This window comes from Pristis pectinata, chromosome 15 (assembly GCF_009764475.1).
Source record: "Pristis pectinata isolate sPriPec2 chromosome 15, sPriPec2.1.pri, whole genome shotgun sequence".
In the NCBI taxonomy this organism is placed as follows: domain Eukaryota; kingdom Metazoa; phylum Chordata; class Chondrichthyes; order Rhinopristiformes; family Pristidae; genus Pristis; species Pristis pectinata.
The window spans coordinates 5,708,536-5,852,714 of record NC_067419.1 but is presented as its reverse complement, the minus strand read 5'-3'; the positions used below and the strand labels follow the sequence as shown (position 1 = coordinate 5,852,714).

The 144,179-nt window shown below is 46.2% G+C and overlaps 2 protein-coding genes across 4 annotated transcripts; one reads left to right on the top strand and one right to left on the bottom strand.

The window, feature by feature from the left end:
• Positions 1–58,100: 58,100 nt before the first annotated feature.
• On the top strand, positions 58,101–101,790 carry wdr91 (WD repeat domain 91). Of its 3 annotated transcripts, none has more exons than XM_052030424.1 (15): positions 58,101–58,409; positions 65,791–65,970; positions 67,355–67,562; positions 70,915–70,997; positions 71,638–71,744; positions 74,467–74,641; positions 74,735–74,923; positions 76,682–76,872; positions 78,389–78,539; positions 83,537–83,631; positions 84,676–84,835; positions 88,093–88,201; positions 89,143–89,255; positions 92,096–92,293; positions 95,251–97,057. In XM_052030424.1, exons 1-15 carry the CDS (start codon positions 58,287–58,289, stop codon positions 95,413–95,415), a joined length of 2,247 nt encoding a protein of 748 aa, XP_051886384.1. In that variant the 5' UTR covers positions 58,101–58,286; the 3' UTR covers positions 95,416–97,057. The 3 variants fall into 3 exon arrangements, with proteins under 3 accessions (XP_051886384.1, XP_051886385.1, XP_051886386.1); XM_052030425.1 differs by lacking the exon at positions 95,251–97,057 and adding an exon at positions 98,514–101,790 and having other exon boundaries at positions 58,118–58,409; XM_052030426.1 differs by lacking the exon at positions 67,355–67,562 and having other exon boundaries at positions 58,118–58,409; positions 70,941–70,997.
• A 6,206-nt stretch (positions 101,791–107,996) lies between these two features.
• On the bottom strand, positions 107,997–141,532 carry LOC127578377 (aldo-keto reductase family 1 member D1-like). Its single transcript, XM_052030328.1, has 9 exons — positions 141,362–141,532; positions 133,217–133,384; positions 131,310–131,426; positions 128,215–128,292; positions 120,977–121,099; positions 119,096–119,205; positions 114,694–114,859; positions 114,132–114,214; positions 107,997–108,201 (listed from the first exon to the last, which is right to left on the bottom strand). The coding sequence occupies exons 1-9, from the start codon at positions 141,476–141,478 to the stop codon at positions 108,159–108,161; spliced, it is 1,005 nt and encodes a 334-aa protein (XP_051886288.1). The 5' UTR covers positions 141,479–141,532; the 3' UTR covers positions 107,997–108,158.
• Positions 141,533–144,179: the final 2,647 nt, after the last annotated feature.

Sequence of the window (144,179 nt, the reverse complement as noted above, 5' to 3'; positions counted from 1 at the left end):
GTGAAAAAGTTGCCACAAAAATCTCCTTTAAGCTTTCCCCCTCTCACCCTTAACCAATGCCCTCCAGTATTTGACATTTCCACCCTGGGAAAAGACTCTATTTAGCCTATCCATCCCTCTCATAATTTTATGTACATCTATCAGGTCTCCACTCAGCCTCCGGTGCTCCAGAGAAAACAATCCAAGTTTGTCCAACCTCTCCTAACAAATACTCTCTAAGCCAGGCGACATCCTGGCGAACCTCTTTGGCACCCTCTCCAAAGCCTCCACATCCTTCCTGTAATGCAAGGTGGCACCGGAGCATGGCGACTCGTTGCAAGCTGCTCTCTACAGATCTACTCATTACCCTTACTATAATTGCTCTACACTTTTAAACTTAAATTCTATGTCACTTACTATTACTAATAATGTTCTTTTAAATCTTCTTACAGGGTTGGCAATCTTCCGACCTCCAGGAACAACTGTGAAGTGGACCCGACACCCGGACCCAGAAGGAAACAAACAGCGAGGCCTAGGACGGGCCCATCCATGTGGAAGCCTTCGCAGGGTGAAGAGACATCCCCACAGAGCCCCCATCACCGAGACCCGACACCCGGACCCCACCGGAATGCCCGATGCTGAGAACTGACTCCCAGACCCCACCGGAGCGCCCGACGCCAAGACCTGACTCCCAGATCCCACCGGAGCGCCTGACGCTGAGACCAGACCTGCGGAGGATGAGTCCCAAGGACCAACCCGACAGAAGACCCGACCTGAGGGAACCGAGGCCTGATCCAACGAGATCGACTCCCGGGGCCCTACCCGACAAGAACGAATCCCAGGACCCTACCCAACGAGATCGACTCCTGGGGCCCTACCCGACGAGATCGACTCCTGGGGCCTGACCCGACGTGAGGCCGGGTCCTGGGGCCCGACCCGACGCAAGGCCAAGTCCCGGGGCCTAACCCAACGTGAGGCTGAGGCCCCCCTAGACACCCCCACTTACCTGCTGGGGCACCCCACTCCTCTTCAGGATACTTAGACCTGTATGGAAACAATAACTTACCTCACAAGACAGCTGAATCCTCTTCACGTCTTCCAAGCTTAACCCCCACTCCAGGTGAATCTGTTCCAGGTCTTGCAAGTCTGTTCACTGGCAGTCACTTACCTTCCAGTCCAGGGGAATCCGCTCCAGGTCTTCTAAGTCTAGCAAGGAAAAGTTACCATCCAGCCCAGGGGAATCCACTCTAGGTCTTACAAGTCTGACATTAAACAATCACTTACCTGGTGGCTCCACTTCAGGACCGAGGAGTCGCCACCGCGTATCTCAGAAGCGTGGCAAGAGGGCTGGGCTGCAGACGAGGCTGAAACAACGTGGATGCAAGACCCCCCTCCCCAGCTTACCACTAGCTAACATCCAGTCCATTGAGAACAAAGTTGATGAACTAAGGGCAAGACTGACCTACCAAAGAGAACTGAGGGACTGTTGTGTGCTATGTCTCACTGAAATGTGGCTCACACCTGCTACACCTGACTGTGCTATTCGACCTGAGGGCTTCTCAACTCATTGAATGGACCATGCAGTGTTGTCAGGCAAGGTTAAAGGCAGAGGGGTCTGCTTCTTAATCAATAACTTGTGGTGCTCGGACGTGATGGTCCTGGTGAGCTCCTGCTCACCCAGTCTGGAATATCTAATGGTGAAGTGTCGACCATTCTATCTGCCAAGGGAGTTCACTTCAGCTACCCTGATGGCAGTCTACATCCCACCACAGACGGACATGAAGCCTGCACTCAATAAGCTATACTCCATGGTCAACAACCTTGAGGCAGGATACCCTGAGACCCTCTTCATCATCACAGGGGACTTCAATCAGGCCAACCTCAAGACTGTGTTACCAAAATACTACTAGCACATCTCCTGCTCCACCAGGGGCACTAACACCCTTGACCACTGCTATACACCCATCAAAGATGCCTTCCGAACCACCCCTCATCCTCACCTTGGGAAATCAGACCACCAGGCTGTGCTCCTTCTCCCTGCATACAAACAGAAACTGAAACGGGAGGATCCGGTACGGAGAGTCGTGCAGTGCTGGTCTGAGGAAACAGATGAGCTCCTCCGTGACTGCTTTGAGACAGTGGACTGTTCCATGTTCAAAGACTCAGCTGCCAGCCTAGATGAGTATGCCACCACCATCACAGACTTTATCAGCAAATGTGTTGAGGACTGTGTACCAAAGAGGACAATACGGGTATTCCCAAACTGGAAATCATGGATGAACCGGGAGATCCACTCCCTACTGAAGTCGAGGACTGCTGTACACAAATCTGGTCATCCTGATCTGTACAAGAAATTGAGGTATGACCTTCGGAAAGCTATCAGGAATGCCAAAAGGCAATACGGACTCAAAATAGAGTCCCAGACCAACCATCAGTTATGGCAGGGCTTACATGCCATAACAGGCTACAAGATGAAGACAGGCTGCATAGTTAACAACAGCTCATCCCTTCCTGATGAGCTTAATGCATGTTTTGAACAGGAGGGAAGTGGATTGTCACCACCCACCCTGACAGCCTCCAATGCAACTGAACCCTTGGTCACCGTTGAGTACGTAAGATTAGACTTCTGGAGAGTAAACACGAGGAAAGCATCTGGCCCAGATGGTGTCCCTGGCCATGTGCTCAGATCTTGTGCTGATCAGCTGGCAGAAGTACTTGCAGACATACTTAACCTCTCCCTTCCTTTCAGTCTCAGGTTCCCACCCGTTTTAAGAAGACCACTATCATCCCGGTACCGAAGAAAAGCAAGGTAACATGCCTCAATGACTACCGACCAGTGGCTCTGACATCCACCATCATGAAGTGCTCTGAGTGGCTGGTCATGGCACACATCAACTCCAGCCTCCCAGACAATCTCGACCTACTGCAATTCACCTATCGCCGAAATAGGTCTACAGCGGATGCCATCTCCCGGGCCCTAGACTCAGCTCTGGAGCATCTGGACAATAAAGACACCTAAGTTAGACTATTGCTTATTGACTACAGCTCTGCCTTCAATACTATAATGCCAAGCAAACTTGTCACCAAACTCTGAGATCTGGGACTCAACACCTCCCTCTGTAACAGGATCCTTGACTTTCTGACCAACAGACCGCAATCAGTGAGGATAGGCAGCAATACCTCTGGCACGATTATTCTCAACACTGGTGCCCCACAAGGCTGCGGCCTCAGCCCTCTACTCTACTCCCTATACACTCATGACTGTCTGGCCAGATTCTGCTCTAACTCCATCTACAAGTTTGCAGATGATACCACCGTTGTAGGCCATATCTTAAACAGCGATGAGTTGGAGTACAGGAAGGAGATAGAGAGCTTAGTGGCATGGTGTCATGACAACAACCTTTCCCTCAATGTCAACAAAAGAGCTGGTCATTGACTTCAGGAAAGGGGGCGGTGTACATGCACCTGTGTACATCAATGGTGTTGAGGTCGAGAGGGTTGAGAGCTTCAAGTGCCTGGGAGTGAACATCACTAATAGCCTGTCCTGGTCAAATCACGTAGATGCCACGGCCAAGAAAGCTCACCAGCATTTCTACTTCCTCAGGAGGCTAAAGAAATTCGTATGTCCACTTTGACACACACCAACTTTTACCGATGCACCATAGAAAGCATCCTGTCTGGATCATTACGGCTTGGTACAGAAACTGCTCTGCCCAGGACTGCAAGAAGCTGCAGAGAGTTGTGGACGCAGCCCAGCACGTCATGGAAACCAGCCTCCCCTCCTTGGACTCTTGTTTTTACTTCTTGCTGCCTTGGGAAAGCAGCCAGCATAATCAAAGACCCACCCACCCCGGACATTCTCTCTTCTCCCCCCTCTCATCGGGCAGAAGACACAAAAGCCTGAAAGCATGTACCGCCAGGCTCAAGGACAGCTTCTATCCCACTGATATAAGACTATTGAATGGTCCCCTTGTACTATAAAATGGACTCTTGACTTCACAGTTTACCACGTCATGACCTTGCACCTTATTGTCTGCCTGCACTGCACTTTCTCTGTAACTGTAACACTTCATTCTGCATTCAGTTATTGCTGTTTCCCTGAATACATCAATGCACTGATGTGATGAAATGATCTGTCTGGATGACATGCAAAGCCACGTTTGTCACTGTATCTCAGTACATGTGACAATCATAAACCAATTTACCAATTTACTCTCTTAGAGTATTCAGCATCACAACCATACACCGGTGTTATATGCAAAAGCCCAGCAGCAAGCCTAACCTGAAGAGAAGAGCGTTCACTTCTGCGTGGACCATGTATTTTCCTTTGGCCCTTGTCCGTTTATTGCCTCTCCCACAGCGAGGGAAGTTTCCATACGTTGCATGTTTGATGTAGCCATTGTAACCAGCTCCAACCTTCAAAGAACAAGTGTATGGTAAAACTGGTACCAGTATATGTTACAACTCCAGTAGTCCACTATCTGACCACTCCCAAATCCCGATGTTTCGGCATCTGGCTCACCAGGTGATGTTTACTGCATCCTCTTCCCACTCACCAGTTCTGTTGAACTCACTGGGGCCCTGTTTCCTGTGCTCCCTTCAAACTGACCAGTGTCCGTTTCCCTGCTCCCTTCAAACTGACCAGTGTCTTGTTTCCTTGCTCCCTTCGAACTGACCAGTGTCCCGTTTCCTTGCTCCCTTCAAACTGACCAGTATCCCGTTTCCCTGCTCCCTTCAGACTGACCAGTGTCCCGTTTCCCTGCTCCCTGTAAGCTCACCAGGTTGACTGGGAAGTTTGTTCTAATACAAAGTAACACATAAAGCAGGGTAAATTACTATGTGTTGCCAGGACTGGAGGGCTTGAGTTCTGGGGAGAGGCTGGATAGGCTGCGGCTTTTTCCTTGGAACGCAGGAGATTGAGGGTGACATACAGCTATAGAAAATCATAGATGAGGAAATTGGTCTCAGTCTTTTTCCCAGGGTAGGGGAGTCTAAAACTTGAGGGCACAGGTATGAGGTGAGAGGCGAAAGATTTAAAGGGGACCCTTTATACAGAGGGTTTTGGGAATGTGGAATGAGCTGCCAGAGGCGGGTACAAGAAGAACATTTAAAAGACATTCAGGCAGGTTCATGGATAGGAAATGTCAAGCGGGATGTGAGCCAAATGCAGGCAAATGGGACTAGCTCAGATCAGCATCTTGGCCAGCATGGATGAGTTGGGCTGAAGGGCCTGTTTCCGTGCTGTATAACGCTTATGACCAATGGGTGCTTCACCACCTTGATGGACAAGGGCACAGGTACACGGGAACGGGTCAGCTACAAGAGCTCCTCTACCACCTTGACTTGGAGGTTTGTCACTGTTCATTGTCTTTGGGCCAAAATGCTGGAATTCCCAATCCAACAGTGCCATGGTAGCACCTTCACCAAGGGGATCAGCAGGAGTCCAAGGAGAGGCTTGCTGTCACTTTCTCAAGAGTCAGTTGTATGGGAAGGAAACACCAACCTTGCCCACATCATCCAGGTCCCAAAACGGAATAAAAAAAGGTGTTCAGATTTACTCACAATGTACTGATGCTGCTGGTTGTAGATTATTGCTCCAACACCATTTCTTGGATCATCTGGATCAGAAGTGTAAAACTGTTAGAGATGTTGCTGGATTATGCTATTTTAGTTAAGATTTTTTTTCTGCTTTTTATCAACACCTGTGGTCTGCATAGAGTCATGAAGCACAAAAACAGGCCCTTCAGCCCATCAAATTCATGCTGGCCTCTTCTCGTTCTTCACCTTTGCTTTGGTTAACTAGTCAGAATGATTACTGAGCCTAATTATTGCAGTTTAATCGTCAAACTAAATTAAGAGCTAAAAACTTTACAGGTTAACTTTAAAATTCAAGATGGAAGGAGGTGAAATGTAAACTTGAAATGATTTCTGGGTCTAAAACACTGGTCAGTAATCCAGCTTTAGGCAAGTGATGGAGAAACAAGAGAGATCTGATGCTGGAATCTGGAGCAACAAACAAACTGCTGGAGGAACTCAGCGGGTCAGGCAGCATCTGTGGAGGGAAATGGACAGTCGGTGTTTCAGGCCGAGACCCTGCATCAGGACTGAAAGATAAGAGGGAAGATCGCCAGTGTAAAGGGGAGAGGGGAAGGGAGGGGGAGCAAGAGCTGGCGGGTGACGGGTGGATCCAGGTGAGGAGGGGTGATCGGCAGATGGGAGGGGTGGGGGGGGGGAGTGGAGACAACGACAGAGGCCGGGAGGTGATTGGTGGAGGCAACAAAGGGCTGAGGATGATGGAATCTGATAGGAGAGGGTGGAGCACGGAACCAAGTGAGGGAGGTGGGGAGGGCAGGTGGGAACAGTGAGGGGAGGGGACCCAGCGGGAGGGGTGTGTGTGGGTGACGGACAGATGAGGGGGAAGAAGCAGGGTGATGGAGGGGCTGGGGTGGGTGTAGAAGGACCTGGGTAGATCAGGAGGAGGGAGAAAAGGGACAGAGGGGGAGCAGGTTACTTGGAAGTGAAGTGAGAAGCAGAGTCTCTGCTTTCCACTGAGTGCCTTGCTTCTTCCAGTGACCTTGGGGGGCTGTGACCACTGCTGGGAAGAGAGGGTGAAAGCTGCAGTCGGTGAGATGCTGACCTTTCACCTCCATTTTAAACCCAGCACAGACAGTGATGACTTTGGGAAATCTTAACCCTACGACCAGCATCCCTCAATCCAGTGGGATGTCGAGTTTAGCAGCGTAAAATCAGACTGCCCACAGCGTGGAAATCTCTGAAGTTAAAAATGTCATGCTGGTGAATTAACAGAGGCTTTTGGGGCAAATTTGTACCCACCCATCGGGGTCAATGAAAGTCTGAAGACGCAGAGTGACGGTCTTCTGTTCCCCCGAGCACAGGAGGCTGAGGGCCGCCCTGACAGAGGTAGATAAAATTGTCGGAGGTGTAGATGGATAGATAGAATAGCTTTCCCATGATAGGGGTATCACAAACAAGAGGGCAGAGGTTTAAGGTGAGAGAAGCTGTTTTAAAGGGGATCTGTGGGGTAGGTATTTTCCACAGAGAGTGGCTGATATCTGCCAGAGGATGTGGTAGCCAGACACAATCACTACGTTTCAGAGACATTTGGACCAACACTTGAACAGACAAGGCAGAGAAGGAGACAGACCCAACGCAGGCAAATAGAAGCAGTGTAGGTGGGCAAAAAGGTCGACATGGACACGATGGGCTGAAGGGGCTGTTTCTGGGCTGTATAACTCTATGACAAAATTTTGTTAGGCCAGATATCAGGAGATAGGTTTGGATGGAGCATTCTGGTGCAGCCAGTTATAGAACATAGAATACTACAGCACAGTACAGGCCCTTCGGCCCACAATATTGTTCCGACATTTTATCCTGCTCTAAGATCTATCTAACCCTTCCCTCCCACATAGCTACCCATTTGTCTATCATTTATGTGTCTGTCTAAGAGTCTTTCAAATATCCCTAATGTATCTGCCCCCACAACCTCTGCTGGCAGTGTGTTCCACACACCCACCACTCTCTGTGTAAAGAAACTTACCTCTGACATCCCCCTTGAAATTATGTCCCCTCGTGTTAGCCATTGTCGCCCTGGGAAAAAGTCTCTGACTGTCCACTCGATCTATGCCTCTTATCATCTTGTACACCTCTATCAAGTCACGTCTCATCCTCCTCCTCGCTCAACCTATCCTCAAAAGACATGCTCTCCAATCCAGGCAGCATCCTGGTATATCTCCTATGCGCCCTCTCTAAAGTTCTGTAAGATATTTGATGCTGATGCTGATAAGGCAGGATTACTACTCAGTAACAAACCTGATCGAGCAGCCAGCAGGAAGCAAAGTTGCAATAAGTGAGTAATAAATTCCAGAGTAAAATTCCCGGTGTCAGTGCAGGTGCCATGGTTACAGTTCAGGAGCGCATTGTAGCTGCGTAGTGTGCGGGTAATCAACTTTTCGTTGTCGTCATGGGGAGGCAAGCCACAGTTCTTCCAATTCGCTTTCAGCTCTTTTTGCAAATTGTCAGTGGAGCTCTGACATTGTTCACATTTCCGTCTGCGGGTACGCTGGCAAAGTGTGGTTTTAGCAATATTGTCATCAATGGCCGGCACGAGGGGTACAAGCAGGGTGCTGCTGCTTCGCAAGATTTGGTTGACTTTTCTGGAATTTTCCTCACCCTTTTTGGAATTTTCCTCACCCTTTTTGGAATTTTCCTCACCCTCTTTGGTTCTGAGCTTAAGTTCAGGCTCCTTGGGCCAGAAAAATATAGACTGAACCCCACCTACAATGAACGGGAAAACAGCAGTTCTTAAGGTTCAACGATTTACTAATTTAAACCATAAATTAATCCATAGTTTTCAAATAAATAAACAAGCAGATGAATGAATAAGTATTTGGAATTAAAGTAAATCCATTTACTAACCATAATCTAACTCCCAAGATTTTCCACTTGTTTTATAAATTAACAGCTGCTCGTAAAGAACCAAAGGGGAGTTGATGGGGGTGTGAGAGAGAATAAGTTGCAAGGCTACAAGGAGAAGGAAAGAGGATGATCAGCATCGACACAATGGGCCGAATCGCCTCCTTGGTACTCGAACAAGTGTTATGGATTAGGTTACTATTTGGTGAATGTCCCTTTAAGACATAGTACAGTAGTGTGTGGGTGTGTGGGTGTGTGTGGGTGTGTGTGTGTGGGTGGGTGTGCGTGTGTGGGTGTGTGTGTGTGGGTGGGTGTGTGTGTGTGTTGGGGGGTGTGTGTGTGTGTTGGGGGGTGTGTGTGTGGAGTTATTATAACAACAACAGGAGATAACGACATGCTGATGTTTTGGGTCAGTCAGAAAGAGAGACACTGCCTGCTGGTCTTCTGCTTGCCACTGCCTTCTCTATCAATGGATGAAGAACAATAACTGTGTCTGTCACTACAATCTACATATGGATTTTTGGAATAATCCAGTGGAGTCCACTTCGTCGTTAACCTGTAGAAGGAAACAGGTATTTGTGTGGACAGCCACGTCTCGAATGCCTTTCAGGGTGGCAGATACTTTGGAACAAAACAGTGGAGATCATCAGTGACTGAGGTGTCGTATGGGTTCCATCGTGGAACATTTGGATTTCGTAATCTCTCTCTATCTGCATCTTCTCTTCAGTTTTGCAAAAGCCTTTTGCTCATGTTTCACCTGATGACTTGCTGAACTGAACTTTGAGAACTATTCCTGGACGTACACACACACACACACACACACACACACACACACACACACACACACACACACACACACACACACACACACACACGCGCACACACACACACACACACACGCGCGCACACACACACACACACTTTCAGTTTAGTTTTGGGGGTTAATGTTTAATATCTAACATTTTTACTTTTAACATTCTAACATTTTTACTTTTATTTTACTTATTATCATAAGTAATTATTAATAAAATAATTTCTAAACTTATACATGACTTGGTGTGTTTCTTTTGTTGCTGGCATGTAACACAAGTAAGTAAGAAAACTGTTGAGCCTCCCCTCCATGGACTCTGTCTACACTTTTCGCTGCCTCGGTAAAGCAGCCAACATAATCAAAGACACCACCCACCTCGGACATTCTCTCTTCTCCCCCTTCCCATCGGGCAGAAGGGAAAGTACCTGCCACCAGGCTCAAGGAAAGCTTCTATCCCACTGTTATAAGACTATTGAATGGTCCCAGTACAATAAGATGGACTCCTGACCTCACAATCTACCTCATTATGGCCTCGCACCTTATTGTCTGCCTGCACTGCACTTTCTCTGTAACTGTAACACTATATTCTGCATTCTGTTATTGTTTTCCCTTGTACTACCTCAATGCACTATTGTAATGAAATGATCTGTATGGATGGCATGCAAAACAAAGTTTTTCACTGTACTTTGGTACATGTGACAATAATAAACCAATTTACCAATTTCCCAATCATAAATCTGCACTTTGAAAGTAAGGGCCAGAGAGAAGGATGGGGTGAGTGAAGGTTTTATGTGGAAATGGTTGAATACATTGACAGCTGCAGGAATATCCGGGAGCGAGGAAGATCCCAAGCTGGGAGGTCAGCGGCTTTAAGGTGGAAAAGTGAAATTCCAAGGGTGTTATTGGAGGATGGGCTTTTTGGTCAGTCAACATTATGAATGCAGAATGGACAATTGAGATGTTAAAGTGAAGAGGGTCGTCTTGAAGGTGGATGTGTTGGGAGGGCACGGAGTAGTGAGATTATAGTTGTGGGGGGGAGCTGAGGAGGATAAGGAGTCACCCTGTCCAGTGCCTGATGGAGAAAGAGACAATCAACACAGTCACACCTCCAGGATGCGTGCTGGAGAGCTCTACTCTCTCTACACTCATGACTGTGTGGCTAGGCACAGCTCAAACGCCATCTATAAATTTGCCGATGACACCACTGTTGTTGGCAGAATCTCAGATGGTGATGAGGACGTGTACGGGAATGAGGTAGATCGGCTGGTTGAGTGGCGTCACAACAACAACCTCGCACTCAGCATCAGCAAGACCAAGGAATTGATTGTGGATTCAGGAAGGAAAGTCGGGAGAACACACACCAGTCCTCATTGAGGGCTCAGCAGTTGAAAGAGTGAGCAGCTTCAAGTTCCTGGGTGTCAACATCTCAGAGGATCTATTCTGGGCCCAACACATTGATGCAATCACGAAGAAGGCATGCCAGTGGCTCGACTTCATCAGGAGTTTGAGGAGGTTCGGTATGTCACCAAAGACTCTTAACAATCTCTACAGATGTACAGTGGAGAGCATTCTGACTGGTTGCATCACTGCCTGGTATGGAGGTTCTCAATGCACCAGATCACTAAAGACTGCAGAGGGTTGCGGAGTCAGCCAGTTCCATCACGGGCACAATCCTCCCCGCCATTGAGGACATCTTCAAGAGGTGGTGCCTCAAGAAGGTGGCACCAATCACTAAGAACCCTCACCACCCGGGACATGCCCTCCTCTCATTACTACCATTGGGCAGGAGGTACAGGAGCCTGAAGACCCACACTCAATGATTCAGTAACAGCTTCTTCCCCTCCGCCATCAGATTTCTGAACGGTCCATGAACCCATGAACACTACCTCATTGTTCCATTTTTTGTACTATTTATTTATTGTTTGTAATTTATAGATTTTTATGTCCTTGCACTGCACTGCTGCTGCAAAACAACAAGTTTCACACCATACGTCAGTGATGATAAATCTGATTCTGATTCTGAGCGAGAGCACAGTGAACAACGTTGGATGCTTCAGATGGGTACACCAGCGAGTGCAGATGTATTTATGGCAAGGTAAAGGCAGAGCGCTAGAACACACAGTGATGATTTGAAATATCTTTAAGGAAAACTTGGCACAGGTGGCAAGAAGGTGTTTGTATGAAGGTTTGGAACTGATTCGTGGTGGAGTTGTGGGAATAAGAGATCTATGACAATCCTCGTTCGATGCTACAAAGGTTTCTTTATTCCAGATGGCTGAATAACCGTTTCAACTGCATCGGTCTCATGATCTTGCGATTGTCTCACAATTCTCATCCCCAATCATATTGGTTTATTATTATTGCCACACGTACCCAGATACAGTGAAAAGCTTTCGTATGCTTGCCATCCAGATAGATAGAGCATTCCATGCATGTGTACATTGAGGTAGCAAAGAGGAAAGCAGAATGCAAAGTATAGTGCTGTAGTTACAGAGAAAGTGCAGTGCAGGCAGACAAATGAAGTGCAAGGGTCACGATGAGGTATATTGGGAGATCAAAAGTTAATCTTCTAGCATATGAAAGATCTGTTCAAGACAGCAGGATAGAAGCTGTCCTTGAGCCTGGTGGTTCATGCTCTCAAGCTTTTGTGTCTTCTGCTTGATGGGAAGGGGGGAGAAGAGAGAAAGACCAGGGTGGGAGGGGTCCTTGATTACGTCGGCTGCTTTGCCGAGGCAGCAGGAGGTCTAGACGGAGTCGATGGAGGGGAGGCTGGTCTGCGTGATGGACTGGGCTGCGTCCACAGCTCTTATGAAAGAAAGCTGGCACTTGGTTGTGAAGTCAGGGATATCTCTCCTAAGGCAGCCAGCACCAGGAGCTTTGGGAGAGGAGAAAATTGGGAAAGAACTACAATGAGGTGAATGATTTAGTGAAGTTTAAATCTTGCCTTGAACTAGACATTTTGCACACTCTGTGCAGGGTTTCCTGGATAGGTACACGTTGCACCCGTTGATCCTGGTGGTCAGGTTCAGGGTGACGAGCTGTGCGGCGTGTAACTGTTTCCGGGAGCAATCCATTGCCAAGATCCTCTGCAAGGAATCAGACTCACACACGACAATCCCAGTTTTGTTAATCTGTGGGAACAGCAGTGAATTAAAACAGAAAAGTGAGAAGGGCCGCTACAAAATGCACAGTAAATAGAGATCAGGCTAACAGCAGCCACGTATCACACAGATGGGAAATGATCATTGTTCTTGGAGTAGTCAGGCTCGGAGTGAAGACAATCCAATACTGTCCTCTGCTTCCTCAATTAATGCCACACCAGAGTCTCCATCAGTTATAAAAACTGAAGTGTATCACGGATCCAAAGTTGATCCTGAAGCAAAGCTCCTGCAAACCTGGTCTGGAAAACATCCACCAACCATTAATACACTAGTTTCATATCCACAACCTCACTGTCCCCTAATTCCACGGGCTTCCAAAGAAGGGAGTTTGTTGTTTGCCTTTCAGATGTCCAACCTCCACTACAATATCTTAATCAACCTTCTCAACCACTTCAAAGAATTCAATTAAGGACTTTACAGGTAGGAATAAGCTTGTTAATTCCTTCCATCTACTCCGCCATAACCTGGAGTGGAGGTGATGTTCCCATTTTTCCTGTAGATTAGCCCTACTCCCATGGGAAGTTTGTCGGAGGTGAGGTGCAGCATTGCAGTAAGATAGACAACTATGTTGGGGTAATGTTGCAGCACAGGTCTGCTCTGACTACACCTGTTGCTGTTAAGCTCAAGATATGCATGCCATCGTGAAGCAAACACGGAATGAAGGTGAGTCTCTGTGGGGAGCTGAATTTGGGGACAATTCAGAGTTCCTCCCAACTGATAGAGTCAAAGGTGAGGTCAGAAAACACGTTGTCCCAACCTCAGATTCCACCCCCCCCCCGATATCCAGTATACGTGGAAACACAAGAGACTGCAGATGCTGGGATCTTAGCAAAGAACAAGCTGCTGGAGGAACTCAGTACAAAGGCGAGGCCTCTGCTGAGGACGGACCATTCCACATCGGAGGGGGGAGGTCAGAGGGGATGGCGAAGACACAGCAGGGGGTGGGTTCCTCCAGCTGTTTGCCTTTTGCCTTCAGATGTGGTCAGGGATAAGCCAGCCATTTTGAACAACTGCTATCACTTCTCAGTGGTGTGGCTTGGCCCCTCTGAAGCGGATTTGTTTCATCTGTGGCAAATACCCAAATGGGTCAATAAAAAGATCGAACCTAAATTGGGACATATCTGTAAAAACTTTGCCGTTAAATAACCGAGTACTTCAGGGCAATGATGTCCTGGTGAGTGATCTCCGTGGACTACAGACCGACACCACCTCAGGCCATTTGCCCACAGTTTCCATTCAATTTAAGGCCAGTGCTTTAGGCTCTACACAGAGACGAGATGCAGTGAACACCTTTGGCTGGAGCTCTGTACTCTTTACTGTTTGGAGTGTGCCGGCTTTATCTGATTTTCTGAATCTGCTGTGATTGAATTTAAACAATTTTAATACAAATGATTAGTTTTTAACTGTGTTATTCCTCTACCCTGATTACCTCATTTCCGATTGGCTCCTCACAGAGTGGAGACTCCTCCATGTGCAGAGCAAGTAACATAAAGAGGGAGTCTTTGTCATTCAGCCGCTCGATAGGGACAGCGTAATCTGGAACAAGAATCACAACAACCTGAATAAACTCTCCCTATAAGATTTAACCTGAACTAGTACAGCTAGCAAGTGTCACAGAAACATTTAATCTCTGATTTATTGAACACCTGGTGACCAGAGAGTGTTCCGGTGTAACCCACGGATTATATTCAGTCGCCTGATCCAAGCCAAGGTGGGAGAGGGGGAATAGAGGGGAGAAGGAAGTCATCTGGAGATTCCCTACCAGTAAACAGCAGGCAAGGACATGAAGTGTGGATCTCACTCGCTGTGGCAGTGACCTGTCCCATCGACAAGCTTCGTTGCCTCCACTTATCACCTGTCGCTATCTCCACTCTCCCCTCCTCCATCTGCTGATCACCCCTCCTCATCTGGATCCACCTATTGCTTGTCAGCTCTTGCTCCACCCGTTCCCTTCGCCTCTTTACACTGGCTGTCTATCTTTCAGTCCACACGGAGGGTCTCGACCTGAAACATCGACTGTCCATTTCCCTCCACAGATGCTGCCTGACCCACTGAGTTCCTCCAACATCTTACTTGTTCCACAAGGGAAACTAACGTGCTGGCAGATGTGGAAGGTAAAATGTGGGTGTCAAAGAACTTCAATGTCCCCGTCCTGTGCTGGCTGAGGTAACCTCACTGTACCATGATTACCAATTGTGTAGCTTCAAGGAGCAAAGGTGCATTTAGCAATATCTTCGAGTTATCAGTACCAGCACAAGTGTGTTGTACAGGGAATGGTGACACCACTTCACAACCTTGAGATCCTGACCGTTAGTGAGGATGGGGATCAGACAGAAAGAGTAGTCTATCTTAAGAACAGCTCTAAATAGAGTCATCAAGAATTAAAGTGGGGAAAAATGCATCAACAAATGAAAGATCTTAAAATCTGGTAGAAAATTGATGCATAAATAATAACATGTTCAGGATAATAGTGAAGCAGATTTAGGAGTTAGGTGTCTCGGGACTTGCTGTAGATAGCCTGCTCTTTCCTGAACTTCCAATAATTTTTGCACTTACATTAAAATCGTGGTGAAAGAACTTTTTATTCTTTAAAGTGACTCAGTGAGCCCCCGAAATGCAGATAATCTGCGACAGTTTTTACAGAGCCAGACAATGTTGTTTGAAGGTTGGCAGTCAGCCAGGAGGGGATTGGAGTACTTGAGTTGGGAATAGACAAAGGGTTTCGATTTCAGGAGTTTTCAGGAGTGATTGGACTGGGGAAGGAGAGAGGGGGACAACACCACAGAGTTGGAAGGAGGTTGTGTTTGCAGAGAACGTTGGAGCGGAAAGGAAGGATGGAGATCAGGGCAAAGACAGGTGAGCTTGTGAGTAAGGAGTTTATGGAAGGACTAAGGGAGGGATGAGGCTGTACCTGAGAGAAGGAAAACATTTAAAATACTGCCCAGCACGGCAGCCAGTGACAGACACGGATGGTCAGCAGTTCAGTGGGAATGAAGTCGAGGGAGCAGATGGCTCTCTCGAAGATGATGAGCTCCTAGATGTTCTGATGAGGAATGAGAGCAAATCAAGAGAGATACAAGGCCAGAGGGCCAGTGCAGGGAGGGAGTTTGACACAGTGAGCAGGAGCAAGCATAAAGTGAGATGCCCAGGTGTTAAGAGAGCAAGGAGCAGTGGGGAGCACAGTGATGGATGGCACATTGTGAAGAAATCCTGCACTGCTCCCATTTTACTCACCTTTGTTATTTTGAGTAATGGAGATGAATAAAATAATAATGAGTAAAATGGGAGCAGATGCAGGGTCTCGACCTGAAACGTTGACTGTCCATTTCCCTCCACTGATGCTGCCTGGCCCACTGAGTTCCTCCAGCAGTTTGTTTTAGCTCCAGATTCCAGCATCTGCAGTCTCCTCTGTCCCCATTTTATTCCCCCCACATTCCCATTAACTCCCCCCCCGCCACATTCCACCACTCACCCACACACTAGGGACAATTTACTGCAACCTCCCAACCCGTACGTCTTTGGGATGTGGGAGGAAAGTGGAGCACCCGGCGGAAACCTGTGCGGTCACAGGGAGAACGTGCAAACTCCGCACAGGCAGCACCCGAGGGCAGGATTGAACCCGGCTCTCTGAGGTTGCACTGGCTGCACCACTGTGCTGCCCTACATTCCTATGAGTCAGCAGAGGTGCAGCTGATGATCCGGGAAACCAGGAGAGTTTGATCCGGGGAGGGAATGATTTTCATTCTGCAAGCGGCGAAGGGACAACATGAATCTCCAATAAAGGAGGAAAAGGCAAAACCATAATTACCTTCACGTTCCCTTTCAGCCGTCTGTCGGTTGGTACCTTGGAGTGAAAGGAAGTGCATGAAACGGATTTCTCAACCTCAGTTCTTCTCAGTTAAGTGCATGGACATTTTAGCAATGTACTCACCATCCTCAACTCCAGGCTGACATTTGGCAGGTGGAGCTTAAGGAAATTTTTATGACAGTATTTCATGGAAAAGAACGCCCCAATGAATCTCATGCACCATATTCTCTTCATCCATCCAGCCCACAGTATCCCCTTTGCCCACTTCTGATCATCCGTCTGTTGCCAAGATGCTCATTGATTCCTGCCTCAAACACATGGCCAGGAGCAAGGAAAGCCTATTGGATTAAGTTGCATTGATTTCAATGAAACTGTCTGACAGGTAAGGTGGATGAACTAAGGGCTTGGATAGCAAGGTGGGACTGGGATATTATAGCCGTTATGGAAACCTGGCTAAGGGAAGGACTGGTAGCTTTTATTAGGGTTTTAAGTGTAAGGGTTAGATTTTTATAACTTTCTTTAGTAAGTGTTTTAAAAGTTTTTTCTAACTAGTTGAGTGGGGGCTGGACTGCACAGGCGCGGTGCGGGCAGCTTAAAAAGGGAGAGAGGAAAAAAGCTTCGGGGGACTTGAGGGCTTCGGTTCGGAGGACTTCGGAGCAGCTACGTTTTTTCTGTTTATCGCTTTTATTAGGGTTTTAAGTGTAAGGGTTAGTTTTTGTTAGGGTTTTAAGTGTAAGGGTTAGATTTTTATAGCTTTCTTTAGTAAGTGTTTTAAAAGATTTTTCTAACTAGTCGAGTGGGGGCTGGACTGCGCAGGCGCGGCGCGGGCAGCTTAAAAAAGCAAACAGCCTATAAAGCTGGCAGCGTCGGAGCAGGCAGCTGAGTGACCGGGAGCAGAGTGGTCGGGCTTTGGCTCAAGGGGCTTCGGTGTGAAGGGGCAAGGAGGGTAAGTAGCTGGTAAGTAGGTAAAGGTAAGGTTTACCTGTTGTCTATTATAGATTTGTAGGTGGGATTAACTAGGGGGAGAAAACAAGGTAGTCAGATGGAGGACATGGTCATATGCTGCAGCTGTTTGATGTGGGAACTCGTGGACCTTGCTGTGGTCCACGATAGCCACATCCGCAGTAAGTGCTTGAAGCTGGATGAACTTCGGCTCAGAGTTGATGAGCTGGAGTCGCAGCTACAAACACTGCGCAGCATAAGGGAGGGAGAGAGTTATGTAGACACGGTGCATCAGGTGACAGTCACCCCCCTTAGAGCAGGTACATCTGAGGTTCAGGATGCAGATAGAATGGTGACTGTCAGGGGAGGGAAGAGGAAGAAGAAGAAGTCAGGCAGGCAGACAGAGCAGGGAACCCCAGAGGCTGTTCTCCTCAGTAACAGGTTTTCCGCCTTGGAGGCTGTTGAGGGGGATGACCTGCAGGGGCCTAGCTGCAGTAACCAGGCCTCTAGCACTGGGACTGGTACTGCTGCTCAGAAGGGAAGGGTGGGAAAGAGACATGCGGTAGTGATAGGGGACTCGATAGTCAGGGAAACAGATAGGAGGTTCTGTGGCAGTGAGCATGAATCCCGGATGGTATGTTGCCTCCCAGGTGCCAGGGTATGGGATGTCACTGATTGGGTCCACGGGATTCTTGAGTGGGAGGGAGAGCAGCCAGAAGTTGTGGTCCATGTTGGCACCGACATAGGTAGGAAGGGGGATGAGGTCCTGAAGAGCGAGTTCAGGGAGCTAGGCAGAAGACTGAGGAACAGGACCTCAAGGGTAGCAATCTCGGGATTGCTGCCGGTGCCATGTGATAGCGAAGGCAGGAACAGGAGGAGGTGGCAGATAAATGCGTGGCTGAGAAGTTGGTGCAGGAGGGAGGGTTTTAGATTTCTGGATCATTGGGATCTCTTCTCGGGAAGGTGGGACCTGTACAGAGAGGACGGGTTACACCCGACCAGAAGGGGGCCAATATCCCTTGTGGCTAGGTTTGCTAGGGTGGTTCAGGAGGGTTTAAACTAGTTTGTGAGGGGGAAGGGAACCGGAGGAGTAGGTCAGAGGAAAAAGGGGATGGGGAAAAGTTAGTTCAAATAGGTAGAGAGGCTTTGGGGAAGGAGAAGCAGAATACAGGCTATAAAAGTAGTAAGGTAGATGGACTGAAGTGTGTTTACTGAAATGCAAGAAGTGTCAGGAATAAGGGAGATGAACTGAGGGCTTGGATAAGTATGGGGGACTATGATATTGTGGCTATTACTGAGATGTGGCTGACATCAGGGCAGGAGTGGATATTGAATATTCCTGGTTTTCGGTGTTTTAAGAGGGATAGGGAAGCGGGAAGAAGAGGAGGAGGGGTGGAGATATTGGTCAGGGACACTGTTACGGCTGTGGAAAAGATGGATGTTGTAGAAGGATCCTCTCTAGAGTCCATATGGGTGGAATTAAGGAACAAGAAAGGAGCAGTTACTCTACTAGGAGTATTCTATAGGCCTCCCGGTAGCAGTAGAGATATAGAGGAGCAGATTGGCAGGCAGTGTTTGGAGAGAAGCAGAAATAACAGGGTTGTTATAATGGGAGACTTCAACTTCCCAAATATAGTCTGGAACCTGCTTACTGCCAAAGGTTTAGATGGGACGGAATTTGTTAAATGTGTCCAGGAGGGATTCCTGATGCAGTATGTTGACAGGCCGACAAGAGGGAATGCCATGCTAGATCTAGTTTTAGGAAATGAACCGGGACAGGTGAAGGATCTATTGGTGGGTGACCATTTGGGGGACAGTGACCATTGCTCCATAACCTTTTAAATTGTCATGGACAGGGACAGGTACAGAGAGGACAAGAAGATATTTAATTGGGGAAGGGCGAACTATGAGGCTATAAGGAGAGAACTTGGGGGTGTAAAGTGGGATGTCCTTTTTGAAGGAAAATGTACCATGGAGATGTTCAGGAATCTTATGCAGGATGTTAGGGATAAATATGTCCCGGTGAGGCAGAGAAGGAATGGCAGGGTGAAGGAACCGTGGGTGACGAGAGAGGTGGAACGACTAGTTAGGGAGAAGAAGGTAGCATACATAAGGTATAAGCAGCAAGGTTCAGACAGGGCCCGTGAGGAATATAGAGTAGCAAGGAAGGATCTTAAGAAAGGGCTGAGGAGAGCTAGAAGGGGACATGAAAAAGCGTTGGCTAGTAGGGTTAAGGAAAATCCCAAGGCCTTTTTCACATACGTGAAGGGTAGGAGGATGGCTAGGGTAAAGGTAGGTCCGATTAAAGACAAAGGTGGGAGAATGTGCCTGGAGGTGGCGGAAGTGGGAGAAGTTCTCAATGAATACTTCTCCGGTATTCACCAAGGAGAGGGGTCTTGATGACACGGAAGGGAGTGCTGGTAAGGGTAATGTTCTCAAGGTTGTAGATATCAAGAGAGAGGATGTGTTGAAGTTGTTAAATAATATCAAGACAGATAAATCCCCGGGGCCTGATGGGATTTTCCCCAGGCTGCTTTGAGAGGCGAGGCAGGAGATTGTTGAACCGCTGGTAAGGATCTTTGAGTCCTCGTTGTCCACGGGGATGGTGCCAGAGGATTGGAGGGTGGCGAATGTTGTCCCCTTGTTCAAAAAAGGTAGTAGGGATCGTCCAGGGAATTACAGACCGGTGAGCCTTACGTCTGTGGTGGACAAGCTGTTGGAAAGGATTCTCAGAGAGAGGATCTATGGGCATTTAGAGAATCATGGTCTGATCAGGGACAGCCAGAAAGGCTTTGTGAAGGGCAGATCATGTCTCACAACCCTGATAGTGTTCTTTGAGGAGGTGACCAGGCAGATTGATGAAGGTAGCACAGTAGATATGGTCTACATGGATTTTAGTAAGGCATTTGATAAGGTTCCACATGGTAGGCTTCTTCAGAAGGTCAGAGGCCAAGGGATCCAGGGAAGCTTTGCTGTGTGGATTAGGAATTGGCTTGCCTGTAGAAAGCAATGGGTTGTGGTAGAAGGAGTGCCTTCGGATTGGAGGGCAGTGACTAGTGGTGTCCCGCAGGGATCGGTTCTGGGACCTCTACTTTTTGTGATATTTATAGATGACTTAGATGAGGGGGTGGAAGGCTGGGTTAGTAAGTTTGCGGACGACACTAAGATTGGCGGTGTTGTGGATAGTGTGGAGAGCTGTCGGAGCTTACAGAGGGATATTGATAGGATGCAGAGCTGGGCAGATGGAGTTCAATCCGGAGAAGTGTGAGGTGGTACACTTTGGAAGGACAAACTCCAGGGCAGAGTACAAGGTAAATAGCAAGGTACTTGGCAGTGTAGAGGAGCAGAGGGATCTGGGGGTTCATATTCACAGTTCACTGAAAGTTGCCTCACAGGTGGATAGAGCAGTTAAAAAGGCCTATGGGATGTTAGCTTTCATAAGTTGTGGGATTGAGTTTAAGAGCCGCGAAGTGATGATGCAGCTTTACAAAACTCTAGTTAGACCACTGTTCAGTACTGTGTTCAGTTTTGGTCACCGCATTATAGGAAGGATGTGGAGGCCTTGGAGAGGGTGCAGAGGAGATTTACCAGGATGCTGCCTGGATTAGAGCGTATGGAATATGAGCAAAGGCTTAAGGTGCTTGGGCTTTATTCACTGGAAAGGAGGAGGATGAGAGGAGACCTGATAGAGGTATATAAAATATCGAGAGGAATAGATGGAGTACACAGCCAGCGCCTCCTTCCCAGGGCACCAATGCTCAAGATGAGAGGGCGTGGCTTTAAGGTTATGGGTGGGAGGTTCAGGGGAGATGTCAGGTGGAGGTTTTTCACCCAGAGAGTGGTTGGTGCACGGAATGCGCTGCCTGGGGTGGTGGTGGAGGCAGATACATTGGACAGGTTCAAGAGTTTGTTGGATAGGCATATGGAGGAATGTGAGATAGAGGGATATGCGGGAGGAAAGGGTTAGGTAGTGTGAGGGTGGTTTGATGGACAGCACAACATGGTGGGCCAAAGGGCCTGTTTTGTGCTGTATGATTCTATGGTTCTGGGGCACAGGCGCTTTAGGTGGGAAAGAGGCAGAGGAAAGAGAGGAGGAGGAATTGCAAGGGGAATGTCACAGCAGTAGTCGGAGATGAAATTACTGAAGGATCATCCAGTGAGGCTTTACGGGTGGAGCTGAGATATAAGAAGGGCATAATCACATTGTTGGGATTGCATTCTAGGTCCCTAAATAGTCAATGGGAATTAGAAGAACAAATAAGCAAGGAGATTGTGCAGAGATGTAAGAATAATAGGGTTGTCATAGTAGGGGATTTTAACTTTCCTAACACAGTTAGAACTATGTTAGGAAAGTTAACATAGGACCAGAGCTATTAGACTGTACAACAGTTTTCTCCCCCAGGCTGTCAGGCTCCTAAATACCCTGGAGGCAGTTTCAGACAAATGCTGCGTCAAAAGCCCTGGTTTGCACAACGGCGTATAACTTTGGCTGCTGCTGAACATGTTTGTACATTTAGTGCAACACACTGAGTTTTGTATTTTCTTCGTCCAACTCGGTTTTGCACTAACCCTGCACTAATTTTGCATTCTGTATATACCATTTTCTTACACTATTTGTACTTGCACAATTTTTCTGTCTGCGTTTATTGTATGTCCTCTGGTCTATGTGTGTCTTCTGTCGTGTGAGTCTGGGGGAAACGACATTTCATTCCTCCATGTGTTTTTATAGCAGATGGGTGAATGACAATAAAGTAACTTGAAGACTTGACTTGATAGACTGGGACTGCCATACTGTTAAGGGCTTAGATGGGGTGGAATTTATTAAGTGCGTTCAGGAAACTCCCTGGGCAATCGAGGGCCCTACCAGGGAGAGGGCAAAGCTCGACCTACTCTTGGGTAATAGGGTGAGCCAAGTGATTGAGGTGGCAGTTGGGGAGCACTTTGGGACCAGTGACCATAGTTCAATTAGTTTTAAAATAGTTATGGAAAGGGACAGAACTGGTCCACAGGTTCAAGTTCTAAAAGGGGGTAAGGCGAGTTTTGACAGTATGAGACAGGAGCTTGCAAAGGTTGATTGGAGTTGGTTGTTTGTAGGCAAAGGGACCACAGGCAAGTAGGAGGCTTTTAGAGGTGAGATAGTGAGAGCTCAGGGTCTGCATGCTCCTGTTAGAGTGAAGGGCAAGGCTGGTAGGAGCAGGGAACCCTGGGTGACGAGGGATATTGAGACCCTGGCCAGGAAAAAGAAGGAGGTGTGGGTCAGGTACAGGCAGCTGGGATCAAGAGAATCCCTGGAGGAGTACAGGGAATGCAGAAATGTACTCAGGAAGGAAATCAGGAGGGCAAAAAGGGGACATGACAGAACTTTGGCAGAGAAGATTAAGGAAAATCCAAAGAGATTTGAGAAGTCTATTAAGGGAAAAAGAGTAACTGGAGAGAGAACAGGGCCCCTCAAAGACCAAAGGGAACACCTTTGTGTGGAGCTGCAGGAGATGGGTGAGGTCCTTGATGAATATTTGTGAAGACTTCAGAACTAGGAAAAGTGAATGGGGAGGTCTTGGGGATAGTCAGCATTACAGTAGAGGAGGTGCTGGATGTCTTAAAAGGTATGGAGGTAGAAAAATTTCCAGGGCCTGACCATGTATATTCAAGAACATTGTGGGAGGCTCGAGAAGAAATTGCAGGAGTATTTGCATCATCGTTAGCCACGGCTGAGGTGCCAGTAGACTGAAGGGTAGCGGACGTTATTCCTTTATTTAAGAAGGGCAGCAAAGAAAAACCTGGGAACTGTAGGTCAGTAAGTCTAACATCTGTGGTAGGTAAGTTACTGGAGAGGATTCTGAGGGATAAGGTATACGTACATCTCGAAAGACAGGGGTTGATTAGGGGTAGTGAGCATGGCTTTGTGTATGGGAGATCATGTCTTATGATTGAATTTTTTGATGAGGTGACCAAGAAAGTTGATGAGGGCAGGGCAGTAGACATGGACTTCTGTAAGGCCTTTGATAAGGTTCCACATGTTAGGCTGCTCTGGAAGGTTAGGTCACATGGGGTCCAGGGAGAGCTGGCTAATTGGATACACAGTTGGCTTAATGGTAGAAAGCAGAGGGTGATGGTGGAAGGTTGTTTCTCAGACTGGAGGCCGTGACTAGTGGTGCTCCCCAGGGGTCAGTGCTGGGCCCGTTGTTTGTCATCTATATCAATGATTTGGAAAAGAGTACATAAGGCATGGTTAGTAAGTTTGCAGATGACACGAAAATAGGTGGTTACAGTGGACAATGAAGAAGATAATCAAAAATTACGGGGGGATCTTGATCAGCTGAGTAAGTGTGCTGAGGAATGGCAAATGGAGTTTAATTCAGATAAGTGCAAGGTGTTGCATTTTGGAAAGTCAAATCCGGGTTGAACTTTCACTGTGAACAGTAGTGCCCTGGGGAGTGTTGTAGGGCAGAGGGACCTTGGAGTACAAGTACATGGTTCCCTAAAAGAGGAGTCATAGGTAGACAGGGTGGTGAAGAAGGCTTTTGGCATGCTGGACTTTATTGGTCAGGGCACTGAGTACAAAAGTTGGGAGGTCATGGTGCGGTTGTACAGGACGCCGGTGAGACCGCACTTGGAGTATTGTGTTCAGTTTTGGTCGCCCTGCCATGGGAAAGATGTTATTAAACTGGAAGGAGTGCAGGAAAGATTTACCAGGATGCTGCCAGGACTTAAGGGAGTGAGTGTAGGGAGAGTTGGACAGGCTCGGACCTTATTCCTTGGAGCGTAGGAGACTGAGAGGTGATTTAATAGAGGTGTATAAAATCCTGAGGGGCATAGACAGGGCGAATGCACTCAGTCTTTTTCTCCAAAGTTGGGGTATCAAGAGCCAGATAGGTTTAGGTGAGAGGGGAAAGATTTAAGAGAAACTTTTTTTACATGAAGGGTGGTATCTATGTGGAACAAGCTGCCAGAGGAAGTGGTTGAGGCAGGTACAATAACAACTTTTAAAAGACAGTTGGACAGGTACATGGACAGGAAAGGTTTATAAGGTTATGGGCCAAATGCTGGCAAATAGGACTAGCTTGGATGGGCATCTTGGTCAGCATGGACCCAGTTGGGCCGAAGGGCCTGTTTCACTGCTGTATGACTCTACGACATCAACATTTCTTGTTTCACTATCTCCAACAGGATTCACTTTCATGTATTTGACAACCGTTTAACAAATATGTGCTTTTGCTTTTCCTATTTATGTTCATTGATAAGATATCTTTATTATTCACAAGTACATCGAAACACAATGAAATGAATCTTTTGTGTACAGTGTTCTGGGTTGCTCTTAATTTGTAAATATCATTCCTCCACCCACCCCGTACATTTAAATTCTACATGTGGCAGAAAAGTTGACCTTGATGACTTTCTAAATTTACCGATACAAGCCAACCCCTGATTATGAACGGCCAGCTTATGGACACCCACACATATGATCGAACACCGATATTATGATTAAAATCAAAAGTCCGATATGTGTTATGTGCTCTTGATGGAATTCAGTGCAATCCTGTGGAGATGTGGCCATCATATCAAATGATTTTTGTGTATTTTCCAATTTATGGACAAAATTTACTTATTGACGTCTATAAAAGCAGAACCCGTGCTTACCCGGGGATGGTCTGTATCATGTCCTCTCTTATAGAATCCAGCATTTCCCCAACCACTGATGTCAGGCTAGCAGGTTGTTAGTTCCCTGTTTCCCTCTCTCTCCTTTCTTAAATAGTGGGGTCACATTTGTTACCCTTCAATCCACAGGAACAATTCCAGATGCTAAGGAACCCTTGAAGATGATAAACAAAGCATCCACTGTTGCTAAAGCCACCTTTTTCAAAACATTGGGATGTAGGTCATCAGGTCCCTGGTATTTATCAATTTTCATTTTTTTTAGTTTTTTTGTTACAAATGCTAATTTCTTTTACTTCCTTATTGGCACTGGGCCCTTGGTCAGTATTTTAGGGAAGTTTTGTGTGTCTTCCATTATGACAGACAAAGTATTTGTTTAATTCCTTTGCCATTCTCTTATTCCCCATTATCAATGTACCTATCTCCATCTGTAAGGAGCCTTCATGTGTTTTGTGTGTTTTCGCGGGCTTTTTTGTTCTTGCAGAATTCACAAGGGCCAATAAAAAGGAGGTTGTGTCAAGCGGAGTGGCCATTTTGGAGCGGCCATTGTCGGAGTGGACAGAGTCAGAGTGAGTGGCTTTGGCACAACAGGCTTCGGCATCAAGAGGTGGAGGCCATCTGCAACAATACTGGTGAGTAGCTGGTAAGTAAAGGTAAGGTTTATTGTTATTGGTATAACTTACAAGTAGACTACAGCTAGGTAGGGAAAAAATAGTTCAGATGGAGGGCAAGGCAATGTGCTGCAGCTGCATGATGTGGGAGCTAGTGGACCCTGCTGTGGTGCACGGTGACCACATCTGCAGTAAGTGCTTGTGGCTGGAGGAACTTCGGCTCAGAATTGATGAGCTGGAGTTGCAGCTTCTAACACTGCGAAGCATCAGGGAGGGAGAGAGTTATGTAGATGCTATGCATCAGGAGGCAGTCACCCCCCTTAGAGCAGGTACTTCTAGGGTCCAGGAGGCAGATAGATGGGCGACTGTCAGAGGACAGAAAGAGAAAAGGAACAGACAGACAGAGCAGAGGACCCCGGAGGTTGTTCTCAAAAGCAGGTATTCCACTTTGGATGCAGTTGAGGGGGATGACCTACAGGGATCAAGCAGCAGTAGCCAGGTCTCTGGCTCTGGGACTGGTCCTGCTGCTCAGAAGGAAAGGGAGGAGAAGAGGAGGGCAATAGTGATAGGTGACTCGATAGTCAGGGGAACAGACAGGAGGTTCTGTGGACATGAGCGAGAATCCCGGATAGTATGTTGCCTCCCAGGTGCCAGGGTCCAGGATGTCTCTGATCGGGTCCACAGGATTCTTGAGCGGGAGGGAACGCAGCCAGAAGTCGTGGTACATGTTGGTACCAATGACATAGGTAGAAAGAGGGACGAGGAACTGAAAAGTGAGTTTAGGGAGCTAGGCAGAAGGCTGAAGAACAGAACCTCAAGGGTAGCAATCTCAGGATTGCTGCCAGTGCCACATGATAGTGAAGGTAGGAATAGGAGGAGATGGCAGATGAATGCGTGGCTGAGGAGTTGGTACAGGTTTTAAATTTTTGGATCATTGGGATCTCTTCTGGGGAAGGTGGGACCTGTACAGATTGGATGGGTTACACCTGAACTTGAGGGGGACCAATATCCTTGCAGGCAGGTTTTGCTAGTGTGGTTTGGGAGGGTTTAAACTAGTTTGCAAGGGGGATGGGAACCAGAGGGATAGGTCAGTGGAAGAAGTGCATGGAGTAAAGTCAGATCTAACATAGAGAGGCTTTGAGGAAGGAGAAGCAGAGAATGGGGTATAAAAGTAGAAAGGTGGATGGGCTAAGGTGCCTTTACTTAAATGCAAGAAGCATCAAAAATAAGGGTGATGAACTGAGAGCTTGGATAAATAAATGAACTATGATATTGTGGCTCTTGCAGAGACTTGGCTGTCACCAGGGCAGGAATGGATACTGAATATTCCCGGATTTCAGTGTTTTAAAAGGGATAGGGAGGGGGTGGGAGAAGAGGAGGAGGGGTGGCGATACTGGTCAGGGATACTATTACAGCTGCAGAAAAGGTGGATAATGTAGCAGGATCCTATCCAGAGTCAGTGGGTGGAAGTTAGGAACAAGAAAGGAGCAGTTACTCTACTGGGAATATTCTATCGGCCCCCTGGTAGCAGCAGGGATACTGAGGAGCAGATTGGGAGGCAGAGTTTGGAAAGGTGCAAAAATAACAGGGTTATCATGGGAGACTTCAACTTCCCAAATATTGATAGGCACCTGCTTAGTACCAAAGGTTTAGATGGGGCAGACTTTGTTAAGTGTGTCCAGGATGGATTCCTGTCACAGTATGTTGACAGGCTGACTAGAGGGAATGCCACATTAGATCTAGTATTAGGTAATGAACCAGGTCAGGTAACAGATCTCTCAGTGGGTGAGCATTTGGGGGACAGTGACCACCACTCCCTAACATTTAGCATTGTCATGGACAAGGATAGGAGCAAAGAGGACAGGAAAATATTTAATTGGGGAAGGGCAAATTATGAGGCTATAAGGCTAGAACTTTGAGTGTGAATTGGGATGACATTTTTGAAGGGAAATGTATGATAGAGATATGGTCGTTGTTCAGGGATCTCTTGCAGGATGTTAGGGATAAATTTGTCCCGGTGAGACAGAGAAAGAATGGCACGGTGAACGAACCATGGTTGACAAGAGAGGTGGAACATCTAGATAGGAGAAAGAAGGCAGCATACATAAGGTTTAGGCAGCAAGGATCAGATAGGTCTCTTGAGGAATACAGGGTAGCAAGAAAGGAACTTAAGAAGGGGCTGAGGAGAGCAAGAAGGGGACATGAAAATGCCTTGGCGAGCAGGGTTAAGGAAAACCCCAAGGCAGAAGGATGACAGGAGTTACGGTAGGACTGATGAGGGATAAAGGTGGGAAGATGTGCCTGGAAGCTGTGGAAGTGGGTGAGGTCCTCAATGAATACTTCTCCTCAGTATTCACCAAGGAGAGGGGCCTTGATGACGCTGAGTATAGTGTTGGTGAGGTTAATGTCTAGAGCATGTAGATGTCAAGAGAGAGGATGTGTTGGAGCTGTTAGAAAACATTAGGACAGATAAGTCCCTGGGGCCTGATGGAATATTCCAGAGGCTGCTCTGCGAGGTGAGGGAGGAGATTGCTGAGCCTTTGGCAAGGATCTTTGAGTCCTCATTGTCCACGGGAATGGTACCGGAGACTGGAGGGTGGCAAATGTTGTTCCCTTATTCAAAAAAGGTAGTAGGGATAGTCCAGGGATTTATAGGCCAGTGAGCCTTATGTCTGTGGTGGGCAAGCTGTGGAAAGGATTTTTAGAGATAGGTTCTATGGGCATTTAGAGAATCATGGTCTGATCAGGGACAGCCAGCATGGCTTTGTGAAGGGCAGATCATGTCTCACAAGCCTGATAGTGTTCTTTGAGGAGGTGACCAGACAGATTGATGAGGGTAGTGCAGTAGATGTGGTCTATATGGATTTTAGTAAGGCATTTGACAAGGTTCCACATGGTAGGCTTCTTCAGGAGGTCAGAGGGCATGGGATCTAGGGAAGCTTGGTCATGTGGATTCAGAATTGGTTTGCCTGTAGAAAGCAGAGGGTTGTGGTAGAGGGGAGTGCATTCAGATTGGAGGGCTGTGACTAGCGGTGTCTCACATGGATTGGTTCTGGGACCTCTGCTTTTTGTGATTTTTATTAATGACTTGGATGAGGGGGTAGAAGGGTGGGTTGGCAAGTTTGTAGACGACACAAAGGTCGGTGGTGTTGTGGATAGTGTGGAGGACTGTCGAAGATTGCAGATGGACATTGATAGGATGCAGAGCTAGGCTGAGAAGTGGCAGACGGAGTTCAATCTGGAGAAGTGTGAGGTGGTACACTTTGGAAGGACAAGCTCCAAGGCAGAGTACAAAGTTAATGGCAGGATTCTTGGTAGTGTGGAGGAGCAGAAGGATCTTGGCTCCATATCCACAGATCCCTGAAAGTTGCCTCACAGGTGGATAGGGTAGTTAAGCAAGCTTATGGGGTGTTAGCTTTCATAAGTCAAGGGATCGAGTTTAAGAGCCGCGAGGTAATGATGCAGCCCTATAAAACTCTGGTTAGACCACACTTGGAGTACTGTGTCCAGTTCTGGTTGCCTCATCATAGGAAGGATGTGGATGCATTGGAAAGGGTGCAGAGGAGATTTACCAGGATGCTGCCTGGATTACAGAGTATGCATTATGAGAGACTAAGGGAACTAGGGCTTTACTCTTTGGAGAGAAGAAAGATGAGGGGAGACATGATAGAGGTATACAAAATATTAAGAGGAATAGATAGAGTGCACAGCCAGTGCCTCTTTCCCAGGGCACCAATGCTCAATACAAGAGGGCATGGCTTTAAAGTAATGGGTGGGAAGTTCAAGGGAGATATCAGAGGGAGGTCTTTTACCCAGAGAGTGGGTGGGGCATGGAATGCGCTGCCTGGGGCGGTGGTAGAGGCAGGTACATGGGTCAAAATTCAAGAGATTACTAGATAAAAATATGGAGGAATTTAAAATAGAGGGATATGTGGGAGGGAAGGGGTTAGATAGTCTTAGGCGAGGTTTAAAGGTCGGCACAACATTGTGGGCCTAAGGGCCTGTATTGTGCTGTATTGTTCTATGTTCATTGTCCTCATTAGTCCTGTCTTTTATACACACTGGTCGAAGTTTCTAAAGTCTGTTTTTTTTATTCCCCATGGTCTCAATTTCCATTTCCCCTTTCCTTCTCATTTCCTTGGGTAGTCTTTACTGAATTCTAAGTTGCAAAGGAGCCTCCGCCCACACCTAGTGCAGTGCCCGTGTGGACGTTACCCACCTGCACCTTGCACCGACACAGACACTGAGGTGACGTTGAAAGGAAGTTACAGTTTCTGGGGAACAAACTGTGTGATTCGGAGGGCACGTCAGCAGCTGGTGAACCCTGTCAGGGTAGTAAGGTTTGAGGGAATATAATGGGAAATATGGCTGCCCACTGGAACAGTGCAGGAGTCAAATCAACAATGGGCTGAATGGCAAGGCAAACTACCCTTGGGCATCTGCTCACACTTAGCAACACAGGCAATCACTCATTGCGTTTTGGCAGAACTCAAGAGGCAAGTACATACAGGATTCCTTCTGGTCCCAATGTGATTGTAGAGGCAAGTACAGAGCTTCTCCTCAGCCACCTTGGGCTTCCTACAGTCCTTGGCCACATCCCAGACATCAGCCTCAATCACGAGGAGAGCTGGGAGAAGGGAATGACTACGTTTATATGGCCGCAGCAGTTCCAGTCAGAACCCCGGCCACAGCCACAAGATCAGCAAACTACATTTACTCAATGTTCTTTGCCTTTTTCCATAATTAATCTATGGTCACTATTTCCAAATGTCCCCCGACTTAACCCCTGTCATTCCCCATCTGTGGATCCATTAGTGCCTCTTTCCTCCTTTGGCTGGGAACATACTGATGCAGAAATTTCTCATGAGCACACATCAGTAAATTTTACCCCATTGCCAAATATTTGTGCTGTCGGATCCGGTTATTTTTGAACCCACAGGTCCTTTAAGAGTCCAAGAATGGGTTGAAAACAACTTGGTGCTTCACAATGTTTTATTGGAAAAGTTTAAAACAAAGAAACAATCACTGTTCTCATGGCACTGGCTTTACTACTGGGAGATGAGCCGAGACAAAAGGAACTAAAGATGAGCTCGGGCCGGGGGGGAAGAGAGCAAGAGGGCAATTAACAAAAAACGACACCTTTTATACCTGAGATAAGAGGAACTCCTTAGCTAACAATAGTCCAATCAGAAAACCTATGAGATACCTGTGGCAAAACCAACCAATGAGAAAACACGTATTCACCTGATGGCCGAACCAATAAGCTAAGAAGCAGCTATTCCTTGTGCAGCCACTTGAGGTGTACTAAACACTGTACATGTTAAAAACTACCTAAAACAGTCGAATTCAACAGTGCCAAACTAATATTCTTCCCCCTTCAATGTGAATGCCTGCACAAAGGGGTGCCACTGTAAGGCTGAAACGGAACTGGTGCCTCTTCCACACAAATCCACACTGGGCGTCGTTCAACCTGTCCCCACTTTGCAGGAACAGAATAATCATAGACCGAACATTAACTGTGTCTTTCTCCACAAGTGCTGCCTGACCAGATGGGTATTTTCTGAATGTTCAGTTTTTATTAAAGCAAATGCCTTTCTGTTTGACTCCCACAAACCCCAATGAACTTAACAGGGTCCTGAATCCTATACCCCATGGAATTCAACTCTGGACTGAACCAGCAAATCCAATACCTCACATCTGTCTCAAAGTACCAGGTTTCTGTATCTGTTAGTACCATCTGCATCCTACTGCTAATTGGCAGAGTTCCAGTCAGAGCCCCTGGCCACAGCCACAAGATTAGCAAACCACATTTACTCGATGTTCTTTGCCCTTTTCCATAATTAATCTATGATCACTACTCCCTAAATGCTCCCCCACTTAACCCCTGTCATTCCCCATAAGGGATCCATTACTGCCCCTTTCTTGATCGGCTGGGAACATACTAATGCAGAAATTTCTCCTGAAGACCCTTCAGTAATTCCTACCCCTCTTGCCCTACTATTGCCCCACTCCATATTGAGGTAGTGACATCCCCCATTTATTGTTACTTCATAATTCTTAAATATCTTTGTAAATTTCCCCACAAATGTTCTGCTCCTTTCCACCAGTTGGCCAATAGAACAAACTCAGAAGTGCAACAGTACTTCTATTTCTTAACTCTGGTTAAATGAATTCTGTCCTTTACCCCTCAAGAATGTCCTCCCTTTCCAGCACTCCAATGCCAAGTGAAATAGTGTTGCCAAAGTCTCTCTTATTCCCTATTTATCTTTCCCAAACACCCAGGATCTGCTGAGTCCTTCATCTCGTTCTGTTTTGAGTCAGGTCTCCATGCCACAATATCATGACTCCAGCCGGCTATTTATGCCTGCAGTCCCCCAACTTAATGACGACACAGTTTAGAGGGAAGCAGGACCCCTGCACTACCTGCCTACCCTGCAGTCTCATGGTCACCCATTCCCTCTCTGCCTGAATGAGGAGATGAGGTGCAGAAAGAGGCAAAGCAAGACAAACAGCCGTGACTGAGGAAGTATCACTGAGCACTCAACCAGGCTTCTGCAACAGCTCACAAACTGACTCACTCTGGTGCCTGGAAAGAACAAAACTATTCTGCTCCTAAGTCCCAGCAAAGGTCCGTGGTTGGATGCGCTTTAAACAGCAGGGTGAAGAACATGTTACCAGAGTTCCTCCGTGGGTGACTCATGCAGTTGTTTGTTGCTGAAGTATGAGCTACAACCTCAAAAACCCCAACACAAGGGAAGTTCTTCCCTTATGGTCTCAGTTTCAGAGAGCACTTACCGGACGTATTCTCTGCCATGATCTCCTCTTCAAGGACTCACTGCCAGTTAAACAGTTTGCAGGGCCTTGGAGTTGTGGGCCCAATGAATTGGTCTGATGCTGAGCAGGGCTAGCTCTGTTGTGAATGAGCAGAGCTCTTGAAACAAGACGGTGTGAAGAAGAGAGATCATATTAAAAAGAGGCTCAGACACTGTTCCATCTGCTTCTATATTAAGAAAGAGCTGAGATTAATTTTATTCCAATACTTTTCATGAAATCTGCACCTACCTTAGATTCTCCAGCAGGTCAATTTAAAAGGCTCAGAGTTAAAGGTCTGCCGCACATGTCATTGGAAGGCATCTTCCTGTCAGTGTATTAAATGCCTTCTCACTTTTATAGCCATTTAAAAGGTTTTGTTTTCCTTAATTGTTAGTTTCATTCTCTACTCAGTTCTGCACCTGAGCCAAAAAATTAAACAAACAAAACCATGGCTACCTGAGGGAATACAATCACCATAACAAATATTTATGGATAATTATGTTCTTATGACATGGTTACTGTATGTATTATTTTTAGATGCAGTAAATCAAGTTCTGCCTTAAACTGGACCGTGCAGACAACAGGTTGCTGGATTGTTGGGCTAATGTGCAGCAGGCAAACTCTCCGAAGCAAATGAGGCTGGAGGGGCAGCGTATCAGCCCCTCTGGAGTTTGAAGGGGTGGAGGGGACGCCTGAAAGCCCTTGCTGTACCTGTGCCTCTCCACACAACACTGGTGACCTCAGTACCAGTTGTAAATTCTAACATCCCACCTTCAAGGTGCGTGCTGTTCCTTGTCCCAAAAATCACCTTTAGCACAAGGCAGACTTTGTCTATCCTATCACAAAATATATGAAGTGAGCTGCCAGAGGAAGTGGTCGAGGCAGGTACAATAACAACATTCAAAAGGCGCTTGGACAGGTACATGGATAGGAAAGGTTTAGAGGGACATGGGCCATACGCAGGCAAATGGGACTCACCTAGATGGGCATCTTGGTCGGCATGGATGAGTTGGGCCGAAGGATCTGTTTCTGTGCTGTATTATGCTATGACCTAAAACTGAAACTCCTGGTTAGACAAGTAAGTAATCGTCACGTGTGTCCCCAGGTTAGGAGGAGATCATGTAGGCGACACACAGAGAGATACAAGAGTCATGAGGTTACCGTAGGAGGGGATTTTAACTTCCCCAGTATTAACTGGGATTGCCTTACAGAGATTCATAGATTCATACAGCATGGAAACATGCCCTTCAGCCCAACCCGTCCATGCTGACCAAGATGCCCATCTAAGCCAGTTCCATTTGCCTGTGTTTGGCCCATGTCCCTCTAAATCTTTCCTACCCACGTACCTATCCAAATGTCTTTTAGATGTTGTAATTGACCCCACCTCTACCACTTCCTTTGGCACCTCGTTCCGTATACCCACCACCCTCTGTGTGGAAGAACGTAGAGCAGGTGGATTTTTTTAAAGAGCCTCCAGGAAAGTTTTTTCAGCCAGGATGTGGATGGTCCTGTGGAGAAGAGGTAGCACAGGATCTAATCTTAGGGAACGTAGCTGGGCAAGTGTTTGAAGTGTCAGTGGGAGAGCATTTAGGAGATTGTGACCGTGACTCAGTGACTTTCAATGTAAAATGGAAGATGATAAGAGTGGTCTGGGAATTGGGGGAAGGCTGATTTCAATATGACAAGACAGTTGCTGGCAAAATTAGACTGGGAGCAGCTAGTTGCAGATAGGTCCAAAAAGTAGGAGTCATTCCAAAAGTGAAATAATGAGGGTTCCACGTCCAAGGAATCCTGCATATCAAGGGATATCAAGGGCTGGGTAAAGGGAAGAAAGGAAGCACATGGTAGGTACAGAGAATGGGAGGTAGAGAAAGGGAGGTACCTCAAAAATAAATTAGGAGGGCAAAGAGGGGCCATAAACTATCACTGGTGGACAAGATTAACGAAAATCCCAAAACATTTTATAGGCATGTTAAAGGCAAGAGGGTAACTAGTGAAAGAGTCGGGCCCAAAGCTTCTCACAGGAGGCAGGGTGGGACGGTGCAGTGTCAGCTTCTGTCTTTTTTCTTCCTCTCCTTTAATTTATTGAATTAACTCACATCTCTTCCCCTCATTCAGTGGAATCCCAGGCTTTTCACCCTGGATAAGGAAGCCTCTGGGCTACTCATAGAACATAGAACAGTACAGCACAGTACGGGCCCTTCGGCCCACAATGTTGTGCTGACCTATATAAATCTACTCTATGACCAACCTCACCCTTCCCTCCTACACAGCCCATAACCCTTCCTTTTTCTTATTTCCGTGAGCCTATCTAGGAGTCTTTTAAATGTCCCTATTGTATCATGCTCTACCAACACCCCCAGCAGAATGTTCCAGGCACCCACCACTCTCTCTGTAAAAACCCACCTCTGACATCCCCCCCTAAACTTTGCCCTTTAACTGGTGTCCTCTGGTATTGGCCACTGCCAACCTTGGAAAAAGGTGCTGGCTGTCCACTCTATCTATGCCTCTCATAATCTTATATACCTCTATCAAGTCACCGCTCATCCTGAATCTCTCCGAAGAGAAAAGCCCCAGCTTACTCAACCTTTCCTCATAAGACATGTTCTCTAATCCAGCCAGCATCCTGGTAAATCTCCACCGTACCCTCTCTAAAGCTTCCATATCCTTTCTATAATGAGGTGAGCAGAACTGAACACAATACTCCAAGTGTGGTCTAACCAGAGTTCTATAGAGCTGCAACATTACCTGGTGGTCTTGAACTCAATACCACGACTAACGAAGGCCAGCACACCATACGCCTTCTTAACGACCCCATTGACCTGCACAGCAACCTTGAGGGATCTATGGACTTGGACCCCTAGGTCCCTCTGTTGCTCTATACTGCTAAGAATCCTTCCGTTAACTTTGTACTCTGCCTTCCAGTTCAATCTTCCAAAGTGTATCATTTCACACTTGTCCAGGTTGAACTCCATCTGCCACTTCTCTGTCCAACTCTGCATCCTTTCTCTATCCTACGACAACCTTCTACACTATCCACAACACCTCCAACCTTCGTGTCATCTGCAAACTTACCAACACATCCCTCCACTTCCTTATCCAAGTCACTTATAAAAATCACAAAGGGCAGGGGTCCCAGAACAGATCCCCGCAGAACACCACTGGTCACCGACCTCCAGGCAGAATACTCTCCATCTACAACCACCCTCTGCCTTCAATGGGCAAGCCAAGTCTGAATCCACGCAGCCAAGTCTCCATGGATCCCATGCCTCATGACTTTCTGGATGAGCCTACCACGGGGAACCTTGTCAAATGCCTTACTAAAGTCCATATACACCACATCCACCACTCTACCTTCATCAATTAGTTTGCTCACCTCCTCGAAAAACTCTATTAGGCTTGTGAGGCATGACCTGCCCCTTACAAAGCCATGCTGACTATCCCAAATAAGACTATGCTTCTCCAAATGCTCATAAATCCTGACCCTAAGAATCCTCTCCAATAGTTTGCCCACCACTGACGTAAGACTCACTGGTCTATCATTCCCAGGATTACCCCTTTAACCTTTCTTGAACAAGGGAACAACATTTGCCATCCTCCAATCCTCTGGTACCTCTCCTGTGGCCAGGAAGGATGCAAATATCATCGTCAATGCCCCAGTAATTTCTTCCCTCGTTCCCGTAATAACCCGGGGTATACTCCATCCAGTCCCAGGGACTTATCTATCTTGATGTTTTTTTAGAAGCTCCAACACTGCCTCTTTCTTAACCTCAACATGCTCCAGCACATTAGCCTGTTCTATACTGACCTCAAGGTCCCTCTCCCTAGTGAACACTGAAGCAAGGTATTTGTTAAGGACTTCCCCTATCTCCAGGCACATGTTTCCCCCTTTATCCCTGAGAGGTCCTACCCTCACCCTCGTCATTCTCCTGTTCTTCACATACATATAGAATGCCTTGGGGTTTTCCTTAATCCTACTTGTGAAGGCCTTCTCATGTCCCCTTAGAGCTCTCCTAAGTCCCTTCTTAAGCCCCTTCCTGGATACCTTATAATTCTCAAGAGCCCTGCCTGATTTTTGCTTCCTAAACCTTAATTATGCTTCCTTCTTCCTCTTGACTAAATGTTTCACCTCTCTTGTCAACCATGGTTCCTTCATCCTTTCCCTGCCTCAGTGGGACAAACCTATCCAGAACCCCATACAAGTGGTCCCTAAACAGCCTCCACATTTCTGCTGTGCATTTCCCTGAAAGCATCTGTTCCCAATTTATGCTCCCTAATTCCTGCCTAATACCATCATAATTAGCTCTCCCCGAATCAAAAACTTTCCCATATTGTCTGCTCCTACCCTTGTCCATGGCTACGCTAAAGGTCAGGGAGTTGTGGTCACTATCTCTGAAATGCTTGCCCACCGAGAGATCTGTCACCTGACCAGGTTCATTGCCTAGTACAAGATCCAGCATGGCCTCTTCTCTAGTTGGCTTGTCCACATAATGTGTCAGGAATCCTTCCTGGACACACCTAACAAATTTTGTCCCATCTGAACCTTTTGCACTAAGGAGGTGCCAATCAATAGTAGGGAAGTTGAAGTCACCCATGACAACAACCCTGTTAGTTTTGAACCTTTCTAAAATCTGCCTACTTCTCTGCTCCTCGGTGTCCCGGTGGCTATTGGGGGGCCTATAGAATACTCCCAATAGAGTGATCACTCCCTTCCTCCTTCTGACTTCTACTCACACTAACTCCGTAGACGATCTCTCCACGACGCCCTCCCTTTCTGCAGCTGTGATACTATCCCTAATGAGCAATGCCACTCCCTCCCCCACCCCCTCCTTTTACCTCCCCCTTGATCCCTTTTGAAGTATCTAAACCCCGGAACATCAAGCAGTCAGTCCTGCCCTTGCGACAGTCAAATCTCTGTAATGGCCACAACAATGTAATTCCACGTGCTGATCCATACTCTGAGTTCATCACCTTTATTCTTAATACTTCCCACATTAAACACATTTCAACCCATCCAACTGACTGCGTTTATGCCCTATCCACTGCCTATCCTTCCTCACGGTCTCTCTGCACACTGCATCTACCTTTAACACCAAGTGCTCCATCATCTGATTTAACACTGGTTCCCATCCCCCTGCCTACCTAGTTTAAACCCTCCCCAACAGCAAACCTGCTCGCAAGGACATTGGTCCCTCTCGAGTTCAGGTGTAACCCGTCACTTTTCTACAGGTCCCACCTTCCCCAGAAGAGATTCAAGTGATCCACAAATCTGAAACCCTGCCCTCTGCACCAACTCCTCAGCCACACGTTTGTCTGCCGTATCTTCCTATTCTTTCCCTCCCTGGTGTGTGGCACAGGTAGCAATCCAGAGATTACCACCCTTGGGGTCCAGTTTTTTAGCTTCCTTCCTAACTCCCTGTATTCCCTCTTCAGGACCTCATCCCTTTTCCTATCTATGTTGTTGGTACCGATGTGGACCACGACTTCTGGCTGCTCACCCTCCCCCTTAAGAATACCGTGGACTCGATCCGAGACGTCTCTGACCCTGGTATCTGGGAGGCAGAGGCAGCGTACCATCTGGCAGTCTCGTTCTCATCCACAGAATCTCCTGTCTGTTCCCCGAATCAATGAATCCCCTATCGCTATTGCTCTCCACTTCTCCCCCCCTTCCCACCTGTGCCACAGAGCCAGACTCGGTGCCAGACACCTGGCCGCTGTAGCTTTCCCCTGGTAGGTCCCCCCCCCCCCAACAGTACCCAATATGATATGCTTGTTATTGAGGGGACGGCCACAGGGGTACCCTGCACTGACCGCCTATTCCCATTCCCTCTCCTGGCGGTCACTCAGCTACCTGTATCCTGCAACCCAGGTGTGACTGCCTGCCGGTAACTCCCGTCTATCATCTCCTCAGTTTCCCAAATGATCCAAAGGTCATCCAGTTCCAGCTCCAGTTCCCTAACATGGTCTGTAAGGATAAGATAAGGTCTTTATTAGTCACAAGTACATCGAAACACACGGTGAAATGCATTTTTGTCTAGAATGTTCTGGGGGCATCCCGCAATTGTCGCCACGCTTCCGGCGCCAACATAGCATGCCTACAACTTCCTAACCTGTACGTCTTTGGAATGTGGGAGGAAACCGGAGCACCCGGAGGAAAGCCACGCAGACATGGGGAGAACATACAAACTCCTTACAGACAGCAGCGGGAATTGAACCCGGGTCGCTGGCGCTGTAATAGCGTCGTGCTAACCGCTACAGGCACCTGGATGTACTTCTTGCAGGTGTAGTCATCAGGGACATCAGGTCTCCCTGATTTCCCACACCCTGCAAGAGCAGCATACCACTGCCCTGACTGCCATTCCCACTGCTCTAACTGTGCAATAAGAAAGTAAGAAAGAGACCTTTACCAGAATCTCACCTTAGCCTCTGCTCACTTCCTTTTCTTGCCAAAATCTCTTCAGCCAAAGCCTCACGGTCCCAATCTAATACTGACCACTCCAAAACTGCCCACTCCAATGCTGACCCCTCCGCTTGACCCTGACTTCTTTTTATTGGATGCGCCAATTAGCTAATCAGTCAAGCAATTATTAACTAACAAAATGCAAGTGTGTCTCTCGCTCCAAGTCCTGGCTCCTGCTCTGTGAAACACAACTCACACTCCATGGGACATGGTTACAAGAAAGGAGGCCAGTCATTTAAGATGAAGATGCATAGAATTTTCCTTTCACTGAGGGTGGTGAATCTTTGGGATTCCCTATCCTGGAGGGTTCTGGAATCTAGTTCATTCAAACTATTTAAGGACGATGTCAATAAATTTTTGAAAGATCGTGGGATTGAGGACTATGGGGAACTGGCACAGAAGAGGAGATGAGGCCTGGGGTAGATCAGCCACGATCATATTGAATGGTGGGACAGGTTTGACGGACCTATTACTGCTCCCATTTTTCTTAAAAATATTAAAAAGACTGCAGATACTGGAATTCTGAAATAAAAGCAGAAAGTGCTGGGTCAGGCAGCAGCTGTGGAGAGAGAAGCAGCTATCGTTAGCGATGAGGAACCTTTTATTGGACCTGAGAAAGAGCGAAACAAATTAGTCTCGGTGGCAGTGAAGGTGGGGGAAGGCGATAGGTGGAACAAAGGGAATTTCTCAGATAGACTGGTGGCAGGTGGGAGGTGGGATCAGGTAAAGCCAGTAAGGCTGTGTAATTTGTTGCTGATGTGGGTTCTGACATCCTGGGACATGCCCAGCAGGGCAGACAATAGACAGAGAGGAAAGGATAGCAGACAAAGATGTTTCTTATACAGTAGGAGGAAAGAACATGTGATCTAAAGTCTGAGAATTTAACATTGAGCCCAGAAGGCTGCAACATGCCCAGACAGAATATGAGGCGCTGTTCTTTGAGCTTGCATTGTGCCTCATGATGACAGTGCAGGACGCCACAGACAGAGAGATCAGAGTGGGAGTGGAATGGGGAATTAAAGTGACAGGTAACGGGGACCTCGGTGTGGCTCTGGTGGATTGAGTGTAGGGTTCTGCATAGTGATCACCTACACTGCATTTGGTTTCTCCGAGGCAGAGGAGACCACACTGTGAACACTGAATGCAGGACACATGGTTGGAAGAAGTGCAAGTGGATCATTATTTCACCTGGAAAGAATGTTTGTGTTTTTGTGTACTTCAGATATAAATTACACCCTTGTAGATTTAGACTAATTAATACTCCAAACACCTGAGCCACTCCTAACCCACAGGCAAGCCACTTAATTAACTGCATAGTTAATTAACTGCATGGTTGTGGACTCAGCCAGTTCTATCATGGGCACAACCCTCCCCACCACTGAGGGCATCTTCAAGAGGCGGTGCCTCAAGAAGACGGCATCTATCACTAAGGACCCTCACCATCCGGGACATGCCCTCTTCTTTTTACTACCATGAGGGAGGAGGTACAGGAGCCTGAAGACCCACACTCAACAGCTTTTTCCCCTCCGCCATTAGATTTCTGAATGGACAATGAAGCCATTTCACGACCTCATTATTCATTTTTTTGCGTGACTTATTTGTCTTTGTAATTTATAGTAATTTTATGTCTTTGTACTGTAGTGCTGCTGCAGAACAACAAATTAAACGTCACCTAAGTCAGTGATAATAAATCTGAATCTGATTCTGATTCTGAAAACATGATTTCCAAAAGAATTGTAAAGCAAAATCAGTTTGTCAAAAGCGTTGAGCAACATCTTTTAATCTTCTGGACAAACATTGTTAGGAAAAGGGACATTTAAGATTACTCCCCAGTTATTCTAATCTATCTTCCAAAATACCAATTGCAAACTCCCAACTTGCAGAATTGGCCCGGAGAGACAGAGGAGCAGGGGGTCCCTCACAGGTACAGGCTAACTGTTTAAAAAGCTCGTGTGTTTTCGTGGGCTTTTTCTTGCAGAATCGGCCCGGAAACACCCAGCTTCCCCGATGGCCACATCTGCGCCAGGTGCACCGAGATGCAGCTCCTTAGAGACCATGTTAGGAAACTGGAACTGCAGCTTGATGACCTATGACTTATTAGGGAAAGTGAGGAGGTGATAGACAGGAGCTACAGGGAGGTAGTCATCCCTAGGCTACAGAAGTCAGATAACTGGGTGACTGTCAGGAGAGGGAAGGGAAATGCCCAGATAGTGGAACGCACCCCTGTGGCCGTCCCCCTCAGCAATCAGTATATTGTTTTGGATGCTGTTGAGGGGGATGACCTGACAGAGGGCGGCCACAGTGACCGGGTCTCTGGTGCTGAGCCTGGCTCTGTTGTGCAGAAGGGAAGGAGGGAGAAGAGGAATGCAGTAGTCAAAGGGGATTCCATAGTGAGGGGAACGGGCAGGAGATTCTGTGAGCCTGATAGAGTCACCCGCATGGTGTGTTGCCTCTCAGGTGCCAGGGTACGGGGTGTCTCGGATCGGGTCCAGAGTATTCTGAATGGAGAGGGTAAGCAGCCAGAAGTCCTGGTACCTGTTGGTACCAATGACATAGGTAGAAATAGGGAGGTGGTCCTGAAGAGAGAATTCAGGGAGTTAGGAAGGAAGCTGAGAAGCAGGATTTCCAGGGTAGTAATCTTAGGATTGCTGCCTGTGCCACATGCTAGCGAGGGCAAGAATAGCAGGATCAGGTAGATGAATGCATGGCTGAGAGACTGGTGCAGGGGGCAGGGCTTCAGATTCTTGGATCATTGGGATCTCTTCTGGGGCAAGTATGACCTGTACAAAAAGGATGGGTTACACCTGAACCAGAAGGGGACCAATATCCTAGCGGGCAGGTTTAATAGAGCTGCTAAACTAATTCGGCGGAGGGGATGGGAACTGGAGTGATAGGGCTGAGGAAGGGGAAAACAGTAATAAATCAAAGATAGCGTGCAGTAAAAATGACAGGAAGGACAAGCAGGTGATGGGGCAAATTTGCAATCAGTGGGATGAGTTGCAGTGCAATAGAGTTGCAGTGCAATCAAAGCAAAAAGTACCAAATACTGGACTTAAAGTATTATACTTAAATGCACACAGCATAAGAAATGAGGTGGATGATCTTGAAATACAGCTACAGATTGGCAGGTATGACGTTATGGCCATCACTGAGACGTGGCTAAAGGATGGATGTCATTGCGAGCTGAACGTCTGAGGATACACAGTGTATCGGAAGGATAGGCAGGTAGGCAGAGGGGGTAGCGGGGCTTTGCTGGTAAGAAATAACATTAAATCATTAGAAAGAGGTGACATAGAATCAGGTGGTGTAGAATCTTTATGGGTTGAGTTAAGAAATTGCAAGGGTAAAAGGACCCTAATGGCAGTTATATACAGGCCTCCAAACAGCTGCTGTGATGTGGACTACAAATTACAACAGGAAATAGAAAAGGCTTGTCAGAAGGGCAATGTTATGATAATCGTGGGGGATTTTAACATGCGAGTGGATTGGGAAAATCAAGTTGGTACTGGATCTCAAGAGAGAATTTGTAGAATGCTTATGAGATGGCTTTTTAGAACAGCTTGTTGTTGAGCCCACTAGGGGATCAGCTGTACTGGATTGGGTATTGTGTAATGTACCAGAGGTGATTAGAGAGCTTAAGGTGAAGGAACCCTTAGGAGACAGTGATCACAACATGATTGAGTTCACTTTGAAATTTGAGAAGGAGAAGCCAAAATCCAATGTGTCGGTACTTCAGTGGAGTACGGTGGCATGAGAGAGGAACTGGCCAAAGTTGACTGGAAAGGGACACCAGCGGGAAGGACGGCAGAGCAGAAATGGCTGGAGTTTCTGTGAGAAGTGAGGAAAGTACAAGACAGATATATTCCATAAAAGAAATTTTTGAATGGAAAAAGGACACAACCGTGGCGGACAAGAGAAGTCAAAGCCAAAGTAAAGCAAAGGAGAGGGCATACAAGGAAGCAAAAATTAGTGGAAGATAAAGGATTGGGAAGCTTTTAAAAATTTACAAAAGGCAACTAAGAAAGTCACTGGGGAGGAAAAGATGAACTATGAAAGGAAGCGAGCAAATAATATCAGAGAGGATACTAAAAGCTTTTTCAACGAAATAAAGAGTAAAGGACAGGTGAGAGTAGATATAGGACCGATAGAAAACAGTGCTGGAGAAATTGTAATGGGAGACAAGGAGATGGCAGAGGAACTGAATGAGTATTTTGCATCAGTCTTCACTGAGGAAGACATCAGCAGTATACCGGACACTCAAGGGTGTCAGGGAAGAGAAGTGTGCGCAGTCACAATTACAACAGAGAAGGTACTCAGGAAGCTGAATTGTCTAAGGGTAGATAAATCTCCTGGACCAGATGGAATGCACCCTCGTGTTCTGAAGGAGGTGGCTGTAGAGATTGCGGAGGCTTTAGTAATGATCTTTCGAGAATCAATAGATTCTGGCATGGTTCCGGAGGACTGTAAAATTGCAAATATCACTCTGCTATTTAAGAAGGGTACGAGGCAGCAAAAAAAGGAATTATAGACCTGTTAGCCTGACATCGGTGGTTGGGAAGTTGTTGGAGTCGATTGTCAAGGATGAGGTTACGACGTACATGGAGGCACATGACAAGATAGGCTGAACTCAGCATGGTTTCCTTAAAGGAAAATCCTGCCTGACAAACCTATTGCAATTTTTTGAGGAAATTACAAGCAGGCTAGACAAAGGAGATGCAGTGGATGTTGTGTATTTGGATTTTCAGAAGCCCTTTGACAAGGTGCTGCACATGAGGCTGGTACACAAGATAAGAGCCCATGGAATTACAGGAAAGTTACGAGCATGGATGGAGCATTGGCTGATTGGCAGGAATCAGAGAGTGGGAATAAAGGGATCCCATTCTGGTTGTCTGCAGGTTACCAGTGGTGTTCCACAGGGGTCCGTGTTGGGGCCGCTTCTTTTTACGTTGTATATCAACGATTTGGATTATGGAATAAATGGCTTTGTGGCTAAGTTTGCCGATGATACAAAGATAGGTGGAGGGGCGGGTAGTGTTGAGGAAATAGGGAGTGTGCAGAAAGACTTGGATAGACTAGGAGAATGGGCAAAGAAGTGGCAAATGAAATACAACGTTGGAAAGTGTATGGTCATGCACTTTGGTAGAAGAAATAAATTGGCAGATTATTATTTAAATGGGGAGAAAATTCAAAATTCAGAGATGCAAAGGGACTTGGGAGTCCTCGTGCAGGATACCCTAAAAGTTAACCTCCAGGTTGAGTCGGTGGTGAAGAAGGCGAATGCAATGTTGGCATTCATTTCTAGGGGAATAGAATATAAGAGCAGGGATGTGATGTTGAAGCTCTGTAAGGCATTGGTAAGACCTCACTTGGAGTACTGTGTGCAGTTTTGGGCTCCTTATTTAAGAAAGGATGTGTTGACATTGGAGATGGTTCAGAGAAGATTCACTAGAAAGATTCCAGGAATGAGAGGGTTAACGTATGAGGAATGTTTGATGGCTCTTGGGCTGTACTCCTTGAAGTTCAGAAGAATGAGGGGGGAACCTCATAGAAACATTTTGAATGTTAAAAGGCCTGGACAGAGCAGATGTTGCAAAGTTGTTTCCCATGGTAGGGGAGTCTAGTACTAAAGGGCATGACTTCAGGATTGAAGGGTGCCCATTCAGAACAGAGATGCGGAGAAATTTCTTTAGCCAGAGAGTGGTGAATCTGTGGAATTCGTTGCCACGGGCGGGTGTGGAGGCAAAGTCATTGGGTGTATTTAAGGCAGAGATTGATAGGTATCTGAGTAGTCAGGGAATCAAAGGCTATGGTGAGAAGGCAGGGGAGTGGGGCTAAATGGGAGAATGGATCAGCCCATGACAGAATGGCGGAGCAGACTTGATGGGCCGAATGGCTGACTTCTGCTCCTTTGTCTTAGGGTCTTATGGTCTTAAGTACACACTAATCACCAATTCCCCCAAATGTTAATTTCTCACTGAGTTCTTTCAGCATTTTGTGGGTTGCTTAAAATGTGACATCTGCACATCGACCAAAACATCAATTTCCAAAATTTCTCACATTCCAAACTGATCTATGATATGGCTCGGATTATATGACCTGTTTGTTGTCCGGTTCTGGACATAATGGAACATAGAACATTACAGCGCAGTATAGGCCCTTTGGCCCACAATGTTGTGCCGACATTTTATCCTGCTCTAATATCAATCTAACCCTTCCCTCCGACATAGCCCTCCATTTCTCTATCATTCATGTGTCTATCTAAGAGGCCCTTAAATGTCCATAATGTATCTGCCCCCACAACGGCAGCTGGCAGTGCATTCCACGCACCCACCACTCTCTGTGTAAAAAATTTACCTCTGACATCCCCCTTATATCTTCCTCCAATCACCTTAAAATTATGCCCCCTCATGTTCGCCATTTTCGCCCTGGGAAAAAGTCTCTGACTGTCCACTCGATCTATGCCTCTTATCATCTTGTACACCTCTATCAAGTCACCTCTCATCCTCCTTCTCTCCAAAGAGAAAAGCCCTAGCTCTCCAATCCAGGCAGCATCCTGGTAAATCTCCTCTGCACCCTCTCTAAAGCATCCACATCCTTCCTATAATAAGGTGACCAGAACTGAACACAATACTCCAAGCTGTGATCTAACCAGAGTTCTATAGAGCTGCACCTTGCAGCTGTTGAACTCAATACCCCGACTAATGAAGGCCAACACGCCATACGCCTTCTTAACAACCCTATCAACCTGCGTGGCGACCTTGAAGGATCTATGGACGTGGACCTGTTCCTCCACACTGTTAAGAGTCCTGCCATTAACCGTGTATTCTGCCTTCAAATTCAATCTCCCGAAATGTATCACTTCACACTTTACTGGGTTGAACTCCATCTGCCACTTCTCAGCCCAGGTCTGCATTCTATCAATATCCTGTTGTAATCTACAGCAACCTTCTACACTATCCACAACACCACCAACCTTTGCATCATCAGCAAACTTACCAACCCACCCTTCCACATCCCCAACCAAGTCATTTATAAAAATCACAAAGATTTACCACAGCTGCAGCAGCAGATTTGGGTACCACCACCCCCGTTACGATTTCCTGAATAAGGTGATGGCGTACTCCTGTATTGTGATATTCCCCTTCCACAACCTCTCAGTTGCCCTCCTTCTCAAACTTCATTTCCCCACACGACGTCCTGTGTATTTTCTTTGAGGGGAAACGTTCTGCTCCTGATGCCTTCCTGGATTTAGAACGTAACTCCTACACTTCCTTCCCACTCGGAACATTCTACACAATATCCATGTCTCACTGTGGCTCTCGTCAGTAGGGTCAAAACTATCACAGGTCTGTTGGGAATTTTCATTTGAATGTGAGGCTAAAGTACTAATCCAGCACGGTCTCTTTATTTTAAATAAACTTTGTCTATTTATGTTTGGACCATAAACCCCTTCAAAAAGAAGTCATAAATGGTTTACAAATGCTCTGGACTGTTCTTCTGTTCATTGTTTACACCTATTTAATCTTGACGTAGGGCGTCCCCTGCTAAATAGCACAAATGATAAAACTGCCCTTTTCTTACTGTCTACGGAACCTCCACCTTGTTTCCCGACGGTGCAGTGAGGCTGAAAGCACAGCTGAATAAGACAACCATTGTTGACATGACGCTCGACAGCTGTGGCAGGGCTTGCACAATATAACTTCTTACAGGGCGAGATCGGGTTGTATAAGTGGCAACGACCCATCACTCCCGGATGAGCTCGATGCCTTTATGCACGCCTTGATGGGGAGAACTATGACACATCCACATGAGCCCTCACAACTCTGGATGACCCTGTAATCTCAGTCTCTGAGGCCGACATCTGGGCATCCTTCAAGAGGGTGAACCCACGAAAGGCGTCTGGGCTAGACGGCATACCTGGCCGAGTCTTAAAGATCTGTGCGGACCAACTGGCTGGACAATTTACAGACATATTCAACCTCTCGCTTCTGCGGCCTGAGGTTCCCATCTGTTTCAAAAAGGCATCTGTTGTACCAGTGCCCAAGAAGAGCGTGGTGACCTGCCTCAATGACTACCATCTGGTGGCACTTACATGAACAGTAATGAAGTGCTTTGAGAGGCTGTTATGGCGCGTCAACTCCTGCCTCAGAGATGACCTGGATCCACCAATTTGCATATCACCCCAACAGGTCAACAGCAGATGCGATTTCTCTGGCTCTTCACTCTGCTCTGGACCATCTGGACAACAGGAACACATACGTCAGGCTGCTGTTCGTTGACTACAGCTCAATGTTCAACACAGTCACCCCATCCAAACTCATCATCAAGCTTCAAGACCTGGGCCTCTGTACCTCCCTCTGCAACTGGATCCTCGACTTCCTCATTGGCAGACCTCAATCAGTGAGGATTGCTAACAGCATCTCATCCTCTCTGACCATCAACACAGGTGCACCTCAAGGCTGCATACTTAGACCCCAGCTCTACACCCTATACACACATGACCGTGTGGCTAAGCACATCTCAAATTCACCGACGCATCACCGTTGTTGGACGTATCACAGATGTTGCTGAGTCAGCGTCATGTGCAGTAGGACAACTGGTTGAGCAGTGCCACAACAACCACCTCTCGCTCAACGTGAGTAAAACTAAAGAACTGATTGTTGACTTCAGGAAGGGGAAGGAGGGTGAACATGCGCCAGTCTATACTGGGGGATTGGTAGTAGAGAGGGTCAGCAGCTTTAAATTCCTGGGCTTTAACATATTGGATGACCTGTCCTGGGCCAAGCATGCAGATGCAATCATAAGGAAAGCGCACCAGCGTCTTTACTTTCTTAGAAGGTTAAGGAGGTTCGGCTTGTCACTGAGCACTCTAACAAACTTCTACAGAGGTACTGATGTACTGTTGGTACTGCAATTCAAATTCACATCCAAATGTAAGAGAGTAGTGGAGTCAGCCCAATAAGTCATGGGCACATCCTTCCCCACCATCGTTGGTATCTACAGGAGGCACTGCCTCAAGAAAACAACATCTATCAATGAAAATCCCCAACGTCTAGGCTGTGCCATCTTCTCACAGCTACCATCGGGCAGGAGGTACAGAAGCCTGAAGACCCACACCACCAGGTTCAAGAACAGTTACTTCCCTTCAACTGTTCAGTTCTTGAACCAACCTGCACAAGTCTAATTACTCCCTCAGTATTGCAACACCATAACTACTTTGACCACTTTGCACTACAATGGACTTTGTTTTTCTTGTTCTAATTGTCTCCTTTTTTGTAAAAACTGTGTTTAATAATTTTTCTTGTGTACATTTCGTATCTGATTCTATGTGCCTGTGATGCTGCCGTAAGTTTTTTCATTGCACCTGTGCATACATGTAAATTGGTAAATTATTGTCACATGTACCGAGATACAGTGAAAAGCTTTGTTTCGCATGCCATCCACACAGATTATTTCATCAAATCAGTGCATTGAGATAGTACAGGGATAAACAATAACAGAATGCAGAGCAAAATGTTACAGTTACAGAGAAAGTGCAGTGCAGGCAGACAATAAGGTGCAAGGCAGTGACGAGGTAGATTGTAAGGTCAAGAGTCCATCTTATCCTACTAGGGGACGTGTGGCAGAAATGGCACATTCTCTTCTTACCTTTGACCCATCCACCGGTGGATCTGCTCTCCCCTCCTCCCCTGCACCTGCCTATCACCATCTCTTACCTGCATCTACCTATCACCACCTTGTGCCCACCCCACCTTCCCTCTTTTGTCCACCTATCACTGCTCTGCTTTTCCCTCCTATATTGGGCTTTCCCTTTTCCTATCTCCAGTCCTGAAGAAGGGTCCTGACCCGAAACGTTGACTGTCTGCTTTTCTCCACGGATGCTGCCTGGCCTGCTGAGTTCCTCCAGCATCATCGTGCTTCTCATCTAGATTCCAGCATTTGCAGTCCTTTGTTTCTCTAGTTATTTGAGATATGGCCCACTACGGTGGTGTCATCTGCAAATTTGTAGATGGAGTTCGAGTAGAATTTGGCTATGCAGTCGTGACTGTATAAGAGTAGAGTAGGGGGCCGAGGATGCAGCCTTGTGGGGAACCAGTGTTGAGAATAATCGTGGCGGAGGTGTTGCTGCCTTTTCTCACTGATTGTGGTCGGTTTGTTCGGAAGTCAAGGATCCAGTTGCAGAGGGAGGTGTTGAGTCCCAGGAGTTTGGTGATGAGTTTGCTTGGAAACTCATGTACCTGTGCATGTGACAATAAATTTGACTTCGATTTCATTTCCCCATCATTTAGTCCATACAGCACTCACAGACTGCAGACAAAATCGAATAATTGATGTGGACTTGGATGTGGTTTAAAGATCGGAATTTTCTTTGCCATCTCCGCCAGCGCGGTGATCAAAAGGGGGGTTTCATAATGCACTGCTCCCTCTCGTTCATTTGGGAATGTCCTAGCCAACAATAAGGGATTCATTGGTAAGGACTGGGGTTGTGCAAACTTCTCAGAATGTTGTCCTGGAGGACTCCTGTAATCCTCATCCAGATTATACCCACCACTTAACAAAGCCCAATCTACATCTTCCCCACCCTCACCACATCCTGCCTTCGTTGTACAGGCACACATGTATCCCCTTTCAATACTAAGCTGCTATTTCAGCATTTCAGTTTCCTGATGGCTTTTAGGATGGTTGGCACCCTTCTCACTTTTGGCCTGCTTATTCTTATGGAGGACTTTTACTGCTGCTTGCAAACCATTACATTTACTTTCTAATTTTTGGTTTTCCTCCTCTAATCCATTTGTTTTGTCACCAACGGTTGTTTTTATCAAAATTCTTTCTCAGCACTAGCCTGAAACGGACTCACTTGAAATAGATTCATCTCCCCTTTCCTATTCTCCTGCTCCCACCAAGACTTATGTTTTAAAATTTCATTCCTACTTTCTTCTAGTTGTTGTTTCAGTTCCCTAGTCTCTTCCTTTGTGGCCTCCAATTCCTGTAACGCACATACAACTGTAGTTGGTTCACTCGATTCTCTAGCTCTTTTGGAAAAACAAAGGACTGCAGATGGTGGAATCTAGATGAAAAACACGATGATGCTGGGGGAACTCAGCAGGCCAGACAGCATCCGTGGTGAAAAGCAGGTGGTCAATGTTTCAGGTCAGGACCCTTCTTCAGGACTTCCAAGTGAATTGGAGAGCTGAGTGAAAATTAGTGGCGGTTCCAAGTTAATTGGAAAGCTGAAGAAGGGTCCTGACCCAAAACGTTGACCGCCTGCTTTTCTCCACAGATGCTGCCTGGCCTGCTGAGATCCTCCAGCATCACAGAGCCACTGGCGTGCTTTCTTCATGATTATATCAATGTGTTAGGCCCAGGATAGATCCTCTGAGATATTGACACCCAGGAACATGAAGCTGCTCACCCTTTCCAACATTCAAACCATTCTTTCCACAAGATGTCAATTCCCAAAACATCCACGTGTTTGTTCTGTTTTTGGGATAGCTCACAGTGGGATGTTCACAGGGTATAAAGCTATCTCAGCTATGTCCTCACTTGATACTAACCAAGTGTCAATGACATGACCTTCCTTCCCTGTGCTTCATCATTCTGTGGTTTCCAGCATCTCTTCCTAGCCAGCAGAGCGTCCTCCCTGAGGTTGATGGGATACTTGACATCTCCCGGGGTGCTACATGAGTTTCCTCTGGGTGCTCCAATTTCCTCCCACATATTGGGGAGGGAAGGTTAATTGGCCTGACTGTAGGTGAGCAGTAGAATTGATGGGAATGTTGGGACAATAGGTTACAAGGAAAGTTAGTGCAGAATGGGATTTCTCCGTTAGTCAGCATTGTCTTGATGGGTGAACGGTCTCCTTCCACGGAAATATGGAATTGTTTTCTGTTGTCGCAACATTCCTTTATCCAGAATTGGCAGAGAGCATTTCGTCATGTTAGGTTTGCCCTGACGTTTGTGGAAGAGACAACCTTCCACATTGTCAGGTACACCAGTGCTGAAACTGCTCCAGAACAGCTTATATGGGGGCATGACTAATTCTCGGATGCTGGTCTTCGTGCTACAGTTGGGATGATGTCTTGTGCCACAGCCATTGCTGTATCCAGTGCACAGTTGTACCAAGGTTAAGCAGGATTGTTCGCAAATCCGATAGAAATAAGCCTTGCACACGCAATGCTGCACACAACACACTTCATTGCTGAATTACAACAAGTGGTATTTTTCTCAGGAGCATGCCTGAGCCCATTTAACTGCAGCGCCCCACTCCAATCAGTCCACGGCGTCAGTCGCGACCTAACCTGTGGTGAGTCCGAATCCAAGAGACCTCACCACCGGTGTGCTCACTCTTTTATACCCTGGTCACTTCTCTCTGCCCCTACCTGGGTCGATCCTTCTCCAGGTCGACCCATCACGTGACCATTGCCTCGGGCACTGCAGACTCATGTCTGCAGAGACAATACCTTGGTTACTGAGCACCCAGGTCACCCTTCCCCCTCACACACTCACACATTTGATCCAGCAATTGTTCCTTGCATTCTCTGGCTGACATTTCAGGATTCTTACAACATGCACTCACCCACTTCTTCTGGATCATGCAATGAAAAGAAATGGCCACAGAATGGGACCAGAGGAGGAATCCAAAAGTGCATCATCTACTTGGGATCTCTGGCTGAAATGGTTGCAAAACATTTCCTCATTGTCCCTGATATTCGTATGCCAGGCTCAAGCACCATTGAAGATGAGGTTTCACTTGGACCCTACTCCTCCAATTATCTGTTTCATTGTCCAATCATTCAGGACTAGATCTGACATCTGAAGAACACTGGTCTAATCGGTTGGCTGTGGTATCTCTGTTGCGTGTTGCTTTCTGACACCTCATTTCTCTCTATACTTGGTGCTACTCTCAATATGCCCTGTGGCACCTCTCATTTAACCAGGGTTACTGCCCGGCTTCATTACGGGGGGAACAACAAGCCATGACATTACAGACTGTGCTTGAACACAATCCTGCTTCAGTTGATGGCCCAAGAGCTCTGTAAAGATCTCCAGAAAAGTGGGGGAAATGTACCCAGGGACCAGCCTCTTGCCCCATCGTCCGAAACACTTCCCCCAGGGACCACCCCACATGGAAACCCCAGAGGTTACCCCAGGGACTTACCCTGCCACCATGGCCTTGCCCATCACCTCTCAGGGACCACCATTTCATCCTGTCTTGAAGCTTCTTTTGGGAGGATATTACACATTGATCCAGTGTCAAGTTGAAATGTGCGTAGTAACCACGATCTGCATCTCCCCGTTACCAGTCACTTCAATTCCCCCTCCCACACTATCACTGATATGTTAGTCCTCGGCCTCCTCCACTGCTAGGAGAATTCCAAGCGCAAACTGGAGGAACAGCACCTCATTTTCCGTCTTGGAACCTTGCAGCCTAATGGCATCAACATTGAATTTTCTCTCTTCAGGTAATCCCCATCCTCCTTCCCCACAAACCCCCTCCCACCCTCCATGCTTCTTCTCTTCTTCCCCTTCCTAGCCCCCTTTTTTTCTTCTCTCTCCTTCCCTTTGACCCATCCCCCGGTGGATCTGCTCTCCCCTCCTCCCTCGCACCTGCCTATCACTAGCTCTTACTTGCATCTACCGATCACCACCTTGTGCCCACCCCGCTTCCCCTCTTCTGTCCACCTATCACTGCCCTGCTTTTCTCTCCTATATATTGGGCTTCCCCTTTCCCTATCCTCAGTCCTGAAGAAGGGTCCTGACCCGAAACATTGACCACCTGCTTTTCTCCACGGATGCTGCCTGGCCTGCTGAGTCCCTCCAGCATCATCATGGTTTTCATCTAGATTCCAACATCTGCAGTCCTTTGTTTCTCTGAAATGTGCATCGACCCTGGGTATGCATGCACCAAGTGTCATTCCATGCTGAAGTTCTATCTGACCCAAGCATTCCAGTCATTAAGTTATACAGCACAGAAACAGGCCCTTCGCCCCACTGAGTCTGTACTGACCACCAAGCACCCATCTACAATCATCCTATTTTAATTCTCTTCACATTCCCATCAACTCTCCTAGGATTCTAACACTCACACACACACCAGGGGCAACTTATACTGGCCAGTAAGCCTTTCACCCTGCATGTCTGGCGTACCCAGGGGAAACCACACGGCCACAGTTAGAACGTGCAAACTCCACATAGGCAGCACCCGAGGTCAGGATTGAACCCAGCTCACTGGAGCTGGATCTGTGTGGCAAAAGCACGATCAACTGTGTCACTGTGCTGCTCCTTTTTTTATATATCATTACAAAGGAAAGGCCTGGCCATGTTCCTCCCAGATCAAAGTCATGTTTATTGTCATATGCACAAGTACATGTGTGCACAGGTGCAATGAAAAACTTACTTGCAGCAGCATCACAGGCACATAGCATCATATAAGCAGCATTCACAAGAACAACATAAATTGAACATAAATTATACACAAGTTTTGCAAGAAAAAACACAATTAGAACAAAAAACTAAAGTCCATTTTAGTGCAAAGTGATCATAGTGGTCACAGTGTTGCTAACCTGTAGTGATTAGGATTGAGCCGGTTGGTTCAAGAACCAAATGGTTGAAGGGAAGTAGCTGTTCTTGAACCCGGCAGTGTGGGACTTCAGGCTTCCATACCTCCTGCTTGACGGTAGCTGCGAGAAGATGGACTTTGTAGAGCATTCAGTCCAGAAGAACTGGTCTGACCAAAAGTCAATCAGGCAGTGGTCTGCACAGAAAGTCTTCTGTGAGGGAGATGGTGAATCCTAACAGAGGGTTCCCCAGAGCAGACCCTCAAAGTCTTTTGGCAGAATGCCTCACCAGCAGAACATTCAAACACGACCTTGCTTGGCTGGTGGTGAAAAGAGCCCTCTCTATCAGACCCTCCATATACAGCTGGGGTATCTGACACCACACTCTCCCCTCGAGGCAGTCATATTGTGAACGAGAGCATCATTTACCTACTTATGGAAAGTGTGTTTGCCAAAAAGATCTGAAATAGGTGCAGTGCTCTTTGATGGAGTTCATAGAGTCATAGAGCACAGAAACAGGCCCTTCGGCCCAACACGTCCATGCCAACCAAGATGCTCATCTAAGCTAGTCCCATTTGCCCGCTTTTGAACCTCTTGAACCTTTCCGATCCACGTACTTGCCCCGAACATCGCTATTGTATGGGCTGTTCCCAGGACGTCAACTGCTGCTGGTAGGTCACCGGTCTGGCGGAAGACACCCTCTGCCATGCCCGAAACTCACTCTATAAGGTCCAAGATTATGTGCTGCGAGATACTCTGAAACTTGGCTATTCCTGCAAAGGTTCTCTGGCGAGAAGCCACAGTTGAAACCTTCCCACCACTCCATTATGAGGGGACAGAACCTGTGGGAAAACTCATAGACTATTTGCTCAAGAAAACTGATGTCATTCTTACCTGGTGTAAATGGGAACATATGATGTCCTATATATTTGCCAATGTTATCAATGAGACAATAGTTTTCAGATGAAAATGTGACAATGGATGCCCAGTTGTGGTCTGAAAGCTGGAGCGAGAAACAAACTGCTGGAGGAACAGCGCGTTGAGCAGCATCTGTGGAGGGAAATGGACAGTCGAAATTTTGGGTCTGGTCTGAAAGATAGAGGGGAGATAGTCAGTGTGAAGAGGTGAGGGGGAAGGGGCAGAGCGAGAGCTGGCAGGTGATAGGTGGATCCAGGAGAGGAGGGATGACAGGTAGATGGAGGAGGGAAGGGTGGAAAGAGTGGCAGAGGCTGGGGGGGTGGGGGGTTATTGGTGGAGGCAGCAAGTGGGTTCTGGTGACGGAATCTGATAGGAGAGGAAGGTGGAGCATGGAATCACATAAGGGTGGTGGGGTGGGCAGTGGGGAACAGTAGGGGGAGAGGACCCAGTGGTAGGAGTGTGTGGGTGATTGGAAGATGGCGTGGGTGGAGGAGGGGAAGGAAACAGGGTGATCAGGGGCTACAGTGAGGTAGGGTGGGTGCAGGAGGAACTGGGTAAATCAGGAGGAGAGAAAAGGGACAGGGGGGAAGCAGGTTACCTCAAATTGGGTGAAGCTATTTTTAGAATTTGGGAATACCTAGTTTGGCACAATGGTTTTAACAGACAATATGATGGAGGGTGCCCTTAGAGTGAAGACAAGTCTTTGTCTCCACAAGGCTTGGTCTACATCATTCCTATCAATGCTGTTGGGGACAAATGCATTTCATGGAGAAATAGGGAGATACAGGAAGGAAATAGGCCCTTCAGCGCATCGAGTCCGCACTGACCATCAAGCACCAATCCAACACTAATTCCATTTATTCTCCCCACATTCTCATCAATAGCCCCCAGATTCTACCACTCACCTACATACCAGAGGCAATTTACAATGACCAATTAACTAACTGACCTGCGCATCTTTGGAAACCAGAGCACCCAGAGGGAACCTACACAGTCACAGGGAGAATGTGCAAACTCCACACAGACAGGACCCGTAGTCAGGATTGAACCCGGGTCTCTGGAGCTGTGAGGCAGCAGCTCTACTGGCTGCACCATATGCTGCCTTTATCTGTAGCAGGTCTGGGAGTGCCAACTGGTCTGGGAGTGACCTGGCCTTGTTTGGATCCAGTGCCTCAGCTGATGCTGGACGGTGTGCCACTTTCATCCACCTCTCTCTAAGCCAGGTTTCAGCCATCAACACTACTTCATGTTCCCATATGGTTCGTTTCTCCTGCATCTCACAACTTGATCAATTGAACTCTGTAACAAAACTCCCCAAATCTAACATAAATTTATTTGCATTTTCTATGATAACATCTTATTCTGTATTATTTTTAACTCTCCCAGTCCTCTTTTATTTCTTTCTGCAACTAACGCTTGTAATGGATTGTAAACCCTTTGCTTCCAATCTCAATCCTTGGATCCTGGCTTAAATTCTACTCCAGAGACTTGAACACAAAATCCCAGGGAGCATGAAAACCTTGGGAGAGTGTAGGTCCCTGTAGGGATCAGTATGGTCACCTATACAGTGTGTGGAGCCATGGGAAACTGCAAGGTCTTCAATGAATACTTCTTGTCTGTATTCACCATAGAGAAGGACATGAAAACTAGTGAGTTCAGGGAGGGTGACAGTGATATCTTGGAGCATATCAACATTACAAAGGAGGCACTGGATGTCTTGAAATGCATAAAGGTGGATAAATCCCTGGGACCTGACCAGATGGATCCTAGGAAGTTGTGGTAAACATTTGCTGGGCTCTGGCAGAGATTTCTGTATCTTTGTTAGCCACAGAGGACTGCTGGAAATCACAGGGGGTATGCGGGTTTGGAATTTTAGTGACTGAGCAAGAGGGTGGTTTCTGGAGGACATCCCATGTAGTCTCTGAGGGAGCTGTCTTGCTGATGGTCCCCGAGGGGCTGTTTGAGTGACAGGGTGAGAGGGTAGTCTCCGGAGGTGATCCTGGTGATGGGTAGGGCAGATCACAGAATTTTACAGCATGCAACCAGGCCATTCTGCCCAACTCATCTATGCCAACCTGTGGCCACCCACCTGTACTAATCCATCATCCAGCACTTGGCCCCAAATGTGTCCTGTTGCAGGGTTTTGACCCGAAACGTCGACAATTCCGTTCCTTCCACAGGCGCTGTTCAAGCTGCTGAGTTCCTCCAGCAGATTGTGTGTTGCTCCGGTCTTCTATACCTCGGTTATTCAAGTGATCATCCAGAGTGGGGGTTGGTCTGGTAATGGACATGGTCTGGGGATGGGTATGGGGGGAGGGTAGCCTGGGGATTGGTGTGGTCTGGTGATGGGGGTCTCTGGTGATGGAGCATAGGGGATGGGTGATGGGGTGTGGGTAGGGTGATGGGGGTGAAGGGGTTTAGGGGGATGATGGGGACTGCAGTGGGAGAGATGGGGAAGGGGCAGTGATGAGGTGGGGAGCATGGGGTGTGGGGGTGATAGATTGTGGTGGGGATGCAGTGGGGTGGGTGATGGGGTGTGGGGGTTAATGGAAAGTGGGGGTGATGGGGCTATGGGGAGTGATGGGGTGGGAGAGATGGGGGTGTGGGAGGTGATAGGGTGTGGTGTGGGATGTGGGGGAGATGGGGTAATGGGAAGTGGGAGTGATGGGGGTGTGGGGGGTGATAGGGTGTGGTGTGGGATGGTGTGAGGGGGAGGTTGGGGATGGGGTGGGTGATAGGGTGTGGTGGGAGATGGGGTGTGGGGGAGGTGGGGTGTGGAGATGGGGTGAGTGATGGGGAGGGGGTGTGATGGGATGTGGGGGCTGGGATGGGTAATGGGGTGTGGGTAGGGTGGTGATAGGGTGTGTGGGTGGGAATGGGGGATGATTGCCGGGGGGGGGGGTAATGGGGTGTGGAGGTGATGGGGTGTGGGTGGGGGGGGGTTGATAGGGTGTGGGGGGGTGTGGGTGGGAGTGGGGGGATGACTGGCTGGGGGGTAATGGGGTGTGGGGGGGGTGTAGGGGGTGTGGGTGGGAGTGGGGGGGATGACTGGCCGGGGGGGTAATGGGGTGGTGATAGGGTGTTGGGGGGTGTGGGGTGTGTAGGGGGTGTGGGTGGGATGACTGGCTGGGGGGCAATGGGTGGGGTGGTGATAGGGTGTGGGGGGGTGTAGGGGGAGTGTGGGTGGGAGTGGGGGAGTGTGGGTGGGAGTGGGGGGGATGACTGGCCGGGGGGGTAATGGGGTGTGGGTGGGGTGGTGATAGGGTGTGGGGGGGGTGTAGGGGGAGTGTGGGTGGGAGTGGGGGGGGTGTGGGTGGGAGTGGGGGGGATGACTGGCTGGGGGTTAATGGGGTGTGGGTGGGGTGGTGATAGGGTGTTGGGGGGTGTGGGGTGTGTAGGGGGTGTGGGTGGGATGACTGGCTGGGGGGCAATGGGTAGGGTGGTGATAGGGTGTAGAGGGTGTGTAGGGGGAGTGTGGGTGGGAGTGGGGGGGATGACTGGCCGGGGGGGTAATGGGGTGTGGGGGGTGGTGATAGGGTGTGGGGTGTGTAGGGGGGATGACTGGCTGGGGGGTAATGGGGTGTGGGTGGGGTGGTGATAGGGTGTTGGGGGGTGTGGGTGGGATGACTGGCTGGGGGGCAATGGGTGGGGTGGTGATAGGGTGTGTAGGGGGAGTGTGGGTGGGAGTGGGGGGATGACTGGCTGGGGGGTAATGGGGTGTGGGGGTGGTGATTGGGTGTTGGGGGTGGGATGACTGGCTGGGGGGCAATGGGTGGGGTGGTGATAGGGTGTGGAGGGGGAGTGTGGGTGGGAGTGGCGGGGGGGGTGTGACTGGCTGGGGAAGGGGGTTGGGGGTCCCGTTGGTTTGGCGGGACGCTCGATCCTCGGTGCGTCCGTTGAGAAGGCGGCACCTCATTGGTCGCCCCTCTCCACGTGACACGGGCATGCGCTTTGGGTCAGCTGACTGAGGCCTGCAATTGGTGGGTTGATGCCGGACCGGGGGGGGGAGGGGGTGAATGAGTGACCGCGGCCGGAGCCTCGGATGTCCTGGCGCTGCTGCTGACCCGGCCCGGTGCGGCGCCTGTTTCTTCGGGTGTGTGCCAGCCGCGGCAGGGAGCCCGGCCCCGGGTTGAGGAGCCATGGCCTCGGCGGTGGAGCGCACTGACGAGCTGGTCCGCGAGTACCTGCTGTACAGGGAGTTCACCGGTACCCTGAAGGTGCTGGACGCCGAGATGAAGGCGGATAAGGAGAAGGGATGCCGAGTGAGTGGACGGTCAATGGTGGCACTGACGGGATCTGTTTCCCCCACCCCCCCCACCCGCATCACCCCCTCTGAACCGGAGCAGCGAGGACCAACACCGCCGTTGTCATTAACCAGTGAGCCAGGCCAAGTGTTGTTGTCTGCACAACTGACCTGTCCCTCGCTGTCCTTCTCGGCCGTTGCTCCTCAGGTAGAGCCTGAGGGGCAACGTTTTCACCCAGAGAGTGGTCGGTATGTGGAATGAGCTGCCAGAGGAAGTGGTTGAGGCGGGTCTAATGTACCAGCTCTAATGTACCAACGTTTAAAAGGTACTTGGACAGGTACATATGGATAGGAAAGGCTTAGAGGGATATGGACCAAACGCGGGCAAATGGGACTAGCTTAGGTGGGAATTTTGGTCGGCATGGACCAATTGGGTTGAAGGGCCTGTTTCCGTGCTGCATGAGTCTATAAGACGGGAACTGATCTTTCTTCAGCCCCTCAGTACCCCAGCCTTGCGCAGCCTGCCTGTCCATCATCACAATGGTCTTGCAACCCACTCAAGGTGGATTATCACAGTGGATCCTTGGCTTGCTCTAATCCCACGGAACTCACTTCTTCCTACTTTTATTTTCCCCTCTTGTGTGGTTTTCATCCACCTGTATCTGCAACACTTCTGATGCCTTACATTAGCTTGAACCTTTGCAGTTACCTGAACCAAACCATCTAATTTTTGCCATGGATGTCCATTCTCTCTGCACATCCTTCACCCACTCAGATGGTTTCAGGGCCCTGCTTTGAACAGAGACTTAACCAGGCACTGTCCACTGCCATGTCCAACTGGGCTAAACTCATTTTCACATTGAACACCTTTGATTCCAATCACTTGCTCCTCACTCCAGATAGGATGTTGCTTTTGAAACCGGTGTCCAAGCTATGCCTATTTCTTTTTTAAACTCTCCATTATGGGTACCTTACATGTTTCCTGCATTGGAAAACCTCGTCAGCTTTGCGGCCAATCTCCACCCTGTTTTTACCTCCATGTGGTCACCTCTAACTTTTCTGTTCCTTGGTTTGTCCCTCTCTGTTACATGGATTAGACTAGCATCTACTACAGGCCAATTGACTCCCCCAATTACCATGACTATCATATCCGCTTCCTGTATTCTGTTCTCCCATTTCTCTGACACTGATGTAATGATACCACTACTTCCACTTTGCCTTTTATCTGAATGAGTTCTCTTCTGACAGACAGAAAAAGAACCTCGATTGTGTCCATTCCATTTCTTGCACCTCTGCTCGCACTCTTCCCCCGACGCCCAGAATCTGGAATGGATCTTCTGGTCCTTGCTCGCTGTTTCATCAACCTTCGCATTCTGTGAATCTCCTCCACCTCTGATGTGTCACCACTAGATGTATCTTCCATTCTCTTCCCTTTTCAGTGTTGCGAAGGGACTGTTCCCTCTGGTTCACACTTCCAATTCCATGAATGCCCACTTCCCTTGAGACCTTCCTGTGCAGCTCCAGGAGATGCGTGTAGTACCTTTGGAAAGAGAAACCGAGTTAGCATTTTCAGTTCTGAGACCCAGCTCTTTCTGTTTTTATTTCAAATTTTCAGCATCTGCAAGTTTTTTAAATTTTATTTTTGATGCTGTATTTTCTCTTTCGCCTTCTTCCTTCCTATGGTTCCATAGTGTTCTTCCACTTGAAGAACATTTGCTGCTCTCAGTTTTGTAAACTGTGTTTGTTGCTCGCAATATAGTTTGCTTTATGTTGCAGAGATGAAATATTTATTGGGTAATGGCCTTGCGGAGCCCCACCGTTCAGTCTGCAAGCTCGACCCTAACTTGGCAGTTGCCTGTCTCCTCATTTCTCCATCTCATTTCATTGGAGCAGTGTAACAGAGAACAACGTCTCTCTGTCCTCAGCCTCATACAATGAAACTCAACCTTGGCTCCGGAATCAGAATTTGGAAATTGCAGATTTATCTTCTGCATCTCTCCTCCTTTAGGCTTTTGTTCCTTTATTATGACTTCCGTTTGTTCTCTCCCCCTTCTCCATCTCAAGGCTTGCTTTTTTCCTGCCTGTTGCTAGGTCTGATGAAAAGTCATCAATTTGAAATGTTAGCTCTGTTTATCTCTTAATCAATACTGTCTGATGTGCTGGTTATTTCCAATATTTTCTGTTTTTCTTAATGTCAGAGCTACCAGAGAATAACGGCGCTTCCCCCACTTACAAAGCTTTGGGCCACCCTGGGTAGAGAAGTGTGCAGAGCTTAAGGGCAAGGCATTCTTCTCAAAGGAGAGAGCAGCACTAGGGCAAGTGTGGCACAGATCCACCAGAATGATATGAGGGTTAGATTGTAGGATAAATTGCGTAAATTTGCCTCTTTATTTGAGTGTAGAGGATTAAGGCATCATGGAGTGTTTAAGATGTTTTCATGGATTTGAAATGGCAAAAAGGTTCTTCTGCAGGGAGAATTTGAACTAAGAAGACATAGTCTTAGCATTTTCAAACAGATTAGTTCCAATTCTGAGTGTTTCCAGTTTTTTCTGTAACTCATTCTGTTCAGGAATGAATTTGGGAAACTTTCCCATTTTTTTTAAAAGACTTAAGATCAACACACTTTTGTTGTGCAAGGGTATGAAGGAATATGGCAGTTGAGTTGAAGTGTCCATCAGTCATAACCCTGCACATCTTCCGAATGTTCATCCAGTTCTGGTTTAACGTGATGAAGTCCCGTCTGTGATGAAGAAGTGTTGCACATTTTAAAAAGTCTCCCGTGAAAAGCTTTCTTTTAAATTACCTTTTTGTTCATGTGATATTTCAGTCTGGGCCTTGCTTTAGCAATACACCAATCATAAAAATACACTTCCATTGCAGAAAGCTATTGCCTAGTTAGGTGTTTTGCATGAATAATCCAAATTGTAGCCCACTCTTTGACTCTGCTCAGAGCCCTGTAACTGTCCCTGAAGCATAGAAATTTACAGCCCAGGAAGAGAGCAGGAGGTCCATCAAATTACAACAGTCAGTGGATGTTAAGTAGAGAAACAAGAGACTGCAGGTGCTGGAATCTGGAGCAACAAGCAACCCGCTGGAGGAACTCAGCTGGTTGAGCAGCATCTGTGGAGGGAAAGGAATTGTCAACATTTTGGCTCAAAACCCTGCATCAGGTCCCTGCATCCGAACCGTCTACAGTTCTTTTCCTGCCACAGATGTTGCTCGACCCGCTGAGTTCCCCCAGCAGATTGTTTGTTGCTGAATGGACATTAAGTACTATTTTGAAAAGGGTTATCCATTTGTGCATTCTCTTAGGGATTGCAAGGCAACAGTTCACTTGTCTTCACTGTTTACGTCAAATATGTTACTTCATATTCTTCTTAGGCAGTCTGTGCATTCAAGATGACTTCCTCTCCAGTTCTATGCACGTTTAGGTAGCTGAGAAGGTGAATATTATTGGTATTGGTTTATTATTGTCATTTGTACTGAGGTACAGTGAAAAGCTTGTCTTATAAACCGATTGTACAGGTCAATTCATTACACAGTGCCAGTTACATTGAGTTAGTACAGAGTGCATTGATGTAGTACAGGTAAACACAATATTAGACCCACAGACTCTACTACTGGTGGGCCAGGAGATGCTTGACAGGGCACATGGTAATAGAGTAATTAGTGTACTCCTTCTGCCATTATCGCTGGACTTCCACATGCTCCTGACAGAGGCACGCTGAGTTTTTGGAGCTATCTCGGATCTCCTCCATTTTGAGTGGTCGTGGGTCAGGGATTCCCACAAGCCTGCGAGGAGGATGTTGCCATTTTTTCCCCAAAGAAGTTGTGGAGAATACTCTTGAATTGCTTTCTCTGCCTTCCGGGTAATGTTTTGGTGTGATGGAGCTCCGAATGCCTGTTTGGTGTCAGGCATGCGAATGATCTGGTCCATCCATTGGAGCTGTGTGTAATTAGAGCCTCACTGCAATGGACATTAGCCTGTAGGAGGATGCTGATATTAGTTTTCATGGACAACATTGGCAGTACCTCTCCAGTGCTTTGTGGAGCCTTCTGTAGGTAATCCATGTGTCCAGAGCATGCAGGTGGACAGGGCTCACCACTCCCTCTCCAGTGCTTTATGGTGCCTACTGTAAGCAGTCCATGCGTCTGAGTGTGCAGGAGAACAGAGATTACTGCTGCCCAGCCAGCCATGAGCTTTTGCCATGTCTGGAGACAAGTGCTCTGTCCCAGGCATGTTGTAATGCAATGTGTGGAAATGGGCACAGTCACAGCGAGTTTGTATGTAGTTTGGGGCACTGGGTTCATTGCCAGTCATGCTGTGTAGTCTGGGGATGCCAGCTTCGTCCCAGGTGTGTGGTATGGTCTGGGCACATGGGGTCAGTGCCAGTCGTATTATATAGTCTGGCTGCGTGGTCTAGGGACACGGTCTTAGTCTCAGGTGTGTTTTACAGTGTATGGCAGATACTGATCTGTTATTGCTTTGGTGCCTCTCTTGATAGAGGAAGACTGTTGTACCGTCATTCTTGGCATTTCTTGCAACTTGTACCTGGCCCTGTGAGAATTAGTCTCTGGGCTGGTAGCAGAAGGTGTTGCAGAACACAGTGGAGGCACAAATTTGAATTGACTGCTTACGTTGCAAAGTGTCGAGTTCTATCGGCTGCTTTCCTGCTGCCTGAGTGTTACATAGAACATTACAGCACAGTACAGGCCCTTCGGCCCATGATGTTGTGCTGACATTTTATCCTGCTCTATCTATCTAACCCTTCCCTCCCACATAGCCACATGAATGATAGAGAAATGGAGGGCTATCTAAGAGTCTCCTAAATGTCCCTAATGTATCTGCCCCCACAACCTCTGCCGGCAGCGCATTCCACGCACCCACCACTCTGTGTTTTTAAAAAAACCTTGCTTCTGACATCCCCCTTGTACCTTCCTCCAGTCACCTTAAAATTATGCCCCCTCGTGTTAGCCATTTTCACCCTGGGGAAAAATGTCATGATGTTTCAGGTAACTAATCATGCACCTGTTACCTTTTTGTTGAAGGATAATGTAATATATGTTGAAATTGTCTTTTTCTTAATACCTACTTTATTTAAAGGAAATCATAAACTGCTTTACTGTCAACAAAGCATCTGTACCTTTGAAGCATGTAGTCTTTTGTAATCTAGGAAATGCAGGTATCAATCTGCAGACAGCAAGCTCCCTCAATGTGATGTCAACCAAATAATCTTTCAATCTGGTGAAGGGATGAACATTGGCCAGTGCATCTTGGATAGCTGTCAGGTTATTTTCAGATAGTGTCATGGGATCCTTTGCGTTCATCTGTGAGGGTAGTTTTTGCATTGTCGCACTCTCACTACTACACTGGAAAATCACCCTGGATTACTGAACACTCCAGGGTGAAATTGGAATTCAGTCTTCTCAGGTGTGCTTGATGCCCATTGAGTTAGAGCTGACATTGTGTGAAAGCATAGTGTACAAAGATTCCTTGTGCTCTGACAATACAAACCTCAGTTGCAAAGGAGCTGTGAAAAAGACGTAATCTTCAAGTCTTTCCACGGAGAGAGTGGTTATCTAGAATGAACTGCCTGAGGAGGTGGTGGAGGCAGATACAGTTAGAATGTTTAAGAGACATTTGGATGGATACTTGGATAGGAAAAACCTCAGGGGATATGGCTGAAATGTGGGCAAATGGGATTTCTGTAGATAGGCGTCATGGTTGGCATGGGTGAGGTGGGGCAAAAGGGCCTCATTTCTGTGCTGTACGATGCGATGATTCTGTGCATACAGATGGGTGAAATGAACAGACAAGACAGTGACAGATGAAGTGTAACGTTGAAATGTGTAAGGTTATTTACTTTGGTGGGAAGAGTAGAAAAATACTTTTAAACAATGAAACTGATAAATGAAAATCAAAAAACTGCCAATGTTCGTTATCTGCATTTTAAAAAAATTCTGGAAACAGCAGGTCAGACGGCTTCTATGGAATGACAGTCAACATTTCAAGTCAAAGACCATTTGAACAGTAAATGTTGCTGCTGTTGGCAAACGTTGGCTTGTAGAGGAATCTTGCTCTGCTGATTCGTGAAATGTAGGAAGTTAACCTTCCAGTACAGTAAGCGATTGGTAAAGCAAATGGCATGTTGTCCATCATTGCAGTAGGGTTGGGATACAAGTGTATGGAAGTCTTATTGCAGTTGTACAGGGCATCAGTGAGATCCCACTTGGAATGTGTTGTTCAGTTTTAGTCTCCTTGCATATGAAAGGGACAGCTTGCCTTGGAAGTGGTGATGTGCAGATTCATAATTGGGTTCCTAGGGTGATGAAGTTTTCCCACACGAGAACTGCTGGGATTTATCCGTAGATTCAATTATAAAAGAATGATCTCTTTGCGATAGATAAGATTCAAAGTGTGATTAACAAGCTGAATGCTAAGAGCTCTCTTCAGGCTGATGAATCTATAATTAGAGGGCAGACAGAGCATGGGGTTAGCAATGTACAATTGAGATGTAGAAACAGTAAACAACTTCTTTGGGCAAAGAATTGTAAATCTTTCGAATGTGATTTAATGACTGAATATCCACAGCCTTTTAGGTATGTTCAAGAATAAGACTGACAGATTATTGGATACTAAGGGGATTGGGAAATGGGGGTCAGGCAGGTATGGGGGTGCAGAGGAGATTTACCAGGGTGCTGCCTGGATTGGAGAGCATGTCTTATGAAGATAGGTTGAGTGAGCTTGGGCTTTTCTCTTTGGAGAGGAGGAGGATGAGAGGTGACTTGATAAGAGGTGTACAAGATAAGCGGCCTAGATCGAGTGGACAGACTGAAGCTTTTTCCCGGGGCGACAATGGCTAAGACGAGGGGACATAATTCTAAGGTGATTGGAGGAAAGTACAAGACGGACGTCAGGGGTAAGTTTTTTTTTACACAGAGTGGTGGGTGTGTGGAACGCACTGCCTGCCAAGGTTGTGGAGGCAGATACATTAGGGACATTTAAGAGACTCTTAGGTAGATATATGAATGATAGAGAAATGGGGAGGGGGGCAATGTGGAAGGGAAGGGTTAGGTAGGTCTTAGAGCAGGATAAAATGTCAGCACAACATTGTGGGCTGAAGGGCCTGTACTGTGCTGTAGTGTTCTATGTATATGGATGAGATACAGGATCAGTCATGATGTTGAATGACTGAGTAAACTCAGCAGGCTGTATGGCTTACTTCTTTGTCTTAAATTCTGTCTTTATATTCCTGCAAGGTGAATGACTGATGTCAACCATAGATACTGCTTTTGTCATTTGAGATTTAAAATGTTCAGAGTGCATCAGTAAGAATACATCAGTGCAAATAAAATCAAATGTAGAGATTATGCTAAAAGTCATCTGTTTTATTTTTTAGGTAGATAAAATTGTAGAGCATTTGCAGCATTTGGTTCAGGGATATGATCTCAATGGATTGCGTGAGTACTGGAACTACCTTGATCGTCGCCTGTTCAGAAGGCTGGAAGATGCATATCGACACACTGTTAACAAGCTGAGAACCAGCCTGTACCGTTACTACCTGGTACATACTGTTCAGGTAACTGCTCACCTGTCTTGATAATAGCTGTGATTCATGTTGTTGATATATGTGATTACTGACCTGTACCATCACAGTGTAATCTATAGTGTCCAGATATTTGGCCCTTACTTTACGTGTACTGGGAATGTTTGATAAGACAGGGTAGAAGAAAATTCACTCTCTATGTATTCTTGATCAACAGGTGCCTGTTACTGAGATAGGAAAGGAAGGGAGATTGATTTACAGTTTTGCCAGCTCTGATAATCATTCAGAGGAGAGTGCTGGTGGTGAGCCACTGCTTTTGCTATGCTGCTGTCTGCGGAATTGAGGAACATGCATTTCCTCTTCTGGAAAACCCCCACGGTCCTGGTCTGGAGCTCATTTTACTGATCACTCCCTGTCCTAGACTTATTTCCCTGGATGCACCATCCCTCTAGTACCCACACAGACTTTCTCCCAAATGTCTTGTGAATTATGATCGGGAATTTTTTCATATTGGTATTGGTTTATTATTGTCACTTGTACTGAGATACAGTGAAAAACTTGTCTTGCATAATGATTGTACAGGTCAATTCAATACACAGTGCAGTTACATTGAGTTAGTACAGAGTGCATTGATGTAGTGCAGGTAAAAACAATAACTGTACGGAGTAAAGTATCACAGTTTCATAGAGAGTGCAGTGTAAAAAGATGCAAGGTCTTGTTAGTCCGGAGGACTTTGAATGTTGCAGAGGTCATTAATTTGCACATCTGATGAATCCAGCCAGTCTGTGCCACATTATTTTACTGTCACAAGTATATGAAGAATAGTGGTTTTGAATTTATGATGCATGTGCCTTGGGTATTTGGTAGCTGGCTGGTAATAGGGGGTTGTCACCCTATCCCAAAGCTGGTTTTGATGATCACCACCCACCACCTGCCATGCCACCCCACCCATCTGTCCTGAGGCTGGCCCAAGTGATCACTCACTTCTGCTGGAGTTGACTGTAAAGGGTTATCCCATCCTGCACCTCAAGAGCTGGCTCCAGGAGTCACAATTGCAGACCGATCCCCAGAGCTGGGACATCCCAATCTCTGATGTCTGATGATCTCGTTGGCACAGGGGCAGACCAGTGTGTTTGCCCCTCTATAGACTAGAATTGATTCTGAGATACCCCACTTGCCTACCCTCCTGCCTTTGAGCACGTCTCCTATAGGTTTCGTAGACAATCAGTGCTGGTTACTTTGGCCAAACTGTAAACAACAACACTATCTTGTCTTTGTACCATGTAAGGTAGTTCCAAGATAGCGGGGGGGTTCTATTTTAACGGTGGCTATGTCTTAACAATACTTTTGATGGGAGCATAAACTCAAGCTGGGGACTGAGGCAAAGTAATTCTTTTTTTTCCTCTTTTTATTGCAGTCCAATAGGATTGATAAAACCCAGGAATTCTTCCAGAAACTGTCCCTGGAATTGCAGAACCAGCCAGAATGGAAGGAGTGGTTCATTCTTCCCTTTATTCCAAATCCAGAGCAGAACCAGGTGTTTGCCACCTATTTCTCCAAGCAGTGGGCAGAGACGTTCCTGGTGTCACTGCACAACTTCCTAAGTGTGCTGTTTCAGTGCATGCATATCCTTTTGTCATTGCAAATGAGAGCCCAATTTTTTTCTACTTGTCAATCATTTAGGGTGGGAGCCACAGTAGCCAGCAGCAGACTGAAGTCCAGGCAACTTAACGTATAGGTGACTCCTGCGTTACAGCCGTTCAGATGATGGAAATTCATCCTTGTAGAATTCACAAATTGCCTCGCAAAAATTTGTGATGTGGAATAAAATTCACGCTCTCTGAATTTATGTTGAGTAAAATAAATACGGATTTTATTTTTTTCAACTTGAGTTTCTGATGGATGCACAGATGATGTGGCTTTGAGTTATGGAAAATCACAATGTGCCCAATTTTCTAGGAACGCAATTCCTCCCCTGGTAACGCAAGGGTTCCCTGTAACAACTTCTTAGCTGCTGTCAGTTTCACCCTTGTCACTTCTGTACTGCCTTTGATCAATCACAGCATGTTACAAATCTTCCCCACCTATCAAGCTGTCAATTCTTGGACCTTTCCAGGCTCTCTCCTACCAATGAATATTTGACAAAACAAGTGAAGTGTTATCACCGAATTCTTAATTACTATAAACCAAGATCATCACTCAAGCATTTACAGGACCAAACTTCTTTATTTCTCTGCAGAGATAGAGAACTCCGTTGTTACCCTGACTTACTGTTGGCTACAGCTGGTCAGAGTCCAAGGGAGTCTGTCTGTACTTTGATTAGCTAACAGATTTATACAGTTCGAGCACATGAGAGATGGGGATGTTCACATTCCGTGGCTATTGGTGATGTCTATGGCAGTTGCTCCTTAATTTCTACTACTTGTTATCCTTGGCTACAAGGACATCTGCAACCACTTGCTGACAAGTTCTCACCAAACAAGGATTTGTTATTCATTCTTTTACACATCCTGTGTGTCCATACCTTTACTTCTGTACACCATCTTTTTCAGTACTTTTTAAGCTTTCTGTGGCTCTAGCCCTGAATTCTTAGCCCTTTGAGCTCTTTATTTTACAAAAAATCTCATCAAAAGATTGGAGAATTTCCTCTGATTTTTATTTTCCCTCCCTTTTATCCCTTTTTCCTTTTCTTCCAAAGGTCGTGTAGTTACAGGTGGGTTGGAAAGAATGTATATTGTAAAGCATTAGTATTAGTTTGTAGTGGGCAGGCTGATGGACCAGAGGTTCTGCCCATCGTTCTTTTTTCTGTAAATGCTGACTGAACTGTGGTTCTAGGTGGAGAGCGCTTGAGCTCACTGAGGGTATGAATCAGAGACACATGCACCACACACACCTTCAGCAGCAACTGCAGCACTTGGTTTGTTTTCCTCCCCTCTGCTGCTCTGGTTCTTGGCTTAGACTGAGATGTGTTCTTGCTGTGGATCTGCTAACTCAGAGGTGTTGGATCTTCTGAACTATTATACTATAGACTAAAATCCTATTTTTGAATGGGCAGTGGTCTCTGCTCTTGTACAAGCTAGTAAAGATACAACCTTATGAAAACAGATTGAGTGAACTCTGCCTTTTCTCCGTGGAGTGACAGAGGATGAGAGGTGACCTGATAGAGGTGTATAAGATGATGAGAGGCATTGATCGTGTGGATAGTCAGAGGCTTTTTCCCAGGGCTGAAATAGTTGCCACAGGAGGACACAGGTTTAAGGTGCTGGGGCATAGGTATAGAGGAGATGTCAGGGGTAAGTTTTTTCACTCAGAGTGGTGACTGCATGGAATGGGCTGCCGGCAACGGTGGTGGAGGTGGATACGATAGGGTCTTTTAAGAGACTTCTGGATATGTACATGGAGCTTAGAAAAATAGAGGGCTATGGGTAAGCCTAGTAATCCCTAAGGTAGGGACATGTTCAACACAGCTTTGTGGGCTGAAGGGCCTGAGTTCTGCTGTAGGTTTTCTATGTTTCTCATGGAAAGTTTCTTTTAAGGGAGAATGAACCACTGTGTGGAATCAGATTTTCTTGCCCAAAGGCCTTATATTATAGGTGAATGATTTGAAAGTAACAGAATTTAAAGGATTCAGATGAAAATTTTCAAAACTGCAAAAAACATATCGACATAACCCTTCCTTAGTGACTTTGGAGCAATGTGATTAAACAAAATTTAACCTGAGTGAAGTTGGTATGAGGGCAGATAACCTGAAGCTTGGTAAGAGTCTGTTCAAAAAAAAAAGTAGTAAAATTTAAGTCGGGTTTAGAGAGGGAATGGCTTGTTTAGTGAAGGTGCCGGACCCAGTGGTGGACTGATAAAATCAGGGACGTAGAAGAAAGCAGAATTGGAGAGCAGGAAGCATAAATTGTTTCCATTCCAAGATTTTAGATAAAGTGAGAATGTTGCTGATATCCTAACTATAATCTTCCAACACTTACTTGATTTTGAAAATCATTCCTTTACGTTAGAAAATTATGCGTTCCACTCCAGTGTTAAGATGAGAGAAGGAAATAAGGGAATTAAGCTCAAAGTCGAGTTTATGGTCATATGCACAAGTATGTATATGCACGGGTGCAATGAAAAGCTTGCCTGCAGTAGCATCACACGCACAGCATTAAAGACAACATCCTCAAGAAAAACATAAATTAAACAAATTATACAAGAAAGAACACAATTAGAATGAAAAAACAAAGTCCATTGCAGTGCAAAGTGGTCATAGTGTTGCTGTACTGAGGTAGTGATTAGGGTTGTTCAGGTTGGTTGAAGAACTGAATGGTTGAAGGGAATTAGCTGTTCTTGAACCTGATAGTTTGGGACATCAAGCTTCTGTACCTCCTGCCTGATAGTAGCTACAAGAAGATGGCATGACCCAGATGGTGGGGATCTTTGATAGGTATTGCCTTCTTGAGGCAGCGCCTTGTGTAGATACTTTTGATAGTTGGGAAGGATGTGCCCATGATGTATTGGGCTGAATCCACTACTCTCTGCAGCTTCTTGCATTCCTGAACATTCAAATTGCCGTACCAGACCATGATGCAACCAGTCAGGATACTTTCAGCAGTACAGTGGCAAAAATGAGTGGTAATTGGTCAAGTAAAGCCAGAAAAGTGCATCAAGGTGAGGTAAAAGTGCAGATAACGGAATCATTATGTGATATTATTGAACTCTGTGGCCTCTGGAATGCTGTGATGTGCCTAGTCAGAGATGTGCTGGTCTGAGTTTTTACTGAGCTTGATCAGGACTAGGAAGCTGAGGTCAGAGTGGTAGTGGGGCGGCCTTATTGTGGTACTGTTCCAGTGTGACACTTGGGGAGAGACAGAGGTGATTCGTAAAGATATAAAAATGCCAACCAAATCTATAATTGAGATTCCACTTAAATCTTAAACATTAAAGTGAGAATTGACACATTTGATTTTTTTTTACTTTAACTTCCTTCACCTGTTCCTGTGTTGCTGAACTTTGAGGAAGAGGTGCAGAGACGCTGCCAACTGCAGGAAGAAAATGAAGCCTTGTGGCAGAAGGTAGTGCTTTATTCTACGGGGGGCTGGAGAGTGAGGGATGGACAGTTTTTTTAATCTGGAGTTGGGAGGTGCTGAGCACCGATGTGGATAAATGCTTGCAGTGCTTTGGGGATGAGGCTGCAGTCCCAGTGATGCCAAGTCTGTCGTGCAGACTGCAGCTGCCCATCCTGGGCTGATGCCAGACGGGTTTAGTGGGTTATGATGTGGGTGTGAGAGCCGGATGAATGAGAATGGGTGATTGGGGACTGGTTTGCCGAGGGCACGAAAGCCAAGCCCAAGTGCAAGAATCACACATTTCTCTCTCCATTGTTGTCAGCTATCTCATTTGGTGCATAACTCAGCCCATACTTTAAAAGCAAGAAATGCTACTGTACAGAATAGTAAACACAACAGTTGCCCTGTAGTCTACATGCTCCTAGAACTCTTGGGCTTGCTTTTCAAGCTGTTTGCACCTTACTGACCATTATGGATATGTTTAATTCTCAGCACGTGGGTCTTACTGGGGATTTTGACCTGTCATTTATTGCATGACTAAGGTACAAAAGAGGTGGACAATAAATGCCAGTGAAGTCTACACCCTGAAAAATGGATAAATTTTAAAAATGCATTAGTTTACTGATTGTTTCATGTTGTGTCCCAGTTATTTGCTATGCAAGCAGAAGCAAAAATGAAGAAAGAGGAAGAGGTGGTTCATCATAAGTTACCCTATTATGTGCAGAATATGGACCGGTTGGGAGATTCTGAATTGTGAGTATTATAACTAAACGACAGTGATATTTGTTTCAATAAACCATACTTTTCTCCACATGTTGGTCTAGGACTGATCATTATAAAGGATTGAATCGGTTCCTCGTCGGGGGCGGGGGAGGGGGCGGCAGCTTGCTCTGTGTACTGTGTTACAAAGTAATACAGCACAGAAACAGGCCCTTCGGCCTAACTCATCCATACTGATCAAGGTCCCCACCTAAGCTTGTTCCATTTGGCCCATGTTCCTCTAATCCCTTCCTATCCATGTACTTAACTAAATGTCTTTTAAATGTCGTTATTGTACCTGCCTCAACTGCATTCTCTGGCAGCTTGTTCCATAAACAAGCATGTTGCTCTGGCTATGTGTTTATCACCATCATATTTTTAGGTTTAAGTATGAAACCAGTGCTAATACAAACATGCTTCCTAATTCTTCAATGATCATTTGTCCATCATGTATAGTGATGGTAGATACACTAGTACATAAGGTATAAAAATTTACATTTTTCAATTTTTGTTCTTAACAATTCTTCGATGAAGGTGTATATTCCTTCAGTGATAATGTGGAGATGTTGGAAAGGGTGCAGAGGAGATTTACTAGGATGCTGCCTGGATTAGGGAGTATGGATTATGAGGGGAGACTAAGGGAGTTAGGGCTTTACTCTTTGGAGAGAAGGAGGATGAGGGGAGACATGATAGAGGTGTACAAAATATTAAGAGGAATAGATAGTGGACAGCCAGCGCCTCTCTCCCAGGGCACCAATGCTCAATACAAGAGGACATGGCTTTAAGGTAATGGGTGGGAAGTTCAAAGGAGATGTCAGAGGGAGGTTTTTCACCCAGAGAGTGGTTGGTGAATGGAATGCGCTGCCTGGGGTGGTGGTGGAGGCTGATACGTTGGTCAAGTTCAAGAGATTGTTAGATAAGCATATGGAGGAATTTAAGATAGAGGGATATGTGGGAGGAAAGGGTTAGATGGTCTTAGGAGTGGTTTGAAGGTCAGCACAACATGGTGGGCCAAAGGGCCTGCATTGTGCTGTATTGTTCTATGGTTCTATAATGGTCCATGTACATTTTCCTTCGTCTTGTGTACGTTTATACGTGATGGGTGGCACAGTGGCATAGTTACTGCCCACAGCTCCAGTGACCTGGATTCAATCCTGTGCTGTCTGTGTGGAGTTTGTATGTTCTCCCTGTGACCTCGAGTTCCCTCTGGGTGCTCCGGTTTCTTACCCCTCCCCTCCCCCCCCCCCCCAATCCCAAAGCCATACAGGTTGGCGAGATCAATTGGCTGTTATAAATTGCTCCAGTATAGATGGTAATTGGTAAATCAGTTTATTGTTGTCACATGTACTGAGGAACAGTGAAAAGCTTTGTTTCACATGCCATCAATACATGTTATTACATCAGTGCATTGAGGTAGTACAAAGGAAAAGCAATAACAGAATGCAGAATAAAGTGTTACAGTTACCACTTTAAAGCTGCAGTCTCTTCCTCCTTTCAGTAAGATCTCACGTACATCGAAACACACAGTGAAATGCATCTTTCGTGTAGAGTGTTCTGGGGGGCAGCCTGCAAGTGTTGCCACGCTTCCAGTGCCAACATAGCATGCCCACAACTTCCTAACCCATACATCTTTGGAATGTGGGAGGAAACCGGAGCACCCAGAGGAAACCCACGCAGACATGGGGAGAACGTACAAACTCCTTGCAGACAGCAGCCGGAATTGAACCCGGGTCGTTCGCGCTGTAATAGTGTTATGCTAACCACTACACCACTGTGCCTGCCCAGTTCATGGTCACCAGCTTGGAGATGCCAGGGATTGAACCCGGGGCCTCATACACACGAAGCATAGTGCAGGTGGACAATAAGGTGCAAGGTCACAATGAGGTAGATTGTGAGGTCAAGAGTCCATCTTATCATACAAGGGGACCGTTCAATAGTCTTATAACAGTGGGATAGAGCCTGGTGTTACATGCTTTCAGGCTTTTGTATCTTCTGCCTGATGAGAATGGGGGGGGGAGAGAGAATGTCCAGGGTGGGTGGGACTTTGATTATGTAGGCTGCTTTACTGAGGCAGTGGGAAGTGTAGACAGAGTCCGTGGAGGGGAAGCTGGTTTTCGTGGTGGGATGGGAATGTGGAGAGCAGAGATTACAGGGAAGATTAGTGGAGAAATGGGATTGCTTTGGAGCTGGCATGGACTCGGTGAGTGAATTGCTCCCTTCTACGTTGTAAGGAAATATGGAAATTGATGTAGTGGGCTTTGGAAGGCTATTTGGTTGCAGTAGGTTTCATAGGAGTAGCTGCCCCAGTTTTCCAGTTAGTGTTAATTGATAGTATATGTGAGTGGAACCCCTAGAAACTTTTACCCCTTAATACAGAACCATAGACATGCATTTACTGGAGCTCTGAAACCTGCCAATTTGGCCTAGGTTGGGAATCATACCTGCGCTCATTTGGACCATCAACCCATGCATGCTATTTCTCCCCCAACTCTTTCTACCTTGCTCCTGCAGCATCAGTGTTTTCTACTGATATCCTCTGGCCTTTTTGGTAATGTCTTTTCACCATTCATAACACTTTTGGTTACACGTTGAGATCTGATGGAATGTGGTCTATTGTGCTCATGCTCAATCCTTGTTGTGAGCTGGCTCACAACTCAGTAACTGTGGTCTGCCATCTTCTATCAGCTTGGGTTATGATTTTGATGTTAATTTGCAGAGATTTGATGTCGAGTCAAAGGACCTCCTCTCCAATGCCCTCTCAGACTAAAGCTGGCTCATTTTTGTCAATGTTACTGCCGCAAAGCAAGAAACCCCCTGTGAAGGGTTCAGTGCCTCTGCAGCAATCTCAGTCACCTGTATCCACTGGGAAAAAAGATGGTATCAATAACCAGGTATTTGTAGTTGTTATTTCACTGTTCTCTCTTCCGATTATTGGCACTGCTTTAGGAAGCTGGCTAAGGTTTTTCTTTGTTCATGATATTCAGGCTGCCAAGAGTAAAGATGGCTCAGCTGCCAGAGATGGGAAAATGTTATCAAGCACGACTACTGACCTCGGCACTGTCCAACAGCGTCAAAAGAGGGTCCAGGATCTTGAGAGGGACCCAAGTATAGTGCAGCAACGACAGAGAAAAGTGCTAGATTATGGGAAAGAACGGAAGGAGCTCCTGTCCAAGGTAATGGCCAGATTGATCAGCACATGGCACTCTGGATGCCTGAATGTAATCTATAATAATACTCATTGCAAATTAGCTCATCAAATTGAGCTCTGGTGACATGGCATTTGTATAGTATACTCAGCTGCTGAGAACTGTGGGGAGAGGTTGGACACACTTGGATTGTTTTCTCTCGAGTGTCAGAGACTGAGGGGAGACCTGATAGAAGTTTATAAAATTGTGAGTGGCATAGATAGTATCTTTCTCTCAGGATAGAGATGTCAAATATTAGAGGACATAGCCTTAATGTGAGAAGTGGAAGGTTTAAAGATGTGCAGGACAAGGTTTTTTTGTACACAGGGCGGTAGGTGCCTGGAATGTGCTGCCGGGGCAGGAGGTGGACACAGATATGATAGCAATGTTTTAAAAGTGATTTAGATCGACACATGAGCAGGCAGGGAATGGAGGGATATAGACTTGTGCTTGCTATTCCTGACATTCTTAACCCACACTTAACTCATAATTTGTCCGATTATCCTTGGTGTGTCTGACTCTCAGATTAATGCATGCCTTCAGGTAATTCGATTTCCCAGGCTCAATAACATTCCATTTCTAATGGTACGTATGCCAATTCTACCCTTTGTGTAGGAACATTCCAGTTGTAGGGGTCATATGAAGCCCTGATAATTTATTCATATTTATTTCTGTATCACTCATTAAGATCTTTCTCTAATATGTTTAAAAACAAATCCTTAAATTGTCCTGCGTTCCTGTGGCATCAGCAGTGAAGACTAAAGATGTGGATTTAAAATGCCACCATCCTTTACTAAAGCCCATAACATTAGATTAGATATCTTTATTAGTCACATGTACATCGAAGCACACAGTGAAATGCATCTTTTGCGTAGAGTGTTCTGGGGGCAGCCCGCAAGTGTCACCACGCTTCCGGTGCCAACATAGCACGCCCACAGCTTCCTAACCTGTATGTCTGGCGTGGCGACACTTGTGGGCTGCCCCCAGAAGCTATGCAAAAGATGCATTTCACTGTGTGTTTCGAGGTACACGTGACTAATAAATAAATCTTATCTTATGGTGCAAGATCTTTTCAGAAAAATGTTGCTGTTGCATTCTGATACATTGGACCACATCGTTGCCAGCTCGCCATTCTCAGGCTGGCTTGACAGGCTTCCTGAACAGAAAGGAAGATGCACTCAACAACATCGGCCCCTAAGAATCCCACCATCCAAAAAGGTTTGGATAAGAGTTGCTCCGTTTTCTATTGATTTATAGATTTTCTTATCTAGTGACTAATTTAAGGTGATTAACTTATTGGCCAGTTATGTAAAATAGTGCAATTTGTAGTTTCCTTTTTTGCTCTGACATACTACAGTAAATGCTGAAAGGGTTGACTCCTGTGATATTCCATTCTAGTGACATCGAGTTTTTGCTATCTCTTCTAAGCCTAGATTGAGAGAAACTGAATGCTGTTCATTGCGGAATGCATTAAAGTCAGGCCTGATTCTGCCTTGTAAATACTATTTGCTTGGGCAGCCCTATGTCATTGCATCTGCTGCTCCAGCTGAAATGGGCTACCCCATTCGAAGATGAAATGAAATCTAGGATCCTCTGTTCTAGGCTGTTGTTGTCCCTGTTGTAGAGTTCCATCAGGATTTTTTGGATGGTTTAAGGGTTATCTTAATAAAATAACTGTATAAATTTTACCGATATTTGATCGCAGAAGGTACAATTTCACTGTATATATACTTTTGCTGCATGTAGGGCGTGGAGAAAAAGCCCGAGGGCAGTAGTGCAGAGATCGACGTTCCTAGTAGTCCTGAATTGCCCATAGATCAACTGGATTCCCCTTCAAAACTGGACAAGTGCAGCCTGGATGGAGGGAGCGAGCAGCCTTTCATTGTCTTGAGTCAGGAGGAATATGCAGAGCATCACTCTTCAATCATGCACTGCAGGTGAGCGGCTCGGGGTACATTATGAAGAGTTATTTCTGCCTTGTGCCTTTTAGTAGCTTGGATGTTAATTCCCTCATAAATGACACTGTGTTTCTGTGGTACATTTGAAAACAATTTACAGGAATGTGTGTTTCTGTGGTACATTTGAAAACAATTTACAGGAATGTGATGGCTTTAATTTATTTGGAGGGCAGACCTCAATAATTGTACTGTATTCTGGAATCTCGCTCGTGATGGGTCTCAGCAACACTTTTAGTGGAAATGTATTTCAAGGGTTGCCTCTGCTTCTAGGAGTATTGCTCACTTGTGTTTTGAATCTAGTGTATGGGGTGGGCACCAGAATCTAAATAACATGAGGAGACTGGTGTGAATCAAATTAACTTGCAGTGCACTAAGTAAAAGCACCTTTCCTTTGCCTGTGCTGCAGGCTCCATTGCTGGTGATGAATACTGTATAAAGTTTAGTCATCTGCAGGCTGTCTTTGACAGGCCTTGATGTAGGAAAACCTTGCTTACCTGCAAGGAAAGCTAGCTGATCAGTTTTAAAGGCATCCATTACATCAACTTATTTCAATAAATATAAAAAACAAAGTGCGGATGCAATTGCAAATCTGAAATGAAACAACAAGATGCTGAAAACACTCAAATCAAGCAGCATCTGTGGAAAAGGAAATGGTTAATGTTTTGGGTTGAAGACCCTTGAGCAGAGCTTGCTTCAACAGTTAGTTATCTAAACTTTGTTACACAACTGTTTCCTTTTCAGTTACTCTTATCTAGCACTTAAATATGAAGGGTTTGGAAATGTGTGCTAGGAGGTAGTGACGTTGGTGCCCTTGGGTGACCAACTTCAGGTAAGGAGGGTTTAAAATGTTTGTGGAGAGGAGATGCATTGTGGGGGTGGGTGGGAGGGAAGGAGATGTAACATCAGTCTGCTTCGGTCTCCGAAGATATCATGCTAGTTTTGAAAATACTTTCTTTCTCAATCTTTTTGTTAGTTTTCAAATTAATACGGATTAATATATAACATCAATGTTTGTACATGTAATACAAAGGAATCAGGAGAACAATCATGGCATGGATAATCATAAAAAACAAAGTATAAAAAAAATCTGTAGATCCAACGATCTCAGTGAATGAATATAATAGAAAAGAAAGGAAAGAAAAAGATTTATTATATAAATATAAAAGAAAAAAAATCCCCAAAACAATAAGAAAAATTATAAACAATATATCAAACCAAACTAAGCTAAACAAAAAAAAAATTTCAAAAAAAAACAAACAAAAGAAAAACTGGACTAAAATTTCTCAGTAGAAACAGAACAATATTATGTTGTCAACTCCATTCCTCTAAGTTGAAAGGTTATTACAAGGGGATCTATATCATGTGAAAGTATTGAATAAATGGACTCCAAACTTCCTCAAATTTAAGCGAAGGATCAACAGTACCACTCCTAATTTTTTCCAAGATGATATAGTTTGGGCTAGTTTTGAAAATACTACTTTTGTGATTGGTTTAGGGTGGATTGCTCTGGTAGGAGAGTTGCCAGTCTGGATGTGGATGGAGTCGTTAAAGTGTGGACATTCAACCCCACCATGCAGACGAAGGCCACCATAATGTCCAAGTCGCAGCTACTCTCCCTGGAGTGGGCCACAAAACCAGACCGATTGGTGAGGAATAATCTGTGCAATCTGCCATGCTTCTTACAGGCACAATGTATTTCAGAGGCATCACCGGAATGAACTGGGAGGAGCCATTTGTGAGTGGTAGCACTCTGAAGGGTGGAGTGGTAAACGGGCATTACTGCAGAGTGGTGGAGTAACAAGGCAGGACAGTAAAGGGAGGAAGTCATGGAGACAGTGAGGTACAGGACGGAAACAGGCTCTTTGGCTCACTGAGCCCACACTGACCGTCAACCACCCATTTACACTCATCCTACATTAATACCGATTTTTATTCTCCTAGTTTCTTCCACAAACCCACACACTCGGGGCAAATAACTGTTCAATTAACCTACCAACTTGCATGTCTTTGGGGATGTGGGAAGAAAGTCAAGCCACTTCAACCTTGCCTTTGATCCTTGATTCCTTTCAAGGTTAGGATGTCCCTTATCCTGTGCCTACAATAACTGGGTTCAATAACTTGATCCTTTTCCTCCCTTGTTGACATGGTGGATGGATTTCTGTCTGTAAGTTGTTTGACTGGTCTGTAGCGTACAGGTTGGACGTCCCTAATCAGGAACAGGTTTACTTATCGCTCTGTACTCGTGTCCTGGGTGTAGCACTACACGGGTTCCCTTTTTTAACTGCCACTGCCTACTGATGGGCTGTCACTGTTTAAATTCCATGGGAGTATTGAATCCAGTGTTTCAAACATTAGAAAAAAGCCCACAAAAACGTAATTTGTGAATAAAGCCTGGTTTTAAAAAGTCTTGTCTGTTTCAATAGGTACTTGAAGCAAAATAATCACAAAGATTCTGAAAATCTGGTGATATTTTTCACCTTTTTAATTGTTTTGTGATATTGGAAGTATTCCGCTGCTAAGGCAGGGTCTCTAGAAAGAATCCGAGTTAATGTTTCAGGTCGGAGATGTCTCGCTGTACCTAGAGGTGTGTCTGGTTTATTGAACTAATCCAGATGGAGGAGAGGAAAGAGCAAAGGGGAAGTTTAATGAATGAAAAGATGGCTGGCTGGACAGGCTGACAGATCTCTTGTCATCTAGTGTAGTGGGTTCCAAGGAAGTGCAAAAGGGTGGAGCAGAATCGTTATCTGCCATGTTGCTTCATTCATCAGGCCAAATTGATAGTCTAAATTTGCATCTTGCTATTTGTAGTATGTGAAGGATTTTGCTCTGTTGATATTTGAGCTGCCGTTTGTGCTTTGGGCAAATCACCTGACTGCTCTTCAGTGGTCTGGTTTTGCTTGAAGGCTTGCTTCTTGCACTGGGGATTGTACAAAGTGAAGTGGTACCATTTGTCCTGGAAAGAAGCCTGGCTTAAACCAACATGTAGGTAATCAGTGAGCAACTGAAGAGAGAAACTGAATGTGTGCTTGGATAGATGGTGCAGGATGGTAACTTTAGCTTCCTGGATCATTGGGATGGGTTCTGGGTGAGCAGGTCCCTTTTAAATGCTACGTGGGCCAAGCCAACCTTTTGAAAGTCCTGACTGTGTCTGTTTCCACCTCTTTGACACACAGTGCATTCCAGATTATAACCACACATGATATGAAATAAGTTTTCCCTCACCACACTGCAGACATATCCGTGCACCCCTCTTTTGCCATTCTCCAGTCTTCTCGCCTCTCCTGTATCCAGGGAGGTTTGAACAACTGCATCGAATCTTTCTGCAATTTCCATCTGTGCTTCTCTCAGTAACTTCGGCTGCGTCACATCCGGACTATGTGACATTTATTTTAAGCAAATCCCGCCTTTCAGAAAACATCACTTTATCACTTTCAACCAATCCATTAGCTCTAGCATCTTTGCTTCCACTCTGATTTTGGCAGCATCCTCTTCTGTGGTAAAGACTGGTCTGAAATACTCATTGTGCCAGCCTTGTTCTCCGTCACTGCGCACAGATCACCATCTTGGTGCTTAATTGGTCCAATCCATCTTCTAACTACTTGCGTGTCTATGGAAGACCTTTAGGTTCCCTTTTCATGTTAATTTTCATTCTTTCTCTATACCTATCTACTTATTCTTTTCAGCTCCCCTCTGAGCTTGCAATACTTATTTCATCGTCACCTGTCTCCTTTGTCTCCCAGTGAGCTCTGTTTTTATCCGACCTCTTCCTGACATCAGTAATAGAAAACATCGAACAGTTCTCAGAAATGTACAAGTCTAACACAAACTGGAAAGGCTGGTTATTGTCACGTACTGAGATACAGTTTTGCATTCCATCCAAACAGATCATGCCATATAATTACATCGAGGTAGTAAAATGAAAACAGTGCAGAATATAGTGTTACAGTTAGAAAAATTGCAGTGCAGGTAGACAAAGTGCAAGGGCCACTAGGAGACAGATTGGGAGTTCGTGGGTTTATCCTTTAGTGTATGAAATTGTTGAATTCAGTATTGAGATCAGAGGGTTGTAACCACTCAAATCGGGTGATGTTGTTCTTCAAGCTTTGGGCTTTGTTGGAACAGTGTAGAGGCCAAAGATGGGTCAGAGTGTAATGGAGGTAACTGGAAGCTCAGGGTCACCCTTGCAGACTGAATGGAGACGTTCTGAAATCTGAACTTGTTTTCTCTAATGTAAAGAAGACTACATTGTAAACACAAAATGTATATATTAGACTTGGGGGGAGGGAGGACAAAGAGTCTCTGGTTCACTTGGAAAGAGTATTTTGGTCCCTGATGGTGGAAAGAGAAGAGGTAAAAGGGCAGACGTTGCAGCTTCGTTGGTTGCATGGATTGTGCGTTGAGAGTGGATGTTGGTGGGGCTGGAAGAATGAAGCAGGAGAATTGTCCCTTTGGAATTCTGGAGGGGAGGAGGAAGGAGGGAAGATGTGTCTGGTGATGGTATCACATTGAAGGAGATTTAATTTAAGTGCATAACATTGGAGAGGTCTGGATAGTGGGAAAAGGAAGGACCTATTTTGCTTGGTGGAGATATTAATAACAATGGGGCATAGATTTAGGATTGAAGGATTAGAAAGGAGTTAAAGGGGGGAGAAAATACACCCCTAGAGTCGTGAAAAAGAGTACAGGTAGAAATGCTCATCACATTTTCAAGGTAGCCAGATGAGCATTTGAAGAGCTCTAACAGATAAGGCCACAGACAGCTGGGAAGTAGGGTGCATCTAAACAGCTCCTTGGACATCATGGATATGGTGATCTCAGTGACTGCCTTTGAGCTGTAAATGTTATTACAGAGACGGAAGGTTGCAGGTACAAAATGAGACGTTTTTCAAAAAAGAATAATGTATCTGTTCTTGGTTTTGGGGTGTCACTGATGTGGTCATCATTTCTTGCCCGTCCCTGGCTACTGTAATCAGAGGAAGATCTCTCACTGGCCACACTTGGGAAGGAACTCTGCGCCCTTGCCTCAAGCACATTTATGAAGCTGGAGTTAACAACTGGAGAGCTCTGAGGATGTCTCTTTATTTATTCATAACCTCTGCTTCTCTTCCACACTGAGCTTCTAACAAGCATTCTATGTATTTGGAGAGTGCCTGTTACCACTTCCATAACAGCTGCTTCAGACCTTGCACTGTTTTTGTTAGAAAATCTCAGCTATAACTTTTCTACTTCATCTCTGATCTCATGGTCAGCCTCACATTCTTCATGCTATGAGCTCAAAGTCAAAATGCTGCCATCCTGTTGAGACAAACCTGTAACCCATCACCCTGTATACACTGTATCTGACTTTTTGCTCAATCTGCAGAATCTTTATCCACATTCGACAACTGAGTCTTCAGCTATCTGGGTTCCAAGCATTGCAGAATTCCCTCCATAAACCTCCATTACTCTTCTCTCTTGATTCCTTTAAGATTCTCTCTTTTTGCCAAACCTTGTTCAGATTTTTTTCAGCGCATGTATTTACTTGTTTGCACCTCTGCAGTACTTTTGTTTTTGCCGAAGTTTACTATTTTCCCTCTGATTTTATAATACATTGAAAACTGAATACATTCATCAATTGCCGCAGGATTTCAATATCCCCTCTTTGTAGCTGGTTTCTCATTTTCCAGCTATCGCCAACTCATTTTGCCTGCAATGTGAACCCTCCTGGTTTCTTTCATCTGGAATCTTTTACATGGCCATAGGTTGTCAGCTGCTCTGGTTCTCTAGGAGTCAGTTGTATGCATTTCTGCATTATGGTCCTTAGTGATGGATGATCTCCACAAGCATGCAACAGCTGCACCTGAATAGTGTTAGATATTCCTCAAATTCCTCCCCTAGTCCTCCCTCCCCTGGCCCTCTCCCTCCCCTCACTCTGCCAAAATAAAAGGAACCTTGATCTGCCTTTGGCCAGAATTTGCTAAATTAATGTTTAGTGATTTATTGTTGAAATATATTTTACACAAAGTGCAAGCCATGCCTCCTGAAGCTAAGTCACCAGTTCACTGCAATCCAAGGTCTCTTCCTGGAGACTCGGTTTAGTTGTCTGGCTTTGAGACTGGTCTTCACTGTTGGGTAGTGACTGAATGAACGCACGTATGCATGAGCAGGCCACTCTGCGACTTGAACCCATTTTGCTGTTCACTAAGATCACGATTGACCTGATTGTGCCCTCTGAACTCCCACGTACTTCCTCTTCGCTTATCGTATCTATGTACCTCAGCCTCAAAAATAAAAAAGACTCTGCTTTCACCGCCCTTTGTGGAAGAGAATTCCAATGAGTTGTGATCCTGTGTGTGTGTGTGAGAGAGAGAGAAAAAGTTGCCTCATCTCTGTCTTAATTAGGAGGCCCTTATTTTTAAATAGTGGTCCCTAGCTCTAGATTCTTCATGGTGGGGGGGGGGGGAACATCCTCTCCACATCCACAAGGCCAATGGCAGTTTTGTGTTGTTAGATTTCTACCAACTTTAGAGATCATTTGTTGCATTTTATCTACACAGAGTAGAATTGAGAATAAGGTGTATAATATCTACTGTAAAGGAACACCTTGTCTTCCTCAATATGCGAGACGGTACATGTTGTAAATGGCTGCATATTTCTCCTGCAGCTGTTGCTTGGCAGCGGAGTTGGGACAGTCCGACTTTATGACACTGATGCCAAGAAGAATCTGTATGAGCTAACAATTGATGAATCGTACCCCAGGTAGGTTTTGGAGTTAGTTTGCATGAAAATTACATGAAGTGGATTTGCAAGGTTGCAGTTTTAAAATGGATCTGATCAATTGCTTGTCAAATCAAATACTCCTTGCATGTTGAAGTTATAATAGAGAAATAGCTCATTTTGCTTGCACTGCTTATCTTCTGCAAGAGCAGTTGATCTAATCTTTTACCTGTTTATATAATCGTTTTCTGATCTCACCTCAACAATCTGACTCCCTCCCCACTCCCTGTTGTAATTCCTGTTCATTTGTTCTAAACTTATTTAATTGTGTGCCTCTTCCCCTTGACCAATACCCCTCATTACTGAAAATGGTCATTTTCTGACAACCACATCCCTAATCACATTGTGCAGAATAAAACCTTTCCCTCAAGTGTCCTATTTGGTTCTTTCGCCAACCACCTTCGTTTTATGTCCTCTGGTTCTTGACCCTGCTGCCAGTGGGAAATTTCTCACCTGCTCTATCCACACCCTGGTGAAAACAAAATATTTCCATGGATGCCATGGTATAATTTACAGAACAAACATTTGGTCTCTGGTTTCCATGTATTATCCAAAGAACAACAAGTTGATCAATGTACCACTCCCTTTGCACTGCAGCTCTACCCTAGAAGAGCATTTCCTCAGCACTGCAGTGTAGGCCTGATATTTCTGCTCAATTCCTTGTAGCTAGAACCAATGACCTTCTGAGCAGGAGTGCAGCTAATGAGGCACAGCTAACACAAGGTTCAATGGTCTGAAAGTCTTCACTGGTATAGAATGACCACAAAACTTGGGAACAAGATATGTAGACAACTTGGGTACAAGATATGTTACTCCTGCAGAGGATAAGCTATGTAGTTCTGTACCCAAAAAGAATTGGGGTGGGGGGGGGGGAGGGCGGGATTATACATGGAAGAAGGGAAGGAGTTGATGAATCAGTTGTACGAATATTGTTACTACAGAGTTGTATTGGATGGCTTTCTAACCTGTGTAGAGTTAGTATGGAATACTCTATTTAACTTGAGAAATACTGCTTTTGTCCACCAGAATCCTTTCTCTAGCTTGCAGTCCAAGTGGTACCTCATTTGTTTGCTCTTCAGCTGCTCCAAGCATCAAGCTAGCGACTATGCCGGACACTGGAGAGAAAGGAGTGAACCTGGTTCCAGGCAATCTCCTGCTGTGGGACACGAAGACCATGAAGCAACAGGTAATCTACCAGCAGCTTCTTGGAGAGATGCTAACACTAAGCGTAATGATACTGGCTGAGCAACCTGGAGGTCATAATTTCAGACCCTACCTGGGAAGTCTATGAATTGGACTCACTTAACTTGTGGCTATCTGCTGGACTGTTGTACAAACCCAACTGATCAACTAAGACATGGTTGGGACTTGTCTATTCACAGACTACTCTGTTACCAATTAAATCTCAGTGGAAATGAGATTCATTCCTTGCACATTTTCCTCCTTTAGAAAGAACCATTGCTCTACTTATATTTCTTTGCCAAGTTATGGTGAAAACTATGGCAACTCCAAATGCACTAGTCTGCAACTGGTACAGGCAAAGAGTTCAAATGCATCTTAAGATTTCTGTGCCCACTGTACTAACTATTAATGTTAGGATAGTTGTAATCCCCTAAGGTTGTGCTATTTTTACTCTTCTCAGAAGTTTCTATTTACTTGTGAACTTTCTGTGCATTCCCTGCAGTGTCAATATAGCTTTTTTTTTAAAAAGTATGACCTCATCTGATCATCATTCTGGCGCTTTATTCTCAACCAGTGTTGATGCTTATTTTTAGTTCACTCTTTATTTGAAAGCACTGTTACCAGGAATTTTGAACTACCTTTGCTGTTGTTTTTAAGCCATATACTAGAAATTGTCATGTCATGGTGATGTGTGTTCAACTTGTCTTTTCGTTTTCCTTGACTGTTTGCCAAACCCCTTCCTGTTTCAGAGTCATCAACTCGTACAGCATGGAAACAGCCATTCAGCCCACCATGTCCATGCCAACCAGTGGGACCCAACTAATAATTCCATCTACAAGCACTTGGCCCATTGACTTAAGTTCTCGTTTAGACACAACTTAAATGCTGTCAGCGACTCTGCTTCCACCACTCTCACAGGCAGTGTGTTCCAGATATTTAGAACAATACAGCACAATACAAGCCCTTTGGCCCACCATGTTGTGCCGATCTTTAAACCACACCTAAGACTACCTAACCCCTTCCTCCCACATATCCCCCTATTTTAAATTCCTCCATATGCTTATCTAACAATCTCTTGAACTTGACCAACATATCAGCCTCCACCACTACCCCAGGCAGCGCATTCCATGCACCAACCACTCTCTGGGTGAAAAACCTCCCTCTGATATCTCCCTTGAACTTCCCACCCATTACTTTAAAGCCATGCCCTCTTGTATTGAGCAGTAGTGTCTTGGGAAAGAGGCACTGGCTGTCCACTCTATCTATTCCTCTTAATATTTTGTATATCTCTATCGTGTCTCCCCTCATCCTCCTCCTCTCCAAAGAGTAAAGCCCTAGCTCCCTTAGTCTCTCCTCATAATCCATACTCTCCAATCCAGGCAGCATCCTGGTAAATCTCCTCTGCACCCTTTCCAACGCTTCCATATCCTTCTTATAATGAGGCAACCAGAACTAGATACAGTACTCCAAGTGTGGTCTAACCAGCGTTTTGTAGAGTTGCGTCATTACCTCGCAGCTCTTAAACTTGATCCCACGGCTTATGAAAGCTAACATTCCATAAGCTTTCTTAACTACCCTATCCACTTGTGAGGCAACTTCCAGTGATCTGTGGATATGAACCCCCTCTGCTCCTCCACACTACCCAGAATCCTGCCATTAACCTTGTACTCTGCATTGGAGTTTGTCCTTCCAAAGTGTACCGCCTCACACTTCTCCGATTGAACTCCAGCTCTGTATCCTATCAATGTCCCTCTGCAATCTTCGTCAGTCCTCCACACTATCCACAACACCACCTACCTTCGTGTTGGCTGCAAACTTGCCAACCCACCCTTCTACCCCCTCATCCAAGTCATTAATAAATATCACGAAAAGTAGAGGTCCCAGAACTGATCATTGTGGGACACCACTAGTCACAACCCTCCAATCTGAATGCACTCTCTCCACCACAACCCTCTGCTTTCTACAGGCAAGCCAATTCTGAATCCACATGGCCAAGCTTCCCTGGATCCCATGCCTTCTGACCTTCTGAAGAAGCCTACCATGCGGAACCTTGTCAAACGCCTTACTAAAATCCATGTAGACCACATCTACTGCACTACCCTCATCAATCTTCCTGGTTACCTCCTCAGTGAACCCTATCAGATTTGTGAGACATGATTTTCCCTTCACAAAGCCATGCTGCTGGCTGTCCCTCATCAGTCCATGATTCTCTAAATGCTCATAGATCCTATCTCTTAGAATCCTTTCCAACAGCTTGCCCACCACATCGGCATAGTACATTTGCCATTCTCTAGATGGAAAAAAGGTCCCCCTCATGTCCCCTTACCTTATGTCCTCTAGTTTTATCTACTTCTGATACAGGGAAAAGATTCCTGCCGTCTTCACTATCTGTACCCCTGATTTATTTTGTATACCTCAATCATGTCTCCTTTTAACCCCCTCCACTCTGGGGAAGACAAATTTAGCCTCTCCAGTCTCTCCTCATAATGGAAATGCTCCATCCCAGGCAATTAAGGCTCCAGGCAATGAATCTCCTCTGCACCCTCTCCAGCACTATCACATCTTTCCTGTGGTGTGATTGACCAGAACTGCATGCTGTACTCTAGCTGATGTTTGACCAATGTTTTATCAGGTTGGAGCATAATCTCCCTACTCTTGTATTCAATGTCTTGACTAATGAAGCCCAGTCTCCCACATGCCTTATTAACCATGTTATCTACCTGCACTGCCACCTTCAAGGATCTTTGGATTTGTGTACCAAGGTGTCTCTATTCCTCAATGCTCCCAAGGACCCAACCATTCATGTTGTATGTTCAAGCTTCATTAGTACTCTCAAACTATCACCTCACATTTACCTGGATTAAACAGCATCTGCCATTTCTTAGCCCATTTTACCAACACATCATTATCACTGTGTAGCCCAATACTACCCTCCACACTATCAATGACTCCGCCAATCTCCGTGTCATCTGTGAAGTTACTACATCTTTCGCGTATATTACAAACAACAAGGGTCCCAGCACTGGTCCCCACAGAACACCACTAGTCACAGGCATCCAGTCACAGATTCCATGAGCTTTAATTGGGAAGTTATTTTGTTCAGTTCTTCCGCCAGATCGGGGAGTAATTTGTTGAATTCAGCTCGAGTATGAGTAGTACTACTGGGTGCTGGATCAAGATCAATGTATTGAAGGATGTCAGTTTGTAGCTTCACACTGCTGAGGATTTAAAGTTTCAAGCAGGTTGCCTTGTCTCCTGCAGCACCAGTTTTCCTTGGATCCTGAGCCCATTGCCATTAACTGTACGGCTTTCAGTCATAATGGAAATCTGCTGGTGTCCGGGGCAGCTGATGGCATCATCCGACTCTTTGGTAAGGTTGACCTTTCCACAGGATTAGGCTTTGACTGCTTGGTTTCACATGTTTTGCTCTAGTTACTTGATTCTGGATTTGGTTAGATCTGATAATAACACTGAAGCTAAAATGTCTGTGTACCCAGCTGGGGGGTGATCTGCTGGGGTCCAGTTTTACTCTCTAGTATCTTATGAATTGGTCGCCCATCCATATCTCAGCTGGGACTTAAATGGTGAAGATCCTTGTAGAGCCTATCTATCCCACTGCCCTAGATCCAGGGCTCCTGAAACCAGTTGCAGCATCTCAACTTGCTGGAATTGATTAAGTACAGACCAGAATCAAATCACAAGAGGAACTCAACAGGTCAGGCAGCATCTACAGAGGAAAATGGACAGTTGACGTTTTGGGTCGAGACCCTTCATCTGGACTGCTCATGCTAGATTGCACCGTAGATGCTGCCTGACCCCCAGAGTTCCTCTGGCATCTTGTGTGTTACTCCAGCATCTGCAGTCTCTGGTGTCTCCAGAATCAAATTGGGTTCCTTAAGCCACAGGTTTTTCACTCCTGAGTATGGGGGAGGAGTCGGGCTTTGATAAAGGTCTGACTTGTGCTTTAAATTTTGTGTTGTCCAACTGAACTGAGCAGAAAATGAGGTGGACGCACCTGACCCAAGCTCTCAGCTGTAGTGCGGCATGCCTTGGTATTCAACAAGCTATTCACGTAGTCGGTGTTTGAGCCGCACTCCCCAGAGCCAGGCACTGAAGTAATTAAATTTCTTTCAACGCGAGAAGGTTTCTGAAAAGCAAAAAGCTGCAGAAGCTGGAAACCTGAAATGAGAATAGAAAATGCTGGCGATACTCAGCAGGTCAGGCAGCATCTGTGGAGAGAGAAACAGACTCGCTATTTCAGGTCAGTGACCTGTCATCAAAACCCAGCATGTGTCTATTTGTATGTTTCAGACATGCAGCGGTACGACTGTGCTATGAGCTGGCATGCACATTCTGGTGAGGTTTATTCAGTGGAGTTCAGCTACGATGAAAATTCTGTTTACAGCATTGGTGAAGACGGAAAGGTAATGGAATTTTTGCCAAACACAGTACCTGGACAGTCTGTTGGAGGGAAGGCACCAGTGACTCTACCCACAGGAACCATGAGGGGAGCTTCCTTGGCCTACTTTTGGAGATGGGGTTGAAACTGTGGCACAGTAATCTGTCCTCTCATCACAAGAAAAAAACACTGCGCAGCTGAAAAGCTGTTAACCTGTATCAGAGCAAAACTGTTCCTCTTTCCTTGCATCTTGGTGCTTGATGGGAAATTCAAATGGTCCAGAATGTGACGATAGTTGTTTACTCAAAGTAACCAGCATTGCCCCTCACCTCTCCTTTGAACTTGCCCACTCTCACCTTAAATGAATGTCCTCTAGTATTAGATATTTTGATTGAGGGGTAAAAAGATACTGGCTGTCTACTCTATCTACCCCTCCCATAATCTTATGAAACTCAATCAGATCTCCCCTTAGCCTCTGCTTGTCCAACTATAGCACATGCCCACTAATCCAGGCAGCATCCTGGTAAGCCTCTTCTGCACCCTCTCCAAAGCTTTCACATCCTTCCTATAATAGGGCGAACAGAATTGAATGCAGTATTCTAAATGCGGCCTAACTAGAGTTTTATAACGCTGCAACATCTCGACTCTTGAGCCATCTATATTCTCCTGAGTTCTGAAGATTTCTTCCATGCTAGTCTTGTCTAACCTGCAGTTTTATCATGGCTGCATATGTAAGCCTAAATTATAAATGCATATCCCAAAAAGCAAGGGGTTGAGTATGGAGCCTTGTGGAGTCCCACTTGTAACAACCTTGTAGTCACAAAAATACTTGTCAACCACTACTTTGCTTCCTGCCACTGAGTCAATGGGCTGCTCTCCCTTGGATCATTTAATCCCTTGGCTTTCACTGTTCGGACCAGACTGCCATAAAGGGCCTTGCTAGAGTCCAGATATACTAAATCAAACACACTTCTCTCATTGCCCCCTCCCTTGAAATCTCTTCAGAAAAGTTCAGTCAAGCAGACACAATGTGACTTCCTCTTTCTAAATGAAGGTTTATGGTGTCCTTTAGAATTAGTTTCAATAATATATCTACCATTGAAGTTTATCTGGCCTATGGGTATACAGTTAACCTTTCCTTTCTAAACAATAGTTCAGCATTAACACCCCCCCCCCCCCCCCCCCCCCCCCCCATAGCTAGCAAGGACTGGTAAAAATGAGAATCAGAATCTCTGCAATTTCCTCCCTTACTGTGTAATACTTCATGTCTTACTACATTTTTCCCATCAAACATTTCACATGGAATCTCCCAAACTGCATCATCCCTTTCTTTTCTGAAGACAGCTGCATAGTATTAGGTTGGTACCATACCCATATCCTCTGCTTCCACACAAAAGTCCCTAATAGGCCCAACCTTCTGTCTAATATCCCTCTTGCTCCCTATTTACACTATACCCTCATTATTTGCAAGGGATGTGGCCATGAATTTCCTGTGGATCACCAAAAATGTGAATACCACAGGAATTGACAGAGTGGTCAGCTTCTCCTAGAATATCTCAAATTCTGTGCAAGTTTCAGCTTGTTAAAGCGTATTGATATCACTTGCCAGCACAAGACACCAAATGTAATCCAGCTCATGGCAAACCGGATTCACCAGACACTGCAGGAGAGGGCTCCAGGGAAACATGCTGTACTTACCAAATGCTTGCAATAATACAAGGCGAACCTAGTGAACATGTGAATCTATGAAAGGACTTAGTGTAGCTAAAATATCTTTAGATTTTCTTTGAGTTTTACTTACCTGTTTTTATATAACCCTTTTAATTCCACTCTCATACATTCTACATTTTTCTAGGCTGTCTGTTATATTAAACTGTTGGTGTCTAACGTTAGTTTCCATTTCCCTTATCTTGCCCACCATGCACCATTATCAAGGGGCTATAGATTTGGCACTCTCACCTTTTTAGCTCTGGGAATAGCCCTGAACTCCTTGAATCTCTAAGTGGCTTCCATTGTTTTGTGGCTGGCTTGTTTGCAAGTAAAATTACTCCTGCTACAATTAAAAAAGGCAGTACCCCAATTTAAAACCTTTACTCCCCTTATCTCTGTCCTCTTCCATAACTTTCCTAAATCTAATCAAATTATAATCACTGCCACAAAAATGCTCTCCCGCTGATAGTCCATCTGCTTGCCCAGCTTGATTCCCAAATACTAAATCACGTTTGGCTTGCTACATGCAGTCTAAAATATTGTCCTGAATAGAATTTTGGATTATGTACCTTTGTGTGTACTGAATATATCTTAGTTAATACTAGTGTGGATGAAATCCTGTTATTGCCCTCATGTTCCATCTCCGTTGGACTTTTGTGTACTCCTGAATGTGATTTCCCATCATCTTGTTCTTATCTTCAATCTATACAGCCTCAATTGATGTCCATCAATTATATCCTCCCTTCTCACAGTTGTGATTCTTTAAATGATGCCAATCCCTGGTTCCTGGCTGGAGCTTTGCTGAGCTGCCTCCTCCCATTTTATGAAGGGTTCCTGTCAGTGAAACCTGGTTTACATTTCCCCCTCCTCGCCACCTGTCCTACACACAACCATTTTGTTTTTACAAGTTGCAACAGTGCTGCTCCAGTGGTGCACACCTGCCTTTAAGGACTGGTTCTGAGAACAATTCTTAGGCTTGTCTGTCTGTTGGTGTGTCTGTGTGCATACATGTTTGTGTGACTCCTCATCTCCACTAGAACAATGAAAGTAAGTTTTTCTTGAATGTGAAGGTTTACGTGCCAGCTGAAGGAAGTGCAGATATTTAATGGCTCTGTCTGATGATTTGTTTTATTTTTGATTCTTGGGCCAATACAGTTCATTCAGTGGAATATTCACAAGAGCGGAGTCAAGGTTTCTGAGTGCGGGGTGCAGTCGGATGCTATTGGCCCATTTGTACTGTCCGGTTACAGTGGGTACAAGCAAGTGCAGGTGCCACATGGAAGACTGTTTGCCTTCGACTCAGAGGGACACTATGTGCTAACGTGCTCATCCAGTGGTGGAATCATTCATAAGGTAAGATGTGTGCCTGGCATATTTATGACGGAAGGGGTTTGTGCATTTTCGCACCCTTATTTTCTCCCTCGTATGCTGAAAGAACTATTCACCTGAAAGTAAAATGCCACTGGCGCTGCACATGATCCAGGGCGATGAGGGTGACGGACTGCTCAACAATGGAATGTTGAACCTGAGCATTGCTCACTCCTTTCCCCATACAGCCCCAGCAAGGAATTCTTGGGCACGTAAGATCAACTGCAGCATCCCTCTGCCATGGCTGTGACTAGTGAGTGCTGTCTCATCTGCTCTTTAATTCTAAATTACTTCATTTCCATCCCCAGTTAAACTAAATTGTACTTGTTCAGAGCTGTGTGTTCACTTCTGGACATCTGGCCTAAGGAAGGTTTGGGTAAGGCAGATTCACCAGAGCGAAGCTGAAAGGGTTAAAGTACGGGAACTGTAAAGGTGGAACCTATCTTCTCTTTGCTGGCAGATCAATTTAATTCAGGCAGTTAAAGTGCTAGAATAATCTGATAGTATTTCCTCTAGTAAGGGGGTTCAAACAAGGGGCTGTGGCTGAAAATCAGAGCTCAGCTCTTCACCCCTGAGGTGCTTCCTTGGATAAAGAGTGGAAGTTGGACCTCTCCCAAAAAGGTGGTGGCTGCCAGGAATCAGTTCAGCTTTTCAACATGTGACTGATGGATATTTACTGAGCAAGGGCCCGGAGGTGGAGTTTAGTCATGCTCTAATTCCACAGTGGAACAGGTTTGGGGCAGTGAATGATCTACTCATTTCTTCAGTGAAGTTCTGATAATGCTGTTGCTATCATATGGCGAAGAGCTGCTGTTTCAGCAAGATGGGGAATTAGATGCTGATCTCCTAGTCCCTGTACATTAGTAGTGTCTCAGCCTATCAATGATATCCAATACCTAATGATGTAGTATCATGGGATTTGTGTACACACTGAAGCCCGACATCCAGTGACCCAGTTAACAGGGTCTGTGCATACACAGTGATACCCAGCAGTTAGTCACCCATGTGATGGGGCCTGTTATTTCTAATGTAGTTACCCAGTGTAATGGGGCCATTTACACACTGTGATCCAATGCAGTGCGGTTGATGCACACACTGTGACACTCACCACTTCAGCACTCTAGTGACATGGAGTTAAGTCACGAGAAAACAATACATAAGAAATAGGAGCCAGACTAGAACAAATGGATGAAAAACACGACGACGCCGGAGGAACTCAGCAGGCCGGGCAGCATCCGTGAAGAAAAGCAGGTTGTCAACGTTTCGGGTCAGGACCCTTCTTCAGGAAAATGGCTCTCCTTTCGTGGCTGCAGTTAATCTGATTGGTCCCAGCTCTACTTCTGCGCCTGATCCCTGCAATTCCAGCCAAAAATCAATCCATCACAGCATTCAGGGTTAGAAAATTACAAAGGTTTCCAGCCACCGGCAGAGGAAATTCTTCTAAGTCCTAAATGGATGCTCTTTATCCTGAGACAGTGTCCGCTAGTTCAACACTTCAGTGATCCAATCCAGGATCTTGCTGCTCAGAAATTTAGATCGCCTTCTATCAGTACCATGCAGCTGAATATAAATTTAATCCAGAATGTTTCATGGGACGAATCAGGAAGTGCGACTGGGAGCTTGCTGTCCTCTCTTGCAACCGTGATGTGATTTGGGGGTCAGGGGCTGCATCATGACATCTCTTGTAGCGTTGCAGGGCAACTTGGACCACATTGTCCCAGGTGAATATTATTGGCCAATGCAAGGGGGATGCTGGTAATCCCATAGTCTGGTCTGGGAGGCCTGCTAGTAACTTGTTTTTCTTACGACTTGGGAGGAGGCTGCTGTTGAGCCCATCCTATGCTGGCTGCCAAAGCAATCACTTACCCCCCACAACCCGTCTCCTTGCTGATTCTGCTCTCGTCCAGCCAGGGGTAATTTATAGTAACCAATTAACCTACCAATCTGCACATCTTTGGGATGTGGGAGGCAACACGAGCACTGACGGGGTAGGGCGTGGAGGGGGGAGAGATCCCTCCCAGTCATGGAGAACGTGCAGACTCCACACACAAGTTGCTGGAGGTCAGGATTGAACCTGGGTGACTGGAGCTGTGAGACAGAGGCACCATCTGTGTGCCTGTATCTCGATGTAATCAAAACAACCCACACAAAATGCGCACCACCCAGAATATCCAGCTTGTTCCCCTGACCCTGGGGTCCCATCATCTTTTAATGGTGATTCTGGATCCCAGCCCTGCCTCTGATCTTTGTCACTGTCTCAAATTGGGCCCCATTTTGACAGAGCTGCTTTCTCGTCCTCCTCCCCACCCCCCTCCATCCCCAACCCCAGTGTGCACACTTCCCCAGAAACTCTTTTGATATATTCCCCCCCCACTCCTTCCCAAATATTTGCTGAAACTCCACCCCAACAACCCAATGCAAGTGTCTTTGATTTATTCCCTTGTCTAAGTAACAGCATCTCCAATCCTTCACCCCCACCCAAACACAAGATGTCTCCAGGTTCATCAGTTCTACACATACACGACCCTCCCTATGCACCTTGATTTGCACCCCTTCCCCTGCAGAACACAAGAAGGTGGTACCAGAGGACTGCCAGTCCAGTAAGTGATACCCCTTAGAGAGGGAGAACTGTCCACATCACAGACGTGCAACACATGGTAAATTCTGGCGAGGCTTCATGCTTTGATTGCAATTGACAAAACAGTCATCTTTCCAGCACACTCTGTAGGAATTCAGCCCAAACTGTATGCCCTTTCTTCTTATGTACATGGCTCATTGAAAGCAGCAGGGCATGAGTAAGTGGTTTTGTGAAAGTACATTGGATCCTGGGGTTTATGAAGGTATAAAGGGCAAGGAAGTGATGATTATCCTTTAAAAAGTTGATTCAGTAGGTGACGTTCCAGACTGTACTGGTTGATTCCACTAAGCCTTGTGCCTTGCAGCTGACCAATACAGAGCAAGCCATGGAGCCCTGCCTGTCGCTTGGAGGTCACCGGGCTCCTGTAGTCACTGTTGATTGGTGTACTGCAATGGATTGTGGGACATGTCTGACAGCATCGATGGACGGAAGAATAAAGCTGACCACTCTACTGGCACACAAACCATAAATCTGTGGCCCATCTGGACAGAAACACTGGTGTGGTTCCCTGAGAGAGATTGCTTCAGTACCTGCTAAAATTCTGAGCTTCCATCTGTATTTTATATTTGAAGGTTCCACTAATCAAATGATTCCAAGTATTGTACTGGACTCTCTCTAACCATATGGATTAGTGCTGTGGTTAACAATTTTTTTAATGAAAAGACATTCCTTCTATTTCATCTCTAACAATCAATTATATTGTATTTAAACTCAATTTAAAAATAGTAGTCAAATCTGGGTATCCTAATGATGTGGGCCTTGTTTGTGCAATGTAATATGCCCTATGCATGAACAGAGTATTCTCCATTCTGGATTTCCCTCACATTTGGGACTTAAGGTACAACTTGTGCTTGAGAATTATGCAGCAGTTGTTCTATTTCTTAATGTTACATGCCCCGGGGGTGTGATCAGTGAGCTCTCCGGGCCCCAAGTTCATGGTCATTGACCAACTGACCTTTGTAACTGTGTTAGGTGCTGCACTTTTCTGCCTTGCCCCTAGAAGGGTAAAAGTTTAAACCATCTGCTCACTCCTGTGCTATCCAGTGCCAATTGCTATGGTGATGTTGTGAATGTTGATTGAGAACCTGGGCAAGCAGTGGTGTCTGCTGTGGCCACACCTGCGGCAGGCACTTGCTTTGCAGCTTCACGTGTAAAGATGGGCAGCTAAGATGAGTTTCAAGTATTACACAAAAGCAAGGAACTTAGCAGAAAATAGACCGTTAAGACTGTTCAAACAAGCCACTTGTGTTAGCATCATGTATTAAATGCCCTTGATTGTGGAGATTTAAACTGTGATGTCCTTTTGGAAGAATCTCAATACTTCTATCTGGCAAATTTAGCAACGGTTTGCTCTCATGTGGCTGATTAGGTGCTTTCTGCGAAGAATGTAGTAAACTGATGCATTATACCAACCCCAAGTTCACCAAGCTTCAGGTCAGACCTTTTCTTTCTAAAATCAGTAAATATTTGGAATGCTCAAGACCTAGCTCAAGCTCTGAGGTCTACGTATATTGAGTTTTGTTCTCAGATGCAGTAGCAATACTTTTGTAAATGCCTTGCACTCCAGTATATTGCTGAGTTACATAACTAACTATGCATTGGGGTAATCTTGAGTTGTAATATTGTTATGATCGGAAATCCAAATGATTCCTGTTCGTACTTAACTTCTCCATTTCCAGCATTTAATTTTTTCTCTCCCTCATCTCCTGAGACCTCAGAATTCTATCATTGCCTCCTGCTAACACTTCCAGTGGACTTGGCAGTATTATTCTTCAGCCTTTTCTGGTCTCTCTCAGCCAGCACCACCACCACCACTTGTGTCATTCAACCTCCTGCTCTCCACCCTATCACAGATGTTTCTGTTCCTTCCACCCTCTCCCCTTTACCTGCAACTTTTGCCTGTCTTAACCTTTCACCAGAACCAGGAATTGTTTCATCAGCCGGAAACGTTAATTCTTTCTCTGTCCATTGTTGCTGCCTGACCTGCTGAGTAGTTCTAGTGTTTTCTGTTTTTACTTTTGATTCTCACTTTGAGTCATTGCACTGTTTTATTGAGAGACAACAGGTGAACCTAATGAAAGAATCCAAGTAATAAACTTAATGTTGCCTGATTTCAACTCTGTGTGTGTGTGTGTTGGGGGGGTGGGGGGTATGTGTGTGGGGAAGGAAGGAATATTAAACCGTGTGACTGTGAGCTGCCTAAGGTTTGGCACACATTTATGCTATCTACAGCCTCCCCAGTGCACACATGCTGGCCAAAGAGTCAAAGAACATGGAATTCATCATTTTATTTGTCTGCTCTGACCCAAGAGGCAGGGAGCCATGTCCTTGAAAGGTTGAGACCAGCCTGACATGAGTGTTTTAGGCAGAGTTCACATCCATTATATCAGCCTCCCTACAATACGATGAACATCCTCTTCTGGCTGATAGGTCTGTCATATGGCCTAAGCTCAACAAACTCTCTCCTCTGCCTTTAATGTAAATCTTCAACGCCCATAGCCTATAGGGATTTTTTTTGTGTTAAATCAATGCAAACTTTATTATGATTTGATCCAGACATCTTCTCTCAAAGTAAAAGAAATCCCAAAGAATACCAGAGGATTTGTGCATCCAGGTACAATGAAGACTGGAGTCGTTACTCGGCTCAGCACCTGCTTACAGTGGAAGTTGGTGGGCTGGACTGGAATTAGTGTTGCAAATCATCACAACACACAGTTTGCCTATGGAGGACCTCAGCGAATGGCTTCCTGACTCTTAATTGCTTTCATTGGTAATTGGAATATACTTAAATCCAATTTGCAGAATTCATTTCTGACACATGCTAATTATTTGGCATCAGCAGAGTTTGGAGATTGCGGCAGTCCTCAATGGTGTAGATATCCAAGCTCTGCTGTGTAAAATGTCTCATCCAACGTTATATTATTGGCCAGCTGTTGCCTTGGTTAAGATTGCAGTGCTGATCTGCCTTGAACATGAAGCAAATTGATTCTGTGCTGCAGCTAACCGGGCTGAGATGCAATATAATAAACCTGCTTAATCTCTCCTTGTACAATAAGTGACCTTCCCTGCCCACTCCACATTCCTGGAATCTGAACCTTACTGTTCTCCCTCTGTCACAAGTACAAATACATCCTTCCTTTGGTAGGGAAACCAGGTGTGTACACAAGATGGTCTCAACGGAGCTTTGTGTAATTGAAGCAAGTTGTCCCTTGCACTCAGATTATTTCACAATTATATAAGATATGAGATATAAGATCTTTATTAGTCACATGTACATTGAAACACACGGTGAAATGCATCTTTTTGCATAGAATGTGCTGAGGGCAGCCTGCAAGTGTCGCCACGCTTCCGGCGCCAACATAGCATGGCCCACAACTTCCTAACCTGTACATCTTTGGAATGTGGGAGGAAACTGGAGCACCCGGGGGAAACCAACACAGACACACAGGGAGAACGTACAAACTCCTTGCAGACAGTGGCTGGAATCGAACCTGGGTTCAATGTACCATTTGCCTTCATAATTGCCTGCAGAACCTACAAACTGACCTTTTGTAATTTGTGTTCAAGGACCTCAGTGAGCACCAACACCTTTCATGTGCCATATGAAGCATACCCTGCCTTTCTATTGCATCTATCAAAGTGGATGATGGAATATGGAAAAACGGGACATCTGCAACTGATAGACCAATGGCTCACTGCTCTAAAGGAGAAAATCCTCGCGATTACTGGAATTCACAAAGCAGAATCTAAAACAGCTGGTGCTGCTGAGACAGAATGTAATGGTGAACCCGTCTCCTCTGCTCAGCAGATGAGAAACCAAGGGTACTTGCTGTGGTTGCTCCCTGGTATTTTAATGTAACCAGCAGGGCGATTGGTTGTTGCTGCAGGTTAACTGCACGGTAATTGAGTGGAGCCCCCAGCAACAAACAAGCTGCTGGAGGAACTCAGTGGATCGAGCAGCGTCTATGGAAGGAAAGGAATTGTCAGTGTTTCGGGTCAAGACCCTGCTTCAGGACAGGTTCCTCTAGCGGATAGTTTGTTGCTCAATTCCAGCAGCTGCAGTCTTCCGTTGAGGGGGCTCCTCTGCACTTAATGTACAATGTGGTACTGTCAAAGAGTTGAGTGCAGTTTTGTTCCCTGGCCCTGGACCCAAGGAAGTCCCCCACTGTGAGGAAATGATGAATTTGATTACATTGCAGTGGGAAATCTTCACAACCTGTCTAATGTAGCAGAATGCAGCAAACAGATGTTTGCCCGAGTCCTTAGCTGCAGTCTGGGAGGGCCCTTCGGCCCACCAATCCATGCTGGCCATCAAGTACCTGTCTATACTAATCCCATTCTCCAGTCCTTGGCCCACTGCCTTCTGTGCCATTGTGTTTCAAGTGCTCATCTTAAATGTTGTGAGAGTGCCTGCCTCCACCATCCCCTGAGCAGTGTGCTCTGGATTTTAACTGCCCTCTGCTGGGGGGAATAAACCTCATCTAAATATGTTTTCTGGTCATTGATACTAAGGTGAAAAGTTTCTTACTATCTATGCCCCTTACCAATCAGGTCCCCCTCAGCCTCCTTTGCATCAAAGATAACAAGCACTGCCTATCTCCTCTGCGCCCTCTTCAGTGCAATCAATTCCTCCTTGTATTGTGGCAACTGGAACTGCACACACTACTCCAGATGTAGCCGAACTAATGTTTTATATAGTTGTGTAATAACCTCCCTATTCTGTTCCCCAGCCAGTGAAGGCAAATATCGCATATGTTGTCTTAACCACCTTATCAACCTTCAGGGATCCTTGGACTTGTACACCAAAGTCTCCCTGTTCCTCAGTACCTTCTCGGGTCCTACCATCCATTGTGTATTTCCTAACCTTACTAGTCCTTCCAAACTGTATCTCCTTACACTTTTTAGGTTTATATTCCATCTACAGTCAATCCTTGTCTTTCTAATACTTAGCGCACTTCTAGTATGCTTCAGATTGCTCAGATTTTGTCCCTTTCACTCCAGAACCAAGATCACTCCAGCCTTCGTCATTGAGTTCAGACTGCAGTAACTGTATTTGAAAATGGTTGTGGCCTCAGCAATGGTCTCTGAGGTATTCCTTTAGTTATTCTTTGCTGAATTAAAATTAATCCATATTCTGTAATTCTTGACCACTAATCAAACCTCCTTGAAGACGTTTTACCTCAAACCCAGAAGACATAGGAGAAGAATTAGGCCACCTGACCCATCGAGTCAGCTCTGCCGTTCGATCATGGCTGATTTATTTTTCCCTCTCAACCCCATTCTCCTTCCTTCTCCCTGTAACCACTGATGCCCTTGCTAATCAAGAGCCTATCAGCCTCTGCCTTAAATACACCCAATGACTCGGCCTCCACAGCCATCTGTGGCAATGAATTCCACAGATTCACCGCCCTCTGGCTAAATAAATTTCTCCTCATCTCTATTCTGAAGGGACATCCTTCTATTCTAAGGCTGTGCCCTCTGGTCTCAGACTCTCCCACTACTGGAAACATCCTCTCCATGTCCACTCTATTCAGGCCTTTCAACCCATGAACCCTTATCTTGAGTGGTAAGGTTTTATCAGGCATCTCTTTCAACGTCTTGGTAATCTAAGTACATCTACTCTCTCTCCCTTTTATCTAGGCCGATTTTATTACATCAGAGTGGCGGGAAAGATGAACCAAATTCATGTATAGTTAGTTCTAATGGGTAAATTGCAATGACCAAACATTTATGGAATATTTAGATGACACTTTGTGGCATTCCCTCCATTAGCAGGGATGACCTTCCTCAGATCAGGAGATCAAACTCTGCAGAGAACACCAGAAGGTGTCTCAACAAGCTGCAAAAAGGCATCCTTGCTCCTGTATTCAAACTCTTGCAATGAAGGGCAATGCATCTCCTGCCTTCCTAACTGCTTGCTGCAGCTGAACACTTGGTTTTCAGTGACTGGTGTACGAGGACCCAGCTGTTCCCCTTTCCCAGTCATCACTATTTAGGTAGTCTATCAAGAATCAAAGTGATCAACCTCAGATGTCCATGCCATGTATTTCTCCACTCACTCAGCTTGTTTGAATTGTATTGGCATCTCGCTGCATCCTCCTCACAGCTCACATTTCCCCCACACTCAAGTTTGCAAACTTGGAAATGTTGCATTTAATTCCCTTGTCCAAACCATTGATATACAGGGTGAATAGTGGGCCCATGCACTAATCCCTGCAGAACCTCACTCGTCACTCTCTGCCACAGGGAATAAGATCTACTCCTGCTCCCTTATTCTTGTCTATCCTCAATCCCACGTGCTTTAATCTTGCACGTGTGACCTTTTCAAGAGCCTTCTGTAAGTCTCAATGCACATCTGCCTTGTACATTCTACTGGTTACGTCCTCCAAAAACTCAGTAGATTTACATGGAACAGTACAGCACAGGAACAGGCCCTTTGGCCCATGATGTCTGTACTGACCATGGTGCCAATTTAAACTGCAGATCTGCCTGCACGTGGTCTATATCCCTCACTTGTTAACGTCATTTCCATTCCATGAACCCATGCTGACTTTGTCCAATCCTTTCCAGCACTTTCTAACACTTCATTAGAATCTTTTAAATCAGATTGGTCATATTTTCCTCACTGCTGTTGTTGGGTTTACTGGTCTGTAACTCCCTTTTTAATCTTGCCTCCCTTTTTTAAACTGGGTTTACGTTTCTCACCTACCAAACCTATAGGGACTGCAGCAGAGCTTAAAATATTTTGGCAGGTGATCACCAGTGCATCCAATATTTCCAGGGCCACTTCTTTTAGAACTCTGGATTGAATTTGTAGAGAGCCACAGGGTTTGAGGTGTTGACATTTTTGTTGTAAGCATGGATTTCTGGGTTTAAAAACCCGACTACTGCAATGTATATGCTTAATAAAGTGCAATAAATGTGAATTTCTACTAATTTTGTGCATTTTGAGAAGGGACTGCAAATGTCCCCCAAAGCTGAGCCAGAAGATTGGAGGATTGTCAATGGAACACATCGGTATTGGAGAGATGAACTACAGACCAGCCAGTCCAACAGTGATGTCCACTGGAATCCTGCCATCAGTGGCCACATTTCAATATAAAGTTTTTTTTTACAGAGGCCTATTTGCATCAGGATAAATTTCAAGCAATTGTAGCTCAATCAAGCTTGTAAAGTCCTCCTGACTGGTACCCACAGCAACAGAGAGGTGTTGCAGATGACCCAATCGTCATAGAATCACATCAGTCTTTGACTTGGATGCATCCATCCCCATTCTTGGTTATGTCCCAAACAGGACATGGAGGGGTGGAGTCCAGCGGGGAAGCCCCTCAAACAACGGAAGGGTGTATCACCCCAGGGGGCCACCCAAGTGGCAATGGAGTTGTGTAAATAAATGTGTTAACACTACCTAGTACGTGGACCAAATGACACCAAGAATTGTAAAATGTTTTGCACTGTATTTATTCCTTTAGTGTATATATATTTCATTATGAATACCAAGATTTTTGGAAAAAAATTTCTTCAGGGCTTCCTTCTGATCCCTCTCCACAATAGGCCTGACTAAGATTCAGAATCACTGGGTACAAAGCCTTTAGCCAATAAGCAACACCAACCACTCTCTCCCAAGCAGCATTTATAACTGAAACTACAGACAATATGTTTAAGGATTTAATTAAAGTTAAAACTGGGCACTGCTCAAAAACAATCTCCTTTCATTAAACTGCAACATGCTTCAAGTATTGATCCCTCTGTGGTGTAATTCCACAAGGGTAAATTTGTTGCGGATTCCATGAGATATCATCCTTTGGCTGGTTGGTGATGCTGGCCCTGCTGTCTTTGAGTTGTGGACGGGAAATCGCCATGGTGGGTGCCAGAGTATGGGAAATGTAGCCAATTTCTCCAAAGCTGGTAAATCAAATCCTCCCTGTCTGTGCCTAAGGACACAGGAAACAGATGGTACACCAGATCATAACAATTGAAGCTTGCTGGCCATTTTCTAATCATCTATCAGGAAATGGCCTGCTATCAAAATCTGGCTTTATCCCTTTAATGTTATGTATGGAACTGTCATACAGCAGAGAGTGGTCAAGGTAAGTGTTGAAGGATGTTATTTGTGCCACAATCTGCCAGTCCAGTGCTCTGCCATCAGTGGCAGGCTCTTCCTATTCTTCAAGCCCCCTCCTCAGCTGATTCCTTTAGCCGACTTTCTACCACCACACTGTCACGGATTAATTAGGATACTTTATGGGAGAATTTGTGTGGTCGGATTTCCATAAGTCAGATCACTCGTAGCCCGGGGAGCCCCTGTGGTGAGTCTGGAAGGCTGCAGGCAGAAGCCAAGGTGCTGTCCCCTGTTGGAACTGTACAGGAGACCATGACCAATTCCTGAAGTCCTTTCCTAATGTTAAAGACTTCCAGGCCACTTCTCAATCTTCCTTTTCCTTGAGGAAGGAGCACTGGAATGTATGATTTTTTCTGATGGATATAACCTTTCATTTTAATAATTGTTTTCTACATCTACTCATGAGCCTCTTTTCACATTAACTGTTTCCTTAACAGATGTTGGAATCATTCCATAGAGCTCCACTAATCCACAGAGTTCTAGGTTGGTTGAACCAGACTCTTAAGAGCAGCCTGACTAAAACCTTGATTGAGACAAGGACAGGGGTGGGTTAAGGGCCTCCCAGCCTTTCCGATGAAGCTAAGGGCAACCCCAGCTGCAGGGACAGGGTTGACACCCTTTGAGCTGATGACAGGACGAGCTACGCACCTACCAGAAGACGTGATAACTACAGGAGCAGAGGTTTGTAATGGAAAGGAAAGTTTTGGGGTACATCTGGGAGCTGGCAAAGCCATTGCATGAATGAGGTAATCAATCAGTGGAGGATTAAGGACTGGGAAGGGGAGAAAGTGAATATTGAAGCCAAGTTGCCAAAGGATGGAGATCAGCTGGAGGTTACAGTTCTTCCAGAAAGGACTGGACTCCAATCTCTGGTGAGAAGGACCACACAGTGTTATAGTATTGGGAGAAACATGCACCCTAGTGGATATGAAAGGAATTGCTTGGTGGAATCTGGACACAGTTTGAACAGTATCTGGGGTAGCTTAAGGAGGACACTAACATTCCTGTGGCTCACTGGACGAATATGTTTCCTCTACGGTTTCTTGATATGCATGCATCAACTTGGAATCACGAGTACTCCAAAGGGACCACACGTATCCAACTGGAATGGGGCACAAAACCACACGCACAGCACCGTGTGGAGACATCATCTTTGCAACCACCCTGTTAAGCTCCTTGGAGAGTTGTCTGTCCCAATGAGGTCGCCTCCCAAACTCTGCCTCCTTAATCTATCCTGAAGGATAATACCTCAATCCCAGGAATCCAAAGTTCTATCTTCACTAATAGAACAGCCCACCCCAACTACTTGTACAAAACGGGAGATAGAAATAGTTAAGGTCCATGTATATTGGAACAGGGACCAGGTTATGATACGAGTGGGAGAATCTGTCCAATGCCCTGGCAATACAAGTATAACAGATTCATTACTGCATTCATTATTATCTACATTGGGGCACAGATCCTGACTCCAGTCCAAATCAGCCGAGATGCCTATTGTACTGAGTTGCTATCACTATACAACCTGAACCACAGGTGCAAAACTTACCTTGTGCACAGACTCATGCCCAATAACGACCACGGCTCAACCTCCCACTATTGTGGTAACTAGCACACTTAGCGCCTCCTGAGGCCACTACCCTGGATGATGAAGATGTAAAGATGGTGGAAGGTTGGTTGGCAATGAGCCCAGTGGAGAAAAAAGTAGTCCCTGTTGTCCACTACCATCTCATCCAGATGATATTTAGTCTCAGCAGGTTGGACAGCCTGAATGGTGCTCTACACCATTACAACATCTGTTGAGGGCACAGTTAAGTGGAAGAGGGGGTAAAGGCACAGACCCCAGAAGAGGACTAGTGGAGGTAGTGGGAGCTGGATAGGCAGTGGGGATATCCACTGTTAATATGACAGATGAAGCAGGACTTAGTGATCAGATAGAAAAGCAGAAAGATGAGATCTCTTTATTAGTCACATGTACCTCAAAACACACAGTGAAATGCATCTTTTTGCATAGGATGTTCTGGGGGCAGCCCGCAAGTGTCGCCACGCTTCCGGCACCAACATAGCACGCCCTCAACTTCCTAACCCGTACGTCTTTGGAATGTGGGAGGAAACCGGAGCACCCGGAGGAAACCCACGCAGACACGGGGAGAACGTACAAACTCCTTATAGACAGTGGCTGCAATTGAACCCAGGTCGCCGGCGCCGTAATAGTGTTACACTAACTGCTACACTAGAGTGGCAGCAATGGGATTTAAGGATGCAGAAGCACCCAGTAAGACAGGGAAGGAAGAGGCACAAGTATTCCTTAGGGAAGTCAAAATACTGAAGCCATATGAGGGAACAGTAAGGACACAGTGAGTAATATCTCTCAGGAAGAACACGTGGAACAGGTGTGCACTGCCTTTTCCAACCGGCTGTTGTCCCAGATACAAAGCGGCATTCTGCAGTTTAACATAGAACAGAACAGCACAGAACAGGCCCTTCGGCCCACAATGTTGTGCCGACACAGCTAATCCCTCCTACCTACAGAATGCCCCTATCCCTCCATTTTCCTCTCATTCATGTGCCCATCCAACCTCCTCTTAAAAGCCCCCAATGAATTTGCCTCCACCACCCTAGCCGACCACCAAGCCCCCAGCTGGGTATTGACACAACACGACTGCCACCTATGGTCATAGCAGCCAGTCAGGTGACCAGGCGTGCCACAATGCCCGGGGAACATCTATTTCAGGGCATTGTTCTGTATGTCCCACCCCAGCTGAGGAATAAGACCTTTGCCCTACACCAAGCGCACAGTGTCGGACAATACGGACAGGGAGATTGGATAACGGTGCACGATGCTCCAGGCTGTGCTGTAATAATTGATGAAGAGCCAAGGGGCATTAGGTTAGACAGGAGGGAATCACTGGGCCTGCCCAGAGGAAGGAATAAAAATGATAGAATCTAGTTGTGGGTTTACGCATTAGAACAACTGTGAGCTTGCGACTGCTGTAAAGACTAATGCCCCCTTTGCGGATGTTGTCCTATCGCAGGGAAAATCCCATGTCGCCACATCAGCTGAATGATACCATGAGAATGGCCTGAATTACACACAGTTCTTCAGAAGTGCTGCTGCATTCCAACTGGATCCTTGACTTCCTGACCAACAGACTGCAATCAGTAAGGGTAGGCAGCAAGAGAGGAGACGCCAGAGACTGCAGACGCTGGGATCTGGAGCAACAAACAATCTGCTGGGGGAACTCAGCGGGTCGAGCAGCATCTGTGGGGGGGAAAGGAATTGTCGACGTTTCGGGTCGAAAGCCTGTGTCGGGATAGGCAGCAACACTTCCGCCACAAATAACACTGGTAACCTACAAGGCTGTATCCTCAGCCCCCTACTTTGCTTCCTACTCACTCGTGACTGTGTGGCAAGATTCTGCTCTAACTCCATCTACAAATTTTCAGATGACACCACCGTAGTGGGCTGAATCTCAAATAACAATGAGTCGGAGTACAGGAAGGAGATACAGATCCTAGTGCCATGGTGTCTTGACAACAACCTTTCCCTCAATGTCAGCAAAACAAAAGTGCTGTTCGTTGACTTCAGGAAGGGGGGCCGTACACAGGCTCTTGTTTACATCATGGCGTTGAGGTTGAGAGGGTTGAGAGCCTCAAGTTCTTGGAGTGAACACCACCAATAGCCTGTCCTGGTCCAACCACATAGATGCCATGGCCAAGAAAGCTCACCAGCACCTCTGCTTCTGCAGGAGGCTAAAGATATTTGGCATGTCCCCATTGACCCTCACCAATTTTTATAGATGCTCCACAAAAAGCAACCTATCCAGATGCATCATGGCTTGGTATGGCAACTGCTCTGCCCAAGACCACAAGAAACCACAAAGTTGTGGAGACAGCTCAGCACATCACGAAAACCAGCCTCCCCTCCATGGTTTAGGAAAGCAGCCGACATAATCAAAGACCCCACCCAACCCGGTCATTCTCTCCTCTCCCCTCTCCCATCAGGCAGAAGATACAAAGGCCTGAAAGCACATACCACCAGGCTCAAGGGCAGCTTCTATCCCTCTGTTATAAGACTACTGAACGAACCTCTTGTATGACAAGATGGACTCTTGACTTCATGATCTACCTCATTATGGCCTTGCACCTTATTGTCTGCCTGCACTGCACTTTCTCTGTAACTGTAACACTTTATTCAGCAGTCTGTTATTGTTTTCCCTTGTACTGCCTCAATACACTGTCATAATGAAATGATGTATGGATGGCGTGCAGAACAAAGTTTTTCACTGTATCTCGGTACATGTGACAATAACAAACCAATTTACCAATTTATTTACAGCTGGATGTTGTCTCATCACATGATGGTTTATCTAGCATCCTCAGCCATTTCCTGATATTTTGTGTGGAGAATTGGCTAAAGATTGGCTTCTGTGATGGTGGAGATCTCATTAGGAAGCTGAGATACATCATTCATTTGGCACCTTTGCTGAATGCAGCTACAAGAGCTTTAGTGAGTATTTGTCACTCACATGTATCTGTGTCCTCTTGTCCCTCAGCCAGCAGAAACAATCTGCTCTTGAGTGCCCTAAAATGTTCATAACTTAAAGTACTTCTATCATGTCACCCTGTAATCTGTGCAAGTGTCGGGAAAAACTGATTTGTCTGATTTTTCTGCTGAGCATAATCTGATCTTTGACCATCCCTAGGTGTGTACAGAAGCTTAGGGAGAGTCACATACACTCCATTAGCATACAAACCAGGATTTATGCTGATGCAGTTGGTGACTTGTATTTTTGGATTCATTACATTTGATATTTGAGTGATTATGTTACATTTGACTTGTTATAATTTGAGCTGCAAATCACAGGTAGAAGTGTGTGTTAAATTCGGAATTCCCTCCCGCTGCTTATTGCACCTCAAATATTTCTGAGTCTTTGTGTGACATGAGCTCTGGGAGAGCTACTTTTTTATTTGCACTTATTAGGCTCAAAAGTGTGTTTTGGTATATACTGCCAAATGAATTCTGTGTTCCTCCATTCAGTATCACTGCTTTCCTTCTGCATCCTTGCACTTCTTCCGATAGTCGCTCCAGTTTAATAGTCATCACTGAAAGGATATTCTGGGTGATCCTTCCATCTACAGCAAGAGAGCAGAGGGTGGAAGCTTAAGGTGAGACCATAAAATGCTGACTGACCGCTTTACTCTGCACAGATGCCGCATGAACTGTAGATTATCTCCATGTTCTCCGCTTTAGTTGGTAGCACAAGGTACTACAGAATTCAGGAGGAACTCAGTGGGTCAGGCAGCATCCATGGAGGCAGAGGGACGGCCGACGTCTGAGGCCGAGACCCTGCATCGGGACGGGGAGCGGAGAGGGGAGAGAGTCGGTATGTAGAAAGGAGAGGGAGGGCTGAGGCAGGGGCTGGTAGGTGACAGGTGCAACCAAGTGAGATGGGGGATGATGGAGAGATGGAACCAGTGGGGGACGGTGACAAATCTGGGTGGGTGGGTGGGTGTGGGGGACAGAAAAGGTGAATGAAAGGAGAGAGACCCTGGGTGGACAGGTGGGAGTGGAGAAGGAACACGGGGGAGGGGGTGGGGTGGGTGCATTACCTGAATGTTCAATGTTCACCCCATTGGACTGTAGACTACCCAGATAGAGTATGAGGCGCTGCTCCTCTGGTTTGTGTTTGGTCTCACAGCGGAGAAGGCCGAGGACAGACAGGTCGGCACGAGAATGGGAAGGGGAGTTGAACTGACATGCAACCCAGAGTTCAAGATGGCCGTTGCGGACAGAGCCCCAACGCTGTGCAGAACGGTTGCCCGGTCTCCGCTCGGTCGTGCCGACATACAGGAGGACACACTGGGAGTACCGAATGCAGTAGGCGAGATTGGAGGAGCTGCGCGTGAATCTCTGCCTTACCTGGAAGGCCTGTTTTCATTCCCCCGGATGTCGGTGAGGGAGGAAGTGTAGGGACAGGTGCTGCACCTCCTGTGGTTGCAGGGGAAAGTGCCGTGGGGCTGGGGAGGGATGCGTGGGGAGGGATGAGCGGACCAGGGAGTGGCGGAGGGAGTGGTCCCTGTGGAAAGCAGAGACGGGCTGGGGACGGGTGGTGGGATCACATTGCAGCTGGCAGAAATGCCGAAGGACGATGCGCTGGATGCAGAGGAGAGTGGGGTGAAGGGTGAGGATCGGGGAACTCTGTCTCTGTTCTGTCTGGGTAGGGGGGTGGCTGAGAGTAGATGTGAAGGAAATAGAAGGAGTGCAGGTGAGAGCTCCGTCCACTACAGTAGATGGGAAGCCACGGTTCCTGAAAAAGGAGGACATTTCAGAAGTCCTGTGGCGGAAAGTCTCGCCTTGATAACAGATGCAGCAGAGATGGAGACAGAAAAACTGTGAGAAAGGGCCGGCTTCCTAACCGGGTGAGAGGAGGAGCAGCCGAGGCAGCTTGTGGGAGTCAGTGGGTTTGTGGTAAACATCAATGGGTGGTTTGTCTCCTGAGATGGAGACAGAGAGATCCAGGAAAGGGAGATCCGGAAAAGAGAGGTATCAGAAATAGTCCAAGTGAACTTAAGGGCAGGGTGGTAGCTGAAGGTGATAAAACTGCACGAGTGCAGGAAGCAGCCTCAATGTAGCGGAGAAAGAGTTGGGTAGGGGCGGCAGAGTAGGTTTGGAACAAGGACTGTCCCGTGTAGCTGGGGCCCATGTGAGTGCCCATGGCTACAGCTTTTGATTTGTAGAAAGTGGGAGGAATTGATAGAGAAGTTGTTGAGGGTAAGAGCAAGTTCTGCCAGGCGGATGAGTTCTGGTGGAGGGGAACTGGTTGGGTCTTTGTTCCAGAAGGAGGTGGAGGGTCCTGAGACCTTCCTGATGGGGCATGGAGGTGGAATAGAGACTCGACATCCATGATAGTTGGGACTGGGCAATTGGAGGTTGCCAAGATGGTGGAGGGCATGAGAGGCGTCCCAGATGTAGGTGGGGAGGGACTGGACAAGGGAGACGGGATAGAGTCAAGGTATGAGGAGGTGCATTCAGTGGGACAAGAGCAGGCAGAAACAATGGGTCTTCCAGGGCAGTCCTGTTCGTGGGTTTGTTTGGGACAAGGGCTGTTCCATTGTTGTTGGGGGGTTGTGTCCTTGAACTACATGGATCATTATCTGATCTAATCTGATTTATGCTTTGTTGGTTCATCTCAGCTGAGTGACAGTGTACAAGGGAAAGTGTTAGCCATTGTCACCCTGGGAAAAAGTCTTTGACAGTTCACTCGATCTATGCCTCTTATCATCTTGTACACCTCTATCAAGTCACCTCTCATCCTCCTCCTCTCCATAGAGAAAAGCCCCAGCTCACTCAACCTATCCTCATAAAACATGCTCTCCAATCCAGGCAGCATCCCGGTACATTTCCTCTGAACCCTGTCTAAAGCTTCCACATTCTTCCTATAATGAGGCGACCAGAATTGAACGCAATGCTCCAAGTGTGGTCTAACCAGAGTTTTATAGAGCTGCAACATCACCTTGCGGCTCTTGAACTCAATACCCCGACTAATGAAGGCCAACATTAGACCAACATCAGATGGACTGAAGTGTGTTTACTTCAACGCAAGAAATGTCAGGAATAAGGGAGATGAACTTGAGGGCTTGGATACGTATGGGGAACTATGATATTGTGGCTGTTACTGAGACGTGGCTGACGTCAGGGCAGGAGTGGATATTGAATATTCCTAGTTTTCGGTGTTTTAAGAGGGATAGAGTAGGGGTGAGAAGAGGAGGAGGGGTGGCGATACTGGTCAGGGACACTGTTACGGCTGTGGAAAGGATGGATGTTGTAGAAGGATCATCTCTAGAGTCCATATGGGTGGAAGTAAGGAACAAGAAAGGAGCAGTTACTCTACTAGGAGTATTCTATAGGCCACCCGGTAGCAGTAGAGATATAGAGGAGCAGATTGGCAGGCAGTGTTTGCAGAGAAGCAAAAATAACAGGGTTGTTATAATGGGAGACTTCAACTTCCCAAATATAGACTGGAACCTGCTTAGTGCCAAAGGTTTAGATGGGACGGATTTTGTTAAATATGTCCAGGAGGGATTCCTGACACAGTATGTCGACAGGCCGACTACAGGGAATGCCACGCTAGATCTAGTTTTAGGAAATGAACTGGGACGGGTGAAGGATCTATTGGTGGGTGAGCATTTGGGGGACAGTGACCATTGCTTCATAACCTTTAAAATTGTCATGGGCAGGGACAGGTACAGAGAGGACAAGAAGATATTTAATTGGGGAAGACCGAACTATGAGGCTATAAGGAGAGAACTTGGGAGTGTAAATTGGGATGTCCTTTTTGAAGGGAAATGTACTATGGAGATGTAGTTGATGTTCAGGGATCTTATGCAGGATGTTAGGGATAAATATGTCCCGGTGAGGCAGAGAAGGAATGGCAGGATGAAGGAGCCGTGGGTGATGAGAGAGGTGGAACGACTAGTTAGGGAGAAGAAGGTAGCATACGTGAGGTATAAGCAGCAAGGTTCAGACAGGGCCTGTGAGGAATATAGAGTAGCGAGGAAGAAACTTAAGAAAGGGCCGAGGAGAGCTAGAAGGGGACATGAAAAGGCATTGGCTAGTAGGGTTAAGGAAAATCCCAAGGTCTTTTTCACGTACGTGAAGGGTAGGAGGATGGCTAGGGTAAAGGTAGGTCCGATTAAAGACAAAGGTGGGAGAATGTGCCTGGAGGTGGCGGAAGTGGGAGAAGTTCTCAATGAATACTTCTCTTCCGTATTCACCAGGGAGAGGGGTCTTGATGACGCGGAAGGGAGTGCTGGTAAGGGTAATGTTCTCGAGGTTGTAGATATAAAGAGATGATTTGTTGAAGTTGTTAAATAATATCAAGACAGGTAAATCTCTGGAGCCTGATGGGATATTCCCCAGGCTGCTTCAAGAGGCGAGGGAGGAGATTGTTGAACTGCTGGTAAGGATCTTTGAGTCCTCGTTGACCATGGGGATGGTGCCGGAGGATTGGAGGGTGGCGAATGTTGTCCCCTTGTTCAAAAAAGGTAGTAGGGATAGTCCAGGGAATTACAGACCGGTGAGCCTTACGTCTGTGGTGGAAAGCTGTTAGAAAGGATTCTAAGGGATAGGATCTATGAACACCTAGAGAATCATGGACTGATTAGAGACAGCCAGCATGGCTTTGTGAAGGGAAGATCTTGCCTCACAAGCCTGATAGGGTTCTTTGAGGAGGTGACAAGGAAGATTGATGAGGGTAGTGCGGTGGATGTGGTCTATATGGATTTTAGTAAGGCATTTGATAAGGTTCCTCACGGTAGGTTCTTCAGAAGGTCAGAGGCCAAGGGATCCAGGGAAGCTTGGCTGTGTGGATTAGGAATTGGCTTGCCTGTAGAAAGCAGAGGATTGTGGTGGAAGGAGTGCCCTCGGATTGGAGGGCTGTGACTAGTGGTGTCCCGCAGGGATCGGTTCTGGGACCTCTACTTTTTGTGATATTTATAGATGACTTAGATGAGGGGGTGGAGGGCTGGGTTAGTAAGTTTGCAGACGACACTAAGATCGGTGGTGTTGTGGATAGTGTGGAGGGCTGTCGGAGCTTACAGAGGGATATTGATAGGATGCAGAGCTGGGCTGACAAGTGGCAGATGGAGTTCAATCCGGAGAAGTGTGAGGTGGTACACTTTGGAAGGACAAACTCCAGGGCAGAGTACAAGGTAAATAGCAAGGTACTTGGCAGTGTAGAGGAGCAGAGGGATCTGGGGGTTCATATTCACAGTTCACTGAAAGTTGCCTCACAGGTGGATAGAGCAGTTAAGAAGGCCTATGGGATGTTAGCTTTCATAAATCGTGGGATTGAGATTAACAGCCGCGAAGTGATGATGCAGCTTTACAAAACTCTAGTTAGACCACACTTAGAGTACTGTGTTCAGTTCTGGTTGCCGCATTATCGGAAGGATGTGGAGGCCTTGGAGAGGGTGCAGAGGAGATTTACCAGGATGGTTCCTGGATTAGAGCGTATGGAATATGAGGAGAGGCTTAAGGAGCTAGGGCTTTATTCACTGGAAAGGAGGAGGATGAGAGGAGACATGATAGAGGTATATAAGATACTGAGAGGAATAGATAGAGTAGACAGCCAGCGCCTCCTTCCCAGGGCACCAATGCTTAAGACGAGAGGGTGTGGCTTTAAGGTTATGTGTGGGAGGTTCAGGGGAGATGTCAGGGGGAGGTTTTTCACCCAGAGGGTGGTTGGTGCATGGAATGTGCTGCCTGGGGTGGTGGTGGAGGCAGATACATTGGACAGGTTCAAGAGTTTGTTGGATAGGCACATGGAGGAATGTGAGATAGAGGGATATGCGGGAGGAAGGGGTTAGGTAGTGTGAGGGTGGTTTGATGGATGGCACAACATGGTGGGCCGAAGGGCCTGTATTGTGCTGTATTGTTCTATGGTTCTATGGTTCTATGGTAACACACCATACACCTAACAACCCTATCGACCTGAGCAGCAGACCTGCGACCTGCACGAGGACCACATCAAGTGATGCCATCTGTGTTTTGTGCAGTTAAACAATCAACAGCAGTTGTTTAATCAAAGGGATGTACAACACAGAAACAGGCCCTTCAGCCCACCAACTCCGTGCCGCCCATTGTACCTACCCACATTAACTCCATTTACCTGCATCAGGTCCGTAGCCTCCTATGCCTCGGTGATTCGAGAGCTTTCTTAAATGTTGTGAGAGTCTCTGCCCCCACCACGGCCTCAGGCAGCACATTCCAGACTACTCTCTGTGGGGGTAAAACTTCCTCCTCACATCCCCTCTCAGCCTCGTCCCTCTCACCTTAAACCTACCCCCTCTTGCCTTTGACACAAAGCCCCCCCCCCCACCCCACCACCATGGAAAAGCAATCCTATCTATCCCTCTTACAATTTTATATACCTCTATCAGCTCACCCCTCAGCCTCTTAACACTCCAGAGGAAACAAAGCCAGCCTCTCCAGTTTCAAACAGGTGGGTGCTTTGAAATGAGACTCCTAACAGTGAGATCTGTTCAACAGACAGGCAGCTTACATTAAAAGTTCCACATATCGTTCGTTTCTGTTGAGTGCATCAATGGCTTTCATCTCTTCATCCGTTAAGGAAAAGTCAAAAATCTAACAAATGAGAAGAGAATTCAGAGCATTAAGAAATTTAATTTTAAAATTTAAATGAGAAAATTTAATTTTTTATCGACTGAAGGTCACTCTCAAGTTATTCCTCGCCTGAATAGTAATCACTCTGCGGATCTCACTTCCTATCCATTTGAGGCTCGGATCATGAGTGGAACGATAGGGTGGACATGGAGATAGTTCCACCAGAAACAACTCTGTGTCTCTCCAGAGACCAGAATGAGAGTAATAACTTCATTTGGGAAATCAGGACCAAGTTCTTAGCCACAGAACAGGTAGAATATGAAGCCAGCTACAACACTTGGGTAGTTGGGGCAAATAGATGAACTTAAGAAGTACAGGAGGTGGAGAATGTAGGTTCATCTGGAGCAAAATCATCGTCATGGGGATACCTATGAAGCAGGAAAAACTTTTTTGAAGTGACATTGTGTTGATCTCAATATAAAGTAACCCTAAAGCCTCACCTCAAAGTTCTGTTTGATGCGCTCGGAATTAAAACTTTTTGGGATGACAACAATTTTGCGTTGGATCTGGTAACGCAGGGCCACCTGAGCACTCGTTTTCTTGTATTTAGCTGCCACAGAGTTGAGGACAGGATCTTCCAGCAAAGAGGGAATCTTCGTGTTCACCCTGCCGACACAGAAGAGCACCGCATTATTGGGAATTGCGTTCGTCCTTCCTGGGAGAAACACTTCTGCTCTGTAGGGGTTGGATGTCAACTGGCTTCTGTGAGGCAAGACAGTAATTACCAGCCGACCAAGCTGCCTTGTGGCACATCCACAATCTCCAGAAGGGATCGTCAAACAGTGATTGGCAGTAGGGGAGCACACCCAGAAACAGGAATTCTCAGTGGGGACTTGGTGCTATGAAGGGTGACGGTGGCGTGAACCTTCCTTCATTTTCCTCAACTCCCATTGGTGTTTGTCACAAACCTTGACTTTTTGTCACAAACCTTAACTGCGGTTAACTCAACACAGGGTAGGAATTGAACCTATTTCTGGGTCTTTCCTGTTCGGTGGTGTAGATCACGTGGTTGAGTCTCTGTGGTGACATTTGAAACCACAGAGTTTTCACCCAGAGCCATGAACAGTGCACACTGAGACAGGGCGAACACCTGACGACTGGTGAGGCTGAAGAAGCTGTAGCTTTACAAGTGGCCCTACCTCCCCTAGACAGAGTGGGGAAAACGTCTGTTATCTCCAGTGTTCACTGTTGGAGACCCTGCATGTGTTTCAAATGACAAATTGTTTTAAATTACAAAGGCAAGGAATGGATACATGCAGATAAATACCAGCGAAGTAAAACTACAGGAACATTTTTTCTTCAGCATGATTCAATTGAAAATTGACTTCTTTCCCTGATGAGATGCGGTAAGAACCATTTCATGCAACTCCAACAAATTTGATTTTGGCATTTCTGGGTGTCATTCAGGGTCGCTCAGGATGACTTTATTGCTTGAGCAATGTAGTCTTTCTAGGACACCACTGAGCAGACTCCCTACAGGGCAATCACATGACCTATGGCCAAGAAAGCTCACCAGCGTCTCCTCCTACTCGGGAGGCTAAAGAAATTTGGCATTTCCCCTTTGACCCTCACCAATTTTTATAGATGCACCATAAAAATCATCTGATCTGGATGCATTAAGGTTTGGTACAGCAACTGCTCTGACTGTGACCGCAAGAAACTGCAGAGGGTTGTGGGCATAGCTCAGCACATCATGGAAACCAGCCTCCCCTCCATGGAATGTGTCTACACTTCTCACTGCCTCAGGAAAGCAGCCAGCGTAATCAAAGACCCCTCCCACCCCTGACATTCTCTCTTCTCCCCTTTCCCAGAAGATAGAAAAGCACAAAAGCACTACCACTGGGCTCAAGGACAGCTTCTATGCCGCCGCTATAAGACTACTGAACGGTTCCCTAGTACAATAAGATGGACTGTTGACCTCACAATTTACCTCATTATGGCCTTGCACTTTATTGTCTGCCTGCACTGCACTTTCTCTGTAGCTGTAACACTTTATTAAGAAGGTGTATGGTGTGTTGGCCACCATTAGTCGGGGTATTGAATTCAAGAGCCATGAAGTGATGTTGCAGCTCTATAGAACTCTGGTTAGACCACACTTGGAGCATTGCGTTCAATTCTGGTCACCTCATTATAGGAAGAATGTGGAAGATTTAGAGAGGGTGCAGAGGAGATTTACCAGGATATTGCCTGGATTGGAGAGCATGTCTTATGAGGATAGGTTGAGTGAGCTGGGGCTTTTCTCTTTGGAGAGAAGGAGGATGAGAGGGGACTTGATAGAGGTGTACAAGGTGATAAGAGGCATAGATTGAGGAGACAGTCAGAGACCTTCTCTCAGGGTGAAAATGGCTAAGATGAGGGGACATAATTTTAAGGTGATTTGACGAAGACATAAGGGGGATGTCAGAGGTAAGTTTTTTTTTACATAGAGTCGTGGGTGCATGGAACGCACTGCCGGCAGAGATTGTGGGGGCAGATACATTAGGGATATTTAAGAGACTCTTAGATAGACACATGAGTGATAGAGAAATGGGGGACTATGTGGGAGGGAAGGGTTAGATAGATCTTAGAGCAGGATAAAATGTCGGCACATCTACGTCTTATCTTCAGACAACGGTGGTTGTTGAAGAAGCCCTTGCTCACATTTCACCTTATGGCTTGCTGAACTGAACTTTGAGAACTATTCCTGGACTTGGAGTTTGGGAATTCGCCACACACGCACTTCGAGTTTAGTTTTGGGGTTAATGTTTAATATCTAACATTTTTGTTTTGTTTCTTTCTTATTATCAGAAGTAATTATTAATAAAGTAGTTTCTAATACTTATACATGACTCGGTGTGTTTCTTTTGTTGCTGGTACGTAACAGCATGGCTTTGTGCGTGGTAGATTGTGTTTAATGAATCTTGTAGAGGTTTTCGAGGAGGTTAACAAGAAAGTAGATGAAGGAAAGGCTGTGGATGTTGTCGACATGGACTTTAGTAAGGCCTTTGACAAGGTCCCACATGGATGTTAGTTCAGAAGGTTCGGACACTAGGTATCCATGGAAAGGTTGTAAACTGGATTCGAAATTAGCTGTGTGGGAGAAGACAGGGAGCGGTAGTGGACGATTGTTTCTCAGAATGGAGGCCTGTGACTAGTGGTGTGCCTCAGGGATATGTGCTGGGGCCATTGTTGTTTGTTGTCTGTATCAATGATCTAGATGATAATGTGGTAAATTGGATCAGAGGCATTGTGGACAGCGAGGAAGGCTTTCAAAGCTTGCAGAGGGATCTGGGCCAACTGGAAGAATGGGCCATAAAATGGCGGATGGAATTTCATGCAGACATGTGTGAGGTTTGCAATTTGGAAGGACAAATCAAGGTAGGACACACACAGTAAATGGGAGGGCACTGAGGAGTGCGGAGGAACAAAGGGATCTGGGAGTTCAGGTACATAATTCCCTGAAAGTGGTGTCACAGGTGGACAGGGTTGTAAAGAAGGCTTTTGGCATCCTGGCATTCATAAATCAAAGTATTGAGTATAGGAGTTGGGATGTTATGGTGAGGTTGTATAAGACATTGGTGAGGCCAAATTTGGAGTATTGTGTGCAGCTCTGGTCACCTAACGATAGGAAGGATATCAGTAAGATTGAAAGGGTGCAGAGGAGATTTACTAGAATGTTGCCGGGTCTTCAGGAGTTGAGTTACAGGGAACGATTGAACAGGTTAGGACTTTATTCCTTGGGGCGTAGAAGAATGAGGGGAGATTTGATAGAGGTTTACAATATTATGAGGGGCATAGACAGAGTTAATGCAAGTAGGCTCTTTCCACCGAGATTAGGAGAGATAAGTACGAGAGGACATGGCTTTAGGGTGAAAGGGGAAAGGTTTAGGGGGAACATTAGGGGGAACTTCCTCACTCAGAGAATGGTGGGAGTGTGGAATCAGCTGCCATCTGACGTGGTAAATGCAGGCTCACGCAAGAATAAATTAGATAGATACATGGACGAGAGAGGTCTGGAGGGTTATGGACTGGGTGCAGGTCAATGGGACTAGCGGAAGAAAGTTTTGGCACAGACTAGAAGGGCCAAATGGCCTGTTTTCTGTGCTGTAGTGTTCTCTGGTTCTATGGTTCTAAGAAAGAACACAATTAGAACAAACAGTTCATTGTAGTGCAAAGTTGTCATAGTGTTGCTTCTACTGAGGTCGTCATTAGGGCTGTGCAGGTTAGTCTAAGAACCAAACAGTTGAAGGGAAGTAGCTGTTCTTGAACCTAGTGGTGTGGGACTTCAGGCTTCTGTACCTCCTGCCCGATGGCAGCTGTGAGAAGATGGCATGGCCTGGATGGTGGGGATCTTTGATGATGGATGTTGCCTTCTGGAGGCAGAACCTCCTGTAGATACTTCCGATTGTGGGGAGGGATGTGCCAGTGATGTATTGGGCTGAGTCCACCACTCTCTACACTGTCTTTTTGATAAAGGCACTTTCATTCCGCCTATGGTGACAATATTTACCTTTTCTGAACTATGAGCTCGTCAACAATGTAAAGGCCAAGTGTTAGGACATTAGATTCAAGGTAGGCTGGGGTAGCTGGATTGGAATGAAGCTTGCGTTACCTCATTGATCAGTACTGCCTGCTGACTCGTCCTATAACAGGCAGGACTTATATCACAGCAGACTATCTTGGGATGTAGAACCACTTGAAGATATCCAGCCTCAACCAGGAGAGCATCTAAGGCGCAATGGCCAACCACATCTTGACGGTGACTCTCCCCCTTCTGCTTCACGTCCGATCTGGGTCAAGGACTTGGGAACTACCTCAGCAGCTCAGACGGAAGATGAGAAGGAAGTCAATGATTCTGCTTACCAGAGGGGGTCACGGCAGGTGCCCAGGGGGCTGTATCCCACAATGACAATGCCATGGAGGTTGCAAAATTCCCTTAACTTGGGCTGAGTCAAGTATGGGTGACATTCGACCTGGGCAGAGAAAAAGACAGAAAGGAAAAGGCTCTTGTAGCATTGACCAGTGGACTGGGTTACCTGTTCTGCAGCACCCGGAGTGAAAAGAGGCTCTGATATCTGGTTTAGAGCACAACACTTTCATTCCAGAATCGCTGGCCTGACAGCTTGAGTTCATCTCAGGACTCATCAGGTTTCGGAGGTGGGGGAATCACCGGCAGCGATCGGGCTGGGGAAATCAGCACTTGGGGGCAGTGGTGTCAGAGCAGGGAGAGTCAGGGAATCAGGATTTTAGAGGAAGGGGCTGTCAAGGGCAGGGAGAGTCAAGTGGGTTGGGATTCAGTCAGGACTTAATGGGCAAGGGATGTATTTTCCAGAGAGGATAATGCTGGGTTTGAAGGGAGGACCATTTGCAATTCCAGTTTACAATGCCTAGGAGGAAGGTTGAAAGTCCGTCAATGCAGATGATGTGAACAGAAGTTTGATCTCACGCATAAGATATTCTAATAGGTTGTGAGGGAGGTAGGAGGGATATTAAAGGAAAGTGTGAGTTCATGAACTCAGAATTTGTTGGAGATTGGGTGCAGAAAACAGGAAAGAGGGGTTAAACATCGAAGTGTGCCTTGAAAAAGACTGGGGCTGTCTGCAATCCAGGATAATTCAGGAATAATGAGTGTGTTCGCGAATGAGTCAGCTGCAGGTTAAGACAGTTGTTCATCGTAAATGCCCAGAGTTGTTTCCCTTGGAGCAGGGATGGAGTAACCCACGGAGAACAACCAGAGTAACGATTCTGATGGCGAATGAGTCACCGAAGATGCAGAAATGTTCTGGATTTTGGAGGATTAAGGACGAGTCAGTTGGGAAGTTGATAATCTACTGCGAGTGACTCTGGAGCAGATGTTTTGCCAGGGGTGGCGTAGAAGGAAGTGGGCTTGGGAGGGAAAAACGTGGACCAGGAATGAAAAAGGGGGTGACCTTGAAGAAATACGACATCCCCTTAAGGGATCTCTGGCCTATGACGTTTCATAATGGAGGAAGAGCATTTGGAGTGCTAGCGAGAACCTCTGGGTCCATGCGTCGGATGCCCCGAGGAAGGGGCACGCCACGTCACTAACTACCCACCTGCCTGCCTATCAGCACTGGCCCTATCTGTGGGAGAGGCAACACGTCCCACATCGACCTCTTTAGTTACCACAAAACCGGAGTGGAAGCAAGTCCTCCTTGGTCCTGAGGGAGTGCCGAAGGAGATGATCAGAGAGAACGTCGTCTGTGGTCGGGTCGGTGGGAGAGGCGGACAGCAAGGCCACGTGTGATGGCAGGGATACTCTTTTTGAGTGTGTCTGGGATTTAGCACGGGGCAAGAGAATGAGGAAGGATAGGAGAGAGGGAACCGAGGAACAAGAACACTCAGCACTGAAGTGGAGAGCAATATCACCGTGAAGTTGCTGAGTGCAGAGGCTGGGGGAGGAGATCAGAGCAGATATTGTCCCGAGAAACCTTCCACGACTCTTGGGCAAGTGAGAAAGAGTGAGGACGTTGTATGAGAGCTGAGGAACGTGGGACAACGAGCTGCTTAGTGGAAGAGAAAGTGCCGTTGGATAAGGTGACAGTGCAGCCTGAGAGCTGATGACTGGAGCAAAGCCTTCGCTGCAATGGTTTGATCAGGGAAGATGGTGGAAGGTGTAGCCGGGCAGGGAGGCTGTATTAGGGCGAGGGTTTCACCGGATCGGTTGGGCAGGGTGTGATTACAAGACAGCACTACGACAGCCATATTGTTGGTGGATGGTACCTGATTTACAGCTGGCTTGTACTTCAGGCCTGACTTGTTCAGGATCTGCTCCAGCTGTCTGCGATTGAAGTTTGATACGCCGATCGACTTGACCAGACCTGCATCTTTACACGCTTCCAGAGCCTAGCAAATAAAAAAACCCTTACGCAAAAGTGAAACACTGGGGAGGTTCCATATCTGAAATCCCACTCCTGACAGTTAAGCATTTTAGGGCAGGCACAGTAGTGTAGCGGTTAGCGTAACGCTTTACAGCGCCAGCGATCCGGGTTCAATTCCAGCCGCTGTCTGTAAGGAGTTTGTATGTTCTCCCCGTGTCTGTATGGGTTTCCTCCGGGTGCTCCGGTTTCCTCCCACATTCCAAAGACGTACAGGTTAGGAAGTCGTGGGCATGCGATGTTGGCGCCGGAAGCGTGGGGACACTTGAGAGCTGCCCCAGAACACTCTACGCAAAAGATGCATTTCACTGTGTGTTTCGATGTACATGTGACTAATAAAGATATCTTATCTTATCTTATCTTATCAGAGCCCAGAGGTTGACTCTACCAGCTCTCCATGGATGCTGCTTGACCTGTCGACTGTTTCTGGCATCCTGTGCTCTTGTGGCTCATAAGAATCTCGTTCACTTGGAGACACTTTAAACGGAGAAAGATCTGGCGAGTGCTACCGGAACAGGGGCTGTTCCACGTGGCCAACAAAGGGAGAGGCGTAACTGGGGCCCGTTGTGAGTGCCCGTGGCTACACCTTTGAGTTGTAGGAAGTGAGAGGAGTCAGGCGAGAAGTTGTTTGGGCTAAGAACAAGTTCAGCCAGGCGGATGAGAGAGTTGGTGGAGGGGAACTGGTTGGATCTTTGTTGCAGAATCTTATTCAAGCCCATTTTAAGGCTAGGTAAGGTATTTCTATTAGTCACATGTACATCGAAACGCACAGTGAAATGCATCTTTTGCGTAGAGTGTTCTGGGGGCAGCCCGCAAGTGTCGCCACGCTTCTGGCGCCAACATAGCATGCCCACAACTTCCTAACCTGTACGTCTTTGGAATGTGGGAGGAAACCGGAGCACCCGGAGGAAACCCACGCAGTCACAGGGAGAACCTACAAACTCCTTTCAGACAGCGGTGGGAATTGAACCCGGGTCACTGGCGCTGTAATAACGTGACACTAACCGCTACACTACTGTGCCTGCCCGTTTTGCCATCAATATCACTTGCAAGATTTAATCCTGTCTCCAATTATTGCCTGCTCCTCTGGTAATTCACGGCACTGAGAGCAACACAGTCACATTTCCAGACAATGGGCTCTCCTGTCATCAGCATTTTGTGACAATAAACCTCAGTCTACAGGGTGTTACCCTCCCCACCCTTCTCCGCACTGTGAAGGGGGTGACACCTTCCACGAGTCTCTTCCAAACCCACCAACGCCCGCTCCTCACTCCCGCGGCGCCTTCCCACCAACTACAGGGACTGTGCCACTGGCCCTTTTAACTCTTCCCCTCCCACCGTCCAAGGACACAAACAGTCCTTCCAGCGGGCTCTCCTGGTCGGCTCACTCCTGGGCCTGGCCGAGGTGGCCGTTCGCGGGTCCAGGCGGCGGCGGCAGTCGAGGGTCCTGCCCCTCTTCCGGGGTTATGTCCGTGCCCCGTGTGTGTCCCTGGAGAAGGGGCACGCGGTGTCCGTGGGTACATTGGGGGCCCTTCTGGGACTTGTGGGCACCACAGGGGCTCGAGTGTGTCCTGGATAGAAATGACCATGTTGTAATTTGAAGCTGTTGACTGTAAATAGTGTGTAGAGTGGAACATCGTAGTATTGTAGTAATGCGATGCTGTAATCACTGAATAAACCTCCTCTGGAAAAGGACAAGAAAACACTCCTTCTAGGTAAAGCAGTGATTCGCCTGTTCTTCTGTCAATTTAACGCAGACACGAAAGACCGCAGATGCTGGAAATCTGGAGCAACACACAAAATGCTGGAGGAACTCAGCGGGTCAGGCGACACCGACATGTCTGTCCACGGCCTCCTCCACGGCCATGTTGAGGCTAGACGCAGATTAGAGGAACAGCACCTCATTTTCTGCCTTGGTAGGCCCCAACCTGATGGCATGAACATCGATTGCTCTAACTTCTGGTAACCGCTCCCCTCTGTCCCCATTTTTATCCCCTTATCCCAGCGGCCCCACCACCCCTTCGCTTTCCTGTCCCTCTGTTATCTTTGTTCTTCATCAAGAGACAAACTTTGTGTGGGTTTAACATCTGAATATTTTTATTAACCAGCACTGGGCTGGCTTGCTTTCCCTCTCTTTTTACAGCCACTTCTTGTTCCCCATGTGACCCCCTGCATTGCCTACTGGGAACTGTAGTTCTTTATTATAACTACCTAGCAACACATAATAACACATCTTCCCCCTTTAAAGAAAAACAAACACAATACTTTGTCCTTATAAACCTGCCAAGAACCCTTGTCCACTCAACAGCTTTCAATCAGTCTCTGAGGTGGTTTAATGGTCCTTTTTGGTCTGGTACTTGTTTTCGCAGGTGCGTTGCTTTCATTTGCTGCATTACTGTTGGTGTCTTCCTGGGAACTCTGGTCCACGTGTTCATTTTCTCCACGCTGGCCCCTTTGGTGTACTGACAGGGGACAGGTCACAGCCACGGGTTGGAGCTTGTGGTCGTAGATCCACGCGGTTCCTCCTCAGAGGTGTCCCTCGCTCCGTCTGGATCTGGTATGAATGTGGATTTACTGCCTCTTGCACAACTCCTTGCACGGACCATGTGCCAGAATCATGATCTCGGTTTCGCACTTGATCCCCAGGCTTCAGGACTGGTAGGCTTTTCGCTGTCTTGTGATTCTGTTTCCGTTTTTCTTTCCCTTCCTCTTTAGCCTGTTTGACCTTGTGAGCTCCTTCAGGTGTCAACAGGTTTCCATGTATTGGAAGGTTAGTGCGTATGCGTCGACCCATCAGCATTTGGGCTGGTGAAAGGCCGTTCAGCAGTGGCGCACTTCTGTAAATCATTAGACCTGTGGAAATCCTCTCGTCCATCTTGAGCTTTCTTCATGAGGCCCTTCACCACCTTAACTGAACTCTCTGCTAGGCCATTAGATTTTGGGTGATGTGGGCCTGAGGTGAAATGTTAAAACCCCTAAACATTGGCAAAGGATTCAAATTCACAGCTTGAAAATTGTGGAGCATTGTCAGATACTACCTCACATGGAACTCCATGCCTCACAAACACAGCTTTCAGGAACGTGATAACTGCTTTGCTGGATGTTGATTGCAGTGTCGCAACCTCTGGGTAATTGGAAAAGTAGTCTGTTACAACAATATGGCTCTTCCCATTACAGTCAAACAAATCCACTCCAACTGAAATACGGCCTGTCTGGTACAGGGTGTGGTGTAAGTGGTTCTGCTTGCTGCTTTGGTCTGTAGGTAAGGCATATTTCACGTGAAGCAGTGGTCCGGCTGATGTTTTGGTTCATTCTTGGCCAGTACATCACTTCACGTGCTCTACGTTTACATTTTTCCTCCCCAAGATGCCCTCCATGTATCTTCTGGAGCATCTCCTTGCGTAGTGACACTGGAATCACAAACCTGTTCACTTTGAAGACCAAATCTTTCACTACTGACAGTTCAGCTCTGCATGCCCAATAATCCCGAATACACATTGGACAGTCATCCTTTGCTGCTGGCTATCCTTTCCATATTGAGTACTTTCATTGTTTCATTTGCTGCTTTCCTAATCTGCTCTGTTCTATCCGGAGATACTGGAAGAGAGGTGACTATCATGTCAACATTGGCCTGTATATCTGCATTAACCTGTTGGTCACTCTTTTCTGTCTTGTCAACTGATCCAGACAGAGCATCAGCAGTAGCAAACATATTTTCTCGTTGTGTAGATCACCTTCACATCATATTTCTGCAGCTTTATCAACATGCACGGTATCCTCATGGGACACCCATTCAGTGGTTTGGACATAATTGAGACCAATGGTTTATGGTCTGTCTCCACTTCAATAGCTTGCCCATAGATGTACCGATGGAACCTTTCACATGCATATGTACTGGTGAGAAGCTCTTTCTCTATCTGTGCATAGTTGGCTTCCGCACTTGTTAAAGCCCTTGATGCATAGGCCACAGGTTGCCATGTGCCATCATGCTACTGCAGTAGTACTGATCCAAGGCCGTGCCAGGACGCATCAGCTGATATCCTGATACTCCTTTCCGGATCATAAAACTTCAGCACGAGCTCTTCAGTTAGGACCCTTTTCAACGTCTGGAAACACTCTTCTTGCTCATGAGACCAAATCCATTCATTTTGTTGCTCAAGGAGTGACCTAAGTGGTGCTGACACTGTTGACAGTCGAGGGATGAACTTAGCCAGGTAAGTCACCATCCCTAAGAAACGTCTCACCTCCTCTTTGTTTTGGGGCCTCTCCATGTTTTCAATGGCTGATGTCTTTCTTGGGTCAGGCTTCACTCCCTCTTCAGATATGACATCTCCTATGAAGGTCAGTGTCTTCACACCAAACTCACATTTCTCTTTATTTAATTTCAAATTGACATTCCTTGTCACGTCAAGCACTTGTCTCAGTTGAGTATTGTGTTCCTCCCTGGTGGACCCCCAGAAGATGATGTCATCCATCATGGTCTCGACACCAGGTATGCCCTCAAAAATCATGTAGGTGGTTTTATGGTAGACTTCTGGTGTGGACAGGATCCCACATGGCAGCCGAAGATAACGATATCTTCCCTGTGGTGTGTTAAAAGTACACAGTCTCGAACTTGCTCATCAAGGTTCATCTGCCAAAACCCAGACGATGTGTCAAGCTTGCTAAACCATTTGGCACCTGAAAACCGGACATGATCTCCTCCCATGTTGGCAATTTAAAATGCTCTTTCTTGATGGCTTTATTGAGATCTCTTGCATCTAGACATATCCACAATACTCCATTTTTCTTTTGCACAATGATCAGTGAACTCATCCAATCTGTTGGTTCTTCAATTTTCTGTATGACGTTCATCCATTCCAAGCATGCTAGTTCTTGTTTAAGTTTATCTCTAAGTTGAAATGGAACTTTCCTGCATGCATGGACAACATGAGACACTGCCTCATCTATGTGAATTTTGTGTATGCCAGGTAAACATCCGAGCCCCTCAAAGCCCCTGCATACTCTTCCATGAGTGTTGTGTGGTCATCTTTGGTATGTGAAGCTACTATGAAAACCCTTTTCACTAGGTTGAGCTTTTCACATGTACTTAGACCTATATTGGCTGTACTCTCTATTCTACAATCAGTAGCTGTGATTTTAAGTGCTGCCCCTTGTGCTTAAAGGTCACCATACAGCCCCCTTTTACTGGAATTTTCTCTCCAGTGTAGCCTGTCACTTTTAACTTCACAGGGTAAATCTTACTCTTTACTGTGAGAGTCTTATAATCATCCATAGATAATCTGGTGTCAAGCTTAAATGGAATTACTGTCTCATTCACAGTTACTGGAACAATCCATTCTGTTTTACCAGCAGCCACAATCTGTACAGAATCCACAAAGAATTCCTCCATTTCCTCATCAACTGTGTGCACCTTTCTCTTGTTCGCCCCAGCTTTACAGCACCTTGCAAAGTGATTCTTCTTCTCACAGCTATTGCAGGACTTCCCATAAGCAGAACACATCTTTGGAATGTGTCTACCTCCACATCTGCTGCATTTGCTGTTTGAGCCTTCCTCTTTGCTTTGCTGTGCTTTTGGAAATGCCTTGTGTGCTGCTTCTCTGTTTTCACAGCATGCACTGTTGTGTCTGCCCTGTACAGCTCCTTAGCTTGTGCTCGTGTGGTTTCTGCTGACCTACACATATTCACCACCTTTTCTAGGGTCAAATCTTTTTCACGCAGCAGTCTTTCTCTGAGTCCATTATCTGGAATTCCACAAACTATTCTGTCTTTAACTAGAGAGTTTCTCAAATCTCCAAATTCACAAGACTTACTCAGTGTGTGAAGCTCAGCTAAGTATTGGTCAAAGCTAACACCTTGTTTCTGGTCACAGGAAAAAAAGTTATATCCCTCAAATGTGATGTTTTTACTTGGGATAAAATACTCCTCAAATTTTTTCATCAAAGTGCCCACCTCAAAAGCTGTCTCATCAATTTGAAAGTTGTTATAGATGTCCAAAGCATCTTCACCAATCATGTGCAGAAAAATAGACGCTTTCAATTTTTCATCATTCCTTCCTGCTCCACTAGCATCTATGTTGAATTGCTGTTTGAAGCGTTTCCAATTATCGGTTAGGTTGCCAGTAAACTGCAGAGGCGTGGGAGGACTTAGCTTATCCATAACGGGAACTCCCGGCCTCTCACCTGAATCTCTCTCGGCAAATCCGGTGACTGCTGAGCTTCAGGAACAATGTGCTCCCTCGCCACACCAGACAGCCTTTTTCTCCGTCTTATTACAGCTTTTCTTTCATACTCACTGAGTCTCTTTCTCAATTGCACACATCTACTCTCCCTGTTCAGACCTCACACCAACTTCTGACACCATGTTATGTTTGTTCCTCATCAAGAGACAAACTTCGCGTGGGTTTAACATCTGAACATTTTATTAACCAACCCCAGAGTGGCTGGCTTCCCCTCTCCTTTTACAGCCACTTCCTGTTCCCCATGTGACCCCTTGCATTGCCTACTGGGAACTGTAGTTCTTTATTATAACTACATAATAACACATGATAACACACCCCCGTCCTCTCAATCTGCCCATCTCCCTCCGTCTGGTTCCCCTCCCCACCTCCTTCCTTTTATTCCATGGTCCACTGTCCTCTCCTATCAGATTTCATCTTCTTCAGCCCCTTGTCACTTCAACCTATCACCTCCCGGCTTCTGACACCATACTCACTCTCCCCCCTCCCTCACCTGTCTATCTTCCCCCCCCTCACCTGGATCCACCTATCACCCGCCCAGCTCTGGCTCCGCCCCTTCCCGCCAACCTTTTTATACCGGCTATCTCCCCTCTTTCTTTCCAGTCCTGATGAAGGGTCTCAACCAGAAATGTCAACTGTCCATTTCCCTCCATGGATGCTGCCTGATCTGCTGAGTTCCTCCAGCATTTTGTGTGTTGCTGTCAATTTAATGCACTGCATCCATTGCTCACGGTGTGATCCCGCCTGCGTTGGAGAAATCAGAAGCAGATTGGGCGGCTGTTCTGTCAAGCACTTCCACTCAGTTCAACTTCGAGTTGCCTGTCACTCTAATTCTCTGACCTTACCTCCCAAGTGGCGCACAGGTCTGTCGGATGGTACAAATACTTCCCATTTTCATCTCGTGGGTAAATCTCATCTCCTGGCTGAAAGAGATACAGACAAAGGTTTACAAGACATGAGACAGATGGACCTGCGTGAGCAAATGTATAAACATGTGAATTATAGGCAGGAGTAGGATGCTCAGCTCCTTGAGTCTGCTCCACTATCAAAGAAGGTAACAGTTTATCTGATGGAAATCTCCTCTCTGTGTCCCTGTCTATGTGCAGTCACTTTTCACCCCACCACTTATCAAGTATCTACCTCTGCCTTAAAAATATGCAAAAGACTCTGCTTCCACCGGCCTTTGAGGAAGAGAGTTCCCAAGACGGACGACCCCCTGAGGAAAAAGTTCATCTCATCTGTGTCCTGAATGAGTGAGCATTTAATTTTGAACAGTGACCTCCTAGTTCTGGATTCTATCCCACGGGAGAACATCCCGTCTGAGCCCACTCTATCAGGACACCTCTATCAGGATCTTGAATGTTTCAGTTAAGTTGGCTCTCACTGTTCTAAACCCTAGGGGATACATATAAAGGAAGATCATGCCCTTTTGAAGTGGGGATTAGAACAGCGGACAGATGGATGCTGAAAGATCAAAAAGCCAAAAGAAAAACAAAATTGTAGATGCTGGAAATCTGAAACAATAATCAGTCAATATTGGAAACGGCAGATCATTTGTGGAAGGTGAAAGGGAATTATTGTTCCATCGGAATAGAGGGAGCCAGGTACTCACAGAGGTGCCGTCTCTCAGCCAAGACCATAAAGCAAGAAGCCATACACTTTCCTGGGTGAATGCAAAGATCACAAGGCAGCTCCCTGAATCAAATGGGAATTCTCCACAGTGGCCAAAGGCCAGGGCGCATAAATCAGCTCACCTGAAGGGAGGGGTCCAAAGGCTATGCTCACCCTGCCAGAATAAGTCCCAAGATGAGGGCGTGAATTGGTCTGATGCCTTAGCTCGCTGGCTCTTCAGACATCAGTCAATCTTTCAGCAAATGTGGGATGGAGGAAAACAAGAGGCATGTTTCCAGTAGCCAGCAGGTTACTCAGAGTATTGATGCGGAGTCAGGGCAATCACTGTTCCACATAGGTATGAGTACCGGCCGTCCCTGTGATATGAATACCTGATTCATGGACGTCCCGACATAGAACATAGAACAGTACAGCACAGCACAGGCCCTTCGGCCCACAATGTTGTGCCGACCTATATAAACCTACTCCATGATCAATCTGACCCTTCCCTCCTGTACTGCCCATAGCCCTCCATTTTTCTTACATCCATGTGCCTATCCAGGAGTCTTTTAAATGTTCCTATTGTATCAGCCTCTACCATCACCCCCCCCCCCCACCACACCTCAGCAGTGCGTTCCAGGCACCCACCACTCTCTGTGTAATAAACCTACCTCTAACATCTCCCCTAAACTTTCCTCCCTTCACCTTAAATGGGTGACCTCTAGTATTGGCCATTGCCGCCCTGGGGAAAAGATGCTGGCTGTCCACTCTGTCTATGCCCCTCATAATCTTGTACACCTCTATCATGTTGCCTCTCATCCTCTGTCGCTCCAAAGAGAAAAGCCCTAGCTCGCTCAACCTTTCCTCATGGGACATGTTCTCTAATCCAGGCAGCATCCTAGTAAATCTCCTCTGGACCCTCCCTAAAGCTTCCACATCCTATGAACAAGCTCCCATCATGTTATTAAATTCAAATGAGAACCAGTCTTGGAAAAGAAACATGCTTACACGTAACCTCTCTGCAGTAATCAGACACTGCTGTCTCTCAAGAACACAGGCTGCTGGTTTCACTGCAGGAGGCCACTTAAGAGAGTTGCTTTGGAAACTGACAAGCAAACGTTTCTATTGATACTTGTGCAATGATACTCTGTAAATCAATGTAACATCCACTGAAATGTCAAGCCTATTGAAACCAGCCATTGAGCGTGGGGCATGATCACAAGATCACAAGACAAGGGAGCAGAAGCAGGCCATTTGGCCCATCGAGTCTGCTCCAAGGAAAAGGGAAAAAAAGAAATGAGAACTGGGGAATGGGGGGGGCGGGAAAAAAAACCTATTCTAATCCCAATTTCCGGCCTTATCCCCATATCCCTTGATACCCTGACTATTTAGATATCTATCTATCTCCTCCTTGAACACCCCCACTGATCTGGCCTCCACTGCTGTACGTGGCAAGGAGTTCCACAAATTCACCACCCTCTGGCTAAAGAAATTTCTCCTCATCTCTGTTTTGAAACTGTACCCTCTAATTCTAAGATTGTGCCCTCTGGTCCTGGACTCACCCACCAAGGGAAACAGCCTAGCCACGTCTACTCTGTCCTTTCCTATCAACTTTTTAAATGTTGCTATGAGGTCCCCTCTCATTCTTCTGTACTCCAATGAGTACAGTCCAAGAGCCGACAAACGCTCATCATACGTAAGCCCTTTCATTCCTGGAATCATCCTCGTAAATGCTGATTCTGTACCATTGTAACCAGGCAGGGGAAGACAATAAACATTCATGTTAACTGGCCCCCATGCACCATTCATTACAGTACTGTGGAGGTATGGTTGCCCTATCAAGTGATGCTGTGTATTTTCTGACTTATGGACAAAATTGACTTATGGCGTCTGTAAAAACCCCTTCGTAACCCAGGTATGTGATTCCGCATTTCAGAACTTTCTTGTGGAGTCAAACAGCACAGAGTGGGCTGAGAATCAAGCACTGGTTGGCACTAATCTTGTAGGATTTGTGACAGAGATGGAATTTTGAATATGTCGCCCATTATATCCCATTGAAACCCACTTATACTGAACCCATGGACCCTACAGACCAGGAATGACCCCGGTTAAAACACCAGAGAGCAGCGCTGCAGAACTGGTTGGGGATTTCAGGTGAGGACACACTTAGGTTCTGCTGCGACCTGCACGACCCACACCTTCACGTGAAGGAAGGCCATTTGGGTGAAGTTGACAGCGACAAACGAAGAGGCAGAGAGTCGAAGGGGAGACGAAGAGGGAAGTGAAAGAGCACCCTCTTGTAGATTGTCCTATAACTTCATGACTTCACCTTAAAGGCCAGCGGCAGCTCGATGATGTACAGGTCGATGTAATCAAACTTCAGGAGTCCCAGAGACTTCTCCAAGGTGGGCCGGACCATCTCTGGGGGGTGGCATGTGTTCCAAAGCTGAAGGTTAGACAGACTTGATGTTAAACTAGCGAGCTGAATCAGCAGCACGAAAGTCGCGATTTCTCACTTATCGTTATATATGTAATTTGCAGTTGTGTTCATGGTTGAATCTCAAAACGAACTTGTGGGCTGCATGGGTCACTGTGCTGTAGGAGAAAGGGGCCATGCAGATAGCACTGTGCAGTGTCTGAATCATGGAGACACAAGAAACTGCAGATGCTGGAAATCTGGAGCAACACACAAGATGCTGGAGGAACTCAGCAGGTCGGGCAGAACCTGTGGAGGGAAATGGACAGTCGGCCTTTCGGGCCAAGACCCTTCTTTTTGGATCACAGAGCCAGGTTTGATTCAGCAGCCAGCACAGAGTTGGTTGGAACTCAGCCGCTGAGTGCTCTGGTATCCAGAGGGAAGTGAGGGGGTAATTGGGTAAAACTGGCAACGCGTCCCATTGGGGAGTTAGAGCGGGTAGCCAAAAGCCTTGGTCAAAGTGGTGGGATTTAACAAGCCATTTAATGTAGGACGAGCCAGAAGGGCCTCCAGAAGTTCCCTGAGCTGAGGCAACTGAAGGCAGGGCCATCAAGTAATTCAAGAACTGAGACCGCAAGTGTATGCGCACATGCACATGGATTTATGGGTACATGTGTGTTTTTCAAAACTTGTGGCATACCTGTGGGTTTGCAAAGTTACATATGTAGATCTGTGTGAGATGTACGTGAAGGTGCACTTGTGAGCAACTGTGTATATGTAAGTGTATGTGTGTGTGCGTGTACGTGTGTGTGTGTGTGTGTGTGTATACGTGTGTGCATTGCTTGTGGCTGTGCACTTGTGCATAAGTTGAACATGTGAATATGCACAATTTTGCAAGAGCATAGTTCACTGAAAATAGCGTCACAGGTAGACAGGGTGGTGAAGAAGACCTTTGGACGCTGGCCTTCATCAGTCAGGGCACTGAATATAAAAGTTGGGAGGTCATGGTGCAGTTGTGCAGGACGCTGATGAAGCCGCACTTGGAGCATTGTGTTCCATTTTGGCCACCCTGCTATAGGAAAGATGTCATTAAACTGGAAAGAGTGCAAAAAAAAATGTAGGAATGTTGCCAAGACTTGAGGGACTAGGTTGGCCAGGCTAGGACTTTATTCTTAAGAGCATGAGAGACTCTGAGCTGATCTTATCAAGGCGTATAAAACCGTGAGGGGCACAGATAGGGTGAATGCATTAAATCTTTTCCTCAGGGTTGGGGAATCAAGAACTAGAGGGCATAGGTTTAAGGTGAGAGGGAAAAGATTTAATAGGAACTTGAGGGGCAACTTTTTACACAAAGGGTGGTATCTACTGTCTGTGGAACGAGCTGTCAGAAGAAATGTTTGAGGCAGGTACATAAACAACTTTTAACACAGATGGACAGGTACATGGATAGGAAAGGTTTAGAAGGATATGGGCCAAACATAGGCAAATGGGACTAGCTTGGATGGGGCATCTTGGTCAGCATGGACCAGTTGGGCCGAAGGGCCTGTTTCCGTGCCGTATGCCTCTGTGACTCGATGACTCTTTGTGGGTTTGTCTGTACATATATGTGCATATTTATATGTGTGCAAGCAACATGTCTTTGCACAGGATTTCATGTGCGTGCAGCCATTGGGTGGGGTCAGCGTGACTCCACAGTTGAATAGCCGACTGTCATTCATCATATGGATGCATATCTGAAACTGGTTCTGCAGACATTCATGAAGCAAACTAATTGAGAGTCAGCAGTTCGGGAGAGGGAGAGATCTTTGAAATGTAGATACCTTTCCACAGTAATAGATGTCGTCACGGCTCACTGTCCCATCAGCAACCTTTTCCTGAATGGCCCTTCCAACCTCATGTTCGTTACCATACACCCACGCTCCATCGAAGTGCCGGTAACCCACATCAATTGCTACTTTAACAGCATTATAACATGCATCTTTGGGAGTCTGTGAAACAGGCAACATATTAGCAAAGAGAACAGAAGTTAAAAACTACTTCAAACTGACAGAGCTCGGTGCCTAAACATTGCACCCTCTCCCCTCAAGAGTGAAGTGGCCAATGGCACTCACTGCAGAAGTAAAGCCCAGTACTTTGCTGCCTTTGTGGCCTTAACAGTAATTTTTAATGATTTAGGTTTCCATGTTCCAAGATCTCTCTACTCCCCTCTGACACATAAAGTTTTACTCCTCAAGAAATGTGTTACCCATACTACTCAGCACGGTAGTGTAGCGGTTAGCATAACGCTATTACAGCGCCCACAACCTGGGTTCAATTTCAGCCGCTGTCTGTAAGGAGTTTGTATGTTCTCCCCGTGTGTCTGCGTGGGTTTCCTCCGGGTGCTCCGGTGTCCTCCCACATTCCAAAGACGTACGGGTTAGGAAGTTGTGGGCATGCTATGTTAGCGCCAGAAGTGTGGCGACACTTGCAGGCTGCCCCCAGAACACTTTGCGCAAAAGATGCATTTCACTGTGTGTTTCGAAGTACTTGTGACTAATAAAGAAATCTTATCTTATGTTATCTTCATTACCACGGTGTAACAATGCGATGATCTTTTTCTACTATTGATTGATGTGTGCCATTAAACTACTCTAACAGAACATTGTGACAGTGATGCTATACTTTCAAACGATAGAATGCCATCAGTTTTATTTTGCCACTGTCTAAAATATACCAAAGTATACACGACATTTGAAATACATTATGATGGAAAAAGCTTTACGGAATTGCAGGAGTTTTACCCTTTGTGTTACAAGGAATCTGTTGGTCCTGTATAGCTACAAAGATGGATGTGATAATAAATATCCTCTGGTCATGATTGCAATCCAGAATATGGAGTCTGGCTTGGATAAGACCCTGTCTACACTCTCCAGAAGTGTGAATAGTTGTGGCCACCACAGCCTTGGAAGGATTTATCGTGTTGGGGGTCCATTCAGTGTAGATTTAGCTGTATTCATCATTTAAATTGCAAGGAATGATTACACAAACTAAAGTTGTGTTCCCTGGAATTCAGAAGGTTAAGGATGATTTGACAAAAGCTTTCAAAACACTAAGAGGAATTCAGGGTAGTTACTGAGAAAATATATCCATTAGTTTAAAAGGCTGGAATCTGGCGTACACAGTCCAAAAATTAGAGCCAGCCTTTTTAAGAGTGAAGTCAGGAAAGATTTCTACGTGCAAAGTGTTAGAAATTCTGAAAAGATCATTAAAGACAGATCAGTTGTTGATTTTAAATCTGTCGTTGATATAAATCCAGGGTATTTAGAAATATCTGGAGTATATGTATCTGGAGTTAGATCACAGATCAGTTATGAATCTTAGTTAATGGTAGAATAGGAGGTAAATAATCTCCTTTGTTCTGTACACTTTTTGTGAGCTTTGAGTGTAGAATGTTATGACAGGTAACATCTCATCGAGTCATAGGTACCACACGGACACAAGTCCTTCAGACCGCTGTGTCTGCACTGACCACCAAACTTCCACTTACACAATCCTACACTAACCCATTTTATTCTTCAAACATTCCCATCAACTCCTGACCACTCCCCTACACTAGAGGCAATGTATTGGCCAGATAATCTAACTTGAATGGACCTCTTGTATGTTAAAGATGGACTCTTGACCTCACAATCTACCTCGTCATGGCCCCTGCGCCTTATTGTCTGTCTGCACTGCACTTTCTCTGTAACTATAACACTATATTCTGCATTCTGTTCTTGCTTTTTCTTTGTACTACCTTGATGCACTGTTGTAATGAAATGATCTATATAGATGGCATGCCAAACAAAGTTTTTCACTGTTTCTCCATGCATATGGCAATATTTGGGCCCCTTATCTTAGAAAAGATGTACTGATGTTGGAGGGGGTTCACAGATGATTTACGAGGACGATTCCCGGAATGAAAGGGCTGACATACGAAGAGCGTTTGTCAGCTCTTGGACTGTATTCATTGGAGTACAGAAGAATGAGGGGGGACCTCATAGAAACATTTCGAGTGTTGAAGGGACTGGACAGAGTAGATGTGGCTAAGTTGTTTTTCATGGTGGGTGAGTCCAGGACTAGAGGGCACAGTCTTAGAATTAGAGGGTACCCATTTAAAACAGAGATGAGGAGAAATTTCTTTAGCCAGAGGGTCATGGATTTATGGAATTTGTTGCCACGTACAGTGTGGAGGCCTGATCATTGGGGGTGTTTGAGGTGGAGATTGATAGGTATCTAATTAGTCAGGGTATCAAGGCATATGGGGAAAAGGCCGGGAATTGGGGCTAGATGGGAGAATAGTTTAGCTCATGGTGAAGTGGCGGAGCAGACCCGATGGACCGAATGGTGTACTTCTGCTCCTTTGTCTTGTGGTCTTGTGAGTAAAAGAATTCCAATTTCAGTGTATTTTCGGGATGTGGGAGGAAACTGGAGCATCTGGAGGAAACCCATATGGTCCAAGGAAGAACATGCAAATTTCACACAGGCAGCACTGGAGGTTGGGAGGTGGATCCTCATCACTGGAGTGGTGAGGCTGCAGTCTACTAGCTGCACCACCGTGCCTCCCCTCCCGCACTTCATCCCAAGTGTTAGAACTCAGAACCTGATACTGAGGACTGGGTCTGTACAGCAAAACCTGCATCAAGAATGCATCTAACCCAGCATAAGCCACCACTGAGGGTGAGTTGACAGAACTTTCCATGAACAACCATGGGACTTGACTGTGAGCCAGAGAACCTGCGAATGGCGATCACACAAAATAAGATCGACCCTTTCACTTTCCTTATCTGCCTGCTCCACGGAGTTGGCAGTATGGCCGTCCTCTGTGTATTCAAAGCAAGTGATTGCTGGAGCAAATATTGCCCAGGCTCCCATAAGGTCAAGGTCCCTCCCCATCAAAACAACCCTTCTGTGAAAAGTATTAACAGAAACTAATTGAATGAACTAATAAAAGAACTAATTATCTTTAAAAGGACTAATTATCTGATTAAATGTATCGTCAAGAAACTCTGGTAAAGTGGGCATCAAGTTGTCAATGGATGACTGTGTAATATTCACTCCCGTTCACTTCTTGGAAAATGAACCTGTCCATGACAAACCTGAACAACGTTGAGGCTGTGCTGAAGAAGTACTGTTTGTCCCAGGCATTTACCGTCTCAAAGAGAGACTCTAATCACCTATCCTTGATGTTCAGTGGCAATACACCACTATTAACATTTTGTGAGTGGAGCCTGGGGAACAAGGGTCATTATTTCTCGAGATTCAGCTGGACTAGCCACATAAATACCATTCCTACTGGAATGGGTAGTAGGCTAGATATCCTGCAAAAAAGCGACTCTTCCTCCCTAAAGCCTTTCCGCCATCAGTAAGAGACAGGACAGGAGTGTAATGGAATGGTTTGCACTGGCCTAGATAACTGCAGCTACAGCAGTACTCAGAAAGCTCTGCACCATTCAGACCAAGGCAACCAGTTCTATTGGCATCACCTCCACTTCTCTCCATTACTGGCCCAGTGTGGATGCAGAGTGTGCCCATCAACAAAATGCACCATGACTACAAGCCAAGGTTGCTTCACCAGCATCTCTCTTACCCTCAAACATGCTGTCCCTAAAGGCAATGCTAACCTCAGGCTTGCTCACTGCTGTACTCCCATAGCACTCAGCTACAGTCTCCATCCATCAGGACTTCTACATGGCATCCGTGTGCCCCACCATTACTACAAAAGCCTCTCACCCATTCCACAGAGGTTATACACTGCACCTTGTTTTTCAGCTACAGCAGACACATCGCTGCAACACACTCACTAACCAATATTCCTCACTCTTCCAGAAGAAGCTAGCACCCAATTGGCATCAGCAACTGGGCTAGTGTGGGACAAATGTGAAAGACAATTGAGAACGTTCTCGAATTTCTGCAGGAGGGGAGCTAGAGGGGTAACTTTTGTTCTGCTGATCGCCAAGGAGATCTCCATGTATGGTGATGTCCTGTGTCTTGTCTACCACGCAGGATGTGGCAATCTAATCATACATTGTTCCTCAACAGTGCTAGACTGAGGCTGAAACCTGGAGTGGAGGAGGCTGACGGGTTACCGTATAGAGGTTTATAACATCACAAGGGACAGTTTTTTCCCCAGGGCAGGGGAGTCTAAAACTAGACGACATAGGCTTAAGATGAATGGGGAAAGATTTAAAAGGGATCTGAGGGTCAATTTTTTCACACAGAGGGTGAAACATATGGAAGGAGCTGCTAGAGGAAGTGGTAGAGGCAGATACAGTTAAGATGTTTAAAACACATTTAGACTAGTACGTGGACAGGAAAGGTTTAGAGGGACATGGGCCAAACACAGGCAAATGGGACTAGCTTAAGTAGAAAGTTTGGTCGGCATGGATGAATTAGGCTGAAAGGCCTGTTTCCGTGCTGTATGGCTTTATGACTCGAGAGAGAATAACCGATGCAGGTTTTTGCGTGACAGGAATCTCCAAACACAAGTGGCCTGCAGCTGCTGGCAAAGGGCGAGTGCAAACTTCCAAGATGCCATGATTACAAGCAAAGACAGCTCCACTTATATGAGGGCTTTCAAAGGGGATCCATGGGAGAAGGCTGATGAGCTTGCCAAGAAGCTGCTTGGGACAAAAGCCTGCCCTCCATGCAGTGCGTGGTTCCTGGATCCCTCTCATTTCAGGGTGATAGCCTGCTCTAGAAACATAGAAACAAAGAAAAACTACAGCACAATTCAGGCCTTTCGGATAAGACCACAGTTTATAAGATATCTTTATCAGTCACATGTACATTGAAACACACAGTGAAATGCGCCTTTTGCGCAGAGTGTTCTGGGGGCAGCCCACAAGTGTCGCCACACTTCCGGCGCTGACATAGCATGCCCACAACTTCCTAACCCGTATAGCTTTGGAATGTGGGAGGAATGTGGCTTCGCTTTGGAGGACCTCATGGTTTTTCTTTCAATGGTTGAAAAATTTCAGTCCACCATGTGGATGCCCATTCCCACAGAAATACAGATGAGGCTACACACAATGCCGCTGTAGACCAGGCTGCCCAAATATACTGTGTCACTGCTTCCCCAGGTGAAACTGACCTCAGTGCTTTAGCTACATGGGCATCATCAACCCATCAACCACCCCACCCCCCAGATTTTGCCACTCACCTACCCTCTAGGGGCCATTTACAGCAACCAATTAACCTGCACATCATAGACTCATAGAGTTGTACGTCACGAGAGGGGTGAGTGCCTGGAATGTGCTGCCGGGGGTAGTCATGGAAACAACTGCAATAGTGGCATTTAAGAGGCATCCAGACAGGCAGATGAACATGCAGGGAATGGATCATGTGCAGGCAGATGGGATTAGTTTAGTTAGGCTCAACATCGTGGACCGAAGGGCCTGTTCCTGTGCTGTACTGTGTTCTATGTCCTAGACCATAGAACAGTACAGCACAGAACAGGCCCTTTGGCCCACGATGTTGTGCCTAACTAAGCTAATGACACCTAATCCCTTCTGCCTGCACAATATCCATATTCCTCCTAGGGGCTGACAGTACACGGTGTTGGGCAGAGAAATTCAGAGTCGCTCTGACATTTACTTCCATTTGTACCATAGATGTGTCTAGCTTGGTTTGTATGCTGCATACTTTCCGATAAAGAACCCCCAATTCTGCCTTTTTACCAGTTTTGCCCACTCTGACTCTAATCAGACATGTGTTTATATCCACTGTCCCTTCTGATTATCATTCTGGCCTTAATTACCTATTTTGCCATCTGTTATGGACTCAGTGAATGTCCCTTTAAAATAGAGTGTGTGTGCGTGTGTGTGTGTGTGTGTGTGTGTGTGTGTGTGTGTGTGTGTGTGTGTGTGTGTGTGTGTGTGTGTGGGTGGGGGGGGGGGGCGTGCTTACGTCAATAGAAAATAAAGGACGTAATGATGTTGTTGAAGAAGTCAGAAGAAGAAGAAGAGAGAGAGAGAGAGGAGGGAGAGAGACACCAGCCTGCTACTGTTCTTTCTCGATGGATGAGAAACAATAACTGTGTCTGCCACAGAAATCCATGTATGGAAGTTGGAAGTAATCCGGTGGAGTTCACTTTGTTGCTGACCTGTAGAAGGAAACAGGTATTTGTGTGTGGACGACCATGATTCGGATGCTTTTCGGGGTGAGGAAGTCACTACCGAGTAAACACTGAAGTGTCGTTTGGGTTCCATCGTGGAACATTTGGATTTCGTATTTACTCTCTCTACGTTCTCTACATCTACGTCTTATCTTCAGACAACGGTGGTTGTTGAAGAAGCCCTTGCTCATGTTTCACCTTATGGCTTGCGGAACTGAACTTTAAGAACCATTCCTGAATTTGGAGTTTGGGACTTTGCCACACACACACACGAAGAGTTTAGTTTTTGGGGTTAACGTTCAAGGTTTAACATTTTTGAATTCTAACATACTAACATTTTTACTTTTATTTTACGTATGGTCATAAGTAGTGATTAATAAAATAGTCTTTAACACTGAATCATGCTCAGTGTGTTTTTTTTGTTGCTGGTTCGTGACATCCCACACTATCACCTTGCCCTTTCTCTTTAACTTTATAAAGTTCCCCTCACCTGAGCCCCTCATTCCCCTCCCTCTGACTATTTAATGGGCTGCATTCCAGGAAGCATCCTAGTAAATCTCCTCTGCACCCTCTCCATGGCTTCCACATCTTTCCTGTAGTGAGGCGACCAGAACTGAGCACAGTACTCCAAGTGGGGTCTGACCAGGGACTACTTCAACATTTGCTGAGGGCAGAGCTTCCATTGCTACTACTGGTGGGAATCTCAAGGATCAATACTAGGCTATGGCTATTTACGACTATTAATGATTTAGACAAAAGCATGGAATGTCCAGGTTTGCTGGTGATTGGTATTGGTATTGGTTTATTATTGTCACTTGTACCGAGGTCCAGTGAAAAACTTGTCTTGCATACCGATCGTACAGGTCAATTCATTACACAGTGCAGTTACACTGAGTTAGTACAGAGTGCATTGATGCAGTACAGGGAAAAACAATAACAGTACAGAGTAAAGTGTCACAGCTACAGAGAAAGTGCAGTGCAATAAGGTGCAAGGTCTCAACAAGGTGGATCGTGAAGTCAGAGTCTATCTCATCGTATAAGGGAACCGTTCAATAGTATCACGGTGGGGTAGAAGCTGACTTAAGTCTGGTGGTATGTGCCCTCAGGCTCCTGTATCTTGTACTCAATGGAAGAGGAGGGAAGAGAGAATGATCCGGGTGGGTGGGGTCCAAACCCAGCTGGGAAGGTGAGGTAAGGAAGGATACACTTGCCACAGAGAGAGATTACAGCGGAGTGACTCCGGCAATATTGAGGCTGCTGAATGAGAAAAGATAAAGCCCACTAGCTTTGCCTTCACTAGCGTTTGGAAGAATGGGGGGAGGGGGGTGGAGGGGGTGTTGTAGAATTAAAATGCTGACTGGGCTGGACGTGGGAAGGATGTTTCCCTTGGCTGAACATCTTGAATGAGGGGATAGTCTCAGGTTACAGGGCAAGTGATTTAGGACACAGATGAGATGTTTTTTTAACTAGATAGAGACGAACCCATGGAATTTGCTACCACAGAGTGCCATAAGCCATCAAGTCACTGAATATACTTAAGGAGCAAGGTAAATTTCTGGATGTAGAAGGCATGGAGAGCGGGGATTTTGTATGGAGATAGATCTCAACCATGATTGTGGGGAATGGTGGAGCAGGTTCAACGGTTGAATGACCTACTCTTGCTCCTGTTTCTGTGAGATGTCATGGCTCACCCTCTTTCTCCCATCGGAAGGTGTGTGGCACTGAATGGCACCTTGAAGCCACAAGGACGTGATCTGAAGCTGCTTAGATAGTGGTGAAGATGCAGAGGATAGAGGTGGGGGGGGAAGATGGAAAGTAAAGGTGTACTTACTGTTCTGAGTGTGGAGTACGTTCCCAGTCCAATAAGAGGAATGCTGTTCCCATCATTTAAAGGGATCCGATGATTTTGTGCTGTTGGGTTCACTTCCGTGAACTTTGTAGATGACATTTCTGCAGCTGAGGGTTGCTCAATGTTCACAATCCACGTCAACAGAAAACGGGGAGTAACCAGTGATGAGCATTATTTAAACATGCAACTGTTAAGCCCTGCCTTCCTGTCACTGCTTTGCATTTTTTATTTTCATTGGCTGCTATGTATGGAAACCTTCACCATTATCATTATTGGCAACCTATTATCCTTGAGGGCTGTAGAAAGGCATGCTGGTAGCACAGCCACATCATAGGTGACGAAGAGTGTAGCATATGAAAGGTTACATAGATCAGCTGTGGCTGAAAGGCATGTGTGTATGTCATTTCAGATGGGAAGTGCAGATTAACCATGTTCCTGAGACTTTGGACTACAGTGGAGACCTCTGCAGTACAACTCCATTTACTATGCATGATATTGCTCTCACTAAAGAAAGTTGGCATGTCCCCTTTGATCCTCACCAATTCTTATAGAAGCACCATAGAAAGCATCGTATCTGGATGCATCACAGCTTGGTATGGCAACTGCTCTGCCCGAGACTGCAAGAAACTGCAGAGAGTTGTGGACACAGCTCAGCACATCACGGAAATCAGTCTCCCCTCCATGGACTCTGTCTACACTTCTTGCTGTCTCGATAAAGCAGCCAACATAATCAAAGGCCCCACTCACCCCAGACATTCTCTCTTCTCCCCCCTCCCATCGGGCAGAAGATACAGGAGCCTGAAAGCATGCACCACCAGGCTCAAGGACAGCTTCTATCCTGGTGTTATATGACTATTGAGAGGTTCCTTAGTACGATAAGATGAACTCCTGACCTCACAATCTACCTCGTTATGGCCTTGCACCTTATTGTCTGCCTGCACTGCACTTTCTCTGTAACTGTAACACTTTACTCTGCATTCTGTTATTGTTTTCCATTGTATTAACCCAATGCACTGATGTGCTGAAATGATCTGTATGGATGGCATGCAAAACAAAGCTTTTCGCTGTACCTTGGTATATGTGACAATAAACCAAGTTGAAATAATAAACCAATTTAATAAACCAACTTATTTCATGCATCTTCATCCAAAGAAAATTCAGTCCTTGCCAGATCTGGAGAGCAAGTGTATACCATGTCATCTGTGTATTGAGGCAGTCAGGCTACTTGTTCGTAAAGTAACTGAGAGACTGAGGAGAAAGATCATGATGCTTTAAATACACTCATGTTTATTAATCATAGGCATTGGCCTGTTTATTATAAAGACACTGGGTGTTTGACTGGGTGGGACAGTTGCAGGCAAGATATCGTCCTCTGCCCTACTGCCAGCTCCTATGATGCTCCTGTAGACTCCTTGTGCAGCCCAAGGGAACGGGACGATTTTCCACAGATTTTCTACTTTTCAGGCTGGAAAAGCTGATCCCTGACCCCCTGCCGGGTTAAAGCTTTACTTCTGGGAGAAGAGTCACATTGATAAGAGGAATCTGTGGGCAGAATATTACCTAAATGAAGAGAGGTAGCAGGTGAGAGAAGCGCAGAAGGTTCTAGGTGCTTTTGTGCAGTCAACTGCAAAAGCTGAGATAAACAGAAGCCGCAAATGGTTAGGAAGGCGAGTGGTATATTGGCCTTGGTTGCAAGAGGGTTGTGGGTTAGAAGTGGGGAAGTGTGGGTACAATTGTACCGCATGTTGTTGTGGCCACATCTGGAATACTGAGCCCTTGTTTAAGAATTGACATACTGGCATTGGAGACAGTCCAAAGATGCTTCAGCCGGCTAGTTCCTGGCACCAGAGGGTTGCTCTGTTATGAGTGACTCAGTCTATGTGGATAAAGGGTGACCTTATTGCAAGATGATAAGGTTGATGTCAAGGTGTTTCCAGCAGTGGTAAAATCTCAACAAAAGGGATGTAATTACAAGGTTGGGGTGGTGGTGGTGGTGGTGTGGACATTTTAAACTGAGGTGCAGACTTCTGCATTCTTCTGCAGAACTTCTTCTCCGGAGGATGGGGTATCCCCGGAATTCTCTTTCCTGGCGGGGTGGGGAGACTGGATCATTGGGGGTATTTAAGGAGGAAGCAGGTAAATTTTTGAAAGGATTGAAGGCCATGGAGAACTGGCAGAGTTGAAGCCTGGGACAGATCAGCCATGATCATGTAGAATGGATGGGCAGGCTTGAGGGGCCGAGTGGCCTCCTCCTGCTCCTGTTTCCCGATGTTCTTGTGTAAGCAGTTTGTCTTTATATTATTTAAGTCAGCCTGCTGGTACTAATTCATTTTTAGTGAGAGCGGGAACCTTGTGTCATAGCGCAGAACAACAACTTAGTTAATGTTAGCAAGTTGAAAGAGTTGGTTGTTGACCTAAGGAGGCGGGGGAGTAAACACAACCCTGTCCTCATCAACAGAGCTGCTGTAGAGAGGTAGACAGCTTCAGGTTCCTTGGCATCCTTATCACCAGCAACCTCTGGACCCTCCACACTGGTGCGGTGATCAAGAGAGTGCATCAGCATATGTACTTTCTTAGCTGTTGGAGAAGATTCGGCTTGTCCACAATGATCTTCTCAAACTTCTACAGATTTTCTATAGAAAGTACCCTGAGGGGGTTACACCTCAGCCTGGTACGGCACCTGCTCTGCTCTGGACCGATGGAACCTGCAGAGAGTGGTAAACACTGCCCAGTCTGTCACAGGCTCGGCACCTCCTTCCACCCAGTCCACCATCACAGTGCATTGCTTCAGGAAGGTTCA

What these genes read in the sequence shown, in the direction of transcription:
- LOC127578377 (XM_052030328.1), bottom strand. Translation starts at nt 141,478, where the DNA reads ATGTCATCTACAAAGTTCACGGAAGTGAACCCAACAGCACAAAATCAT. An exon ending in AGCTGCCGCTGGCCTTTAAG is followed by an intron (nt 128,293 to 131,309) that starts GTGAAGTCATGA and finishes TATCTCTTTCAG; the next exon opens with CCAGGAGATGAGATTTACCC. An exon ending in CGATATGTGGAACTTTTAAT is followed by an intron (nt 108,202 to 114,131) that starts GTAAGCTGCCTG and finishes CTCTTGCTGTAG; the next exon opens with ATGGAAGGATCACCCAGAAT.
- wdr91 (XM_052030424.1), top strand. Translation starts at nt 58,287, where the DNA reads ATGGCCTCGGCGGTGGAGCGCACTGACGAGCTGGTCCGCGAGTACCTG. An exon ending in TGTGCTGTTTCAGTGCATGC is followed by an intron (nt 67,563 to 70,914) that starts ATATCCTTTTGT and finishes AACTTCCTTCAC; the next exon opens with CTGTTCCTGTGTTGCTGAAC. An exon ending in ATTGATGAATCGTACCCCAG is followed by an intron (nt 83,632 to 84,675) that starts GTAGGTTTTGGA and finishes TTTGTCCACCAG; the next exon opens with AATCCTTTCTCTAGCTTGCA.